This window comes from Dipodomys merriami, unplaced genomic scaffold (genome assembly GCF_024711535.1).
Source record: "Dipodomys merriami isolate MVZ:Mamm:240054 unplaced genomic scaffold, mDipMer1.0.p SCAF_10, whole genome shotgun sequence".
NCBI classification, from domain to species: domain Eukaryota; kingdom Metazoa; phylum Chordata; class Mammalia; order Rodentia; family Heteromyidae; genus Dipodomys; species Dipodomys merriami.
In genome coordinates this window covers 29,828,992-29,966,484 of record NW_027202271.1, presented here as the reverse complement: position 1 = coordinate 29,966,484, position 137,493 = coordinate 29,828,992, and the positions used below count along the sequence as shown (strand labels likewise).

The 137,493-nt window shown below is 40.5% G+C and overlaps 3 protein-coding genes across 7 annotated transcripts; 1 reads left to right on the top strand and 2 right to left on the bottom strand.

Moving 5' to 3' along the window:
* Positions 1–21,789: 21,789 nt before the first annotated feature.
* Positions 21,790–41,750, top strand: Lrrc10 (leucine rich repeat containing 10). 2 transcript variants are annotated; one of them, XM_069988451.1, is made up of 2 exons: positions 21,790–23,612; positions 41,677–41,750. In XM_069988451.1, exon 1 carries the CDS (start codon positions 21,844–21,846, stop codon positions 22,681–22,683), a length of 840 nt encoding a protein of 279 aa, XP_069844552.1. In that variant the 5' UTR covers positions 21,790–21,843; the 3' UTR covers positions 22,684–23,612; positions 41,677–41,750. The 2 variants fall into 2 exon arrangements, with proteins under 2 accessions (XP_069844552.1, XP_069844559.1); XM_069988458.1 differs by lacking the exon at positions 41,677–41,750 and adding an exon at positions 32,900–32,917.
* Positions 26,660–42,768, bottom strand: Cct2 (chaperonin containing TCP1 subunit 2). Its single transcript, XM_069988449.1, has 16 exons — positions 42,665–42,768; positions 41,871–41,945; positions 41,712–41,777; positions 41,065–41,176; positions 40,473–40,549; positions 40,265–40,377; positions 39,200–39,402; positions 36,811–36,911; positions 35,682–35,809; positions 35,051–35,154; positions 31,372–31,491; positions 30,863–30,991; positions 30,560–30,663; positions 29,673–29,772; positions 28,288–28,429; positions 26,660–26,927 (listed from the first exon to the last, which is right to left on the bottom strand). Exons 1-16 carry the CDS (start codon positions 42,665–42,667, stop codon positions 26,897–26,899), a joined length of 1,608 nt encoding a protein of 535 aa, XP_069844550.1. The 5' UTR covers positions 42,668–42,768; the 3' UTR covers positions 26,660–26,896.
* Positions 42,769–46,204: 3,436 nt separating this feature from the next.
* On the bottom strand, positions 46,205–134,963 carry Frs2 (fibroblast growth factor receptor substrate 2). 4 transcript variants are annotated; one of them, XM_069988445.1, is made up of 9 exons: positions 134,787–134,963; positions 76,524–76,611; positions 66,008–66,104; positions 59,587–59,677; positions 56,569–56,660; positions 54,444–54,630; positions 53,592–53,750; positions 52,768–52,931; positions 46,205–51,858 (listed from the first exon to the last, which is right to left on the bottom strand). In XM_069988445.1, the coding sequence occupies exons 5-9, from the start codon at positions 56,632–56,634 to the stop codon at positions 50,908–50,910; spliced, it is 1,527 nt and encodes a 508-aa protein (XP_069844546.1). In that variant the 5' UTR covers positions 56,635–56,660; positions 59,587–59,677; positions 66,008–66,104; positions 76,524–76,611; positions 134,787–134,963; the 3' UTR covers positions 46,205–50,907. The 4 variants fall into 4 exon arrangements, with proteins under 4 accessions (XP_069844546.1, XP_069844544.1, XP_069844549.1 ...); XM_069988443.1 differs by lacking the exon at positions 66,008–66,104; XM_069988448.1 differs by lacking the exons at positions 66,008–66,104; positions 134,787–134,963 and adding an exon at positions 133,792–133,809.
* Positions 134,964–137,493: the final 2,530 nt, after the last annotated feature.

Below are 137,493 nucleotides of genomic sequence, written 5' to 3'. Positions count from 1 at the left end.
ATCTAATGTGGTCTCTCTATTTTTCATATAGACTTTCAGCAACCCTTTCGGTTGTCTAGAATGCCAGCAAACCCTGGGAGTGTGGAGATGACAGTGGTCTTTTCCAAACCTTTCCATGTCTGATTAAGAGTCTGTGGTGTCATTTGTTGGACAGACTGAACCCCTTTATTTTTAATAATCAATTCATTGTTCCATGTTTTTGAAGTCTTTGGGAAAGAAAAACCTACTCTATCTCCATGCTGCTGACATGTTTGCCCTATTAGGTTCGAGATATTAAGTAAGAATCCAGTTTATTTTCCTCCAAAGAGTAAGCCCGCCTCTCTCCAACACCTTCTACTCAACTCCTCCCAGTTTACACATGCATGTATTTCCTGCAAGTCAGATACACTGGTATAAAACCAAATCACCTCTGAGAAGAAAACCACAGAGTTGTTGAACATGAAAAAGAAAGGTGAGCTGTGATTTCCTAAGGCTCTGGCTTTCCACTAAATAAAAACCACCTCCCAAATACACCCCTCCTGCTATCTGCTCACTACTACCTTATATCCTTGGTTGTAGGGGGTGGGGAAGGAGTATGTAACATTTCTATAACCATCTGCACAAACACTCACTAAAATAAGCTATCTCTTTTATCTGACTGACGGACAGCGGGCTGCAAGAATAAAGCCCGATGCCTCAGGAGCTGCTCTGAATGAAAAACAGATAGTGTTCCCCAGAGAATTCAGGATCTTTCACCACTCAAAAGACGGCATCTGATCCAGGGATGTGAAGTATGATAATCTAGCTGCATTAGGCCAGATTAGCAAAGGTAGGCATGTTCGCCCAAGCAGCCAGCATCGCTGGTTCTGCTGGCTGAGTTCTTGTTGTCTGAGGTCAGTCCTGTAAGCAGGCTTTCTTCATAGCCCCTCCTTACAATCTTGTCACCGACCAGGCTCAGAGACCAGTGAATACTGTTTTTTTACTGCCACCCTTGCCTGGGGCTTAGAAGGCAGCTGCCATGCTGGGGAGGGCTGCGGGGTGCAGCCCTCCACTCATACTACCTCCATTGCCCTGGGGAACAGAGGGGCCCGCCTCCTTGATCCCAATGATCCACTCATTATTCATCCACATAAGTCACTGGACCCTCACACTTCAAAGAGAAAGCACTTAGGCAGATTAGAAAGCATGTTCAGACAAAGACTCGGTCCTTTTGTCCCACGATTTTAAAAATGGATTTCAATTCCTTTTGTAAATAATGTGCCACTGGAGATGAGAGATTTGTTCACCTGTCTTCAACTTAATTTGGGTCCTCCAGCCTGTGTTCCAAAGCTGAAAGAGCCACTGGCACTTTGCCGGGCAAGACAGCAAGTAGCATAAGGCTGTTTTTGTAGTAGTGGAATTGGGGCTTGGATCTTGTGTTAGGGGTCAGTATGCCTCTTCATGCAAGCAAAAATTTCATTCTTTTTCCTTTTTTTTTTTTTAAATCAGCCGTAGGGCTCAAACCCTGGGCCTGGGCGCTGTCCATGAGCTCCTCAGCTCAAGGCAAGTGCTCTACCACTTGAGCCACAGCACCACTCCCGGTTTTCTGGTGGTTAATTGGAGATAAGAGTCCCATGGACTTTCCTGCCCAGGCTGGCTTTAAACAGCAACCCTCAGATCTCAGCCTCTTGAGTAGCTAGGATTACAGGCTTGAGCCACCGGTGCCTAGCTTCACTGTTCTTTTTAAACTGAATATTTCCAGTGCTTAGAAAAGCAGCAGATCTGTATCACAAAAAGATGAGTGATTGCTGGAAAGAAAGAAGGGGTAAAAATAAAACCAAATTGCACAATAAAAAATAAATGAAAATTTAAAAAAAAAAAACCAAATTGGATTTAGATCTAGATACAAATCCCAGAACCTGGATGTCTCCATCTAATGGAACCACAAACTTAGCTGTGTGCTTTTAATTAAATTCCTTAAACATACTGGACTTTATATCTCTCATTTCTTTTTTATTTACTTTTTGGCAGTACTGAGTTTTGAACTCAGGGTTTTGTGCTTGCCAGGTAGATTCTCTACCACCTGAATCACACCTCCAGACTTTTTAACTCTGCTTACTAAGAGAGGGTCTCATTTTTTTGCCTAGCATGGCCTGGACAGAGATCCTCCTATTTATGCATCGTACTATAGCTGGGATGACAGGTGCATGACACCAGCTATTAGTTGAGATGGAGAAATGTCACAAACCTTCTCCTCAAGTTAGCCTTGAATCACCATCCTCCCAATCTCAACCTCTGGAGTATCTAGGATGACACACATGAGTTACTATATCCAGCTTGCTGGATATATTGCTTGCATCTAAAATGAATGTTTAGTGATTGCCTTGAAGTACACAAATAATTAAAATTAGAATGGTCAGAAATCATGAGCACACATACACAAATGGTAATGATAATAATAATAAGATGAAATGATTGGTTGTACTAAGTGATTTAAAGTCCGTCTAAAATGCTGGTTCCTGTGGCATTGCTAGAGAGCCTATACTGTTGCTGGAAATACATGGAGGAAGAAGAAGGTGACACTCGGGATAAACATAGACCAAATAGACTCAGGTGAGAGAAATGAATTCAAAGGAGACTGAGACAAGGGATGGGGGTATGAATAGCTATTGGTCACTTAGGATTTTCCAAGTATGAGAACTGTTTCATTTCAAACCATCCTCACAACATCCACAAAGTACTACTACCTACCATAGAGGAGGAATAGAGACATTAAATAACTTGCTAAAAGTCACACAATTAAAATTCTAATCCAGGGTTTCATCCCAGGTTTCCTAGTCTTGTTGTAGATTCTGCCATTCCATACTGCATCTAAAAAGCTCATTTAGCAGAGGGAAGATATTTCTGTTTGCAGAACTCAGAAAATAAGCAGGCAATCCCTGTAACCACTCCGACTTCCCTCACAGTGTGACTAGGGACCTGCAGAAGCCAGCATTTAATGAGCCCATATTCTGTACCAAATGCTACAGCAAAGTACCCGCCATTCCGTGTCCCGTTTAATTCTCCAATGACCATGTTATGCTCATTTCACAGAGAATTAAGTTGAGGAAGGAGAAATAATGAGTGTGAGTTAAAGATCTGATAATATACAGAGTTGGGATGCAAAATGAAGTCTTCTTACAAACAAGCAAGCAAGATAAATTTTCCCTGCTGGATTGGCCCAACCATAGAGACTGTCTCGCTATAAATCACTGTTTCTTGGGGCTGGGGAATGTGGCTTAGTGGTAGAGTGCTTGCCTAGCATGCATGGAGCCCTGGGTACCACATACACAGAAAAAGCCAGAAGTGGCACTGTTGCTTAAGTGGTGGAGTGCTAGCCTTGAGCAAAAGAAGCTTAGGGACAGTGCCAGGCCCTGAATTCAAGGCCCAGGACTGGCAAAAAAAAAATCACTGTTTCTGGGCTGGGAAGGTGGCTCAGTGGTAGAGCACTTGCCTTGCATGCCTGAGGCGCTGGGTTCAATTCCCCAGCACCACATAAGCAAAAAGGAAAAAAGCTGGAAGTGGCGCTGTGGCTCAAGTGGTAGAGCACTAGCCTTGAGCTGAAGAGCTGAGGGACAGCGCCCAGGACCAGAGTTCAGGCCCATGACTGGACCAAAAAAAAAAAAAAAATCACTGTTTCTGTCATGCTTCTTTCCTGCCAACAACCTCAGCTTTGGAATATAAGGTTGACTAAAGCTGTTTGAGGGTCTGAAGCAATGCCAGATTACCAGTTTTGTCTTCTTTGTGCACATAGGCTTTGGGGGTTCAAGGAACATCTTTCAGTATTAAATGTGTGGTCTCCTCTGTGAATTCAACTATGGGAGACTCACAAAGGGAAGAAGTGTATCCCTTGTACCTATATGTACGGGAAAGACTATCCCTGGATCCACACTCTCCCGTCCCCCGCCCCCAGTACTGCCAAAAATAAAATAAAAGGCCACCTTCACACCAGCTCCCTAGAAAACACATGCTTTTGAGTGAGTGGGCAACAGAAGGTATAAATCCTACTTAGTCAATATCAATTCCAAAGTGCTGAGAGTTACTCTCATTAAAGAGATACTGGAATTTTCCTAACAACACGGCTCCTAGATATAAACCGATCATTTCATGCTGCAGTTCAACTCAAAACACTGCTACAATTCTTCAACATCCAGGCATATGCACCTCCTGAGCGCTTGATCAGGAGATGCCTTCACATTATTAGTGCCCAACATGGGCCTTCCTAAAGGAGTTGCAGAGAGAATTTTTACCTGACTTTAGGGCCTACACCCTGTACAAGGTAAAGGCTCAGCAGCCAATGTGCATCATTTATGTTGAAGTATCCCAAAAGTACAAGTTTCCATGAAGAGCACAACAGTAGAAATACTCAAAGCGACTTGACAGAATCCAAGGGGGGAGGAGAAGGGGTTGTTGTTTTGATTGTGCACAATACTTGAATTTGAATTCAGGGCCTTCCACTTGAGCCATACCCTTTTTGCCTAATGTTTTCTTATGTTTTTGCCTGGGCCAACCTCACACCATGATCCTCCTCCACTTTTGCCTTCTGAAGGGCTGGGTGTGAGGGCTTATTCTTGGAGATAATTATTCAGGCTTATTCTTGTCCAGGCTAGCCTTACACTATCATCCTCCGGTCTCTGCCTCCCAAGTCACTGGGATACCAGGAGTAAGCTATGGCACTTGCCCAGCCTGAATCTGGTTTTGCCTTTTTTTAAAATAAAATAATATTTGATGATATTCCTTCTCTTTGGAATCTGAGGAACAGTGAGCTATATAACTTTGGACTGCAATGGGACACTGGTGATTGGAAATGTGAGTCTGATCATTCCTTGTTGGGCCGGCATTCCTTATGCACAGCCTCCTCCATGGCCTATGGCGCTGCACTAGGCTACGTCACTCATTTGTGGCTTGCATGGCTTAGGTTTGCAATTCTTTTACAGAAGCATCACCAGCTTCAGTCAGATCACTGGGAGTTGCATAAATGTGGAAGGACAAGAAAGAATAAGAAAATGAAGAAGGTCTCAGATTAGCTTTCTACTTGTGCTTGCATCCTGGCCAGCAGCCCGTGCCACGATTCAGAGGGTATGCCTTATGCCTGTGCATTTCTCGTTCTAACCAGCTTCTCTGGGTAAAATATTTAGTGCTAATGTCCTTTCTGGTTCAATGACTGTGTGAAGTCTCCAAGACACAGGGACTCCTGGCATTAACCAGCACTGACTGACCAGGCCATTGACAGCAGGCACAGATGTCGGACCCCAGGAACAGCATGACATGGCTGTGTCATGTTCACTGGAGAAACTCAAGCCTGTTCACTCAGGTTAGCAGAGCCACAGCTATTATTCATGTACCCAGCAGGCCAACTGATTCTTTTCATGGCCAGGATCAGCCAACAGCCCGCCTGCTCCTTCCATCCATCAACCCCGGGACCCAGCAGTCACCTGCATGTCAGCTCCACAGCACCTGTCACAGACTTCTGAAGAACAGAGGCAGCTCCCCAGACAGGGGCGATGAAATGGAGGGACATTTTTAAAGACACTTTTATACTCCTCAAAAAAAAAAAAACAGGAAAACCAGTAAGTAGAAAGGAAGAATATACCGCCAAGCCAGAGTTGTAAACTGTTGATAGAATGGAGAGATGACTGGAAGGATCAAACAGATTCACTGTTTGAGAGACAAAGTTTCTAGAAACTCAAATACAGAAATCATAAGCCAGGAGCCAGTGGCTCACACCCATAACCCTAGCTACTCTGAGAGCATCGAAATTTAAAGCCAATCTGGGCAGAAAAGTCTATGAGCATTTTCTATCCAATTACCCAGAAAAATAAGTAAATAACAGAAGTGGAGGTGTGACTCACGTGGTAGAGTACTAGCCTTGAGCAAAAAAAGCCAAGCAAGAGTTACAAGGCTCTGAGTTCAAGCCCTAGCACCAGCCTCCACTCTAGCCCCACACCCTCCCCTCCCCCAAAAAAGAGGCAGGAATCTGCCTGGCTTTGAATTCTCTCCCCAGTGGGCACCAGTTTTGTGTTCAGCCCACACATAGTCCAGACAGATCACTGTGCTCAAAACAACCTCCAAGGGATGCACAGAGAGCCATGGGAGCCCAACATAACTTGACGGCAAAGCCCAGAAGGACCAGCCTCAGTGGGATATGACCTCTCCTTCAGCTGTCCCCTCACACACCACCAGGGTCTGCCCCCACCCCCTCTCCAGATCACGTCTCTGTATCTTCCCAGCTGCCAGTAGCCAAAGTCAAAAGGGTTGAAGCTACCCTTGTTTGTCCTTTTGCACACTACACCTGTTACCCCAGCTAAACAGGCAGTCTGAGCCCTCCTGAGTTGTTGATGGCATCAAGAACTTAGCTGCTCACACACCCTCCCAGGCCTTCTAGAAAACAAAAGTGGCTTGCCTAGGTTGTGTGGAACTCTCTGCAAGCCTGCCTCCAACCCGATGCCAGCTGGGTACCAGCTCCTCATCATGGGGTTTTTCCAGCATACATGGGGCACTTCTGCTGATCAAGTCAAAGTGGTGGAACAGAAATCCCACAATAAACCACACACACAAAAAAAAACAGGACACAGAGGGCAGGGGAGCTGTTTATACATCACAGACTTCAAATATATCTAGTCCACCTTTATCAGAAGAGAGGCTTTGACTGTGAAGGGTAAGTATGTGAACTTTGGACTTAGACTACACCAGTTCACACCTTGGATCTGCCACTTCTTGATAATCTACGTGTGTGTGTGTGTGTGTGTGTGTGTGTGTGTGTGTGTGGTCATGGCCATGTACTGGGACTTGAACTCAGAGTCTTGTGCTCTCCCTTAGTTTTTTGTTCAGACTTGGCACTCTACCAGTTGAGCTACAACCCCACTCCTGGCTTTTTGGTGGCTCATTGGAGATAAGAGTCTCACAGACGGGGCTGGGAAGGTGGCTCAGTGGTAGAGCGCTTGCCTTGCATGCATGAGGCCCTGGGTTCGATTCCTCAGCACCACATAAGCAAAAAAAAAAAAAGCCAGAAGTAGTGCTGTGGCTCAAGTGGTAGAGTGCTGGCCTTGAGCTGAGGGACAGCACCCAGGCCCAGAGTTCAGGCCCCATGACTGGACCCACTTCACCCTCCCCGCCCCCGCAAAAAAAAAAAGAGTCTCACAGACATTTTTTCTAAGTTGACTTCAAACCATGATCCTCAGATCTTAGTCTCCTGAGCAGCTAGGATTACAGATACAAGCCCCCAGCCACTGACTCTTGTTAACCTTCTTGTGACTTGGTGTCTTCATAGATAAAACATGGATAGAGTAATACATGTTATTGTGGGCATTAAATGAGTTAATGTGCACAAAACTCATAGCACTCTGCTTATGACATTATGTTTTAAATAGTGTGTGGATTAAGTCAAGGCCTAATGTTCTATTCAGGTTCTTAGTAGCTGAGAGACTCTTATCTCCAATAAACCACTCAGAGAACCAGAAGTGGTGCTGTGGCTCAAGTGGTAAAGTGCTAGCCTTGGGCTAAAGAGCCCAGAGACATTGTCCAGGCCCTGAGTTCAGGCCCCATGACCGGACCCCCCCCCCCAAAAAAAAAGTCAGATGGAAAGGCCTGGTGCAATCATTGCTAGCAAGTTGTAATATTTGCTATTGATATAAGCCTAGTTTTTGAAGCAAAAATAGGATTTGAGAAGTTTTCATTGTTTATTTCATGAAAAAATATAAATGCTTTTTGCTGTCAAGAAACTACAAACAGGGGTAAGGAAGGTGGCTCAGTGGTAAAGTGCTTGCCTTGCATGCATGTGGCCCTGGATTCAATTCCTCAGCACCACATAAGCAGAAAAAGCCCAAAGCGGCGCTGTAGCTCAAGTGGTAGAGCGCTAGCCTTGAGCTGAAGAGCTGAGGGACAGCGCCCAGGCCCAGAGTTCAGGCCCCACAACTGACAAAAAAAACAAACAACAACAACAAAAAATACATACATAATTTCTTAAACTCATTGCCTAGGACAAAACAGTATGTAGCAATTCTGCCTGGCAGAGAAAAAGGCAATAAGCACAAAGGAAGGTTCAAGAGGAGCCCCAACGTGCCACCAGGTGGCAGTACTTTAGCGTGATGAGCAGCAAAAGGCCCTGAGCGACCTCCAGGTAAATCCATCTGAAACCAAGAACCAAATGTGCTTTCCCCCTGACGGTTACTGGAGGTTCTCAGGTGCATTTGACATTACCGTTTAAGAACTGGGGGAAATGAGGATGGGTCCAATTGCACACAAAGAAAACAAATATATTGCACCATACACACAGGCCCTTTTGGACCAGAGCCTGGCCAAAGATTGCAGGACGACCCGAGAAGGCCCAAGACACCTTGCTAGACCCCACCCTCCCCTGTCCCAGAGACAGGGAGAGACTTGAACCTGAGAAACTTTAGGGCAGGAGCTGAGAGGCCTGGGGGCGGGAACAGGCCTCCTTGGGGTGTGAGTTCTGTGACAGAGGGAAACGTCAGGGCCAGAAGATGGGGGTAGAGCAGAAGGGAAAGGGGAGGGGTCACATGGTAGCCACAATGCCACATGTGGCCCAACTTCTCTTTAAATTCTGAGCAGTGGCCAAAACATCTCCCAGGAATCAGGAATTGGGATTAAGAACAGCCCAAGCATAGCGCGCGCGCACACACACACACACACACACACACACACACACACACATTCATCATGGATTAAAACCTATTAAATTTTGTGAACACTTCCAATGGGTTACTTACCAAAGAGAATGCCAGAAACGGGCAGCTGAGGGTCTTATCAGAAAGGAAAACTGATGCCGCAAAAATGAGCTTGTTCCCTGTGATCAGGGCGTGACATGAACAGCCCCTCCCAGACCCGGTCAACTTGGGACACATGGGGACATCATTCAGGTTGTTGTTGTTGTCACCTGAACCTGTGAGCTCACATGACCTTCCCTTATCTCTTTCCTCTTTCCCTTCTCTGGTTTGACTTCTCTGCAGCTTCTCTCCAGACATCTCAGATTGTCCTCTTCCCAGAAGGCGGGGCAGGAAGAGGATGGTCCATAGAGATGCTGCTAATAAGTCTAACACAGCAGTCTGCACAGGCAGCAATCTACACAGACAGCACAGGCAGTCTGCACTGGGTTCTGGGGCATCAGCCTTTTGCACATATGGAGCTACTCAGTCCCAGCTGGTGCTCTCTTTGCAAATCAGTGGGTAATTATGGGATGGAGAGCCTTTCATCCTCAGGATGTCAAGGAATAGGCCTCTGAGCTGCTGACGCTCACAGACCTTCGGCTGCTTATACGAGCCTCTGTCCAGACATTAAGCTGTCAGTTCTTAGAACACTGAGTAAGAAGGAAGTCGTTGGTGTATCCCAGTGAAGGAAGGGCCTCACTGGGTGATGGAATCCTCTTGCAAGATCACTGAACAGTGATCACCTTCCCAAGGTGACCCCTGAAGGTTATCTCCTGGCAACTGGATTCTCAGTCCACCCTGATTCTCAGTCCACCCAAGTTCAACCTCCCCTACATTCAGAACCAGCCTCAAACATCTGAAGAGCATGATGCTGCTCTTCTTTTATGGAGAGCCAATGTTGCCACACATTTTACATCTTATCCCCATGAATCTCTTCCCCAATCCTGATAAGTGTGTGTGTGTGTGTGTGTGTGTGTGTGTGTGTGTGTGTGTGTCTGCTACCAGTGTCTTCATTTTACAGGAACCCTACTCAAATGTGTATCCAAAAGCAAGCACAATTCTTTCTTGTAGTTTCACTTTGTTTTGTTATATGGGTGTTGCTTTTGGTTTAGGCTTTTACTCCTGCACAGCAGGGCCGTGTGATTCGATTTCTTGTTACAATCTCCCAGCTTCTCTTTGTGTGGTTTGTGATGCTGGAGTTCACGCCTGCCCTGTCAACTGCTGCACCTCCACATGCTAGTGTGTCTAACAGAGGGTTCTTGAGAAGCATTTCTTTACATCATGAATGATGTCTCAAGAGTATCAGCTCCTTATTTTTTGTTTTGTTTGCAGTCTTAGTAATGGCTGCTGTTATTAATAGTGAAGAGGAACATTGGGATTTCCATATTTGACAAGACTGCAGATTTGGCCACTGGTACCCTGTGGTAAGGTTTACTAGCAATCCTTCCTCAGTGACTAGCCTATGGATGGCCAAGTGACTAGATGTGGGCACGGGCTGGGAAGGTGGCTCAGCGGTAGAGTGCTTGCCTTGCAAGCATGAGGCCCTGGGTTCGATTCCTCAGCACCACATAAACAGAAAAAGCCGGAAGTGGCGCTGTGGCTCCAGTGGTAGAGTGCTAGCTTTGAGCTGAAGAGCTGAGGGACAGCGCCCAGGCCTAGAGTTCAGGCCCCACGACCGGCAAAAAAAAAAAAAAAACAATGTGGGCAATGGGATATGGGCAAGACAGGATGGGTGCTATCTGTAGACCATCTTCTTGAAGAATCTGCCTTCCTGCTTAGGAAATGGGGGTGAGTAGAGCAGTCTTGGAAGATCTGTTCTGAGAATGACAGAGCCCCCTACCTGACCCAAGACATGGAAACTGCTCCATCTTGTCCCTGTCCTCTGCTTTGGGATCTATTATGCATGTTAGCTAAGACCACATAAGATCGTGGCATATCATCATAGAACCTCTTTACAGCATCAGCCTTCTGTTCATTACCTTCTTGGCCATACTCCGTAGCCCACGACCACCAATGCCACCACAAGGCCTCTGAGCAATGATGAGAATTCCAAGTCTAACTAGACATTCCACATCCTGAAAACTCCAAGGCAAACATCTCCGGATAGTCACTGAAAAAAATTGGACTAAAGGAATTTAATCAAAATGTTGGATGTGTTCTTAAAAGAAGTAAAACTAAAAAGCCACAGAGATGATGCTAATTTGTTTTCTCCTCAGGATCAACACTTGAAACCATTTTGCCCTTGATCCTCTTATTTACCTTTTGCCAGCTCACATTTATCTCACATGGCAAGGCACCACGGGTCACTGTGTTTCTCCATTACATTCTTAAAGCCACATAGCTACCAGGCAACCGAATCAGGACTCAAGCCCTTGCATTTCAGCATACCATCACCTACCCAAAGGAAGGCTTTACAGGTGGGAAAAAGGAACTGTGCATTTCAGCTTTGAGGTAGGTCTCTTTGTTGAAGCTCTGGACTCTTGTTCCCACTGGGTATTAAAGGGCCTTCAGGTAGGCCAGGAACGGCTAAATTTATAACAGAGGGACCAGCATGAGGAAAGTGCCTGATCCACCATGGCTTGGAAGCCATGGTGACAGAATAAATCTGTTCTCAAGTTTTCACTCCCTAGGAAAGCCCACACACATATGTCAAAGTAAGTTAGCCACAGATTCAAAATAGGAGGAGGATTTAATGCACCATGAGAGGTGATGACAGCATTCACCCTGAAGGCCATAAGCATACAACTATCTGAGAAGATATGGACATCAAAGAAGGGGCCAGCAAAAAAATGCCCCATAATGCCAGCATGGAGGCTGAGAGTCGCTGTCGTGAATACACACAGCCCCTGCGTGCTCATCACCCTGTACCTGGCTGCGACACCAGTGCAAAAGCTGTGGAGATAGTCTCCAGACAATTATGCAATATATATTCAAGGGCAGAGTGCATTGAAAGGTAGACACATTGACCAAGCTGCACACACCATCGTTTCATTCATAAAATTCTAAACCTCTCAGACGACTCTCCTCAAAGTGAAGCTGGGATGTCTCAACATGACAACATGACAAACAAGACTCCACAGCCCCAGTCTCTGCTCTGCCATCAGCCTTAACTTCTTACCTCCACCCTCTGCCTTCTCTCAACCTCATGTTCCCTTCCGACCAACCACAGCCACTTCAGTTTTACCACTGGCGTGAACTGCTTCTATCCAGAGCCTTTTTCTTCTGACTGAAACACCAGACCCAAAGTAGCCTCCATCTAATTAACTCTGACATTCCAACATATCTATCCCTGTTTTTGTTGTTGTTTTGGTTTGGTTTGGTTTTTGTCTCTACTGGTAGTAGGGCTTGAGCTCATAAAATCATGTTCTTGCTTATCTTTTTTTCCATTTAAAAGGCTGGCACTCTACCACTTTTGAGCCAGATTTCTACTTCTGGCTTTTGATGGCTAATTAGAGATACTGTGAAGAGTATCACAAACTATTCATTTTTTTATTTTTGTTTTCTTTTTTGTTGTTGTTGTTTGAGATCAGTTGCTCTGCCAACTGAGCCATGCCTCCAACCCCTTCACAAACTTTTCTGCCTGGGCTGACTTTGAACTGGAATCCTCAGATCTCAGCCTCTTGATCAGCTAGGATTACAAGTATGAGCTACCATCAACAGGCATATGTCATTTACTTAAAGCTCTCTTCTGGCCAACATATCTCCTACAAAAATCCATGGATTTTTAGATTCTCAACTGCAGAATGTACTGCCTATTGAATCAATGTTCTGACATGATGCCAATAAGAAATGCATCTTAGGGTCTGGGAAGGTGGCTCAGTGGTAGAGTGCTTGCCTCACATGCATGAGGCCCTGGGTTCAATTCCTCAGCACCACATAAACAGAAAAAGCCAGAAGTGGCGCTGTGGCTCAAGTAGTAGAGCGCTAGCCTTGAGCTGAAGAGCAAAGGGACACCCAGAGTTCAAGCCCCATGACTGACAAAAAGGAGAAGAAGAAGAAAGAGGAGGAGGAGGTAGAGGAGGAGGAGGAGGAGGAAGAAATGCATCTTAGCCAAGCACTGGTGGCTCACACCTAAATAGTTACTCAGGAGCTGAGATCTGAGGGTTGCAGCCTGGGCATGAAAGTCCATGAGACTCTTATCTTATCTCCAATTATCCACAAAAAAAAAAAAAAAAAAAAAATGGAAATGGAGCTGTGGGTCAATGTAGTATGTGTTCTTGAGCAAAAAGCTTAGGAATGCAATGGGCCATCCTGTGTCCTTGTTTTAGTGTTTTGTTATTCCCCTTCCCCTCCAGTATATACAAGATGCCTGATTATTTTTGAGGTATACTTTTTCCTTCTTGTCCAAAAGAACCAGTCACCACATTTCATTTTTATTGGCTCCCATTGTACCAAAAGCAGAGCTTAAGCTAAACAAATTCTCCTATACTTGTCTCCTGATGACAGAGTCAGAGCCACAAAACAATGGGCCATTTTATCAAGTGCTAAGGTTGATCTTACTATACCACTTAAAGGTCTTTCTAAGACACCACAAACTGAAATTCCAAAGATGTTATTCCTCTTTGATTAATTACAAGGCCTTGAAAAAAATCGCAGCTTTTGTAAAGGCTGTTTCTGTATCTATTGAGATGATCCCGTGGTTTTTCTCCTTTATTTAGAGAAGCAGTGGGAGGATGACAAGCAGCATGAGATGCAGAATGACAGGCCTGGGCTTCATCTCATGGTCAGTGTGGCTTGCATGTGATCTTGGACAGGCCATTTCAATCTTTCCAGACCTCAGTGTATCTCCTGGCAGAGAGTGCTGAGTGCATATAGAACAAGATGGCAGAGCTGGAGATGTGGCTCAAGTGGTAGAGCACCAGCCTTGAGGGGAAAAATCCGAGGGATAACTCAAAGCCTCAGTACCGGCACACACACACACACACACACACACACACACACACACACACACACACACACACACACACACACACACACACACACACACACACACACACACACACACACACACACACACACACACACACACACACACACACACACACAAAACAAAAATAAAACACAGATAGCCACCGTGTAATCATTTTATGTGTCAACTTGGCTGGGCCATAATGCCCAGACATTTGGTCAAATGTTACTCGAGATTATAGGGAAAGAAAGGAATTTAAAAGAGGCTAGAGCTAGAAATAAATTATTTTTCACTAAGCTAGCAGTTGAAGCGGTGGCTCCAGATGGTAGAATTTACTCTGTACCAAGAATGAGGATATTTGGTAAATAAGCAAAAAGACAGATGTTGGATGAAAAACACAAATCTAGGCAAATCAACATCATCTTGCTCGCCAAATTGGTTACAAAATATTAGAACTGATTGAGAACTTTGAAGTATGTCATTCCCCCCCCGCCCCCCCCTCCCCCCCCCCCCCCCCCGCCCCTTGCTTTCTTGCTTGCTTGCTTGCTTTTGGCCAGTGATGTGGCTTGAATTCTGGGCTTGGGCGCTGTCCCTGAGCTCCTTTTGCTCAAGGCTAGCACTCTACCACTTGAACCACAATGCCACTTGCAGCTTTTTTTTGTTATTTTTAATTGGAGATAAGAGTCTCATGGATTTCCTGCCCGGGCTGGCTTAGAACTGAGATCCTTAGCTCTCAGCCTCCCTAGTAGCTAGGATTATAGGCGTGAGCCACCAGCTCCCAGCCTTCATCTATTTTTTTCCTGTTACAGATAAAGACTCAAAAACACAGCCGGGCGCTGGTGGCTCATGCCTGTAATCCTAGCTACTCAGGAGGCTGAGATCTGAGGATCGCGGTTCAAAGCCAACCCGGGCAGGAGAGACCGTGAGACTCCTACCTCCAATAAACCACCAGAAAACCGGAAGTGGCACTGTAGCTCAAGTGGTAGGGCACTAGCCTTGAGCTGAAGAGCTGAGGGACAGCGCCCAGGCCCAGAGTTCAAGCCCCACAGCCGACCAAAAAAAAAAAAAAAAGACTCAAAAACTCAAAGCCTAAGGACCCTCTCTGAGTACCTGGCAGGTTAAAAGAGAAGAAAGTTCTTCTGGATTCATACCCCTGTCCCCTACAGTCCCCAAACTACTTCTGGATATGTACCCACAAGACCCACAATCAATGAATTACAAAGATACTGAACACCCATGGTTACATTTGATACTATTCACAATAGCCAGACTATAGAATCAGCCTAAGTGCTTATCAATGGATGGAGAAAAAAAAATGTTGTATATATAGAGTTTTATTCAGACAGCATTTACAATTCAGCCATTAAGAAAATGAAATTAAACTGCTGACAGGAAATTTTATTCATATAGAATTCACAACAGAGTTTTATTCAACCATTAAGAAAATGAAATTAAGCCAGGTGCCAGTGGCTCATGCTTGTAATCCTAATTACTCAAGAGGCTGAGATCTGAGGATCATTGTTCAAAGCCAGCCGGGGCAGGAAAGTCTGTGAGACTCTTATCTCCAATTAATCACCAGAAAACCAGAAGTGGCACTGTGGCTCAAGTGGTAGAGAGCTTGTCTTGAGCTGAAGAGCTCAGGGGCAGCGCCCAGGCCCAGAGTTCAAAGCCCCACAGCTGACAAAAAAAAAAAAAAGAAAAAAGGAAATGAAATTAAACTTTGACAAGAAAGTAGATGGAACTAAAGATTCTCATGTTAAGCCAGGCCCACCAAGACAAGTATCACATGTTTGGAAGCTAGGGGGAAACAAAGCAACCCAGGTAATCACAGAAAAAGGAGACCTCCAGAGCATCAGGTAAAGTACAACAGCAGTGAACCACGGAGGCAAATCATGTAGACTCCAAATATCTTACGTAAAAGAGAGATAAAACTTCAAGGAGGGGCTGACAATAAAGGCTTGTCATTAATAGTGAATTAACATTTTTAATAGTGCTTAACACCTGTCCAAATGCCCCCTCTCATCTGTCTCCCCTGCGAGCACTGGTCCTGCACTGCATGCCAATACCCACCCACCTCGCCGTCGACGATTTGATAGGATACGTGCTTTCCTGGGAGTGCTGGTCCCCTTCTGCTATTTGGGGGGGATGGGGGACAAGTGGCCATTTCCTACTCCAAAGGTAATTTCTTTCTCAGCACATAGCTTGCAAAAGCTCAGCAAGCAAGGAAGTGGCCTTCCTGCTTTCTTCTCACATCTATCAACCTATGAATAACGTTGTCTGTGGCACTGTGGGTTCCCAGGTCCAGGAGTGCCCCCTAGTGACTATAATAACATTTTTATTTTTTCTTCTTTTTTTTAGATTCCAATTTTTCCAATTTTGATGATAATAATGAATGCTGACCATTTACATGGATAAAATATTATCCAGAGCATTATGTTTAATGCTCCCACTAATGATATGCAGTTCTGCTGTCCTAACATTTTCCCATGTGGTAAGGGAGGAAATTTTACAGAGGAGATTGCTGTTCTAGACACCAAAGTCCCCAAGAAAGGCATAAGCCACGTCAGAAGCAAAGAGATGACTTTAAAATGCATTAACATGTTTTAATGTATTTTTTCACTATAAAAATAAACACAATATCTGAGCACTGGTGGCTCACCACTGTAAACTCTAGTTACTCAGGAGGCTGAGATCTGAGGATCAAGGTTTGAAGCCAGCTGGGCAGTAAAGTCCATGAGATTCTTTTTTTTTGGGGGGGGGGTCTGGTCGTGGGGCCTGAACTCTGGGCCTGGGCGCTGTCCCTCAGCTCTTCAGCTCAAGGCTAGCGCTCTACCACTTGAGCCACAGCGCCACTTCCGGCTTTTTTCTTTTTGCTTATGTGGTACTGAGGAATTGAACCCAGGGCCTCATGCATGCAAGGCAAGTGCTCTACCACTGAGCCACTTTCCCAGCCCTCCATGAGATTCTTAATCTTCAATTAACCAGCAAAAAGCCAGAAGTAGAGCTGTGGCTCACGTGGTAGTGTCAGCCTTGAGCAAAAGCCTAAGGGACAGTGCCTAGGTCCTGAATTCAAGCCCCATTACTAGCATGTGCTTGCGTGTACATGCAAGCATGAGTGTATGCATGCATGCACACACAGTAAATACATTATGTGTTTCACAAAGAATAGGAAAAAGTAAATGTCTCATTATTGAAAGCCCAGTTAGCATCTTAGCATGCTTTTTAATCTTCTCTTTTTTTTTTTTTTTTTCCAAAATTGTGGTAAAGAGGGGGCTGGGAAGGTGGCTCAGTGGTAGAGCGCTTGCCTTGCATGCATGCGGCCTTGGGTTCCATTCCTTAGCACCACATAAGCAGAAAAAAAAACGGAAGTGGCGCTGTGGCTCAAGTGGTAGAGCGCTAGCCTTGAGCTGAAGAGCTGAGGGACAGCGCCCATGCCTAGTACAAGATAAAATATAAACGCCTCATGAAGAATACTCTTAAAAGGAACTTTTCTCATCAAACATTTTCTGTTCTTAAATGGTTTCTCCACAGTTGTGTTTCAAGGCTGCAGGTGTTTGCTGGGACTGGCAGACAGTCCGACCCAGAGTCAGCGCCAGCCCGCCCTCTTCTACCATCAGCCAGCCTGCCCTAATCAGTGTCCTGGGAACCAGGATTGCTATGCAGACTGGGCCTAACCTGGAAACCTCAGGACCTGTCACAGGGCCTGCCCAAGTGCACTGCACCCACACTTGAGACTGGCTCACACCCACAGAGTTTATCATGGGGTGTGGACTCAGTGTCACAGCAGAGTACACCCTCAGGCAGTCAGACTCAGGACTTGAGATTCTTGGAAAGTTCTGCTCTGGATGTCAGAGAGATGTGGCTGTGGGACAGTTTCCTTCTCACTTTTCTGCACCATTGCCTGGCAAGTGTCTCTCTCTTCCAGAAGCCTCTGAACCTCACTTCATTACTTAAGACACTCCAAGAAGGAGACAGCCCCTGGGCTTTGGCCCCTAGCCTTGTAGATTACCAATGGGCTCTGTGACCACCCCCACCCCACCTCACCCCTTATCTGTTTCCTCATCTGAAAAGTGAGCATGATAATCATTCATACTTCAAGGGTTTGCTAAGAGGTTCGAATGGACCTGCTGCTGAGTACCAGGTATTCAGTTAAGGCTCCACGATGGTAGCTGTTCAAGAAACATTCTCCATCTAGACAGCTGGTAAGGGAAGGTGTGCAGCAGGTAAACAGAGACCAGGAGGCCACTCAGGAAGGACTACTAGGAGTAATACCAACTTACATATAAACTCTTGAGATGAAGCTGTGTGATACCAACCATGGTGCGGAGCAGGGGTCTCCCACACCCCTTTCTCTTTCATCTGAAAATGCAGAATAATGCTGACACTACCATGTAGTCCAGTAGGGGTATTCCAGTGTGATCAGACACCAAATGCTAAAACCAGAAGCGAATCCTCATGGAAATTATGGGTTTATGGTAAAAATGGTATCTAAAGGGAGGTTCATTGATTGCGACTAATGTACTGCTCCGATGTGGGGTGTTATTAGTGGGTGAGTTTTGGGGGATGGACCAGATTTCTAGAGAAAATCTCTGTACTTCCTGTTCAATTTTGTCATGAACCTAAAACCGCTCTTAAAATATTAAGTGTGTGGGCTGGGGAAGTACATGCTCATGTGTAGAGTGTCTCCTCAGCATATGGAAGACACTACCAAAACAAACAAACAAACAAACAAAAAGCTGGGCATCAGAGGCTCATGCCTATAGCCCTGTCTACTCAGGAGGTTGAGAGTTGAGGATCTTGGTTCAAAGCCAGCCCAGAGGGGCTGGGAAGGTGGCTCAGTGGTAGAGTGCTTGCCTTGCATACATGAGGCCCTGGGTTCCATTCCTCAGCACCACATAAGCAGAAAAAGCCGGAAGTGGTGCTGTGGCTCAAGTGATAGAACACTAGCCTTGAGCTGATGAGCTGAGGGACAGCGCCCAGGCCCAGAGTTCAGGCCCTACACTGACGACGATAACAACAGCAGCAGCAGCAACAAAAAGCCAGCCCAGAGAGAAAAGTCCATGAGACTCTTATCTTCAATTAACCAGCAAAAATCCAGAAGTGGAGCTGTGGCTCAGGTAGTACTAAGGGACAGTGCCCAGATTCTGAGTTCAAGCCCCAGTTCAAGCACAAGAAAAAAAGAAGAGAAGAGAAAAGCAAAGGAAAAAAATTTAATACAAAACAAAAAAGCTTCAAGCCCATGAGGTTTGACACAGTAAATACTACGCTATAAACCAGTCTCCAATGTATAATGGAAGGGAAAATTCAACTTTTGGTAGTAGCTAAAAAGAAAAGAAATACACATGTAAGGGGAAGCAAGTGGCCCCCCTGAGTATTAGAACATGCCTGTCTTCCTCTTGGCAGCCCTCTCCTAATGCATCGGAGGGCGGGCCCAGAGGCCAATGGAGCCACTCCTGCCTTAGTATAGTGTTCCATAACAAGCACCTGACGTGTGCGTGGCGCAAGGCCAGCTTCTCCTCAGGCTCTTTGATCTGGAAAGCAACTGTGAGTAATCTGGGCCCTGGGAGCAGAAAACTTTTATCAGCAGGCCTGTCCCCAAGTGCCAGAAAGACCCTCCATCTGCCCGGGCAGTCATGCCTCTGATTGCCCTATTTTTAGACAGAGGCTTTCTTCCCAGGATTGTGCTTCTGACAAAAGAGCAGACCAAATCTGTCCTGAGATTGCCAGTGAAGATCACGTCACTTTCACTCATTCTGTGCAAGTTTGTGGACCACTCTGCAAAGCACTGAGAGAATGTGAACACTAGCTCCTTCACCAGCTTGGGAACCCAGTGTAGCAGGGCTTTACATAATAGAAAGGGGATATAAGACATTGCAATGCCTGCTTAAACAAAAGCAACATTTCAGTATCATTTGAGGTCAGTAAAAAGCCATCTGGGGAGGCTTGGGGATATGTCTCAATGGAAGAGTATGTAGCTAGTATGTGCAAGGCCCTGGGTTCAAACCCCACCACAGCAAAAATGTATTTTTTTTTTTTTGGTCGGTCGTGGGGCTTGAACTCTGGGCCTGGGCGCTGTCCCTCAGCTCTTCAGCTCAAGGCGAGCGCTCTACCACTTGAGCTACAGCACCACTTCCAGTTTTCTGGTGGTTTATTGGAGATAGGAGTCTCACGGTCTCTCCTGCCCGGGCTGGCTTTGAACCGCGATCCTCAGATCGCAGCCTCCTGAGTAGCTAGGATTACAGGCATGAGCCACCAGCGCCCGGCCAAAAATGTATTTTAATTATAAGCTAGTTTTGCATATATCTGCATGGAAGATATTAGCTTTCTACTTGGTATGTTTCTGTGGTTGTGAGAAAAATAAATTATAAATCAGCTTAAAGGAGAAAAGGTTTTTTGGGGAGGGGGTGTTTTTTTATTTATTTATTTTTGGTTCATTGTAGGGCTTGCATATTGCCTGGAACTGTCCCTGAGCCCTCTTTGCTCAAGACTAGCACTCTACCACTTTGAGCCATAATGTCACTTCCAGTTTTTGAGTGATTAATTGGAGATAGTCTCACATCCTTTCCTGCCTGGGCTGGCTTTGAACTGTGATCCTCATATCTCAGCCTCCTGAGTAGTTGGGATCGCAAGCATGAGTCTCCAGTGCCTGGCTGAGAAAACTTGTTTTGGCTTACAGTTTCTGAGGTTTCAGTCCATAGTCACCTGGCTCCATAGTGTTAGGCCTGTGATAAGGCACAATATAGTAGTTCAGCTGGAAAGCAAAAATAATGAGAGCGGCCAGGCACTGAAGATCAAGGTTTAAAGCCAGCAGAGGCAAACAAATATGTGAGATTCTTATTTCCAATTAACCACAAAAAGCCTGTAATCCTTCCTAGCTACTTAGGAAGCTGAGGTCTGAGCATCAAGGTTCAAAGCCGGCCTGAGCAGAAAAGTCCATGAGAGTCTTATCTACAATGAACCACTCAGAAAATCGGAAGTGGTACTGTGGCTTAAGTGGTAGAGTGCTAGCTTTGAGCTGAAGAGCTGAGGGACAGCACCCAGGCCCAGAGTTCAAGCCCCATGACCCAGGCGGGGGCGGGGGGAGGGGGAGAGAAGGGGGGAGCCAAAAGTGGCTTGAGTGATACAGCACCAACATTAAGGGAAAATGTTAAGTGAAGGGAAGATCCCCTAGTTCAAGCCCCAGAATCCTACTCAGCCTGATATGAGGAAGGCTTCAGTTTGTAAGACCCAGATTAGCCTGTGTAACATGCAAGATCTCATCTCAAAGCAAACAAACAACAACAAGTCTTCAAACATTGCCAACTGTTACCTAGAGGGATAAAATAGCCACTATTTAAGAAGCAATGTCAGAGGCTGATAAACTGAATACCTCATTACAATGCTACATTAACGGTGACAGAGCCATGAAGTCACTCTAATAAAAATCTGATCTGTGTTCTCATGCAGTTAATTGGATTCTCTTCCAGGGCTGAGCTGCTGAAGACAATGATTCTGAGCAAAGTAGCTTCAACAATGAACAGTGCAACATAACCCACGCTCTGAGAGAATTCCATCATTCTAGCGGTGTAGAACTAGAGGAAGAATGAGCCCAAGTGAGAAGTTGGGTGTGAGAGAAAGGAAGCGAGGGAAATGGGTCTTCATAGAATCTGCCTCAGACTCTAGAGGGTGGTACACTCCCAGACCGACTTCTTAATAGGCTGGGACTAGGCTTGCCTCAGAAATGCTAAGAGACGGTGCCCAGACACTGAGTTCAAGCCCTACTAACAACACAAAAATAACTAAGTAACTGGGAGAGAACATGGAAGGAATGACATTGTCCAAAAGGAATGTATTCGTTACCTAATTTATTTAACTGTAAGCTCTCTGTAAGGTGATGACCTTTAAAATAGCAATTAAAAAATTTAAATAACTAAATGTATTTACCTATGCTCAGTCAAATTCTGTACAATGTCTCAGTATTTTGGGGGAAAAAAGTGTACTTATTTTCAGTTCAAAATGAAAAAAAAGAGAGATAAGGGGAATTAGGACTTAGGTGATTAAGGAAAGAATGTGAGTCAGACATGGCCTCTCAGACCCTGCCTGTTGGCTAGATCTGTCACCCCACACTCAAGTTGCTATCAGGAGCACTTTTCCCTGTCAAAGTGACTGGCTTTTGTCACACGATCCCCAGGTTATAAAAGGAAGGTAGGATGGGTCCTAGAGCAGTGAGCAGAACCAGGTCTACTCTCAGGGTGAATCCGTGGATAGGGGCCACCAAGCAGCTAGCTCTATATGGGAAACACCATCAAAGCCCTCGTGGCCTTCATCCCCGCTGACCGCTGCCAGAACTACGTGGTTGGAGACCTCCGGGAAATGCCACTGGACAAGATGGTGGATCTCAGTGGAAGCCAGTTACGTCGCTTCCCTGTGCATGTGTGCGCTTTCACGGAGCTGGTCAAGCTCTACCTGAGCGACAACCACCTCAACAGCCTCCCTCCAGAGCTGGGACAGCTACAGAACCTGCAGATCCTGGCTTTGGATTTCAACAACTTTAAGGCTCTGCCCCAGGTGGTGTGTACCTTGAAACAGCTCTGCATCCTCTACCTGGGCAACAATAAGCTCTGCGACCTCCCAGATGAGCTTAGCCTGCTCCAGAATCTCCAAACCCTGTGGATCGAGGCCAACTGTCTGACCCACCTGCCAAATGTGGTGTGTGAGCTGAGCCTCCTTAAGACCCTGCATGCAGGTTCCAATGCCCTGCGTCTGTTGCCAGGCCAACTCAGGCGTCTCCGTGAGTTGAGGACCATCTGGCTGTCAGGCAACCTGCTGAGTGACTTCCCCCCTGTGCTGCTTCACATGCCCTACCTGGAAGTCATCGATGTGGACCGGAACAGCATCCGTTACTTTCCCAGCCTGGCCCACTTGTCAAATCTGAAGCTGGTCATTTATGATCACAATCCTTGCCGGAATGCACCAAAGGTGGCCAAAGGTGTGCGGCGAGTGGGAAGATGGGCAGAAGAGACACCAGAGCCTGATCCCAGAAAAGCCAGGCGCTATGCACTAGCCATGGAAGGAAATGAGGAGCCACAGGCATCTGCCTCCACTCCACGGCTTCTCCCTACAAGCTCTTGAATAGCATCAGTTGTAGGTCAATGCTGAAGCCACAACTCCAGCATGTTCGGAAGACCTCTCCTGTACTGGAAGGGATCGTTCTGGGTCATTTGAGGGACTGATAAAGAGGTCAAATGTCATATAGAAATACAGGACTTTAGTGTTTCTTCTAAAGGGAAATGCTACCAGTGGTCTAGCAACCCAGAGTGGCTAGAACTATAAACAGCCTCTAGAAGCAATTATTTTCAACACTGAAGAGCAAGACACTTTGGCCTCCTCTACACTCCAGAAATAGCTGGTCATGAGCTCGTGAGCTCCTCAAATAAGGTATTTGTTAAAGAATCCATTAAATGTTCTGTTGGCCAGTTGCTTTGTGACAGACATTTTCTTAGCTATGAACTACTACCAACAGTACTGACTGATATACTAAGTCATGTCATTGAAAAGGACAATTTTACCTAGTTAATCAGATCCATAGAAAACTATGGGAAAAAAAAACTACTGCAAAATTATTGCAAAGGCTCAACATGAAACTTTCCCCAGCAGTTTACAGCCACTGCTGAAAAGACCCCCAAGGGGTAGAGAATGACTTTTGGTAGAGTGCCACATTAAACTTAACAGTGGTTCATTTTTGCCAAAAAAGGTTTCCCCAAGTCTACTCCCGGTTTTCTGTCAATGATAGTCTTAGAAGATTTGTGGAAAGTGGAGCCTCTCTTCCTTCTGCAATGCAGCCTTGTGATTGCTGGCTACCTCCCAGAGCAGACACCTTCTGCTTATTCACGCTAATGAACCAGAACTGAATGGAATCTCTGTAGTTGGGAGGAAAACCACATATTCAGAATCATACTAGGTTAAAGAAGTAGGTGAGAAATCTGTTCACTTGAAGCAAGCACTTTGGAATTTGAAGGTTGTAAAGGTCTATGGGAAATTTGCCTTTTTAGATTCTATAGGTAAGCTTTTATTCAATATGATTTTTGTGTGTAAGAGTCTTTGAACAACCAGTATGAGTTTAGATATATTCACCATTATTTTTTAAGGTATGCAAATTGTGACCTTCCCACAAAAATATGCAAGCTTTAAAGAAACTGCTGTCAATGGGTGACTTAATAATCTTTTCATAAAATGACAAGTGTTCTTAACTAAAACCATACTGACCTTAAAGAAGTGTTTTTCCCATAAAAACCATCTTATCAAAGTTTGGTTCCAAAACTTTGGCTGGGGGGAAGGCGGGCAGTGGGACTCAAGTAGGTACAACACATGTCTTGGAAGTACAAGGCCCTTAGTTCAAATCCCAGTACTGTCTCACACACACACACACACAAAATAACAAAGCAGACTAATTTCATGTGTTTTCTTATCAGAGGTTTCTTGGTATCCCATAATTCCTCCCCATTACCACTCATGTGTAGAGCATGTACAATCCATTGATTAGGCTGCCAAAAGGCTCATTTAATCACTAAACGTAGTAAGTTTATATTTGTATGTTTATATAGCAGCTAAGATTAGTCTATTTTCATATTGCTAATGATTGAAACCAATAGGACTTATAGTGTATTTTCATATTGAATTGCTAATGACTGAAATCAAGTTCTTGCCAGCAAGATACAGGTGGACCCACTGTAACAATGAGATGTACAAAACACCATGTTGAAAATGAACTTTACAACTTCGGCAGGGGTGGAGGGGTGTAGTTGTGGAGGTGGGAAGGGATGGTATGGGGAAAACAAAGGAGGCAACAATGCTCAATAGGAAATGTACTCGTTACCTTGCTCATGTAACTGTAACCCCTCTGTACAGCATTTTTACACTAAAAAATGTACAACAACAAAAAAACTTCATCCTAAAACCATTATAAGATTTCACTTACCTCTGAAGTTTTAAACGTTTTAAAAATATCCATGGACTTGGGAGTCTTTCTACACCTAAATTCAACATTATCTGTAAGAGTTTCCTTCAAAGGCTATGAAGGAAAAAAGGAAAAACAGTTGGACTGCAGGTGTATCTCAGTGGCTAAGAGCACTTGCCTAGTATGCCAAGTGCCTTTGGTTCAAATCCCAGCACTACAAAGAGTAATAGGGGAAGGGTAAAAGACATCATACACAAAAATTAAGCTCCCACATTTCTCTTTTTAGGCTGAAGTTTTACTTGATGGTTCTAAACTTTTTTCCTTGGTGCTGGTAAGTAGGGCTTGAGCGCTAAGCCTGAGTTCTGTCCCTTACTTAGCTTTTTCATTCAAGGCTGGTGCTCTACCACTTAAAGCCACAGCTCAACTTCCAGCTCATTGGCCATTAATTGGAGATAAGTCTTACATTTTTCTGCCAGGACTGGCTTCAAACTGCAATCCTCAGATCTCAGCCTCCAGTGTAGACAGGATTACAGGACAAACATACCCACCTCTCCACTGAAAGCTCTCAAGGTTTTGCCATGTCCTGTTCATCTGCTTTACCTATTTCAACAGTTTCAATTTGCAACTTCTCGATCAAATGAGAAGTTTGACAAAGCACTTCCACACAGCAGATGCTACTGCTATATTAATGTTGTTAAAAGTAAAATATCAATGTTGCTGAAACAATTCTCTTGATAAATCATGAAACATTTCTCTTAAGTGAACACTGGAAGATATAAACCAGTTTCACAATGAATACCAAGTTTTTCCATTTAAAAAAACTTTACATAACAAAACACTGACAAACTTACATACACTGATAGATCAGTGCAAATCCTTGAAAACAGAACATCCCTTCAGACTCATTAAAAACTTATAAGCTCTTGAAGCATTCTGTAAGATGCAGATGCATGGATAACTTGCAAATCTTGTCACACTTAACACAAATTCAGTATATATCCATTTTTATTTTCTAACCGATTTACATTAAGAAAAAAAAAAACAACCAAGACCTTAAACTGGGCACTGATGGCTCACACCTGTAATCCTAGCTCCTTAGAATGAGGACTGAGGATAGCAGTTCAAAGCCAGCCTAGGCAGAAAAGTCCCCATGAGACTCCTACCTCCAATTAACCATCATTTTTCCAATGTAAAGTAACTTTAATTTTGTAAAACTCTATCAATACTACAGTAATTTCACTACACAAAACTAAATGGAGGCTGGGAATGTGGCTTAGTGGTAGAGTGAGTGCTTGCTTTAGCATGCATGAAGCCATGGGTTCAATTTCTCAGTACTATATAAACAGAAAAGGCTGGAAGTGGTGCTGTGGCTCAAGTGGTAGGGTGCTAGCCTTGAGCAAAAGAAGCCAAAGGACAGTGCCCAGGCAGAATTCAGGCCCCAGGACTGGCAAAAAAAAAAAAAAAGAAGAAGAAACAGGCACCCCTGGCTACTCTGGCTGAGATCTAGAAATCTCAATTCAAAGCCAGCTGGTGCAGCAAAGCCTACACAGACTTTGTTTTGTTTTTGGTTGGTCATGGGGCTTGAACTCTGGGTTTGGGTGCTGTTCCTCAGCTCTTCAGCTCAAGGCGAGCTCTCTACCAGTTGAGCCACAGCACCACTTCCAGTTTTCTAGTGGTTTATTGAAGAGTCTTATGGACTTTCCTGCAGGCTGGCTTTGAACCGTGATCCTCAGAACTCAGCCTCCTGAGTAGCTAGAACCACAGACTTTTATCGCCAATAACTACCAGAAAGCTGGAAATGGAGTTGTGGTTCAAGTAGTAGAGCATATCCATGAGCAAAAAAGCCTGTCAGGGTCAGTAGCCTGTGCACACCCGTGCACACACACACACACACACACACACACTCACTAAATGAATAGTAAAGCTATGCATGATTGAGTACATATATATATGGCCCAGCAACAAAACTAAAAGATTAATGTATGGTGTACTTAAAACATCTGACTTGGGATAATGTCAGTCAAGATAATTATTTTGTAAAGATATAAAAGTCAATCAGGACTTTATATTAAAAAAGGACTTTATATTAAAAAATATAATCCTTCATTCCCACTAATAAATCAAGCAAAGATACACACAGATCAATAAAGGTAAGAACTAAGTAATCATTCAAATTTTTATTTTAGTGAACAGTTAAGAGAAAGTTTAAATCAACCAACTTGAATGGAAAATGAAATAGCAAATAAATTAGACCCATGTTAAAACAGAAGGTCAGCTAAATGTCCAAACTTATGGGTTCATATTCCACAGTCTTCTATAAGAGGTTGAAGTCTTTTAAACATAAGATTACCATGAACTGGTCCAGAGTTCAACAGCAAATGGGAATGCTTAACAGGGGTGATGATCTGGGACACGTTTCCTATAAGGAAAAGGTACACATTTATAAAAAGTAGCCACATTTTAAAATATAAAAAGTATTTTAACCAAAGTTGTTTTTTTTTTTAAACACTATATACAACCCCAAAAGTTTTGTTACAACCATCTGGAATGTGAAAGCCTGTAGATATTTAGTACTCAACTTTTCATCCAAATAACTTAATAACAAAGGCCCACACCCCAGAAAATGGCTAATCCTTAAAGGGTCTCAACCATGTAGCCCAGCCTGGACTCACTCGTGACTCTACTGCCTTAGTTTCTCAAGTGCTGGGATTTTAGATGTACAACATCACATGTGGCTTAATTCTTATAGCTACTTTAAACCAGAAGCTATAAACAAGACACTAGATATTGTAGATAACAAATCAGGATCAAAATAACTGTTATGGAAAGTTGGTGGTTATGAGTAGGAAAATTAACTTTAGTATGCTAATAATAATCCGTCACATCTTTTGTCTCTGGTGACCACTCAATGTGAGGGAACACGAATGTGTTTTGGAAGAGGAAGGCAAGGGCACTAGAGCAATTTCAAACTTTAACACTTCCAACTCTTGAGAAGAGGGTTTGAAAAATAATTCAGCAGTGTAAAAAGTATGGGAAGACTGAATTAGACTACTCATTTTAAAAATATACTTAAAAAGCCATGTAAGGTATCATTTTGTAAATATTTGACACACTTCAAAAGTGGCTGAGCTCACTCGACGAAGATTCCTGAGGACAGGTATGTCCCTTCCTCGCTCATTCTGCCTCTGCTCCCAGGATGCCACGAGGTGAGCAGCTTTACTTTGCCACACCTTACTGCGAAATTCTACTGCCTCATCTCACTGAAACAGGAACCTCTGAAATAAGCCAAAATGAGTCCTTCCTTTCCTAAAGTTCTTTCAGTGAAAGACCAACTATATAACACACTTCATTTTTTGGGTGGGGGGGAGGGTTATGAATGAATTTTTCATATAAATGAACTCTTACAGAAACTTAAGAAAAGCTGAATGAAATTTTAAAGGAATTTAACATACCATGGAAATGTATCCTGGAAAGAAAATTGCACAGATTCACCTTTGTAAAAAGACATACACAGCCTGCTGCATCAGCCCAACCCCCTGGTATCTGAGCTTTCTAAGTGTGGCTCTTCTTGTACCTTTTCACTTCATAAAGCTACATTGGCTACCCAAGCATCTTCCTCCTTAAGCTTTTGTATAAAGTTTAAGAATTCTAACTACATATTTTTAAGTAACTAAGCATGACTTAGGACTCTATGTTCCATTAATTACAATTATTAAAGAGAGCTCCCAAGTTCTTGCCTTGATGATGGTACTGATGACAATACTTTAATGCTTTATTACCTTGGTGCTGCTTTGATAATGTTATCCACACGGAGAATCACCTCTGCTGCCTCGGCTGCACTCAAGAGAACTTGTCGCTTTACTTGAAAACTTTCTGTTATACCCAGTGCTGCCATATCTCCAATGGTACCTTCATTCATATCTGAAAAAATATTTACTGAGTAAGTCCCAAAGAGTCAAAAAATCTTGAATAGTTTATAGCCAAATCAAATTTGGCTCTTTTTCAAAAGATGACAATGCCTAACTACTTGACTTAGCAGATCACCTTAAAAAGATGTTCAAGGAAAGCCTGCATTAACACAGGGAAACATGATCCAATGAAAAATTACACAGAACACTCCCTCACATACTAATCTTTTACCTTTTTAAAAAATATATAAAGGTATTATGGAAAATTTGCTTAGCACTATGAAAAATTGAGAATGTAGAGGTAGTTTACTTAATTTTCCCACTTTATCTTCTAACATACAATTAATTGGTTCTGTCCTGAGTGACTGGATTATTTATCCTGGTACTGATGTGCCTATAATGTCTACAATGTCTACATAGCTTTTCAGGTGTGTGTGTATGTACATGCATGCACACCAGTCCTGGGGCTTGATCTCAGTACGTGGGTATTATCCCTGAGCTTCTTTTGCTAAGGAAACTAGTATTCTACCACTTGATCCACAGCTCCACTTCTGGCGATTTTTTTTTTTTTAGTTTACTGGAGATAGGAATCTCATGGACTTTCCTGCTTAGGCTGGGTTTGATCTTCAGATCCTCAGATCTCAGTCTCCTGAGTAGCTAGGATTACAGGCATTGAGACATAGCTTGAGAAAAAAAAAGTATCTGTCTTATTAGCCACTTTTATTTATGTATTAGATATCTGTACCAAGAATGTCTCAAAATGTTAACATTATTTTAAAGTGTCCTTCCCCCACCCCTACCTTCACCCCCTTTCCCACTACTGGGGCTTGAACTCAGGGCCAAGGCACTGTCCCTAAACTTTTCATTCTAGGCTGACATCTACCACTTGAGCCACATATCTTGGCAGAAAGAGTCTGATGGACTTTCCTGCTCCAACTGGCTCTGAACCACAAACCAGATTTCAGCCTCCTAAGCTACAAGCCTGAGTCCCCCAAGCCAGCTTGAATTCAAGTGCTCTTGAGCCCCACTTCTAGCCCTCACTGATTACATTTTAAGAAATATAGAACACTAAAATTTTGCATACAAACATTATTTTATGCCACTTACCAAACTAGTTACAAATCTAACATTTTAAGGCAATGCTAAAATGAGAAGTTAAAATATTTTCCCACATACACAATAGTTATACAACAAGAAACTTCTACTCTACCCCATAGTTACTTTTAACTGCTACAAAATTCCACTTGATTTCTTACCCAGCCCAGAAGTTATTTTGCCTTCACTGTGAGCAGCTCGGAGCTGTGCCACCAGATCTGCACTATCATAGCCTGCGTTGTCAGCAATGATGGTTGGTAACTATAAAATGAAGATGACAAATAATTCATCTACTCCGCAGTCAGACCATTAATTTATTCCTATTTAGTAGAAAGGTATGGTTTTAAAAATTATACACTTGGAAACCATATAAAAGTTGCCCCCAACCCCCACCTTTTGAGATAAGAGTTTTCTTCCCTCTGTGTACAGGCTACTGTGAAACTCAAGACCCTCCAGTGTCAGTCTCCCCAGCGCTGGGATTATAGGTTTACTGAGCTTCTATGTTTTCTAGGCTGGCACTCTACCATTTTTTTTCTGGTTATTTTTGGAGGCAGAATAGCAAACTTTTCTATCTGGGCTGGCCTCAAACCCTGATATTCTATATCTCAGCCTCCTGAGTAGTTAGGATTGCAGAAATGAGCCACTGGCACTTGGCTTGCTTCTTATTTATTCACTGCTCATGAACCAATCTTTAGAATCTGTACATTTTTTTTTTGTGGGGGAAGGGGAGGTCTGGTTGTGGGGCCTGAACTCTGGGCCTAGGCACTATCCCTCAGCTCTTCATCTCAAGGCTAGTGCTCTACCACTTGAGCCACAGGACCACTTCCGGCTTTTTTCTTTTTGCTTATGTGGTGCTGAGGAATTGAACCCAGGGCTTCATGCATGCAAGGCAAGCACTCTACCACTAAGCCACCTTCCCAGCTAGAATCTGTACATTTTTTTAAAGTAAAGAAAATGACTATTTCTTGCCCAGGATGGAGAAACACATTCATATCAAAACCATCTATATACATAAAATTTGAGTTTAGATCTATTTTTAATAGTTTACCATTCTTAGAGCTTTGGCATAAGATTCCATTGCAACAGCTTCTTTGCCTGGTGTTTTACTGGCAAGTTGTGTCACAGCATGAGCCATCACCATCTCAGAACAGCCTACAAAGTAAAATTCCAATAAAATAGTTATATGCTTAAGTTGTCTCTAGGATACCAAATAGCTGATTCTCTAATAAGGTATGTCAAGCATTTTTTAATAAAGTGCAAGGGCAATAAAATTTCTTCAAGAATCAATAAAATCATTTGTTATACTGCCCTCTTAAGTAGTAAAGTTGTTTAATATTTTCCAAATGCTTACCTCCACCATAAACTGTCCTAGGATCCTTCACGGTTTGGGCAAGAACACAAAGAGCATCATGCAAAGATCTTTCGGCTTCATCTAAAATTTGTTGAGTGGCACCACGTAAAACAATGGTACAAGCCTCACCTAAAGTGAAAACATATTGTTATTACCAAGTCAAAAAACACATTTTAGTTTTCCTTCCATTATCTCTGTAGGTGATAACTGTATTTACTGAGTTTTCAAAGTTGATATGTCTACTACTTACTTGCATTTTCCTTCCTACTAATCCTTGTTCATAATCATCCTACGTTATTTAGGAAAAAAAAAAAAAATCCCTGTATGCTGGGTGTGCCCTCTTCACATAGGCACAGCCAATATAAAGTTGACTTTAAGAGACTGAAACAAAACTTGGATTGAGCCAAGAGTTAAAGACTAATATTTTGGTACTACAGTAACTTTTCCTCTTCTACTTTAATAAAGCCCAATAAACACTTAAAACTAGTATCTACATAGTAAGCACTCACCAAGTGCAACCCCAGAAAAGTGAATAAGTTTATCTTCTCCAATCATAACTTCTTCAATAAGTTTACAACTTCCAAGCTTTACCAATTCTGGGTGATCAAAGGTAGATGCAATTTCACCACCTATGAACATTAAATATTAAAATGCATGACAGGCTTAAATTTATTTTGCAATATGCAGTAACACATTTTAAATATCAATTCCCTAGTATATGCCAGACACACTAAGTATTTCATGTAGAATTTTAAAATCTTTACAACAACCGTAATGAGACAGGCTCATTTACATATGGCTTAAGAAAATGTAAAGGTTTACAGTTACTTATCTAAAGTTATATAAGTAGTATAAATTGAAGCTGAAATTCACATCCCAGTACTCTGGGCTTTAGCAGGTCTGTACATACACTGTATAGTACTACAAAAGTTAAACTGAGACTTACATAAACATTCACCTTTATGTTTTCTTCTGAATATAGAAGGATAGGTTCTTTGCGATGTCTCAATACACAGTCCAGGATAGCCTGGAACTCACAATCCTCTTGCCTCATATAGGTATGAGCTACCACACTCAGCTACAAGATGAAAGTTTTATTATACAATTTCCTACACGGAACATGAAAAGAGCTGTGCACTGGTGGCTAATGCCTGTGACTCTTGCTACTCAGGAAGCTGAGATCTGAAGCACTAGATACCTAATTCTCACAACAGCTGAAATGTCAAAAAGCCCAAGTTGTGATGAAAATGGAGAGAAATACTGAGAATTTCCCAGAGCACTTAATGAGGTTATCAAAATCATTCTAGTTACAATCAAAATGAATATTTAGGTCAGAGGAAAACTATGCTTCTTGTTACTAAAATGACTCATGAATCATTCTGGAGTAAGACCACATCTAATCCACAAATGTTTATAGTAACCCTTCAATTTATTTCAATACTTAGCAACATTTCTACACTAAATACAAGTGACCTCTCATCTCAAAACTGAGGTCTTGGGCTGGGAAGGTAGCTCAGTGGTAGAGCACTTGCCTTGCATGCATGAAGCCCTGGATTCAATTCCTCAGCACCAGATAAGCAGAAAGAAAAAAGCCGGAAGTGGTCCTGTGGCTCAAGTGGTAGAGCACTAGCCTTGAGCTGAAGAGCTGAGGGACAGCGCCCAAGCCCAGAGTTCAGGTCCCATGACTGGACCCAAAAAACAAACAAACAAACAAAAAAAAAAACTGAGGTCTTCTTAACCCTCAATCCTAGGTTCCATACCAATTTTCCAACTTACTCTTTTCAAGGATCTCAATGAAATTCAGATGATAAAGATTGTTAAATTTAGCTTTGGGTTAGAGATTATACCACAACCATTATAATAGAACATAGAGGCAAAAAGACATTTCCAGTTTGTAAATAGTTATCCATGTGACAAAACTGGGAATATGTTATTCATAGCTCTACTGAAGGATACTGTTATATGTAAATTTTCATTAGACCTTTTTAGGTTGCTTCACTTATTTCAGCATTACTTTTTTTTTTTTTTGCCGGTCAGAGGGCCAGAACTCTGGGCCTGGATGCTGTCCCTCAGCTCTTCAGCTCAAGGCTAGCGCTCTACTACTTGAGCCATAGCACCACTTCCAGCTTTTTCTGCTTATGTGGTGCTGAGGAATGGAACCCAGGGCCTCATACATGCAAGGCAAGTACTCTACCATTGAGCCACCTTCCCAGCCCTCAACATTACTTTTACAAGTTTAAAGATTAACATTGTCAAGCACAGGTCTATTTACATCTGTAATCCAAGTTACCTGGGTCAAGGGGGCTGTGGATCAATGCTAGCCCTAGCAGAAAATTTTCCAAGAACCCTTCTTAAACCATAAGCTGGTCAAGGTAGTGAATGCCTATCATCCCAGCTTTATATGAGGCTGAGAATGGAAGATAGATGCCATAGGCCAACTATCGGTGGAAAAGTCAAGAATCCATCTCAATGGAAAAAATTTGGCATGGTTGTGTGTATATCATCCCAGACTTGATAGGAAGCCAAAAAGGTGGAACAAGGGCCAGGTGAATACCTGGGCAAGAATCTGTCTCAAAAATAACCACCGTGAAAGGATTGGAGACATGGGTCAGTGAGCACTTGCCTAAGCTAAGTGGGAGGCCAAATTAAAAACCCTAATGCTGCTAAAATAAATAAATAAAAATGAAATAGAAAAATTTACATAAATGATGTTTAAGTACAAGTATTTGAACTCGTTCTTTGGAACATAAATTAGTCAAGTTTGTAAGAATCTTTAACACAGTAAAAAGCAACCTATAGCAATGGCAAACCTGGTTATATAACGGTGACACATGTATGAAGCATCCCTAAACTGAAAACCCAAAATCTTACACGTCCAACATAACACAAGTGGAAAACTGCATATCAAACCTCCTAATGTGGTCACATTCAAAACGCAAGTCACTAAAAATATTGTGTAAAATACCTTCAGACTGTTTAAGGTATATAAGTGAATTTAAAGGATAATGCTTACCACTTAGGTCCAATTCCCAAGTTATCTTATATGTACTATTTATACTGTGATTACAAAAAAAAAAGGAAAACCCAAAACACTTCTGGATCTGAAGCATTTCAGGAAGAGGCAACCTAAAAAATAAGCAACTGCTAGGTGCCACTGCCTCATAGATGTAATCCTACCTACTCAGGAGGCTGATATCTGAGGATCAAGAGTTGAAGCCAGCCCAGGCAGTAAAGTCTGAGAAGTCTTATCTCTCAATAAACTATGCCCCCAAAACCAGAAGTTGGGCTAAAGTTCATACGGTGGAGCGCTAGCCTTGAGCAAAAAAAACTTAGGGGCAGCTATTTAGGAGGCCAGCCTAGGCAGAAAGTTACAGAGACTCCATCTCAACAAAAAAATCTAGTAGGTTGGCATGTGCCTGTCACCCTTCATGGGAAGCCTAAGTGTTAGGTTTTTAAAAAGAGGTAGGTTTATTCAGTAGACCTGCTGGGACCAGGCAAGGTTGGCACTCCACGTGGCTGGGAAAGGCCTGGGAATGAGAGAGCTGGGAAAGAGGAAAGAGAGAGGAAAGAGCTAGAAAAGAACAGAGAGAGCAGAGAGAGCTAGAAAAGAGCAGAGAGAGCAGAGAGCTAGAAAAGAGCAGCGAGAGAGTCTGGGCCTAGGGTAGGCCTTATCTAGGGTATGGGTGGAGAAAGGTGTGGCCACATCAAATTCAGATGTGACCTCAGCAGATGCAGATCTGACCTCTTCCAGGCGTCCCAGTTGCCTAGGTAATGCAGGTACTGGGTGGAGACTTTGCTGTAAGGAGGGTGGAGTCTGCTAGCCATCCAGGAGCAGACCTTACACTAAGTAGAAGGGATTGCAGTTCAGGCTAGTTCAGGCTAAAGTGGCAAAAAAAACAACGACAAAAACCCCCCACAAGATCCTACCTGAAAAAGCAAAAAAGGGCTGGGGATGTGGCTCAAGTGAGTGCCTGCCTGGCAAGTACAAGGCCCTGAGTCCAAACCTCAGTACTGCCCCCTTAAAATAACTAAATCTAAAGGTTTCCAAAAATATAAAAGTTACCAGAATGTTTGTGTATACTCAACTCTTTACAGAGACTTTTTTGTATTCTCAATGACAAATTGCACATAGTAATGTTCAACAACCCGAGTAATTATTTTGTTAGAAGTTAATGCCTTTATTCATACCTGTTACAAGAGCTAGGCGTTCCACACCTGCAAAATCTGCATGCTCAATAGCCATAACACCAGCAGCACCAAAGAGTTGTTCAGGATAATTATAAATTAATTGCCTGCAAATAAAATACATGTAAACCATATGCTCAAAGCAAACCAATTCTAAGTTTAATGAGATATATTAGACTCAGTATCTTCTAAAACCCTGGGTTCGCCGGGCGCTGGTGGCTCACGCCTGTAATCCTAGCTACTCAGGAGGCTGAGATCTGAGGATCGCGGTTCAAAGCCAGCCCGGGAAGGAGAGACGACCGTGAGACTCCTATCTCCAATAAACCACCAGAAAACCGGAAGTGGCGCTGTAGCTCAAGTGGTAGAGCGCTCGCCTTGAGCTGAAGAGCTGAAGGACAGAGCCCAGGCCCAGAGTTCAAGCCCCACGGCCGACCCAAAAAAAAAAAATAATAATAATAAAATAAAATAAAATAAAACCCTGGGTTCAATCTTTATTGCACAAAATGTAAAATTATGTGCCAAGATCACTAAATTAGAAAAATCACTATTAAATGTACATAACTCAATGTCGTTACATAAGTTTTCATAGGAAAACAATCATTTTTTACATTACAAATAGCACAAGCAAACAAACCTGTTAATAAAGCAATTTATGCCATGTTTTAGAATACGTTCAACTTTCTCCTTCATTTTTTCCTTTTCTGCATGTTCTATCTCTGCAACCTTTGCCGTAGAATCAACTCTTACTCGGGAGCCAAAAATCTAAGTCAGAAAAACAAACAACACAGATTTCAATACTCTTAAAAGTTTTATAGCAAAGGACAACCATTCATTTTGTTGTAGCATTACTAAATGATTTCATGTTCTTGACCATATATATGGTAGAGATATGCACACAATGGAGGGAAGCCAGGAGGAGGACATAGAATAAGTGGGAAATGGAACAATATACAACAATGGGGCCCATCAGTTGCACTGGACATAGAAGAAAAAGAACTAAACACAAAGACAGCGATGGGAAAGAAGGAATGAGAGGGAAAGAGCAAACAGCAAAGGAAAGAAATGTGAACATCACCTGACATGGAAAAAATAATTTGTATTGCCAAAGCTCTTAGAATTCACAAACTATAGACCATGATAATGACAACGTACTTGTAAAGGTTAAAATGTGTTTATTTAACTAAGTTATCACTATTCCACAATACTGAAATATGTGAAATTTATGTAATCACCTAATCTCAATTTTTAAAAAAAGTGAGAGAAAGGATGGGTTAGGAGCAATGGGTGACAATGTTGTCAGACACCTTGTATTCATATACTGTTTTGTAGAATGGGAACTTCTTTGTACAACTACTTAAATAAAAAAAAAAATAAAGTTCTATAGCATATTTCAACATTTGTATAAACTCATGTAACCAAAAGGTATATGTACATCCACATATATTAAACATAGGGGGTGGGAAGGTGGCTCAGTGGTAGAGTGCTTGCCTCACATGCATGAGGCCATGGGTTCGATTCCTCAGCACCACATGAACAGAAAAGGCCAGAAGAGGTGGTGTGGCTCAAGTGGTAGAGCACTCGCCTTGAGCTGAAGAGCTGAGGAACAGCGCCCAGATTTCAAGCCCCACAATGGACCAAAAAAAAAAAGAAAGAAAGAAAACAAAAAGACAACACACACACACACATGTTCTAAACTCTTTAGTATGACTTATTCTTAAATTTATAGCAACCAGCAATTACAATTTACATGTGTAGTTATGTACCTTTATCTTGTCAGTATCCATTCCAGTATTTGCGATAAGAATTTTGGCATTTTCAATTCGCTTTGGTTGATTTACTCCAATTTTTTTATCTAACAGAAAGCCTATAATAAACGTTAAGAATATCATTAAATACTTCAAGATTCTGTTAATACATCTTATAAAGTTATGAGTTCTATCAAATTACTAATTCAAAGAATTACTAATTCAATTTACCAAGTCTTTAGAAAAATCTATAAATCAGTCCACCAGAGTGGTCATTAAATTAACTCATGGATTTAAGATACATAAGACAAAATATTACAGCATAGTACAAATAATAGTTGTATTACACAAAGTAAAAGTACTTTGAAACTTTTTGTTTCAGATCTATACTACTGAACTGGGTATATGGCTGATTACATAAAGCTCACTTTATTAGCATAAAGCCGATCAAGAGAAAAAAGCTATGAAGATTCAGACACAAACTATACTGATAAAAACTACTATTTAAAGAATTGCTATTGAAAGAATTGAGGCTGGTGGTAAAATGGAAACACAATGGAGTCAAACATGGTATAAACTATACCCCTGGAAACATGGACAATTATCAACCACATTTATGTACTAAACAAGACTATAATCAGAGATAGAGATGCTAGTTACCAGCCTAACCTGACCTGGTACCAACATAAGTCTAGTAATGCCTGTTATTTCTGGGATTCTTTAAGATATGTAACATTTTTATCACAGCCAAGCACTGGTGGCTCATGCCTATAACCCTAGCCACTCTGGAGGCTGAGATCTGAGCATCACAGAGTTCAAAGTCAGCCTGGCAGAGAGGTCTCCATAAGACTTTTTTTGGTCGGTTATAGGTCTTGAACTCTGGACCTGGGTGCTGTCCCTCAGCTCTTCAGCAAGCACTCTACCACTTGAGCCACAGCGCCACTTCTGGTTTTCTGGCGGTTTACTGGAGATAGCAGTCTCAAGGACTTTCTTGCCCTGGCTGGCTTTGAACTCTGATCCTCAGATCTCCGCCACCTGAGGAGCTAGGATTACAGGTGTGAGCCACCGACACCGGGCTCTGAGACTCTTACTCCAATTAACCATTCAAAAAACTTGAAGTGGAGCTGTGGTTCAAAGTGGTAGAGCCTTGTGCAAAAGGGCTCAAGCATAGCACCCAGGCCTTGAGTTCAAGCCCTACAAACCAATAGAAAAAAATTTATCAAGCCAAGTTTGGATTTTTCTCTGCGGTTTAAAGGTAACTCTAATCATTCACCAGAGCACCATGAGGAGTAAAATTCCTATTACATTAAAACTGCTTGTAGTGTTTTCCTCATTTTAATATTCTTCTCTTACTAGAAATATTATACAGACTTCACATATAAATTTAACCAAGAGTTTTCAGAGTTAATGGTACTTTCTTAGCAAAACCAAGACTCCAAGAACAAGCACAATTTAATCCTTTTTTTCTTTTTCTCCACAATGAAATACCTACAGTGTTATAGGCCATTTTTAGTAAATACAATGTGAAAATTCTGAAGTAGATGTGGTACTACACACCTATGATTCCAAGCACTTAAGATAAAGCAGAAAGATCACAAGCTGAAAGATAGCTTTAATTTAGCAAGACCTGTCTCAACAGAGACAAAAAACAAAACAATGCTTTGGGTTCTTCAAACTATATTATAACACTTAAGACTCATGAGCTTTCAAAACTATATCTTTATACACCATTAACAATATGCAATTACTTGTTTTTAATCGCAATTAATGTTATAATTTTTTCTAAAAAAAAAAAAACCCAAAGCAAAAAACCCTCGGGCTGGGAATGTGGCTTCGTGATAGAGTGCTTGTCTAGCATGCATGAAGCCCTGGGTTCAAGTCCTCAGTACCACATGCACAGAAAAAGCCAGAAGTAGCACTGTGGCTCCAAGTGGTAGAGTGCTAGTCTTGAGCAAAAGAAGCTCAGGGACAGTGCCCAGGCCCTTAGTCCAAGCCATAGAAATTAACAAAATAAATGCCTTCAATATCATACTACATTTGCCTTATTCAGACTTTTCCTTTAGAATACATGTAAACTTGACAAGTACCATTTGAGAAGAGTTGATTTTTTATAAAAGTCAACTACTTTTCTTTTATTAGAGACTGCAAATGATTTCTTCATATAAAATGAAGTCTAGAGATTAAGAAAATGCTAAAATACCACAGAATTAGACGAATCACATTATCACTGTAACAAATGGGTTAAATTGAATGACAAGAACGGTTGCATTATAATTGGTCCTTTTAAAAAAAGTCAGAAAACACTAGTTTTCAGACTCTGTAAGTTTCACTAGTCCATATTAACTAAAAACCATTCCCTCAGCAACCCTCAGATGCTAACAGTTTCCTATGTTTGACAGACACATACCTTCATCTAAATAGGAATCTGCCAGACTCCCTCCTAACTTCTTGATGACGTGAATTGCCTCCAGATTACCAGAACCTTTTAGTCTGAGCACAGCTTCTACAGCTAATTTAGTAAAGTGGTCCTTGTGATGAGTAAGCAGTTTTGAGGATAATGTTGTTGCTGCAATATTCATTAAATCTTGGCGGAATTTCGTTTCATCAGAACTAAATAAATCCAACCAACCAAACAAAAACAATATTATCAAAATATCAACTTAATTTCTCAAATTTATAGCTATTTCTAACCACACAGGTGTATAAAAATTACTACAAAAATATTAACTAAAAGGACAATCTTTCTATCAAACTGGGAGGAGTCAGAGGACAAATATTGTCAAGAACAAAGGAAAAGCCCCAGCAGGAAAGTCCAAGAGACTCTTATCTCCAATAAACCACCAGAAAACAGGAAGTGGTGCTGTGGTTCAAGTGGTAGAGTGCTCACCTTGAGCTGAGGGACAGCGCCCAGGCCCAGAGTTCAAGCCCCACAACCAACCAAAAACAAACAAACAAAAAAAATCAAAGGAAAACAAGCATTTTCATACAGTTACATGTGTACATTGTTCCAGGAAGTCTATTTGGTAATGTATATCACACTCTAGAAACCCTTCTTTGGTAACAAATTTGTCACAACATAAAGTTAAAAACCATCAAAAACATCAATCTCTTCTGGTGTACATGTTATAATCAATTATTTAACTTTCAAAATTAATGTTGCAGACTATCAACACCCAGAAACATACCTGTTACTAAATTAGTTAAAAGACAGACAGGATCATGAGTTAGAGGTAAGTCTGGGCTAGAGACCACCTCAAAAATGGGACAAACCCTCTATACAATGATACTATATATTTTGTTATATATTTAACAATGGAAATGCAAAGTTTCACTTTTAGTGGCTATCTCTGAAGGATCATAAGGAGGTCTTACTGCTGAGGGGACAGTTAGCAGATAAACTGTGCTCTCTAGGTTGAATTTTCAGGGTTTTCTAGGCTGCATTTTCAAAACAGCAGTATTTTGATATACCAACCCATGATCAACTGCAGTGCTCAACAGAGCCTCTCTTGCAGCCTTTGTGGCTTCTCTCCAACCCGCAATGATAGTCTGTGGATGAATCTTTTTTGCAATTAAAGACTCTGCTTCCTATTAACAAAGACATATAAATAAAAGTTACAAAGATTTGATTACTTCTGATACACAAAGCCACGTTAGCAAAAAACTGAGTTGTTTTCTCTCACCCTTAGTAATTCTGCTGCTAAAACAGTAACAGAAGTGGTGCCATCACCAACTTCATCGTCTTGAACTCTTGACATATCTAGAAAAATAAATGAATTAACTCTATTACTCCTTTGTAGTTTACTATATTTATCAACACTACCAATCTAAATCTCACTCATCTATGTTCCTGACAAATTCTCGGGAACTTCTTTTATCTGAAATAAGTCTGAACACTATGACTTAAATACACCCCTGGCAAAGTACATATATTAGAAATGTAATTCCCAATCAATCTCTTTCTCTCACCCATTTGATGGCCATCAGGTATGACACAGAAAAAGGCCCCAACCAGACATCAATCCTCGATATAGTACTTCCCAGTCCCCACAACTGTGAGCCAAATAACCTACCCAATAAATTACCTAGTCTGTATTTCATTATAGAAGCACAAAACAGACTAAGGTAACCACTACAAATGATACCAAACTTCTCAAACTTGTATTTTAATCACGACAATAACCAATTAGAAAGTGATAGGTATTAATTAAAATACAACTACCCAACACAGAAGACAAAACAGAAATTAAAATTAACAGTTATCTTCAGACTCACCAACTAAAACTTTAGCTGCTGGATTGTCAACACCAATGTTTTTTAGAATAGTAGCACCATCATTGGTTACCATAAGAGAGGCATCCCGTCCACTGCTTAAAAGAATTTTGTCCTAAAAGGAACATATTAGTTTCTAAGTATAAGCTGAAGAACAAATGGGTCAGTACATTCAGCAATATAGGTCTGGTAAGTACTCTGGATGGCTATTTAACTACCAAATGTTTTTAATGCATACAGCCCACAAGCAATCCTTCATGTCTACTTCTAGAAAACAAAGAGCTGTTAACTAGGCTTGTTTCAGCAGTGTAACAGAGAAAACTATGAAAACAAATTACCCATCAAGATTATCAGCACAGTACTATTCCTCAGTAGATCTACAGGCAGCACAGCCACTTACACTGAAAGGAATTTAAGAGCCAACCACAGAATAAGTAACAAAAAGATGTATATGGGGATGGTAACATTTGTTTGCCAATGGAAAGGGACATGTGACTGAGGATGGTGACTCAGGACTTTATCTTTCACCAAGAAAAGCATTCATCTTACTTGAAAAGTTATCAGGGTTTTAAAAACTAATATTAAAACTTTCTTTGTGCCTGCCCCCCACCACAGGAAAAAAAACACAAAAAAATTGCTCATCTTCTTACCATGCCCTTGGGTCCCAAAGTGCTCTTTACCAAGTCTCCAATGGCGATGGCACCAATAAAAGAAGACTGGAAGGAAAATAGAAAAGATCACCAAGATTTTATAGAGAAAAAAAAAAAGTACAATTTTATCTTTAAAAGAATGTGGGACAAGAGGCTTACCAGACGAGCTGTCTCTGCCCTCTCTTCATCAGCTCCAGCCTTGAAGATGTTAACAGGTGCAAGGGAAAGGGATGCCTAAAAAGATGAAGAAATATTCCATCTGAGTAACAATCCTTCTTAACACATATAATCAGACACCTCCCACTAGACGCACAAGGAGATATCTAAGAGAAAACTTACAACATAGTAATTTCAGACAAACGAGGAGTCCACCACTGGAGCAGGTCAAATCTACTTTAACAGAAGGGCCCTTCCCAGAAGGGCACCAGGAATGAAATCACACATAAGAGACTGGCTACACTCAAGACGAGGTTAAACCAATGACGATGCACACAGAGAGAGAGAGATGGAGAGCGAGCTCCGCCGCTCCCCCGCGACCGCCGGACCAGCGGCCCTCCATCTTCTAGCCCCGGGCCGCTCGGACCCCGCCCTCCACGCTCCGCCCCGAAGGGAAGGCGGGGCTGGTCGAGCCCTAGAAATTTCTCCGCTTTTCGGGAGGCCCAGACTCGGAGAATCGGAAGACGCCTGAGCTTTGCAGGCCACAACAGAAAGAACCGTTGTCTCCTGAGTCCTCTCCTCCTCCAGGCCCGCCTGCTGGGGCGCCGCCCGGCGGGCCGCAGCCAGGCTTCAGGCCGCGGCGCGCGCCATGTGCGGCGGGCTCCGGGCACAGGCCCAGGGAGTCTGCGACACGGAGACCACACGGGGAGCAGCGGGGCGGCTGGGCACCGGAGGGACGACCGGGCCCAGGAGGACTGGGGTGGGAAAGGAGAGAGAGGGAGAGAGGACAGGCTCACCATGGTTCTGAAGAGATCGGCGCACAACCTTCTCCCTCACACCTCACGCCCGGCAGGCAGCAGGAGGGGAAAAAAGAGGAGGGCGGAAGTGACGACGCACGCTCTATGCAGGGGGCGGGGCCGAGCCTGCACGGCGCTCCAGCCCGCCACTGCCAGCGGAGGTACCAGTTTGATCCAAAGGTCTGTGGGGCGGAAGTGCAGCTCTTTACACCGGAGGAGGCGGGCCCTTGGCTCGCGCTCCGCCCCAGCAGCGGAAACGGCTGTGGGAGGGGAGGGGTGGGGGGGAGTGGGAGGAGGGGTGCTGCGCGGCGCCCGGGGTGTAGAACCCGTGAAGAACAAAGAGACTTGGGAGCCGCCGGGGCTGCCCCAGCGTCGGGGCTGCTGATCTTGTAGAAAATAATAACTAGTGCGTCACGGACGGATTGGCGTCTGGAGGGTTTCTCCCGCCCGACCCGGTGATCCCCCAGCTTCACCTGTGATTTCCGTTCTTGGCGAAGAGATCATTTCTTTTCAGGAAATGTATTTGACAGGCATTTGGGTCGTGAGAGGCCAAGGCTACTAATAATACTGAAAAACAGCCGTGTGGGGCTTGTTTCTATCTGTGAACAAGTGAGATACCAGGAGAAATCCCATCCCGTGGGCTGGAGGTTGGGGTGAAGATACAGGCCTGTGGGCCGGGGCCCGGATCTGCCATCTTGCCTCCGACGATGGGACTCCAATGTGCCCTTCCTCCATGAGATCCGGTCTAATTATATAGCCCAGGCTAGCGTTGAACTTGAGATCTCCTCAGTCTCCCGAGAGTTGGGAAGTGACAGCTTCGAATTACCGCCAAGTAGCAGCACCATACAGGACGCTCCACTGCAGTGTTTGACTCTTCTTCCTTCACTTCTTCCGTTGGTGCTTCTCCAGAATAAAAGTTTCTGGAACCAGGCTGCATGGGTTTGAACGTCAGTTTTTTTAAAAAAAAATACGAGTGTTGTGCTCTTGAATAGATTTCGTGAGCTCTTTGAACCAATTCATTGAGAGCTGCTTCAGAGTGACCAATTATCTGAATTTATCAAATTTACCAAAAACCTATCTCATAGCTCTTTATAAATTGTACAGCAATTTGTATTAAGTGCGTTTGTTTCAAGGTCTAAGGTGCTGGTGAGAGGTGGGAGTCAATGTTCCAGTAGACTCTCCTTGCTCATTTCCCCTCCTCTTTGCCCCTAAGTTTTTATTTCTGTTAAGGAGTCTTTGTGACCCTTTGATACCCTTTTTCTGTGTTTATTGGCCTGGGTCAGTTGGCTTTTTGGTCAGTTTCTAGTTACATCACCTCTGTGCCTCAATTTCCTATGTAAAACGGAGATAATATCTCACAAAACCATAAGTCAAAGGGAATTGCTTAGAACAGTGCCCTGAACTACAGTAAGCCCTCCATTCAGGCTATCATTCCAAAAAGCTTTTTTAAACACTGTGGCTTAGGGCTGAGTGCACTTGGCATACTATGGAAAGCATTGTGGCATAACATTGATAGCTAGAGGTGACTTAGGGAAAGGGAGGGGGTTACCGCCCTAATTGAAATAACAACCAGAGTAGTTAAGGTTTGGGTCTTCAAGACCCAACAATTACTGGAGCATGGAAGCCAGAAGTCCACTTCCAAAGTCCAGACTCTTAACTGTTCAGGCAGTAGTGAGAATGCTGGAAAACTTACTAACATCCAAGTATCACATCCAATTCTGACAATCCTCTGGTGAAGTTTTTCAGTGAGACATGACACTTGAGTCTTAGAAATTAAAGTCAGATTCAACATTAGCATAGGATAATGTGTGAAAATGCTTGGTAATTGTTAAATCAGTACACAATTCAAAATTCCAATTTCTAGGAAAAGAAGCAAGACAACACTGTTTTGAATTACAGAGCTGCTACTGTTGATTCTGTTAGTGCTTACAGCTACCTTCTAGATCCAGTGGTTCTAAACTAGGCTAAAAATGGCCCTCTGGTGGTGGTGGTGGTAGTGGTGGGTAGGAGAGAAACAAAAAAACATGTGGACCCTGAGACTATAAAAATGATTAAGAGGGGCTAGGAAGGTGGCTCAGTGGTAGAGTGCTTGCCTTGCATGCATGAGGCCCTGGGTTCAGTTCCTCAGTACCACATAAGCAGAAAAAGCCTGAAGTGGTGCTGTGGCTCAGTTGGTAGAGCACTAACCTTGAGCTAAAGAGCTGAGGGATAGCGCCCAGGCCCAGAGTTCAGGCCCCACTAACAGCCAAAAAATAACACTACTATAAATTCTTTGGAAGAGAACAGGAATCCTAGATCTCCTGTCCTGAAGTTGCCATGTTCCACAAAGTTTTGATGACATGGCTGGACAACTTGCTCATAATGTAGTCTAGAATATCAATTTATTATATATATACATATATATATATATATATATATTTGTTTGTTTTTAGTTAGTTGTGGGGCTTGAGCTCAGGGCCTGAGTGCTGTCCCTGTGCTCAAGGCTAGTGTTTCTGCCACTTGAGCCATAATACCACTTCCACTTTGAGTGGTTCACTGTAGATAAGATTCCCATTGGTACTTTTCTGCCCCTGGCTTTGAACCATGATCCTCAGATCTCAGCTTCCTGAGTAGCTAGGATTATAGAGGCATGAGCCACCAGCACCAGGCTTGAAATTTTTTTAAAAGGTGACAATTACCTTGCTTTTCCTAAAGTGTACATACTATTACTATTCTAAAAGTATCAGAAAGAAATTACCTCATAATGTAATAATATGCCTTTCAGGCTTAATTTTCTAAGGTGAAAAGGTATTACCCCTACTAGAAGGGCTGGTTCAACTATCAATTTTTTTGAGAACAAAGTCTGTTATCTTGATGACTAGCTCAGAGTCTTGCTCATGCTCATTTGTTAATAAGAATGTGTGAGGGGCTGGGAAGGTGGCTCAGTGGTAGAGCGCTTGCCTTGCATGCATGAGGCCCTGGGTTCAATTCCTCAGCACCACATAAGCAGAAAAAAAAAAAAAAAGCTGGAAGTGGCACTGTGGCTCAAGTGGTAGAGTACTAGCCTTGAGCTGAAGAGCTGAGGGACAGCGTCCAGGCCCAGAAAAGAATGTGTGAATAGTTACTGTCCTCAGAAGAGCTTCAAAGGAAAACTACACAATCCAAGCAAGTTTCTAAAGTCTAGAAAGAATGCTCCGTTTTTCCAAAATGCAATCTCTGCTACCATATCATAACCAATTCAAGTGTTTTCATAGGGTCTGGAACGTAGTAAGTACTCAAATCAATGAACTATCCTTAGATGGTTTAAACAGTCTCTATCTTGGAGCCACCTCAATTACATTCAGCAAACTCATTCATTCAGTGGCAAAAATCAGGTTGGAATGTCAGAGCTGAGAACTACTAGAATGATAAAAATGAGAAAGTATGTCAAGTAAACACATAATTTTTAGCGTAATAGAAGCCCCGTGAAATTGGAAGCAGTGATGTAAGACTGAGAAAGATAAAACTTTCAATGTAAAGTTTCAGACAATATATGAAATAGAAATACAGGAAAGCTTTAAATAGGTATCCAACCAAACTTTTATTGCAATCTACTTTTGGCAATAAGGGGAAAGTGACCATAAAAACTGATTAGGTTTTATTCAACAAAGCAGTTTTTCCATGAATGCTTAAAGTCAATGTATAGTCAGCTCAGTTTCCAGTATCAAGTTGAGTACCTCATCATAGATATTTATACCAGAATGACAACAGTAAGGCATTGCAAGATGCTACATCATCTAAGATTAAACCATATTTTACATATTTTAGGACAGTAAAGTATACTAATAATACTCTACAATAAATAAGGATTTTAAAAATGTGTTGCTTAGCCCTTGTTGAACAAAATTCAATTAGCTTATTCTTTAAGTACTCCAGTTAATAAAGGTTTGTACTTCAAGAACTCTAACTTTTCCAAAGATAAAAAAATTAGTTATATTTTTATGACAAAAATTAAGCTTAAAAGCACATTCACACTTGTCCTCAAAAAGCTTGTTTACATCATGTACAACTTCTGCCTGACGACATGGCTTATATGGCAAGAAGTTATATATTGAGGACTACTGGGGGCAAACCTCCCATCCCCATGTCCTCCAAAAAGCCACACTCGGCCTTAGTGTAAAAGTTATATTTTATTGCCATGCTACAAAATGTACGAAGTTGGCACTGATAGGAATAAAGAACAAAAGGTGGAGAAGGACAGAGGGCAAAAACAGTGCTGTTACATATACAACAAGGTTTTATTTTAGTTAACAGTGATTAAGTTTTTGCCAGAGTTAAGGTTGTGAACCAAATTTAAAATGCTGATATGAAACAGCATTAAAACCCAATTTATGCAGTATCACTTCTATGGAATGTTTATAAAAGCAACCATTAAGGGCAAGATTCCTATTTCTTACACAATTTGGTAAGGTAATCCCACTGTTAAGACAATTTTTATGAAAGAAAAATTAAAAATCTAATTAGCTACCTTTATACAAAGATGCTATATTTATGCCTTTATGTAGGAAAAAAACATTTATAATGCAATTAGGACATACAATAATCTTACAATATTATACAACTAGATGAAAATAAAATGTAACATAAGATTTGTCTCTTATAAAATGTGTTTTGCATTGACTAATGCAACTGTGGCACACTGGTGACTACTGTACTATTAATACCAGTCTGTTGCATACTATAATTGTTCAACTGTCAGAGAATTAATAGTTCTAGTGATGCTACGAAAGAATTGTGTTCTACCCCCAAAAAATGAGGAAGCAGGGATGGGGAACAGGGATGTAAAGAAAAGAAAAAAGGAGAGGGTGCAGGTTTGGACAGAGTACATTGTGGGATGTCATATAAAACATGTTAATATTTCAAGCCAAAACATTTTCTATACATTCTGTAATTTCGTACCAATGCCTTTATTCAGATTTGGCAAACATCAATGTAATAGTACCATATACCTCACACATCAAATATGAATGAGATGCTAATATAGATCAGTTATTTCTGAATGATGTCGCTAATGGTATGTCTATTTCAAGAATATATTTATTTATACATACACATTACACATTGCACAAAACGTTTGGGTGTTCTGAGTTAGAGGACAGTACAGAGGGAACTGAGAAGTACTTTTAGCTTGCTAAAATCTTACCTTTAGGTAAATACATGGTGGCACATAATTGGGAAATTAGGAAAACATAAGGCCCCTGTCCCATTTTTAATAGAACATGACTGAGGTACATTTTTATATGCTGTGCCACAGATTTCGGGGGAGGGGTTGGAAGATAAACACCAGCTTGACTTATTTTTATAACATTGTATGGGGAGGGGGTCAACATTAAATCTATAAAAACAAATCTTGCTTGGCAAATTTTCTAATGTGATCTAGTCTGGATGTACTGGGAAGTGAAAAAGCCTTTTGCTGAGTCTTCAAGAGTAAAGTGCATATCTCATCACTCCACAGCAACAGTAAATAAAAGGAACTCTGCCAATCTTCCTGGAGGGAGGGAAGGCACCATATTTTCATTTTTTAAAGGAAGATGAAACTGAGAAATAAAACACTGAGGAAGAACATATATAATATCAGTTTCCAACTCTGGTCTGGGATAGATGTTATGAACCACATAGATAAAAGAGGAATGTATTTATTTGGGGGGAAAATATGAGCATGATTCTATTTCCAAAACTCAAAGTAGGTAAAATGGTCTAAGAACAGAACTGATTATCTAAAATTAGGCTTGTCTCAGATTTTCTGAAACACTAGGACACAATTATGTACCAATAAAATATCTCATTCTAAAATGTACCTAATAAAAGGTACATTCTTTCTGGACAAGGTTTAATGCCCACACAGAGGACAAGTAGTATTCTAAATGACTTTGTTTATTAAATTAGAACAAAGGTGATTTCCAGAAGACATCTAGAAATTAACACCAGATGTATATTTCCTCCTAATAATCTACAGTACCCCAAAATCAAATTCTTAGCAGATAAATTGGTCCCATTTTCATTTTTAAACCACAAAAGTATTTAACATATAAACTATACTGATTATAATTAGTTACCTAAAAAATATAAAAAGTAGAATCTGGAGGAGAAAGGGAAAAGGATTGAGGGAAAGAATAAAGTATACAACCTCCCAAACGAATAAACAGATCAGCCCTTTCATTTGGAGATTAATATTCTGCTTTGACTGCTTATTACAAAGATAACCATGTGCATTGAATCCATCAATATTATTCTTTCCACATTACAAAAACCATTACAGAAATTTGGCACAATTAGCAATCTACTCAGAGAAAGGCTAAATGGAACAATATATTAAACATTGAAACTGCAAACTGCATTAGGAAACTGAACATCTACACCACTGCTCTTTTTAAGAGAACAGCAAACACTTTAGAAAGCACCAGGTTCACAGCGGGGAAGGAGGGGAGTGTCAGAAAATTCTGCTATGCTAATAAACCAATGGCACTGAAAATGATCAAGACACTTGCAATTATTTATTTTTTATAGTGGTCCCACTCTTCCATCCTGCTAATCCATTCACTGGTCCTAGGACTAGGTTATTTATTGAATAAATTAGATATTATATGACTGAAACATTTTCACATTAAAGTAACCTAGTCATATCTGGTAGATCCAGATCATAATGTCAATCTTCCTCATATTTAGAAAAAACTAAAATATTTTTTTGCAAAGTTACCTAACCTTCTTAGTGTTGGAATTTCGAACATTCTTGATTTTTCCAAGAATTCAACATCTGAACTGTCATCAGTTTACACAAACTTCAGTGCATTTTAGACCCTAAAATATGACACAATTTCAGTACTACAAGACTTCTACTGTACCTGCCTGCCATGCTGGTAACAATTTAACATTTCACTGAAATCAGAAGATAGTCCAAGATCCAGTCATAAGAGAAAGGACAGCAGAGCCAAAGAACACTAGAGTGGGCAGAGTATGACTACAGCCATGTTGCTGAGGAAATCCCTGCTAAAGTGCTGGGGAGAGTGCCCACAGGAAAAAAAACAGTACCTTTAGGGAACTTCGCATATGAAAAGTATTGTTTTGTTTTGTTTCATTTTCTCAGCTACTAAACAGATCACCTATGGACACAAGTGAAATTTTAAATTGAGAGTCTGTCTTATCAACTTGAAAAGTAAACAGCATATAAATAAATACTGGACAAGGGCAACCCTGTTAAAGAATAACAGTAAGTTCCAAATGAACCTTCAAAACCATAACTGGACAAAAATGCAAACTAACAATGAACATATAATCCAATTTTAAAACTATATACAAACTTAAACATCTTCAGTTGAAAAAGACATGAAGTATCAAAATAAGACAACCCAAACACCAAAAAAAAAAAAAAAAAAAACTAAAGGTAAATGGGAACTTATGGCACAAATGCCTCCAGAAAACAATGTGATGTCAATAAACTATAGGAGAGAAATGTCAAGATATCATGGTTTCAATTTTCAAATGTTTTTGGGTAAAGTGACCTGAGACTGATTCCTATTGTAATTCTGAGTAACATGTCTACATATGCCCTTCAAATGACATCATGAGATGAGTAAACAAAATCTTGTCTCCTGCCTGCCTGCCTGCCTACCTTTCAACATGCCAATAGCAAACTGTCTTCATGACATAGGACTCTTTCCAATAACACTGAAGGCTAAGGAGCTGACTGGTGTAAAGGTGTAATTTTTTTTTTCTGTTTCTTTTACATGTGTTTTGGCTCAAGTCAAAAAGCCTTTACTTAATGAAATAAAGGATTCCTCATGTTACATGCTGGAGACCACATACTGCAAAGAATGAATCTACAAATATTACTTTCAAGGCCTAGACTTATCTTTTAGCAATATACATTACCAAGAGGCTTTAGAAAAGGTTTGAAATGCTAACCATGACTTAGACATGAAAGGTATGTATAAGTCTAGAATATTGAATGAAAGTCAACCAGCATGTCATTCACTTTTCAACTCTCATCTTAAATAGGCACTGTGAAAATGGAAATGCTGCTATACAGTAATGAGTAGTATATAATGAAATTAGTGTTAAGGAGTACCTGCTCTACATTAATTCCCTTTAATTAAAGATGCTCATGAAATATTCAGAAAATTTTTTGGAAGTCTATAAAAGGAGTTAGTGTAGCAATGAAAATGAAGCACTTGCATCTTCATCTTTCGAACTTCACAAAGGTGCAAACAACATGATGCTTTCCAGGCTCACATAGGCAGATCAGTACTATTATGTCTAGTTTTCCTAGACGTACCATCATCACGTGGAAGGGCTTTCTGCAAATTTGACATGGCAGCAGTTCTCTCGATGTCTATCACAGCATACAGCTCTGTACGCCTGGTAGGCGTTTGTGGAAGGGGAGTGGTAGGCGTTTTTGGAGTCTGAGGGTTGTCAGAGTCACTGCCACCTTCCAAGTCAACCTGTATGTAATTAAGCTGCCTGTGTTCTAAACTTGGGCGTCTGATATCAAAGTTAAAGACTGTTGGTGTACAGTCCCGACGCCGTGAATAGTCTATTTTGTGAGCACTTGCTGGCACAGATACATTCTCTGTATTTACATAGTTATGCATTGGATCGAGATTATTATGGTAGCCATTTAGAGACGGGGTCTTTGGTCCTAAAGTGTCATCCTCATCTCTACTTAGCTTGCGAGCTTCCCAAACAGGAGGCAAGGATGGTAAATTTTCATAGTTTAATAATGCAGTTCTTCTCTGAGCTGAGTTGTTGATATTCTGGGTATCTGAAGTACTGGTGGATGTCAGACGACCCCTCCTGACCCCTGAGGCACTAGGGATAGATAGCCCATTTATATTTTCATATACCAGTTTGTTAACAGAGGGTGTGTCTCTTCGTTCATCACTGTCATAGCCAGTGTCCCATTCTGTATTGTTTGCACCACTTCCACTAACTTGATCTCTTCCAAGTTGCTCCAGTTTCTCTTTTTCCATTAATTGCTTCTGAACAGGGGTTGGTCCTAAAACAAATTTGACTCCTTCAGGTTCAAGGAGAATTTGAGGGTCCCTGTCTTCAATACTACTTGGTTCTTCTTTTGGTGTGTTGCTTTCAGCATTAGAAACCCTTGATTCCAATGGGACATGTACACTTGCACGATTTTTCCGCTCTTCTTGCACACCTGTAGTGTTAACATAGGTATGTACCTAAAATGAAACAGAGTCAATCAGTAACTTGTTTTAAAAACAAAATTAGCATAACCACACCAGTTACCTTTATTTTATTTTTTGCTTTTGGATTTTTGAGATAGTATATCACTGCCCAGGCTGGTCTCACTCATGATCTACCTGCCTGCCTCTTCCAGGCGTTAGGTTTTCAGGGACATCAACCACTCCCAGTTTCTATCAGTTAATTTTATAAACTCTTTTCCCCCTTCCTGTGCTGGTACCAGGCATCAACTCAGGGCTTCCAGCTTTTAGTTGGCTTTTTTACTTTAGGCTGGCACTCTATTACTTTAGTCACACCTTCACTTCTGACTTTTTGTTGGTTAATTAGAGATTAGAGTCTCCAGGCTGACTATGAGCTGCAATTCTCAGATCACAGTCTCGAGTGGTTAGGATTACAAGAAGAATAACTACTTTAAAATAATAATTGTTGGGACATGAACAACATTCTGAAACAAAAAAATCAAGAATAAAATTGAGATTGTCTTTTCTGTTCTAGAAATTTTCATCAGTGCATTAAAATATGATTGAGAACTATGTACTGAAAAGACACATTTTTATCATATTATCATTTACTGATTTCACTGTATGAACAGAAAACCCCTGTTTAAGAGTTCTGTGAAGTGTATATATACAAATGCCACATACAAGATTAGAAGAGCTCAGTGGTAGTGTGGAGAGAAAAAATAAAAGTGTCTGGAAGTATATACATAAAATTTTACAGATTTGACTATATGCCAAAAAATGCATACTACTTCCTTAATTGCCCAACACAAAAGTAATATACAGTGTAAGTTAGAAATTAAACTGAATTAAACCTTCAAGTATTAACACAGTAATACTCTGACTCCATAAAATCACTATTACTGTTATACAGAAACATACACATACTTGTTCCTCAGCCACAAGCAAAGGATGTGTAGATTCTTCACCAACTGAAGGTAAGCGAGCACTTCCCACAGAAGGATGTCTGCTTGAAGGATGGGACGAAGCATCTCCAAATGAGGGATATCGGGGATATCCATTAGGTAAGTTCTGAGCAGCAAAGCCCGGAGCTGAGTTTTTGTTTATTAGTTTTAAAAGGAAGACAGGATACAGGAATAGGGAAGAGAAAACCAAAATTAGTAAGAATCTAATCTGCACTGGGGATCAAGGAAGACAAACATGGCAAAACATACAGAAATTAACATACAAACAACAGTCTCAACCGTATTTCATTTATTCATTCCTTCATCCATTGTTGATGAAGGGGCCTTAAACATGCTAGGCAAGCACTTTAATCACTGAGCTACACTGAACTACATTCCTAGTACTTCAGCCATACGCTAGATTAATATGGGGTACTCATATTAAAAATACTTAAAATAGGGGCTGGGAAGATGGCTCAGTGGTAGAGTGCTTGCCTTGCATGCATGAGGCCCTGGGTTCGATTCCCCAGCACCACATAAGCAAAAAGAAAAAAAGCCGGAAGTGGTGTTGTGGCTCAAGTGGTAGAGCGCTAGCCTTGAGCTGAGGGACAGTACCAAGGCCCAGAATTCAGGGCCTCACGATTGGACCCCTCCCCCTCCCCAAAAAATACTTACAACTATAATCGACTACTTTTCAAAAACAGTTATATGTCTATTAACCAGTGAACTGTATTGTTATAAATATCCATAAGCTATAACTTCTGTATGTCTGCTCTTTCAAATATGAGAGGGAAACTGGCTACTTACTTGTAGGTGTCCGAGGTGTTCTAGGGACTTCCAATTCTGTCTGATGATTATTCCTTTCTACAACTGGCTCTTCTACCACATTTATACTGTTATTTTGCATAATTTCTTGCAACATGTTAAATAATTCTTCTGCACGGGCACATTTAAAAGCAAAAATTCCTACAAATAGAAACCAAATGGAAAAAATGGCAACCATACTCTTACAAAAGCTAGAGGAACACATGTCAAAGAACAAAACTGTCAAGTTGTTATGTCCCAACAACCAGAAAGGCCCCTTAAATAAATTTCTGATAAATAATACTTCTTGCTTCAAATACAATGACAAAATTTGACAGAATAATTTCCATTTATCTAAGGAAAAGGTCCCCAAACAAACGCAAACAGGACTTGCACAATTATTTTAGTCTGCTTTTTATAGCAGGGGGATCCAACTCACCACTAAGAAGGCAACCATTTACCACTGAACAAGCCCATACTAGGAGCTAATATAATTACTGCCTTGTCTATTGTTATAATTCTTTAAGACAAATATTACTGTCTGCTTTTTATAAAACTCAAGGCCATGCAAGTTAGTATGTAACAAAAAAAAAACCAAACAAAATGTTTGGGTTCAATGTAATGATACTAGTAATTAATTTAAAAATCTTAAAGTTTAACACAAGTTAAAATTTCTGCCATAGACAATGTGCTTAAGAAACAAATATTGTACATAGTTTATTCTCTCTTTTCTTACTACCTGTCTTCTTTGGGAAGTGTCTTTCAGGAAAAAAGATGTTAATTTTAACTGCATGTAGGATGACTGATAGAACAATATTTCAAATGGTATTTGGAGGTGACAAGGGCTTTACTTACCTTGTCCAGTTTGACACCTCCGCCCACTTTCAAAAGAGAAGAGATTTGAGTCATAGCCATAGCGGCGCAGGCAGAGGTAGTGCCATTTTACTGAGTCACGCTTGCGGGTATATAAAATCAGTTCTGTGTCTGTAAGTTCCATTATGCCAGAACCTAACTCATTCCCATCATCATCTACATTAATAACCTTAAAAAAAGAAGATGGAAATGATTTCATAAATTTGTCAGAAAAATGCAGATGCTAAATTAGTTCAATCAGTCAGTCGCTTATTCATTTGTGAGTGTAATAGCTAGTTTATATCTAAAAGGAATTTGCACTCCCATTGGAGAAGCAAGATATATAAACAAAGTCAACATCATAAACTTATGTATGATTACTTGACATATAAACGCAATGGAGGATGCAGAAGACAGAAATTAGGGGCATAATTAATTTTGAAAGGAAATCAGATAAGAGGGAAAATCCGGTATTCAAGATGTAGGGATATTCAAGATGGGATATTAAAATAGAACAAAGAAGGTACCTTTCAAAAAGACAAAATTAACAATGGCACAGAGTTCATGTTAAGGAAAGGACTTATATTGCTAAGCTTCAGAAAGTGCTAAAGACTAACAGCTACGATTTATGGAGAAGTTATTACTCCCCTGGGGCAGGGCAAAATGATTTGCATTTATTTCCCCCCATATAATTCTCTTAATCCTAAAATTCAGGTTTCTACTGTACAAAATAAAATATATTTAGTGATAATGAAACTTGCCCAAGGTCACAAAGCTGAGAAATAACAGAGGTATGATTCACAATAGGTTTATGTGATCTAGAGGCTATGACTTACAGCACACTAAAGTTGGATCAGGAGACATTAAATTGCTATGGGTGTGTTTTGCCTATTTTAACAAACAGGCTTATAAATGGTAAAGGAAGATTAATTTGATGACAACCAAAATGAAGGATTACAGGTTTACTGAAAGTAGGGAACAGTTAGGAAATCAAGCCAAGCATGATAGTTCAAGTCTGTAATACTAGCACTTAGAGGCTGAGACACAAGAATTGGGAGTTTGTGGCCAGCCTGGGCTATACATAGCATGTTCCAGACCATCCTGGAGTATATACAATGAGACACTGCCTCAAAAACAACAGAATTATTTAGGTATATATGATAATAATTGCTGAAAAAGTAGTCCCATGAACTGGATCTTAAGTGTTCCCCAAAGGCCTAAGTACTGGGAGGTGATAGAATCTTTAATCTAGACAGATGGGTCTATTGGTAAGTATTTGGGGTGTTTTTTTGAAGGGTATAGTGAGATCCCAGACACTTCTTCTGGCTCCTGGCCGTAAATGGTGCCTTTTTTTCCCTTCCATATACTTCCACAATGGTGTACTATCTTGCCACAGACCCCAAACAATGAAAACAATGGCCTGTGAACTGAAGTCTTCAAAACTGGGCACCAAAATAAACCTTTCCTCAATGTAAGTTGATTTGTCTCAGGCATTTGTTGTAGTAATAGAAAGCTAATAGGTGATGATGAAAGCGAGATGGTACTACAATTATTACTTGGATACAAAGGACCAAACAAAAAATAAAAGAGGATTTTATGTTTTGTCTTCCCAACAGTTCATGTGACGGAGGCTTAGTCATAACAGTGCTGGGATGGTGAGACCTTTAAGGGGTGGGGCATAATGGGAGGTTCTTAGGTCATTAGGGCATGCCTTTAGAAATGAATTAACACAGTTCTCTGTGTCTCAATCCAGTCACTCTTCAGATTCTACCTGAAATAGGATTAATAGTTCTTGTGCATGCTGCCACCATCAAGATATTATCTACTATGAAATGATGCATGAAATGATGATGTTTGGACTGTATCTTTTAAGCTTCCAAAAGTATGAGTTAAGTAAACCTCTTTTCTTTAACAGTCTCAAGTATCTCATTATAGTCATAGAAAATAGATTACTATAATCCTATACTGTGAGGGAGCAAATGCCATCATTTATTCAAGTAAAAGGGAAAGAAAAAGAGGAGACAAAGGGGTCTAAAGGTGAAAGAAAGGAGGCAAGATATATTAAGTAAAGCATAAGGAATGAATCCACCTAGGCAATAAGATATATAGCTCAATTGGTTTTACTGACCTTAAATTTGTTGCGATGGCTATCTGGGACAGTATCTTTATCTGGACAGCTACAACAGCTACCCATGGCTTCTTCAGAAGACCATGTGATCACTACATGAAAAGTAGTTTGAAGAAAATTACTAGATGTAGGACACAAAAAGTATAAAACAGAAATTCTACAAATCATCTAATACAACCATAATATTTTGATGCAGAAATTAATAATTGGCTGAAGCTAGATTTCATACACTAATTGATCAACTTTACTTAGTGATAACAATAAATTTTACAAAGCAGATGTCACAATAATCTCAAACTTCCAGTTAATTACAAGATATGCCTATCCTAAAGTTACCTTTAAAAAAACTCTACTTACAATCTAGTGTATACTGTCTAAATAATTACTTTCTAGTTGTTTAAGAGTTAATCTAAGCATTAATGTGTTATGGTTTATTAAGAATTTCCTGAATTCATCTTTAAAAAATAATACCAAAAGGATGCTGAACTGCTGGTTTAGCAGGTATTTAGATTTTTGTTACATTGTAGTATCCTTTATTTACCCCATGAGAAAAGAGCTGATAAGTAAATAATACAACTTCAAATTCAGAATAATACATATAAGAGTAAGGCCAACTCAAACTTTCAAGGAGTAATGTAACACAGAATACTGGCAGACCTGATATACCATGTTTATTTAAATCTGTTTTTCTGATTGGGGGTGGGTGTTGTCCTGGGGCTAAAACTCAGGGCCTGACTGCTGTTCTTAGCTTTTTCTCTCAAAATGTGTGCCCCACCACTTGAGCCATGTCTCGACATCTGGTTTTTTGGTGGATGACTGGAGTTATGAGTCTCATAAACTATCCTGCCTGGCCTGGCTCTGAACTACAATCCTCAGATCTCAGCCTTGTAGGCAGCAGGTATGACCTACTAGTACCCAGCCAAAGCATTACTTCTAACAAGGGAAAGAATCAGAATGACTGTGGTCCTTAATACATGGGGAGGGAAAAAGCACAGGAGCTATGAAACATAACATTAAGTCTGGTTAGAATGTGAAATTTGGAATTAGCTGCCTGTAATCCTAGACACCCAGAGGCTGAGATCTGAAGAACCAGATTCAAAGCCAGCCCAAGCAAGAAAGTTCCTAAGATTTGTATCTCCAATTAACTTCAGAAAAGCTAGAAGTAGGGCTGTGGCTCAAGTAGAACATCAGCCTTGAGCAAAAAGGCTAAAGGACAGTGCCCAGGCCCTGAGTTCAAGCCCCAGAATGGACACATACAAAAGGTAAAATTTGCAAAATGAGGGACATGGAGACACTAATAGAATTTGTGACCAAGGTGTTACCCAAGAAAAAGTGATAGGATTATTAAATAGGCTGTGATGAGACTTCAACAGAGGATGCAGGCCAACATTGTACAGTTCACTAGCTCTACTTAGAAGTCCAGAGGAAAGACAGTTCAACTGACACAGGCTTAAAGGATAAGGAAATTAAAAGATGTTGGTAATGAAGGAGTTTAAAGTAATGGATTACTGGACCTGGTCAGGGAAGAAGAAGGCAGCTACCAAAGTAAAATATGGAGGGATGGGGGAGCCCAAAGTTTTTTTTTGTTTGTTGTTTTTTTTTTTTTTTTGGGGGGGGGGGTTTGGGTCTGGTCGTGGGGCCTGAACTCTGGGCCTGGGCACTGTCCTTCAGCTCTTCAGCTCAAGGCTAGCGCTCTACCACTTGAGCCACAGCACCACTTCCGGCTTTTTTCTTTTTGCTTATGTGGTGCTGAGGAGTGAACCCAGGGCCTCATGCATGCAAGGCAAGCGCTCTACCACTGAGCCACCTTCCCAGCCCCGAGCCCAAAGTTTTAATAAGTTAAAGAATAGAGTAATAGGGTTAGTTGGCTTGAGGAAATAAGGCTGCTGGGACAGCTTCATCTTCTAACTGCTAAAGGGAGGCTTTTGTTGTTGTTGTTTGTGCCAGTCTTGGGGCTTGTACCCATTCAGGGTCTGGGTACTGTTTCTGATCTTTTTTGCTCAAGACTAGTGCTCTACCACTTGAGCAACAGCTCCACTTATGGTTTTCTGATATCTAATTGTCCCAGCTGTCCCAGCTGGCTTTGAACCTCAATTCACAGCTCTCAGCCTCCTGAGTAGTTAGGATTATAAAAGTAAGCCACTGGCTTCAGGCAGGAGGCTCCTCCCTCTCTTTCCCAAAGCTCAGCACCAAACTCAGGGTCTTGTACTTGCCAGACAAGTGCTCTTCCACTGAGCTAAAACCCCAACCCAGAAGGCTTTTTAAATGTAAAATGTTCATCCCTATCTGTCCCCTCCTCCTAAAATACAAATTCCTAGACAGGGGAAAAGAATAGATACTCTGCATTTTTGACCACCAAATTAGCATCTGGAAATTACATTTGAATTATCTGAGATCAAATGCACTAATATACACTAATTAGAGTAAAGACTTGATGAAAAGCCATATGATCTCAGCATGTACTTCTAAGTCAAAAACTCAGCAAAAATATTAGTGGCCCTATAGAAGAATAGTTCTCCCTAGGAGTACGCTCAAGAACAAAAGCTTCTGTTGGGAAGACTGACAGTGCAACAAGTATGGTGAATACTTTACATTAGTAAATACTGTTTTTGGTAAGATTTAAGCCATCTGTCCTTATTTTTTGGGAATGAAGGAGTCAATAAATCAGGAAACAAAATGGCTGCAAATAAGAAAACATTAAACTCTTTAGCTTGAAAACCTAAGTTGTGGAATTAAAGTCCCTCCCCCAACCTTTTTTTTGGTGCCAGTACTGGGGCTTGAACTCAGGGCCTGGGCACTGTCCCTGAGCTTTTTCACTCAAAGTTAACCTTCTACTACCTGCTCCACAGCTACACTTCCAGCTTTTTGATGATTTCTTGGAGATATGAGTCTCAAGGATTTTCCTGCCTAGAATAGCTTCAAATCTCAAGCCTTAGATCTCAGCCTTCTGAACAGCTAGGATTATAGGCATGAGTCACTGACACGGAGTTAGTTTTTTTAAAGTAAATTCCAACTTACCTAGATCTGGCCATTAATATTCTTAGTCTCTGTTGCTGCATCAGGAGTTTACAAATATTTCAAATACCATGGCTTCCTTGTTTGCTGAAACCTAGAAGTTGTACAAAAAAATTGTTTAAAAAGAATTTCTGGTTTCTTTATAAGATAGGAATTTTCCTTATGAGACTTCTAGAAGTAGAAGTAGTTGATCAAGTAGAAGTAGTTGATCCATTTAAACCAATTCAAAGGGTCTACATAATGCTTTAAAATTACATAAAATATATAATATATATTTATATATATTATAAAATTATATACATATATAAAATCAACTTTTAAAATAGGACTTACCATTCCTTTTCAAAATAAAAAGTAAAAAAGCAATAGTCTCAAGTTCTGTCTTTCTTTCTGGCTTCTCCACTATAGCTATGTCATTGTACAACTTTTTTCCCCCTCCCTGGTTGTAGGGCTTGAACTCTTTTTCACTCAAGGCTAGCAGTCTACCATTTGGAGCCACAGCACCACTTCCAGTTTTCTGGTGGTTAATTGAAGATAACATTCTTGTGAATTTTCTTGAATGGGCTGGCTTCAAACAGCAATCCTCAGATCTCAGCCTCCTGAGTAGTTAGGATTACAAGCTTGAGCCATTGAAACCCGGCTAAATTTTTTTTTTTTTTTTAAATATTGGTTCTAAGGCTTGAACTTAGGGTCTGGGCTCGATCACTTAGCTTTTTCCCTCAAGGCAGGCAACAGTTTGAACCACAGCTCTACTTCTGGCTTTTTGGTGGTGAACTGAAGTAAAGAGTCTCACAGCCAAGTCTCACAGCCATGCGCCAGTGGCTCATCCTATAATCCTAGCTAATCATAGCTACTCAGGAGGCTGAAATCTGAGGATCTCAGTTCAAAGCCAGCCCAGGCAGGAAAGTTCCATGAGACTCTTATCTCCAGTTAACCACTAGAAAACTGGAAGTGGCGCTGTGGCTCAAGTGGTAGAGTGCTAGCCTTGAGCTGAAGTGTGCAAGGACAGCACCCAGGCCCAAAGTTCAAGCCCCACAACTGACCAAAAAAAAAAAAAGTCTCACAGATTTTCCTGCTGGCTTCAACCCACCATCTTCAGATCTCAGCCTCCTGAGAAGCTAGAATTACAGGCATAAGCCACACATGTCCTCAGCCATAAAATGAGGGGTTAAACCACCTCCAAAGTTTCATTCCGGTTCTAAAGTATTTTAGCCAGGGGCAGACTAAATCTCCTGGCAAGTTTTCCTAAACCTCACTGTTATTTATCCTGAAGAACACTCTTTAGAATCTACCTGCTGTGTTTTCTATTTCATAAGATTCCCCAGAGCTAGATGAGAGTTAGCAATATATAAATAGATCATAAGGAAAAGCATTCCACAGTGTCACAAGACAGTCTATTTACAATATACATTTGGAAATTTTTTGGTCTATTTACAACTGAAAAAAATCAGCCACACAGAAAGACACTCATACTTATTGAATGTTTATGCTATCTCATCATTGTTAAAGGCTACAGGTAGAGTCTCATTTCAACCTATACAAAAACCAGAGTTAACAAGTAGGATATAAAAAACAAACATTTCCAAAATCATGTACCCACACACAATTATTTCTTTTTTTTTTTTTTGTCGGTCGTGGGGCTTGAACTCTGGGCCTGGGCGCTGTCCCTCAGCTCTTCAGCTCAAGGCGAGTGCTCTACCACTTGAGCTACAGTGCCACTTCCGGTTTTCTGGTGGTTTATTGGAGATAGGAGTCTCACGGTCTCTCTTGCCCGGGCTGGCTTTGAACCGCGATCCTCAAATCTCAGCCTCCTGAGTAGCGAGGATTACAGGCGTGAGCCACCAGCGCCCGGCAATTATTTCAATTCTGGATTTTACATAATCATCATGCTAGATGCTTGCTTACACACATGTGAATTGCGGCTACAATCTCACTTAAGATGGGTAGCAATCTAGTTCCTCTTCTACAGTACTCCTTCTGTGCACCAGAAAGAGATGTATACCTATATCATGCTTCATCTCTGTCTTGTAAAACTGCCCAGGGATAAGCTAATTCTACCATAAACAAAGTATCTTATTTGAATATATATTCTCTTCATTCATCTCTCTCTTTCTCTCCTAAAAGCCTTAGCCAGGAGGTGGGAATGTGGCTTAGTGGTAGAGTGCTTGCTTAGCATGCATGAAGCCCTGGGTTTGCTTTCTCAATACCACATAAACAGAAAAAGTGGGAAATAGCACTGTGGCTCAAGTGGTAGAGCACTGGCCTTGAACACAGAGAGGCTCAGGGACAGAGCTCAGGCCCTAAGTTCAAGCCCTAGGCCCATCCAAAAAACAAACAAACAAACAAACAAAAAAAGCTTTAGCCAATTAGCTTGGGAAAATCTGTCTTTATTTCACTTATAGGCATTCTCCAACCCTATTCTGAGTTAAAGGATAGTAAGTGAGATTAAGAGAAATGAGAACAGTTGGAGGCTAGTAGCTCATGTCTGTAATCCTAGATACTCCTGAGTAGAGATCAGACTGTTTAGGGATAGTCTGGACAAAAAATTAGCAAGACCCCATATAAATAAACAGCTGGTTATGGTAATGCCAGCCTGTCATCCTAGCAATGTAGCATGCATTAACAGGAGGTTCACAGTCCGAAAAAAGAACTGGTATGTGGCTCACATAGAAGACAGCTTGCCCTGCAAGTGTGAAGCCCTAAGTTCACCAGTATCTCCAAAAAGAGGAAGAAGGGATGGAGAAAGGGAGAGGGATGGGACTACAACTGAAAAAAAATCAAGAAAAAACCCTACAATTTAAAATGAAGGTAAACAGAATCGGTGTACCAACGTATAAGCCTTTGATCTCCGTTTGGATCTCTATAAAATTTTCTGACCTCTTTTTGAAGAGCAGTATTTACTAGTATATTGTTTAATTATTTTTTTCTATTAGCATGGCCAAAGTAATATAGAGCTTTTCCTTGCTTTTACTATTTTCACTACAAATATCCAGCATGTCAGATGTTATTGGGGATTTAAAAGCTTTTTGTGCCTCATTCAAAGGATATTTTCCACATGAAAACACATTCTGAGTTCCAAACAACTGCCACACCAAAGCCCTTTTGGTGTAAACACAAGTCAATGGACCATGTATGTACTGCCTCTGACTGGACTTGACTCAAATACTCTCCATGATTTTCTTAACCCCCTTTGGCTTCTCCCCACTGTTGGACAACTAAGAACCAAGAGGTAATTTGGAGGTAATAAGGAAGAAAGAGGTGTTGCAGACACTGCAATAGACCTATTGCTCTTTTGTTGTAACATGTCATTTTCCTATTAAGTAGATATATATCGCGTGTAATGATTACTCAAAAAGAGTACCACAATTTTACGAAGGAAAATATCAAGAGGCTGAGAAATACTGTCAACTACCGCTCCATTTTTTGTTGCAGCAAAGTGGGGGGAGTCAAGACTGGGACTCAAAACTCAGAGTAGCAGACATTTTAGTTATTGGCTAGCACTCTATCAATTAAGCCATGCCTCCAACCCCAAAAACTCATTTTAAAGTTCCTTGCTATGGGCTAGATAGACATAAAGTCACATGGATGATCTAATTATTCCAAAAACCAAACTTATAAGATAGACATTACCATTATTTTTGTAGTCTAAATGAGGAACTCAAGGCTTAAGGTTAGGTAACTCCAGGCCAATAGTTAATCATAGGGAGAGCCAGGCTTAAATCCCAATCTGACTCCAAAGCACTGGCCTCTATTAATACGTAAAAAACTTTAACAATGCCTACCATACAGTAAGCACATAGTAAATAAATAAATATATGTATATATAAATAATTGATCATGACACATAACATACTGTCTATATTTCCTCATTTATAACATTAGGACATCTGTTTCATAGGTACTGAGAAAAACAAATTTTGGTTATAAAGATACTTAGAAACACATACAGATTTTTTAAAAACATGACATTTTTATATCACCACTCTAGGAAAAGCCCATCTTTTATCTTACAAAGGGCCATTTATACCATCAGCACAGAAAAACCTAGAACTTAAGAACCATCCTTATAACAAGCACTGTATGAATTTAGTATAGCTGTCATAAATTATTCCAATGATTCCTGCAGAATGGCAAGCAAAGAGAACACTGAACTTTGTTCACAAGTCTGACTATATATTTGGTGCTTAGAAAAGTATATTTGCGGGCTGGGAAGGTAGCTCAGTGGTAGAGTGCTTGCCTTGCATGCATGAGGCCCTGGGTTTGATTCCTCAGCACCACATAAGCAAAAAGAAAAAGAAAAAGCCAGAAGTAGTGCTGTAGCTCAAGTGGTAGAGTGCTAGCCTTGAGCTGAAGAGCTGAGGGATAGCGCCCAGGCCCAGAGTTCAGGCCCCACGACCGGACCCCCCCCCCCGAAAAAAGAAAGAAAAGTATATTTGCTTTCTCATGTTCACTACACTAAGTATGAATTTTACTTATACTACAGAAATTGTTTAAACATAGCCAGGACAGAATATACAGTTAGAAGCCAGGCGCCGGTGGCTCACCCCTGTAATCCTAGCTACTCAGGAGGCTGAGATCTGAGGATCACAGTTCAAAGCCAGCCAAGGCAGGAAAGTCCGTGAGACTCTTATCTCTAATAAACCACTAGAAAACTGGAAGTGGCACTGTGGCTCAAGCAGTAGAGCGCTCGCCTTGAGCTGAAGAGCTGAGGGACAGCACCCAAGCCCAGAGTTCAAGCCCCAAGAGCAAAAAAAAAATTTAAAAAATATATATAGCTAGAAGCATGAAAACATACTTAAATATTATGCACAGCTAATGGCCAAGTTAAATTACATTAAAGCTATCAACAGAATGGCACTCCATAATTGTCCTTTTATTGTCTGCATAGATGTGTGTGTCTGTGTGTATAAAAAATATATATATAATAGAGCCAGGTGCTGGTGGCTCATGCCTATAATTCTACCTACTCAAGAGGCTGAGATCTGAGGATCGTGGTTCAAGGCCAGCCCAGGCAGGAAAGTCCATGAGACTCTGATCTCCAATAAACTACTCAGAAAATAGGAAGTAGTGTTTTGGATCAAGTAGTAGACTACGTGCTTGCCTTGAGCTGAACAGCTGAGGGACAGTGCCCAGGCCTAGAGTTCAAGCCCCACAGCTAACAACAACAACAACAAAAAAGTAGGTAATCCACTGTTTTAAAACTGTTTTATAAATTCATAAGCTTTGTTTTTCTTTTAACACTAATAAGAATTTTTATCATTGATATATTCTGAGGAAGGAGTTAGGAAAATAGTTTCCATGTCAGCTTAACTTTTAAAGTCCACACATAAACACAAAACTACAAAGAAATAGATGAGTATTTCTAAGTATTTGTCAGTGTATCTGTTATTCCTAAGCAGACTTTTCTTCCAAGCTTTTTAGTTTAAGGGTAAAATTTTTTTTTGTTTTTTTAGTTTTTTAATTTTGTTTCAGTGCTGGGGGATTATATCCCAAGCCTCACACATAGTAGGTCGGCATCTGACTGCTTAGCTACACTCACAGTGCCCCACTTTAACTTTTTTTTTTTTTTTTTGGGTCCAGTCGTGGGGCCTGAACTCTGGGCCTGGGCGCTGTCCTTCAGCTCTTCAGCTCAAGGCTAGCACTCTACCACTTGAGCCACAGCGCCACTTCCGGCTTTTTTCTTTTTGCTTATGTGGGACTGAGGAATTGAACCCAGGGCCTCGAGCATGCAAGGCAAGCGCTCTACCACTGAGCCACCTTCCCAGCCCCCCCACTTTAACTTTTGATAAAATCAATTATATATCTTTTTTTTTGGTCGTGGGGCCTGAATTCTGGGCCTGGGAGCTGTCCCTCAACTTGTTAGCTCAACGCTAGTGCCACTTGAGCCATATTGCCATTTCCGGCTTTTTCTGCTTATGTGGTGCTAAGGAATGAACCCAGGGCATGCAAGGCAAGCACTCTACCACTGAGCCACCTTCCCGGCCCTCAATTATATATCTTACAAATCATTTCAATATGTATTAATTTATATTTTGGAAACTCTTTACATCTAATCTAAATTCCTTGTACTGCAAATTAGACCAGGTTCTTCTCATTTGTCTTCTCTGTGAGACACTAAAACTAGAATGATCAAGAAAGATCAAACACATATTTACAAATATGTAAAGTGTTACCAATGTGTTATTCTATAGGTAAATATATTGTTATTTCACTTTAAATATAGTTGCTTGAATTAAGCTAACAGAAAGTTACTCAGTAGATAAAATAACTTGTAAATAGCTATCAACACTGAGGAAATGAATTCATTTCTCCGTACACACAAAGCATTCAGCAAGCATTTTTTGAGTACTGAGTTAAATAGTCAGCTTTCCCTGGTTCCCAAGGGAGAAAAATAGGAAAGAAAATACGTGGCAGAGTCACTCACCCATGTTTAGGTGCTGTGAGAATATTTAACTCATATTACAAGGATAGACAGACTCGTCAAAGAAAGCTTCCTGGAAAGATAATCCCTAAATTGACCTCTGAAAGACAGATAGGAATTAGCTAGGTTAAGTTCAGATCAAGAAGAATTCATGCAAAACAAACAAGGCCAAAAAAAACATGTTTTACTCCAAGAATGGGCACACTGTAGTTCTGTAGAGTTAGCATGTGGGTGGTACATGGGAAAATATTACAACACAGGTAGGAAGATAGGCACATGACCATTCCATAAAGGATCAAGTCTGTTCTACTCACATTTCCCTTAAAGACATCACTAATGGCCTACCAATGTGTTTTGTTTTTTTCTTTTGTCGGTTGTGGGCTTGAACTCTGGTCCTGGGCGCTGTCCCTCAGCTCTTCAGCTCAAGGCTACCACTTAAGTCACAGGGCCACTTCTGGTTTTCTGGTAGTTTATTGGAGATAAGAGTCTCATGGACCTTCCTGCCCCGCTGGCTTTGAAATGCGATCCTCAGATCTCAGCCTCCTGAGTAGCTAGGATTACATGCCTGAGCCACCAGTGCCTAGCCCCAAAATAGTTTTCTACAGAGGCAGAAAATTTAGAATATATATATATATATATATATATATATATATATATATATATAATATAATATATATATGGATAATTTAACTCAACACTGGTAATAATAAAACTACTACTGTTTTATTATCTGTTGTGATCAAAGTCTGGCCAAGACACACATCCAACTCTGTATGTAAAAAAAAAAATAAAGATTCTCTTCTGTGAACAATTATATTTGCAGTATCATCATAGGATGATGATCTGGGCCTAAGATTCCCACTTTCATTTTGCACCTACAAAAGCTATCCCTCATTTTGTTGTTGTTGTTGTTGTTTGTGCCAGTACTGGGGTTTCAATTCAAGGCAAGGGCACAGTCTCTTAGCTTTTTCATTCAAGTATAACGCCCTACCATTTGAGCCAGAGCACCACCTGCTGGCTAATTGGAGATAAAGTCCCACAGATTTCCTGCCCAGGCTGACTCCAAACTGCAATCCTCAGATCTCAGCATCTTGAGTAGCTAGGATTATATATAAGCCACTGGTGCCCAGCTTATAAAAAAGCATTTGCAAAACTAAATAAACTGTATAAAATTTAATATAAACCTGTTTTTCCAAATTCAGGTAAATTTTATGTTCACTGTTTAAAGAATGTAAGATGAAAAAAAAAAAAAAAAAAAAAAAAAAAAAAAAAAAAAAAAGCCCTAGCCGGGCGCCAGTGGCTCACGCCTGTAATCCTAGCTACTCAGGAGGCTGAGATCTGAGGACCGTGGTTCAAAGCCAGCTGAGGCAGGAAAGTCCGTGAGACTCTTATCTCCAATAAACCACTAGAAAACCAGAAGTGGTGCTGTGGCTCAAGCAGTAGAGCACTCACCTTGAGCTGAAGAGCGCAGGGACAGCGCCCAAACCCAGAGTTCAAGCCCCACAACCGACAAAAAAAAAAAAAAAGCCCTGAAACTGGCACAAAACAACATAAAAAAGAAATTTTATTTAAATATATATACATATATATATATGATGACAACAGTGTTCATGATAGAATGGAGCAGGAAAAATGATAGAAATTATTAAAAATAGAATACTAAATGTATCAGGTGCTGGGTGGAGGTATACATAGGACTAAGGGTACAATCTTTGCAACTTCTCTGTGATTCTAAAATTGTTCTTAAAAAATTGATTAGAAAAAATTGCTCTTCACATAAACTAGCAAATTTAAGATTTCAATTTAAAACTGTAACATTTTACCCTTTTCTTTTTCTTTTTTTCTTTTTTTTTTTTGTCGGCTGTGGGGCTTGAACTCTGGGCCTGGGCGCTGTCCCTCAGCTCTTCAGCTCAAGGCGAGCGCTCTACCACTTGAGCTACAGCGCCACTTCTGGTTTTCTGGTGGTTTATTGGAGATAGGAGTCTCACGGTCTCTCCTGCCTGGGCTGGCTTTGAACCGCGATCCTCAGATCTCAGCCTCCTGAGTAGCTAGGATTACAGGCGTGAGCCACCAGCGCCCGGCTACCCTTTTCTTTTATTCCCCCATAAAATACATATGGCAAGCAAAAAGATAAGTAAGAATAAAAACCAGACAAAGACATTGTAACATGTTAGCATTCACTTGATAGAATAAGAGCCAATTTTTCTTTTTTACATGTAGTGCAAACTATCTTTATAATCAAATTACTAACTAATGAATATCCAAATCAACACCTATTAAAAAGTTCTTTAGAAAGAAAACTGTAGGGCTGGGAAGGTAGCTCAGCAGTAGAGTGCATGCCTTGCAAGCATGAGGCCCTGGGTTTGATTCCTTAGCACCACATAAACAAAAAAAGCCGGAAGTGGCGCTGTGGCTCCAGTGGTAGAGCGCTAGCCTTGAGCTGAAGAGCTGAGGGACAGCACCCAGACCCAGAGTTCAGGCCCCATGACCGGCAAAAAAAAAAAAGAAAAGAAAAGAAAAGAAAAGAAAACTGTAAATGTCTACATAGAACCCAATCAAGAGACTATAGCAGTGTGAAGAACAGAAGCCAAAGGAAATGCCAGGGGGATTTAAGCAGGCAAAACTAATTAGTAAATATATGCTGGATATATGCCAAATTGCAGAATATAACATACACTCCCAGATACTCAGAATTTGTGTCTCAGGGATGTGATGAAAATGCTTATAATAGAAAGTTATACAACCTAGGTTTTTTCCAAACAAATATAATATACCTAGAAACGGGTACACATCTGCCCTGAGAGGTTGCAGAGACACTGTGTCTTCAATATCACAACATGTTTCTTAAGCCCTCTCCTTCTTTCCTTTCTTAACACATTCCTGCCCTGTATGCCTAGTCATCAGCCTTCTGATTTAAATATGGTAACCAGGTGCTATTTAACTATTTGGGTAGAAATAACAGTTCAGAGACTATTGGGATTACAGAAGCAAATTCTATTTCAGATGTATGACAAGTGCCTATCATAAAAAGCTGGGCACTAGCCAGGTGCTGGTGGTTCACACTTGTAATCCTAGCTACTCAAAAGGCTGAAATATGAGGATCACAGTTCAAAGCCACCTTGGGCAGGAAAGCCTGTGAAACTCTTATCTCCAATTAATCACCAGAAAACTGGAAGTGGTGCTGTGGCTCAAGTGGTAGAATACTAGCCTTGAGCAAAAAGAGCTCAGGGACAGCGCCCCAGACCCTGAGTTCAAGCCCTACAACCAACAAAAGAAAAAAGAGAAGAAAAAAGAAAAACCTCCTCTGAATTATAATGGCTAACATTGTTAAGTGCTGGGCTGTTTGCCCCTTCTGAAACAGCTCTAAAAGGTGAACTCTGGGTGTTGTATTGCTTTTAAAGATTTTTCTGTGTTTATGGGTCACCCTCATGCTCAGGTGAGAGGATAGCAGATACTAGAAATGCCACTAATAAACATTCATTTCTAGTTTATTCTTTTGAATCCAATTTTTGACCCCAGTTTTCTTACAGAGTACAAAATAAAGCCCTATATTCACAGCCAAAAGAGGTCTAAAGAGGTCTTGTATGTTGAAAGTATTTGGCCTAAAAGAGTCATATTAACACTAACTTACAGGTATTAGGAAGCCTTTGGGGGCTATTTCTAGTTTTTTGTTCATGTTTAGAAAATGGAGGCTACTAAAAAAGAGATCCTTGGATATGAAGGCTTCTATATTGTTATTTTGTTTTGTTTTTCTTTTCTTTCTTTCTTCTTTTTTTTTTGGGGGGGGGGGTCATGGGGGTGAAAGCTGGGCCTGGGTGCTGTCCCTCAGCTCTTCAGCTCACTTGAGCCATAGCGCCACTTCCAGCTTTTCTGTTTATGTGGTGCTGAGGAATTGAACCCAGGGCCTCAAGCATGCAAGGCACTCTACCACTGAGCCACCTTCCCAGCCCTATATTGTTATTTTGAATACTAACATATAGAGACATATGCTGTTTTCCAGCAAAAGGAAGGTCTGTTTGATTCTAAGACCAGGATTTTGTATATGCCACTGAGAAAGAAAGAAGTTGCCAACTACACTATTATATAACATATCACTGTTTAACAAAAACTGAGCTCCCTTGAAATTTTGACTTCTCAGTCACAAACAGCATTCAATAGATTCCAGTGCTGGGTAAGAAGAACAATGAGATTAACTTGAGGAATCTTCTAATGAAGTGATTTTCAAGGACTAATCTGAACTACTCTGCATTAAAGAGAACAAAGAAAAAAATTCAGTGAAATAGCTTTTAAGTAGCTATAAAGTTTTAAAAATTATATTCAATTAATTCTAAGTAAAAGATGTAAGAAAGATGAAACATTTTTAACCTTGTTAGTTCTAAGTAAAACATTTAATGATATAAAACTTTAAAGTCTGCACCAAATTTTATAGTTGGTTTCTGCTGTAATAATTGTTTATTGTCACTAAAACCTATCTAACTAACTTGGATTTCATAACTTTCTACTGCTAAAAAAATTTATACTTTCTTTCCTATTTTTTTAAAGCCAGGCACATAAAAATTGTTTGTTTGTTTAAAAGTAGAGTTTAAAGGTTATTTATAATGCCAGATATTTTCTACTTGGTCCTCCAGAGCCATTCTCCAACATTCTCCACCCTGCTAGAACACCAGCAGCTCATCTGGCTGGCAGTGGATTCCTTCCTTTCTGCAGTTGCTTTAGTGATGTCCTCGCTTAGGCAGCTCTCTCTTGTACTTATAGCCCTTGCTGGTTCAGGTACCAATCCTCTACCCCTGTCTGTTTTAGACCTAGAGGTATTAACAGCTTTCTGATGTTGCTAGGTAGCATCATCAAATTCTGGTTTCCTGTAACTTGCCTACACTCTGTAAATAATCCCTCCATTAAATTTTTCTCTATACAAGGTTCCTACCTGATTGTTCTTACTGATGTTTCAATACAGATAGCACATATGACACTACAGCTACTTAAGAAAATATTTTACAAAAGAAGAGCCATATCACCAACTCCTGCATTATTTAATCAAACCAACTAAATTACTCTTTAAAAATGAAAAAGGGTAGGGAAGGTGGCTCATTGAAAGACTGCTTGCTTTGCATACATGAGGCCCTGGGCTCGATTCCTCAGCACCACATAAGCAGAAAAAGTCGCAAGTGGCACTATGGCTCAAGTGGTAGAGCGCTAGTCTTGAGCTGAAGGAGCTGAGGAACAGTACCCAGGCCCAGAGTTCAGGCCCCATGACTGACAAAAAATTAAAAAGGAAAATAAAAAAATGCCAACCTAAAAAATGGTTGAAAGTTAGAAATTACTTCTAAATTTTACTGAGATTAACATCCAAAAAACTTGCAGTCATCTTTGATACTTTGCCTCTCACATCCCATAGCCAATCCATTGATGATTCAGATCTATCTTCAAAGGATACGCCCACTTCAAACACTGCTTACCATCTCCATCACTACTTTGGTCCAAACTAAAAACACTTCTTCCTTGTCTAATTTTTTTTTCCCTACAGGCTTCTTATTGACAGACACTCTTCTCTCTTTGTCTTACACACCACTCTTTTCTTTAAAAAACAAAAACAAAAACAAAAAAACAAAAAGCTAAGTAATTCCACTAAATGTTAGGGAAATTTGGGAGAAGACAGCAGACTAGTAACACCCACCACTTGCTAGCATCTCCAGAAAATAAGACTAAACAGCTGGAGAGTAGCTACCTTTGAGGTGGGTAAAGATGATAAGGCACAGAAGTTTCAGTATCAAGCAGAACAAAGGGAAGACTGCCTTAGAGGAACATGTCTTGGCAGAAGGCAGGGACCAATACAAAAACATGAATGAACAAACAAAAGACCCAGGGGGAAAAAAACAACACTGGTGTCAATACCAACAAGAAATGCAAGCTAACAAAGACAGGAATCCTAGAGTTTGTACAGCATCTGGCACTGGCAAAGTTCTTTCTTGCTCCCAGCATTCAATTGTGTTGCAGCAGGAGAATGTCATCTGAGACACTCCTATCTCAGCCAGCTACTTTCCAAGTCAAACATGCTGACTTGTCCCTAGCTCCAGAAAAATGTAGCAAGAATGATCCACCAAGTGTTGGCCTAGACAGGTGGTCTGGTTACAAAAGAAAGACTGAATCAGAGGCAAGGGTTTCTCTAAGGTAGGAAAACAGAGCCACAGGGAAGAGAAGTTACTTGCAATTTGAGGATAGCAATCATAGATGCTCATCAGGAAAGCTCTGGAAAAAAGAACAAGTAAGGTATAGTAATCATATGCAGGATCTAAGCTGTAAAAAATTGTCAGTAATGAGGAGAATGGAACTCCTGAGCATCCTACCATCATTTGGTCTAGTGTGCATTTTCTTTTTTTTTTTTTCTTTTTTTTATTCTTTTTTTTTTTATTGTTAGTGTGAGGCTTAGGTTGAAGGCAAGGGTTAGGGTGAGGATTAGGGTGAGGGTGAGGGTTAGTGTTAGGGTTAGGGTGAGGGTTAGGGTTAAGGTGAGGGTTAGGGTGAGTGTGAGGTTTAGGGTTAGGGTTAGGGTGAGGGTTAGGGTGAGGGTGAGGGTAAAGGGTTCTGGTGTGCATTTTCATAGGCCATGCCTGCTCTAGAAAAAGTCAATTAAGTCAGGCACCAGTGGCTCACATTTGTAATCCTAGCTATTCAGGTTGCTGAGGTCTGAGGATCAAGTTCAGGGGGCTGAGGTCTGAGGAATCTCAAGGTCTTTGGTCAATTCCTTAGTCTGCCATTTTTATAGAACTGGAGACTGTCAAGGCAATGCCTCTCAGGTGCTTAAATCAGGAAGAAATGCTAGCTTCATTTTTACTATTTTCCTTTTGTATGGCATGTACCAGTACTGGCGGAGCTTGAACTTGGCACCTAGATGCTGTCCTTGAGCTTTTATGTACAAAACTAACACTGCCATTTGATCAACACACACACACACACACAAAGCCTAGCAAAAATAATTTGATGTTTAGTCAGTAAACAAACTTCTGACTTTTTGACAATTTATTGGAGATAACAATCTCAGTGACATTTCCTGCCTGGGTTGGCTTCAAACTGCAATCCTCAGAACTCAGCCTCTTGAGTAGCTAAGGATACAGGGTTGAGCCACCTTCATGTTTTTTATCTTTATTTTTTTGCTGGTCCTAGGGCTTGAACTCAGGGCCTGGGTGTCTCTTTTGTTCAAGGCTTATCGCCACAGTGCCACTTCCAGCTTCTTCTGAGTAGTTTGTTGGAGATAAGAATATCAATGACGGGGCTGGGAAGGTGGCCCAGTGGTAGAGTGCTTGCCTTGCATGCATGAGGCCCTGGGTTCGATTCCTCAGCACCACATAAGCAAAAAGCCGGAAGTGGCACTGTGGCTCAAGTGGTAGAGCGCTAGCCTTGAGCTGAAGAGCTGAGGGACAGCGCCCAGGCCCAGAGTTCAGGCCCCACAACCGGACCCCAAAAAAAAAAGAATATCAATGACTCTTCTGCCTGAGTTGGCTTTAAAACGTGATCCTTAGATGGCAGACTCCTGAATAGTTATAATAGGCATGAACCATCAGCACCAGGCCCACCTTTATACTTATAAAGTTAATCAATAGCAATCTTGTCAAAGCAAGTAATTAACTAAGAACTTAACTTTGCATCCAAAAAAACACATCCCTGACTTGGAAAACCTGTAGTTCTGACTAAAAAATGATGAATTGCTAAAATAACATTTTTTAGAACACATTTTTATAAACACTTAAAAAAATGTGCTGAGTGCCATGGCTCACAGCTATAATCCTAGCTACTTAAAAAGTTGAGATTTGAGGATCATAGTTTGAAGCCAGCACGGGCAGACAAGTCCATGAGACAATAAACTACTCAAAAAAAAGCTGAAAGTCGAGATGTGGTTCAAGTGGTAGAGCACTAACCTTGAGCAAAGAAAGCTCAGAGCTAGGCACCCAGGAGCTAAGTTCAAGCCCCAGGACTAGCATCCAAATAAATAAATAAATAAACAAACAAATAAATGTAATAAATGTGTCTATCAAGCAGAAGGAATTCACTCCGTTTCATCTAGCATCAAAGTACTTTCCCTTGATACTAAATATACATGTACATTCAAGGTAGACATTTTTTCTTCTAAACTATAAGCCTCTGGCTCAGATGAAAACAGAACAATTTAAAATACACACAACTTTCAGCATTCAAACTTGTAGTTTCTACATGCTGCCCACACAGCACTTTGTGAGCATGTGATTAGGAGGAATGATGCACAATCACACCACATTCTTTCCCTCAGCTCACACATCAAGAACTTGCCCTCTCAGCTGCATTCTTCACCAAACAGCCATGATCACCTTAGCAACCCTATGCTCCTAATATGGACAGCTGGTCCATTTAAAGTCAGTCTTTCTTGGCAGGGAAACTGCTTGTTCTTCAAATTGGGAGTGAGAAGAGAGGTTTTCTTTTCAGTACACATTATAGAGGTTAATCTAACTTGATCAGCATTTTTGTTCTGTGGTGGCAACTTACATGGAGTTTCAACCTATTCTTAATTTTGTTTGTTGTTTTTTTATTAATGTAAAAGCAAATAGCTGAAAAAATAAAATCAAGCCAGCTAACACAAAATTCTATGATTAGAAAATAAAACAAAATGTATCTAACAAATTATAAACTATTCCACATTTTTAAGATTAAAGTTTGCTTTTAAGTTAAACAGAACTATAGCACCTGAAGCCTTAATAAACAACAATATGAGTCAAAAGACTTGGTTTTTTGTTTGTTTTGTTGTTTTTAGTATCATAGCCTGTGTATATGTGCCACAGTCCTAGGTTTTGAACTTAGGGCCTCATACTCTAACTTGGCTTTATTCAAGACTTGTGTTTTACCATTTGAGTACTCCTCCACTTCTGGCTTTTTCCTGGTTAGTTGAAGATAACCATTTCACAGACTCTTCTGCCTGTCTGGCTTCAAACCTTAATCCTTAGATCCCAGTCCAAGTAGCTAAAATTACAGGCATAAGCCACCAGCACCAGGCTAGAAGGGCAGACTTTTTAATAATAAAAGTACTTTTTAAACAAAAACATATTACAAAATGTATCATTTTGTTATTATAAAACAGTTTGTTTACTGACTAAATATCAAATTATTTTTGCTAGGCTTATAATGATATGTGGCATAATTTCATATTCTAAAAAATTTAAACCTCAAGTTTCATTCAAGACTGCATATTCTAAAGCTTGATTTTTTTAAGATATAAAATATGTAAAATGGCATCCATTCCAACGTAAGTATGTAATATATTCACAAAGTTTTTTAATCATTACTATAATATAGTTGCAGAACATTTTCATCATCCCAATAAAAAAATCTTATGCTTAATTTAAGAGCACATTTCCAGTTCCAGTAAGAAATATCTGAAACAAATTTAATTTTAAAAGATTTTAAAGAAGCAAACTCTTTACAATACTATAGTCAAAATTATATTTTTAAAAATACATAGAACAGGGGCTGGGAAGGTGGCTCAGTGGTAGAGCACTTGCCTTGCATGCCTGAGGCCCTGGGTTTGATTCCTCAGCACCACATAAGCAAAAAGAAAAAAGCCGGAAGTGGCGCTGTGGCTCAAGTGGTAGAGCTCTAGCCTTGAGCTGAAGAGCTGAGGGACAGCGCCCAGGCCCAGAGTTCAGGCCCCACGACCTGACCCCCCCCCCAAAAAAAAATACATAGAACAGGGCTGGGAAGGTGGCTCAGTGGTAGAGCACTTGCCTTGCATGCATGAGGCCCTGGGTTCAATTCCTCAGCACCACATAAGCAAAAAGAAAAAAGCTGGAAGTGGCACTGTGGCTCAAGTGGTAGAGCGCTAGCCCTGAGCTGAAGAGCTGAGGAACAGCACCCAGGCCCAGAGTTCAGGCCCCACGACCGGACCCCTCCCCCCCCAAAAAATACATAGAACAAACTGGTACCAATGGCTCATGCCTATTATCCTTGTAATGCACGAGGCTGAGATCAAAATTCAAAGCCAGGCTGGGTACTGGTGGCTCATACCTGTAATCCTAGCTACTCAGGAGGCTGAGACCAGGGGACTGTGGTTCGAAACCAGACTGGGATCCAATTAAACACCAGAAAACAGGAAGTAGCACAGTGGCTCAAGTAGTAGAGCACTAGCATTGAGCGATAAAGCTAAGAGACAGCACCCAGATCCTCAGTTCAAGCCCCATGACCCAGAAAAATAAAAAATAGATTCAAAAGTAGTCAAAAGGCAGAGAAAAAGTAAATTTCCAGAAGTAAATTAGTAGCTGTATTTGGCTAGTGATATTGACTCTTTTCCCATACATTTTCTCTGAAGTTGTGATTCAATAAAATTACTTTCACAGTTCTTAAGAAGGTACAGCAGAGATACACGTTTTCTAAAACTATATATTAGAATTCATCCTATAAAGAAAAAACAGAAATAGGTGACAATTTTTTAGTGTCCACAATTTCATTAATAGTTATATTAATTTGAAAAACAATAAAAAATAAATATGAGCCCACTTACTGATCTGGTTGAAAATCCACAGCTGCATCTTATAAGAAATGGACTATTTCATCATTGTTTCTTCTCGGCATCTTCCTAATGGCCATTTCTGAAAGACATTTATTAAGAATGTGACTCAAATATATAACAAAAGTCATAAAATCATAAAGGGTAGTTACCTAAGTTGTACTGACTAAAGTGAACTATTCAAGGCAGTTATTGAGCAACATCTTAATAAAAAAATATTATTAAAAAGATGACATGGGTGGGAGAGAAAATTAGCTATTGTCTCCACAAGACCAGAATGCTTCAGTCCTCATGTCTTTCACTTAGTTGGGACTCACAATTTCTTAGTGTAATTTACAAACTGGAACAACAACAAAAAGGAAGATTTAGACACAGCGAACCCTAAAATTATACATTTTGAACACACTCAAATAATAGTTTATATATTGTTTTCTTACTGTCTATTTATAATGCCTATCAGAAGAAGATGTTTGTCAGTTTTACTTACATTCACATTCTAAAACACTTTAAACACCTAAAACAATGACTGCCATGTTTGTGGGCTACCCTGAGGAACTATGTAACATCAATTGATGAAATTCAAGTATTGTAAAATGGAAAAATCTTAGCTGAGTACCAGTGGTTCATGCCTATAATCCTAACTATTCAGGAGGCTGAGATCTGAGGATTAAGGTTCAAAGCCAGCCCAGGCGAGACAGTCCATGAGACTCTTACCTCCAACTAAACACAAAATGTCAGAAGTGGAGCTATGCTTCAAGTGGTAGAATGCTTACCTTGAGCACAAAAGCTCATGGACAGTAAGCAGACCCTAAGTTCAAGTCCAAAGATGGAATCAGACAAAATCATGTTACCTTCTATATTTTTGTCAACAGTACCTTTAGTAAAAGACTGCAAGAAGGGAGAATGGTGGACATGCAATTTTGCCAAACACTGACAAATGGGTTGGGGTGATTTTTCTTTGTTAAACATGTACATTCTTGGGCTGGGAAGGTGGCTCAGTGGTAGAGCGCTTGCCTTGCAATGTGTGAGGCCCTGGGTTCGATTCCCCAGCACCACATAAGCAAAAAAAAAAAGAAAAAAGCTGGAAGTGGCGCTGTGGCTCAAGTGGTAGAGTGCTAGCCTTGAGCTGACGAGCTGAGGGACAGTGCCCAGGCCCAGAGTTCAGGCCCCACAACTGGACTCAAAAAAAAAAAAAGTACATTCTTTGAGATACTTAGGAAATAGCTAGAAATATAACAAAAAGTCTTTTGTAAGAAGTGAAAAATTGAGATTGGCAAGTCTCAAGAGTCAAAAACCTTAAAGTTCCCTATTTCTCAGCCTGTAACTGGGCCAAAACCATTTTTAAATGCTTATTTATGGAGAAAGTAGGATGGAAGAAACAAAGATGGAAGTTAAACCTCTCAAATTATACCATGTTTCCCAGTTTATTTTATTCTTTTTTTTTTTTTTTTGAGACAAATCTTGCTGTAATTGAGCCCAGACTGGTGTTAAACTGATGATCTTGTCTCAGCCTCCCAAGTTTTGGAATTAGAGGACTGAACCATTATACCTAGCTTTACATACCCATTTTAAGATAAAGATACAAATTAAATTGAAAAAGAAAAAAATGTAAAAATTAAAGACAAGTAAAGCAAGCTATTTGTATAATGTCGACATAATCACCCAAGGCACTTTTAAAGCAACAAATCCATATAGCAATATGTATCCAAAAAGGAAGAAAATCTTTAAAAAAAAAAAAAGTCCTAAACCACGATTCAGTAGTCTTTCTACAAATGCTACCAAATAGTAGGGAGATTCAAACATAAAATAAGGGAGATTCAAATATAAAATCACAGAATTAAAAATTCTGTTACTAATTTGAATTGAATACAAACTCATGTTTCACTTAATCACATTAATACTCCTTCCTTTGTTCTTTGCCTTGAAAAAGACTTGAAGCAAATATTATCTGGTGCCTACCACCACTTCACATTTAAATTGACCAGGATTCTGGTACTGTCAGGCACCAATGGCCTCATGCCTATAATCCTACCTTCTAAGAAGGCAGAGATCTGGAGGACTGACATTTGAAGCCATCAAGGGCATAAAAGTCTAAGACTCCATCTCCAAAATAACCAGCAAAAGTAAGATACACACACACACACACACACACACACACACACACACACACACGCACGCACACACACACACAAATTCCAGTATTATAGGAAGCTATTGATATTATAGAAAGCTAACAATATATCCTTACATTGTGATTCTATTTTCCACAAGCTTCCAAAAACTATGAGCCTTGTAGAAAAAAGCCACAGGTAGGCCAACATGAAGGACACAAGGTGCCCACTAACTAAAATTGAGTTATTAAAGATAATGACTACCGAAGATTGTAACATTAAATAAAACTCAAGGTTATAGTCACCTTTAGAAGTTGCCATACTACAAACTATATATGAAAGGTACTGAGTATCCCACAAGCTCACCTATAGGTGCTCTACCATTAAACTACACCCGAGCTTTCACTTCTTACTACACACGTCTCTATTTCACAACTGCAAGATTGTAATAATTGTTTCCTGCCTCATCGTTGCCCACCTCAACAAACAGCTTAGTGATTTTCAAAACAAAATCAGATTATGTCAAAATTCTCATCAAGCCATCCAAATGAGCAGATCTGTCTAGAAGCTGAAGGCCTTACAAGGGCCCATAATCTGATTTTTTTTTTTTTAAATCTTCCCACCTTCTCCAACTTTCCAATCTTATCTCCTGTCATCACCCACCCTCCCCCCCCCCTTTTTTTTTTGTTCATTACACTCAAATCATAAGGCTCTTTTTCCTTTCCTTGGATCAATAAGCATGTTCTCACTTAAGGGCTTCAGGACTTGTTTTTTTCTCTGCATGAACACCGTTATCTCTATGGCTTACTCCTTTACTTCCCTTAAGAACCACCAACATAAGTGATATTCCCTTTTCTGTTACTTTTTTATGGATTTTGTGATTACATATAAAGTTCTGGGAAAACTTTACTTCAAACTTCTCTGTTGCCTTTAGGTAGCATGACCATTAGAAAGAATTCACCACCGCCCCAAATCACCCTTACCCCACCTCAAATCCATTGACTCACTTTTGTCTCCCACCCCATCCCACCTCTGTAATGGGGCTTGAACTCAGGGTCTCTTGCTCCTGCGAGGCTTTGTCACTCACATTTGGTGCTGCCTCCAAATACTGATGCTAAGGTCTCAGCCTCCTCTTATTTGGGACTACAGACATGAGCCACTGGCACCCCAGCCTGAACTCACAACTAACTCTTCACATGATCAAACTAGTAAAACAAGGTAGGGTTGTTTGAGCTTAATTATTTTAGCATTAAATAAACAAACTTCCGCTTGGTTAAATATGCAAACTTCCCCTCTGTCTATGGCTGGCAAAGTTCAAGGTCTTAAGAGAAACAGCCATGGAGTAGAGAAAACGTAAGCTAAATACAGAACCGCAAAAGAATTAGTTTTCATTCGTAACAATTAACATGATCACCTTTAAATAACTGGGAGCTATTCTATACAGAAAAATCAGAGGAAAAAAAGAATTTGAAGATTGTGTGTACACTTATTTACAAAAAGTTTCTGTACTTTTCTGAATTTGAAATATTTACCGCTCGTTGTGTATACATAAGGCATTCTATTGATATTTAAGCTTATAATGAATTGTTAGAGTTATGGTTTCTAATTATTTTCTAGAAAATCCTCTCACTGGGAACATTGTAATTTCCGACAGCATCATATAACACTGATGGACTTTAATCTGTTTAGCTGCTTGGTTTTTTTGTTTGTTGGGGATGGTACAACAGGGCCTCAAGGCAGAGAAAAATCACTGTCAAACTATAAATAATGTAACCTTCTTTTAAAAAATACCTTAGGATTTTAGTTTTAATTTCTCAGCAACAAAACACTGTTCAGATCCATAATTAAAATTAAATAGAGATGGTCTGTATGGGTTTTTTTTGGAATTTTTTTTATTGTGAAAATACTGTACAGAGGAGTTACAATTACATGGGCAAGATAAAGAGTACATTTCTTATCAAGCATGTAGCCTCCTCCTTTGTTTCCCCTTCCCATCCCTTCCCATCCTCCCCCCCCTCCCCAATCCTCCCCTCGCCATCCCCCCCCCCGCCCCCTGCACGAAAGTTGTAAAGTTTGTTTTCGACATAACAACTTGTACATCTCATTGTTGCAATGGGGGTCTGTATGGTTTTTAAATCCATGTTTGAGGCAGCACCTCTAGTGTTTGCTTTTTTGATTTGCATTTTAAAGAAATGGTACCGTGTTGAGTGTGAAGTAAATATCTCTTGAAACTATAGTCTGTAATTGTCTCTTCTGTAATCTGTAGTTGTCTTCTCTGTAGTCTATAATTGTCCCCTTTCTCCTTCTGTCACGTCATACAAAATGAGCATCACACTTTAAAACTTTTATTTGCTGGGCGCCTTTGGCTCATGCTTGTAATCCTAGCTACTAAGGAGGCTGAAATCTGAGGATCTCGGTTCAAAACCAGCCCGGGCAGGAACTTCCTGAGACTCTTATCTCCAATAAACCACTAGAAAACCAGAAGTGACACTGTGGCTCAAGCAGTAGAGCGCTCACCTTGAACTGAAGAGCGCAAGGACAACGCGCAGGCCCAGAGTTCAAGCCCCACGACCAACAAAAATAAATAAATAAATAAACAAACTTTTCGTTTGTTGTGTGCATTTGTATTTGTATGTCAGGCTGTTTTACTGAAGCTTGAACTCAAGGCTTTAGTAGGCAAGCACTCTACCACTTGAGCCACACTCAAAGCCTCCAGAACTTTTTTTTTGCCACTCCTGGGGCTTGAACTCAGGTCCGGGGCACTGTCTCTGAGCCTCTTTGTGCTCTGGTCACAGCACCACTTGTGGCTTTTTAGTTTAAATTTATCTGCTTTGGGAGGAGAAGGGGAATCACAGAAACAATGGGACAAAGGGTGAACCAATTCAACAGTGATAACTCATTAGACATTATGTTGGAAATGAATTTTACAACCTGGGGGGAAGTAGGTCAGGAGGGGAAAAAGTGGGAGAAAATGAGGGAGAGGTAACACTGCTCAAAAAGAAATGTACTTATTACTTCAGTTATGTAACTGTAACCCTTCTATATATCATCTTTACAATATAATCTAAATAAAACATAAGTTAATAAATACAATGAGACTAGCAAAAAAAAAAAAAAGTGTCTCACAGACTTTGGGCTTCAAACCATGATCCTCAGATCCTAGCCTTCTGAGTAGCTAGGATTATAGGCATGAGCCAAGCATGGGCTTTGTATGTTTTAAATATAGACACACAACTCACATTCCAGATCATGATATGAAATGCATTTTTAAGTAAAAAACAATATTATATCCTTACATTGTGATCCCATTTAGAACATTAAGCAAAAAAAATTCCAGAGTAATTTTCTTCTAAATCTTCAACAATATTCAAAAGAGATGCATACATGGAAAAGAGCATTCAATTTATTAAATTTTATAAAAATTTATAGTTGCGGGGCTGGGAAGGTGGCTCAGTGGTAGAGTGCTTACCTTGCATGCATAAGGGTCTGGGTTCGATTCCTCAGCACCACATAAGCAGAAAAAGCCGGCAGTGGGGCTGAGGCTCAAGTGGTAGAGCACTCGCCTTGAGTGAAGAGCTGAGGGACAGTGCCCAGGCCCAGAGTTCAGGCCCCACGACTGACAAAAAAAATATATATATATAGTTGCAAGTTGGATATTGATGGTTCACAACTATAATCCTAGTTACTCAAGAGGCTGAGATCTGAGGACTGTAGTTCGAAGCCAGCCTGCGCAAGAAAGTCTGTGAGTTTGTTATCTCCACTAAACTCAAAAAACATGGAGCTATAGATCAAGTAATAGAGCACTAATGCAAAAGCAGCTCAGACACACACACACACACACACACACACACACACACACACACACACACACACACACACACACACACACACACACACACACACACACACACACACACACACACACACCCAGCTGCTTACTGAAGTGAATAAAATAACATTATTATAAAGTGCTGTTTGCTAGCACAAGAAAGACCTGTACTAAGGCAATTAATAAGACTTGTGGCTTAAGAAGAAATACACTAACTTGGTTAACATTAGAAAGTATGGGAGTTTGGCTTTATAACTTTCCTCCAACAAACCAAGTTGGATACTTCCCAAGTTAAATTTAGCTCCTACTTATTACTTCTAGGTATCAGAAAAAAGTTCAGCTTTAAACTAGAAATGTTTAAGTGAATTTAAAAAGTAAACTGGTAGCAAAGTTTAAGACCCAAACCTACGGTTTAGGGAAAGTATTTTTTCAAACATAATAAAATGATTTTCCTAAGGCAGGAGAGTTTCAATGTTTTTTAACATAACCACACAAGTAGCAAAAAATACAAAAATGCTGCTTGTATGCTGTGAACATGTATGTCCCTTTCATGCATCTCTCGCCTTCTTTCCATCTGTGTGTCTGTGGAAAGAGAGGAGAAGAGGAAAAGAAAGAGGGAAAGAGAAGAAGGTAGGAAGACGGGAAGAAGGAAAAGAAAGAATAGAGGGCCAGGCACTGGTGCCTCACTGCTATAATCCTAGCTATTCAGGAGTCTGAGATCTGAGGATCGTGGTTTGAAACCAGCCAGGGCAAAAATGTACCCGTGAGACGCTTATCTCCAATTAACCACCAGAAAACTGTAAGTGGCCCTGTGGCTCAAAGTGGTAGAGTGCCAGCCTTGAGCACAAAAGCTCAGAGACAGTGCCTAGGCCCCAACTTCAAGCCCCATGACTAACCAAAAAAAAGAGAGGAAAGGAAAATGTTGAGCGAGGGAGTTTCTTCCTCAATCTTGGATAGTCTATCTCCACTCTTCTTCATGTCTGCCTATCTATCTTACTTAATAATATGGTTCAAGCACTGATTTTCAGAAAGAAATCATGTAACAGTTTTCAGCCTGTAAAAACAAAGTATAACAATAGTAAAGAATCAGAAAATTGGCTTGAGGCTGTAGTTCAATGGCAGAGTGCTTTACTGCTCCAGACCCTGAGTTCAACTCCCAATACTAACACCACTACCACTATCACCACCCTCTCTCCCCACCAAAAAAAAAAAAAAAAAAAAAAAAAAAATCAGTGTTGGTTGAAAATAGATAAATGAAAGTCACAAAATTTTCAACTTTCTTTCAATCAGAAAAACATGAATATATACAGTCTACATTAGTGGACTCATTGAAACAAATCTATACAGTTTTGAGCTAAATGTACTAAAATCTTACTAAAAAATAATAGAAAAAATAGTAGATATAGGTTCAACAAACATGCAAAATAATTAAGTTCAGCAAACTCTGTCTGAACTTTTCCCACTTCATTTCTTCAGGTGAAACAACACTTTTCCACATCTTAACACTGAGAAATTTACTCATTTTGTGATTTGAGGGTTAAACACTTTCTCACATTTCCTATCTGTCTATATGTGCTTTGCCAAACAGACTAGGAATGGGAAACAAGCAAGCAGGAGAAGCAGAGACTGGAGGATCTTGCTCTCATACAAATGGTGGAGCAGTTGTAGCAAGGTCAAGTCTGGGGCAGAGGTGGCATCATTTAGAGAGAGCCCGCAGAGCCACTGTGGTAGACTGTGGCGTCTGTCTGTCTGTAGATGACACTGCCATCCTCACAGGAATTGTGATTTATTATGCAGTGTGATTTTGGACATTGTTTCTGGCTGGTGAGCCCTAAATCTGATTCACTAACCCTTGCACTAATTTGATGAGCCACTGAGTTCTATCACCTAACAACCACCTTTTAAATTACATAGGCTTAAATTATTTTTAATACCTCCAGGAATTCTGACACTTCAGATAGGGGTTACATCCATTCTCATCTGCCCTGTCCCATAGAAAAAGACTATTTTAGAAAGAAGAAAAAAAAAAGACTTCAATCTCTCGAAACACAAAACTTATTATTGTCCACTTTCAACTTACAGACTTATTATGGAAATTCCTGGAACCTTACTTTTACTAATCATTTTCCTAATTTAGAAAGTGAAATGTGTAGGCCACTTTAGATTTATTTCAAAAGATACTGTCAAAGGAACAGTGGTGACACCCAAAAAAAAAATACATGCAAAAAATAGCATTCACTGAGCCAACAAATTATCCCAGCATGCCTGACACCCAGGTGTTTCCAGCAGCTTTCTTGCAACAGGAGCTTTATACCTGATGGTCCATAACCAAAAAGACATTTCTGCTTAAGAGTCATTAGGGTCAAATTTTATAAGTATCACATATTCCTCTCTTTTAATAAGTAGCTCAGTAAACATCTGCATGACAAAATAACGGACTCTTCTGTTAAAAAAAACAGCGCACAATAAGCCAGTTTTGTCATAAACTGATTATATTCCTCTTCCTGTTAAATTTCTCCCCACTTCTTTTATAGTTCAGTAATGCTTTCTCTAGTGTCTAAAAACATTAAAGCTCAAGTCTGTTGATCTTATTACTTGATAGTATAAACATAACACAAGTTTTGTAAAGAGTAAAGCTGAAGACAAAATGTGATTTTGTGAAAGTCTCAGGAGCCAGTTGCCACTAGAGTTGAAACTGTAATAGTCCACCTTTATCCAGTTTCACATTCCATGTTTTCAGTTAAAGATTAGAAAATATTAAACAAAAAATTCCCAAAATGAACTATTGAAGGGTTTCATTCTCTTTTTTCTTCTTGGTGGTTTGGGGAGCGGGGGTGGTTGCTAGAGAGAATGAACCAGAGCCTCCTACATGCTAAGCACGCATGTTCTATCTCTGAGCTACATCTCAACCCAACAATTTGTGTTTTAAGTTAGAGACTACATTTTGAAATATACTACCATGCTATTTCCCACACAGGGAGTAAGCTTTCAATCTGTGCAGGACAGTAATGCTGTTCATACAACCTATCCATTAATCACTTAGAAGTTTCGGTTATCAGACTGACTGTCTTGGTATTTGTATTCAAACAATTTCTGTGTACTTACAGAGCACTGAGCCTTAATAGTGATTCTGGAAATTTTATTATGGTATATCTTACAACTGTCCTATTTTACTACTAGTTATTGTTAATCTCTTAATATGCTTGATTTATAAACTTTATCACAGATATATGTTATAAGAAAAAAGTGGGGGGTAGGGGGGAGGCTGGGAAGGGAGGTGAAGGGTAAACAAAGGAAGAGGCTGCAATGCTTGGTAAGAAATGTATGCATTATCCTGCCCATGTAATTGTAGCCCCTCTGTACAGTATGTTCTCAAATAAAATAAAATAATATTAAAAAAAAAAAAAGAAAAAAGTGATGGATGATTACAGTTATCCACTGGAGGTCTTGAAGCATATCTTGGATAAGGAGGAACCACTTTATGTGTTTTTTGTGGCAATTAGAGGCTTGAATTTCTTTTTGTTTCTATGCCAGTCCAGGAGCTTGAACTCTGGCCTGGGCACTGTCCCAAAGCTTCTTTTGTTCAGGATTAATGCTCTATCACTTGAGACACAGCTCCACTTCTGTATTTAGTTAGTTAGTTAGTTAGTTAGTTAGTTAGGTGATTAATTGGAGATAAGTCTCAGGAACTTTCCTGCCTGGGCTGGCTTTAAACTGTGATCCTCAGATCTCAGCCTACTGAGTGGCTAGGATTACAGGTGTGAACCACTAATGCCCAGCTATTGGAGCTTTTTTGCTCAAGATCAGTGCTCTACCACCAGAGCTACAGCTCCACTTCCACTTTTTAGTAGTGAATTGCAGATAAGTCTCATGAACTTTCCTGCCCAAACCAGCTTCAAACCCAGATCCTCAGATCTAAGCTTCCTGAGTAGCAAGGATTAAAGGTATGAGCACCAGCACCCAGCTTACTTTATGTTTTGATAAACAGAATAATAATCAAGCATAGCTTTAAAAAGTTATACTCCTTTTAGAATAAAATGGGAAAAATATACCAAGCATTGGGAGATACTGATATGTAATATATGCCTAATGTACTCAAAAGACGAGAAAAACTCTGAATGTTGGAAATGGGTGTCATTAAACTTTAAAGTTCATGATGAGGGGCTGGGAAGATAGCTCAGTGGTAGAGTGCTTGACTCGAATGCATGAGGCCCTGGGTTCGATTCCTTAGCACCACATAAGCAGAAAAGCTGGATGTGCTGCTGTGGTTCAAGTGGTAGAGTGCTAGCCTTGAGCTGAAGAGCTGAGGGACAACGCCCAGGCCCAGAGTTCAGGCCCCACAACCAACCAAAAAAAAAAAAAAAAAGTTCATGATGATCATAGGACTGGAGTAGGTGAAGCCTGGAGGGTTAAAACACTTTTCTAAAGAAACTGTCTTCAAGCTGGCAAAGCCAACCAGGCAGGAATGTCTGTAACACTCTTATCTCCAGTTAACCACCAGAAAACTGGAAATGGAGATGTAGCTCAAGAAGTAGAGCGCTCGCCTTGAGCTGAAGAGCTCAGGAAGAATGCCCAGGCCCAGAGTTCAAGACCCACAACCGATAAAAAGAAAAAAAAAATAGAAACTGCCTTCTAATTCTTAGTTGAGTAGTATCATTAAAACATCTCATCTTTCCCTTCAAATAAGTCACAATGAAGCTAACTGAATACCATATGGCATTAAATCTGTATTTAATAAAATACTAAATCCAAGGTAAGTAATTTCAAACCCAACTTTATATTTTAATATAAACTCTAATTTATGATTATTTATTAATAACCTATAGTTATCACTGTAGAAAATGTTATCAAGCCAGGCGCTGATGGCTCATGCCTGTAATCCTAGCTACTCAGGAGGCTGAGATCTGAGGATCATGATTCAAAGCCAGCCTGGGAAAGGAAAGTCCCTGAGATTCATATCTCTAATAAACCACTAGAAAACTCTAAGTGGCGCTGTGGCTCAAGTGGTAGAGCGCTCACCTTGAGCTGAAGAGCACAAGGACAGCGCCCAAGCCCAGAGTTCAAGTCCCACAACCTACCAAAAAAGGAGAAAAAAAGATAATTTTATCAAGTCACATGTAATGCTTACGAAGTTAAATCGATTTTTGTTTATGAATTATTAAGGACTATTTCATTAATCACCAATTACAATATACTAGTTATTTATTGCACTTTCAAAAGATAGCGTATTTCAAAACCTTGATGCCAATTAACCAAAAAAAAAATTGTTTTCTAGTTTCAGTGAACCAGCCTTATAAAATAACACCATAATCCCTTAGGAAAAAGTTCCTTTGCATTTGTTTACCTCATACTAAACATTGCTTTTTACATGGGCATAAAAGGAGAAAGTTCATACAAAATCAAACCTTTAAATGAGACAAGTATACGTCAGCCTTATAAGACTAGCTATATTTGTGTTTTATATGAGAGGTCTAGAAATAACACTAAAAAGGACCTAAAGCTAGTTCTGAATTACTACTCTATTATGAAGAGTAATTATGCGATGAAGCAACAACAGGAACAGCCAAAACACTAAAAATAAATGTGGAGCTAACAAACTCCTATCAAAACAGTACAAGAACAAAAAGTATGTGAAACCCAAAAGAAAATGTGTATATAAAGAAACAAAAAAGGCAAACCTAAGAGACATGTACTATTTTCCCTTCTTCTAAAATGACAGAGGCATAGTTAAGAGTTGACAGCTCTGTGAAGTCTTTGTGACAAAGGTAAGAGACCTTGTGATGGCTATTACAAAAGCAGTGAGAGCTGCCAGACAATACAAAACACTGCCATCCTCAGTTTAGTTTGACTGGATGAAGATGGTGGAAAAAAATGCAATGAGAAGGAAATGAGTTTAGGAAAATGGTAACAATAAAAGCAGTCAATAGTTATTGAGTTGTCTAATTTTTTTAGGTTACATACACTGCTTCCCCAACCCCCAGAACAAACTTCATAGCTACTAATAGTTTGTCCATTTTACATGTTTTTTTAAGTCTTGAGATTCATAGAATTTTAAACAATATGGCAAAGCTCTATGAGTATTTAACACTGGATACATTACTTCTCCATTTAAATACCATCGTCTATTACTGTCCATGGAGATAACATTAGAACACAAGAACTTCAAGTGTCAATGCTTTAAATAAATACTAGCTAAATTTGTCTCCTTGTTTTTCACTCACAGATTCTAGCGTCCCCACAAACAATATGCAAGGCACCAATACAATACTTAAGATGTATTAATTTAATCTTATGTAATATTACATAGTAGGTATTCCTATCTTAGAGGTAAAGAATCTGAAAGACAAAACAGTGAAAAAACCCTTATTTCTGTGAACTCAGGCATTCTGGCTAAATCCCTATCACTACACGGTAAGCATAATGGAACCCGTGGCAAAGGAGTCCATCTATCTAGTTGTATAGCTAATGTGAAGACTATAAGACTTACTATGTTTGACATGCTTGTAAATTTATACTACATTCTTAACAAAAGAAACCCCAAAATTTAAAAATAACATAAAATCAAAAAAGATAATTCTAAATCTGAGAGAGAAGAGACATTCCAAAGCAAGCTGACAATGAGAGAAAATGGAGTCATAGTTACTAAGGGAAAGGAGAACGGGAAATGGGAGATATTGTTAGAGACCTTTTCAGTTTGGAATGATGAAAAAGTTCTGAGGATGAACAGTGTGATGGGTACACAACAGTATAGTGTATTTAATACTACTGAATAGTACATGTTAAAATGGTTACAATGTTTAAGTCTTATGGTGTTATATTTAACTACAATAAAAACAACAACAAAAAAGAAGAAGCAGCAGCAAACTGACTTATGCTGAAGAGATTCTGGTATCTGAGGCACAATGAAAACAAAACAGCATTGCAATACTAAAAATTGAAAATTCTTCTTTACCTTTCTAAGTTGTTTTTATCTATTTCAAAAGTAAAGAAGCAAACAAGCAAACTGAGTAAACAAGATGCCAAATTCAAACCACCCAAAAAAATAGCAATAGGTACAAAATAAAAAGTACAAAAATATTTAAAGAAGAGATAATTACTAGGGAAAACATTAAATTGAACAAGAAATGAAATATTAATCAGTGAATTTTGTGAGACCTGACCTTGAAAAAAATTGTAGTAAAGTTATAGTAATCTAAGTACTAAATAATTTACTCCCTAAAAACCTGGCATATAAGAGAAAAATGAGGAAGGAAATTTGTATAAATGTTTGCAAGTGGTAAGGATTAAAAATATACCACCGCCGGGGCTGGGAAGATGGCTCAGTGGTAAAGCGCTTGCCTTCCATGCATGAGGCCCTGGGTTCGATTCCCCAGCACCACATAAGAAAAAAAGCCAGAAGTGGCGCTGTAGCTCAAGTGGTAGAGCGCTAGCCTTGAGCTGAAGAGCTGAGGGACAGCGCCCAGGCCCAGAGTTCAGGACCCACGACCGGACCCAAAAAAAAAAAAAAAAAAAATACCACCGCCACGGGTCCCCATAGTTTAGGCATGTACTCCTAGCTACTTAGGAGGCTGAGATCCTGAGGATCACAGTTTGAAATCCCACAAGACAGAAAAAGTCTGAGAGACTTTTATTTCCAAATACCAAAAAGCTGAAAGTGGCTCAAGTGGTTAAGTGATAGATAAGAGTGAAAAACTTAAGAGAAAGTGCCCAGGCCCTCAGTACAAACCCTGTACTGGCACCAAAAAAAAAAAAAAAAAAGAAGAAGAAGTCTATGTCTTCCTTTATTAACGATTCATTAACCGATAGACATAGTATGTAGGCTACTGGCAAAATATTTTGCACAAGTAGCAATACAAAAGCCTTTTTAAAACAAAAGCCTTCTCAAATATACTTTACATATTTACCTATACATAAGTACATGTATATTTATATACATATAAATACACACATTTCATAAAAATTCTTATTTGTAACTCATTTGCAATTCAGGTCAAATCCAAATGTTGACATTTTAAATGACAGTATTTTTAAGCATCAGTGATGTTTGAGTTGAACTTTTAAGTCTGAATGTCAAATGATACAAATGGACAAAGTAAAAGGCCTCTAAATGGAAAAATACACAAAATACTAAATATGCAAAAGAAAACAGGAAATATTCTTATCTGCAAGAGCTGTAGCAACTTGCAACTTTTTAAAAGTCACATTTCTGTGGGCACAAATTTGCCAACTAAATATAATCTAATTAGCATACTTCTACATAGTCTAAAGCAAAGAACTTCATTCCAAAAAAAGAAAACACTTCAAAGCACAAGATTAAAACCACGAACTTCATTAGAATCCAATGCACTTTTTTTTTAATTAATGAAGCTCTTCTTGTATATAAAGATAGAAGTTATAAGTCATGGTTTGCTTTCACAGCAGTACAAATAGACTAAGGTAGCCTAAAACACAGTTGCTTAACTCATATTTGACAATATAATAAATTTACAAATAATTAAAGGGCATTAAAATCCAGTGTGTGTGGGGGGGTGGGGGGGTGGGTAGATGGGTGTGGGTGTGTGTGGGTGTGTGGGTGTGGGTGTGGGTGTTGCTAGTATTGAAGCTTGAACTCAGGGCCTGCATACTATCCCTTAGCTATTTCACTAAAGCTAGCATTCTACCATTTGAGCCACATGTTCCATTTTTGGCTTTTTGTTGATTAACTGGAGATCAGACTCCAACAGACTTTCCTGCCTGGAGTGGTCTCAAATTATGATACTCGGACTTAGCCTGTTAAGTACCTAGCGTTACAGGTGTGACTTTATTATTTTTAATTTTCTGAAAAATATATCAGCAAACCTGCATACACATGAAATTTTTAATGAACAATTTTAAACATCTACCCTTTAATGAACAAGTAGACACTTGTTAACTGTTTATATTTCATTGACAACTGTCAAAAGAGGCTGCACAAATTCCACACCTTATCAAACCACATTTTTATGTAATAAACCACAATTTTATTGGTGTTACAAATTTTATCTAATAGGTGAAAACAGTAATAAGCTATTAATAGATTTCTATTTATGTATATTTAGATCTGAGGACTGTAGTTCAAAGACAGCCCAGGCAGGAAAGTCCATGAGACTCTTATCCCCAATAAACCACCAGAAAACCGGAAGTGGCGCTATGGCTCAAGTGGTAGAGGCAAGCTTTCCCTGAAGAGCTCAGGGACAGCGCCCAGGCCCAGAGTTCAAGCCCCACAACTGACCAAAAAAAAAAAAAAAAAAAATCAGATTCTAGGAATTCTTATTAGCATTAAGACAATAAACTAAAATTTGAAACAATTCCCAGAAGTGCTAAGGCTAAAAGTGACTTTTCTCCATGAAGAGAAATTTACAAAAAATAAGCATTTCTTTTTAGACAATTCAAACAGTGTTGGGGTAAAAATAAAATCTATTTAGATACAACTTCAATTTCTCATAATTTCTTGGATCATTAGGAGAAATTTAAATGTTATAATTAATATTATATTATTAACATAAAACATTAAGAAAATATGAAAAGAAAAAAATTAATGATTGAAGAGAAAGTTCTAATTAATCAAAGAGAAAAATACAAAGCATTGAGGTGAAGAAACATTCTTGGAATTCTGCACTAAAAATTCATCATATAGAATAATCACAAAATATGAGGCCCCATCTATTATGCTTGCAGTATAATGAGTTATATTATACTTTTCCACAAAAACCCAATGAAGGCCATTTCCTCCACTACAAATACACAGAAGATTTTGTTGGTACAATTTCCTATGCTTATTTTCAGCCCTAGGACATTTTTGTACCAATCTCAAATTGGAAATGGGATGCTATCTGTCCTCAAAATGTTGAATTGCTGGCAAAAACATGGCTCAAAGTCTAATAGAATTTTTATGCTCTACTACAAGTCTTTCTTTTTTTTTTTTCTTTTGGCCAGTGGTGGGGCTTGAATCTGGACCTGAGTGCCATCCCTCAGCTCTTCAGCTCAAGGCTAGTGCTCTACCACTTGAGCCACAGCGCCACTTCCAGCTTTTTCTGCTTATGTGGTGCTGAGGAATCAAACCCAGGGCCTCATGCATGCAAGGCAAGCACTCTACCAATAAGCCACCTTCACAGCCCCCTACAAGTCTTTCAAGTGGTATTCCTGCTTAAATATAACTAAGACCACCTGTATATCTAAAAATAAAAATAACAATTTATGGAAAGAGTACCATTCACTGATATAATGAATCCAATTTTTTTTAGTATGAGAATGATCTTGGTGTTTATCTACCACTAAATTCTATAGCTAAATAGATTAATAATATAGCAAGTATTATTTCCCCACTACTGTAAAGAGACAGAAACAGAGAGACAGAGAGACAGAAACAAAGACAGAGACAGAGAGAGAAAGGTCCACAAAACTATATTCCCAAAACAATAAGCTGAAACTGTCTACTACACAAAAGCAGCTTGACCTCCTTTGCTTCCATTTCCTCAATACCTAATATTGGGTAACCCATAGCACCAAGTACTTTTTTGGAATAGTAAGTCAAAACACATTAAGAATTCCATCAGATGCATAATTACAAACAAATTAAAAAGAAAAACTTGAAGCTAGTTTTCCACTTATTTCACATTGTTATTCCATTTTGAGGAAGGAAATGTTACCTCTGTGTTTTAAAAGTTACAATAGTAGCCAACACCGGTGGCTTATGCTTGTAATTCTAGCTACTCAGGATCTGAGGATCGAGGTTCAAAGCCAGCCCAAGCAGGAAAGTCTGTGAGACTCTTATCTCCAATAAACCACTAGAAAACCGGAAGTGGCGCTGTGGCTCAAGCAGTAGGGCACTCGCCTTGAACTGAATAAAAAAAAAAAAAGTTACAATACACTAGGTAGGTACCTGAAATCCTAGCTCTCAGAAGGCTGAGACCTAAGAATTGCAGTGTGAGGGGCTAGGAAGGTGGCTCAGTGGTAGAGCGCTTGCCTTGCATGCATGAGGCCCTGGGTTCAATTCCTCAGCACTACATAAGCAGGAAAAAAAAAAAAGCCAGAAGTGGCGCTGTGGCTCAAGTGGTAGAGCCCTAGCCTTGAGCTGAAGAGCTGAGGGACAGCGCCCAGGCCCAGAGTTCAGGCCCCATGACCGGATTAAAAAAAAAGAATTGAAAAAGAATTGCAGTGTGAAGCCAGCCAGGGCAGAAAAGTCCATAGACTCTTATTTCCAATTAACTACCAAAAAGCCACAAGTGAAGCTATGGCTCAAGTGGTTGAACTCTAGCCTTGAGGAAAAAAGCTCATTTCAAGCCCAGGACCAGCACAAAAATAAAAATAAAAATTAAGTTACAATAATGTTTTTGAGCACCATAATGCATACTTGTAATCAAAATACTCTGGAAGTAGAAGCAGGATTTCAAATTCAAGGTCAGCTTGGGATATATACAGAAAGTCTATCTCAAAAAAGCAAGGACTAGGGATGTAGCTTATTGGTAAATGCTTGCACACTCAAGGCTCTAAGTTCAATCCCCAGTAACACAAAAGAAAAGAAAATAGGAAAAGCAAAAAGGGGAAGGGAAAGGAAGGACAGGGAAAAAGAAAAAAAAAAAAACAGAAAGAAAACAGTACGTTAACAAATTATAATTATTATAAGACTTTCTACCAGAAAAAAAAATTAGTATAGTAGTCCCCCCATTTATTCATGGTTTTATTCTCTGGTGTTTCAGTAATCCATAGTCAAGTATGGCCTAAAAATATTAACTGAAATATTCCTGAAAAAACCAACTTAACAGTTTAAATTGTGCATCATTCTGAGGTTCTTGTGAAATATTACATGATCCTTCTCTGTCCTGCTCAGGGCATGAATCATCCCTTTGCCCTGTACACTCACATTTCATAAGCTACATATCTTAGTCACTTAAAGAGCTGACTCAGCTGAGCACTGGTTACCCGTAATCCTAGCTACTCAGGAGGCTGAGATCTGAGGATCTTGGTTCAAAGGCAGCCTGGAAAGTCCATGAGACTCATGTCTCCAATAAACCACCAGAAAACCCGAAGTGGTGCTGTGGCTCAAGTGGTAGAGCACTAGCCTTGAGCTGAAGAGCTGAGGGACAGCACCCAGGCCCAGAGTTCAAGCCCCACGACCAACCAAAAAAAAAAAAAAATGGAGAGCTGTCTCAGGTACAGCTGTGGTTAGGCACTCATATAATCCCAGAACACAGGTAGCTGAGAGAGGAGAATTTAAAATTTGAGGCCAGCCTTACCTACATAGCAAGACCCTGTTTCAAAACAAGTCATTTTGGAAAGACTGGTCATATTCACATAATTTTTATTACAATATCACTATAACTGTTTTATATTATCATTATTGTTGTTCAATTCTTACTACTTAACCTAACTTATAAATTATTCTTTATCACAGATAAGTATGTATAGAAAAAAACATTATATAAAGGGTTCAGACACATATTCATAGGAATCTTGGTACATATCCCTCATGGGTTATAAGGGATTACTCTATGTGTTGCATGCCTACATGTGTGTGTGTATGCTTTATTACTGAATGCAACTATTAACAAAATCATCCTGGGTTATTTTATACTTTATGTAGTCTTAATAAAAATCTTGATATCAGTCTGATGATACCATAAACAAAGAAGCTAGACACACTGAACCCAGACATGTGACATACAGAACCAACCTATAATTTTGTTGTTGTTTTGTTTTGTTTTGTCAGTTGTGGGGTTTGAACTCTGGGCCCAAGCGCTATACCTCAGCTCTTCAGCTCAAGGCTAGCGTTCTACCACATGAGCCACAGCGCCACTTCTGGTTTTCTCGTGGTCTATTGAAGATAAGCATTTCATGGACTTTCCTGCCTAGGCTGGTTTTGAACCGTGATCCCCTGATCTCAGCTACGATTACAGGAATGAGCCAACGGCACCAGCTTGGTTTTTAAGTCACTGAATTTATTGAACTATTCAAGGACTCCTTGGAAGGAAAGGCTGAGGCTGGTACACTGCAATTACATTTCCTTTACCCACACCAACACCAACACCGATACAAAGGGATGATCTGAGGCAGAACATACATCTTCCTGAAAACTAAAGAGCGACCATAATTGGGTACAGCCTGGAAACCACACTGCTTCCATTTTCTTTATTATTTATCATTACCAGGTCATATATATTCATTTGCATGCAGCTTGTTTCACTTACTAGGATGAAAGCGCCATCAAAACAAGGTTATGTTTCTATTCTCTACTGAATATTCAGTACCTTAAAATGTGGGTACAGAGGCATGCCATAAACTGTGCTTTATGTATGTTTTCTTAAAATAATTACATTATCAACTAGGCAAACTACATCCAACAAAAGCCTCCTGAGGAATAATATTACTTGAGACAAACCAGATAGGTAGTTTTAAATGCTTTTATACATATATAAAATATTATAAATATAAATATGTATTACATTATAAATATATAGAATATAAAATATTATAAATACCTGTAATGATGCTATCCACTAAAGAATGCTTGTGAAAAGCTGAGTTGAGCATGGTACTACACACCAGTAATCCCTTCACTAAGGAGGCTGAAGCAAGAGGAATAAAAATTCAAGCCTGAGCCGGGCGCTGGTGGCTCACGCCTGTAATCCTAGCTACTCAGGAGGCTGAGATCTGAGGATCGCGGTTCAAAGCCAGCCCAGGCAGGAGAGACCGTGAGACTCCTATCTCCAATAAACCACCAGAAAACCAGAAGTGGCGCTGTAGCTCAAGTGGTAGAGCGCTCGCCTTGAGCTGAAGAGCTGAGGCACAGCGCCCAGGCCCAGAGTTCAAGCCCACGACCGACAAAAAAAAAAAAAAAAATTCAAGCCTGATCACCTAGCAAGACCCTATATCAAAGAACTACATTTGGGGCTGGGAAGGTGGCTCAGTGGTAGAATGCTTGCCTTGTATGCATGAGGCCCTGGGTTCGATTCCTCAGCACCACATAAGCAGAAAAAAGCCTGAAGTGGCACTGTGGCTCAAGTGGTAGCCTTGAGCTGAAGAGCTGAGGGATAGTGCCCAGGCCCAGAGTTCAGGCCCCATGACCGACAAAAAAAAAAGGAAGAAAAGAATTACATTTAACATACAACAGCAAAAAATTTCCCCAATCTTGAGAAAATGGTCTAGACACAAGCTTTCAGAACACCAAACAGCAAAGATGGGAAAAGAAAAAGCCCTAGACATGTTACAGAGAATAACAACAAAACAAAAACAATGAAACCTGCAAGGGAAGCAACCAATCACCTGTAAATCACTCATGAGAATAACAGCAAATTTTTCAACAGGACCTCTAAAAGCAAGGAAGATAGGAAATGGCATATTTCTAGCCCTGAAAGAATATTAACTGTTAGCCGAGATTAATGTGTCCAACAAAACTATCCCTCAAAATCAAAAGACAAACAAAAATCTTCAAGATAAACAAAAAACTAGAGGAATTCATGACTACTAAACAAGCACTGCAGACAATACTTAAAGGAAACCTACACAGAAGAAGAAGATAAACAGCACAGGAAAATGATTCACAAGAGTAAATACCACTAGATTAGTATATTAAGAAATAAAGATTAGGAAAGGAGAAAATACCAAAAAACAATAAAATGACAGAAAATATTACATATTTTATTAACATTAATATTAAATGAATATTAATGTTGATAGTGAATGTTAATTGTCTCAGTTCTCCACTCAAAAGACAGAATGACAGGTTAGATTAACACACAAGATCCAACTATTTGTTTTCTACAAGAAACACATCCCACAGGGTGTCAGTGGCTCACACTGATCCTAGCTACTCAACTGAGATCGCTATTCCAAGCCAGAAGGAAAGTCCCCGTGAGACTTATCTCCAATTAACCACTCAAAAACCAGAAGTAGAGCTGTGGTTCAAAGTGGCAGAGTGCTAGCCTTGAGCAAAAGAGCTCAGGGACAGCGCCCAGAGTTCAAACCCCACAACCAACACACACACACACACACACACACACACACACACACACACCTCACTAACAAACACAAACGTTGTCCTAGGGTAAAAGGATGAAAAATTACTTTCCAATCCAACAGACCCCCAAAGCAGGTGGGAGTAGCTAGACTCATATATGACAAAGCAGACTTCAACCTTACAAGAGACAAAAAGTTATTTCATATTAATAAAGGGAAGAGTTCAAGAGCAGATAACAATTATTAACATATACATACCTGCCAGACACTAGTGGCTCATGATTATAATCCTAGCTACTGAGGAGAATGAGATCAGAGGGCTGAAGTTCAAAACCAACCCAGGCGACAAATCTGAGACTCTTATCTCCAACTAACCAGCAAAAAACCAGAAGCAGAAAGGTCGCAAGTGGTAGAGTAACAGCCTTGAGAGGAAAAAGCTAAACAAGAGTGTAAAGCCCTGAGTTCATGCCCTGGTATCAGCAAAAAACAAAACAGCACACACAAAAAAACAGACACACACAAACATACAACATATACTCACCAAATGTTGGTGGTACATTCAATTTCATTAAGCATTACTAGATTTACAGGCACAGATAGATCCCCAACAGTAGTACCTTGCTCTCATAACCAGGCTATCCATAAAGAAAAACAATGAAGAACCTTCAAAATTAAGCAACAGTATAAGCCAAATGGATTTAAGAGTAAAGAAATAACTGAATATGGGGGGTTGGGGGGAGGATGGGAAGGGATGGGAAGGGGAAACAAAGAAGGAGGCTACAATGCTTGATAAGAAATGTATTCATTATCTTGCCCGTGTAATTGTAACCCCTCTGTACAGTATTTTCACAATAAAAAAAAAGAAAAAAAGAAAGAACTGAATCTGAGAATAATCCCAAAAATTAAAGTCAGAAACTATCTATTCTGACTAGAGCTATGGCTGCTTCTAAACTCAACTCTTTCTCTACATTTTCAAGCTTCTTTGATCACCCTATATTATATGTTAAACTCCATCATGTTTCAATTTAGAAAATTGCACTACCAGGCACTGGTGGCTCACAGCTGTAATCCTAGCTACTCAGGAGGCTGAGATCTGAGTACTGGGATTCAAAGCCAGCCCGGGCAGAAATTCCATGAGACTCTTACAAAAAAAGCTAGAGGTAGAGCTGTGGCTCAAATGGTAAGGAGCCAGCCTGGTGCAAAAAAAACTAGGGGTCAATGCATAAGACCTTTAGTTCAAGCCCAGGTTTTGGGGGGGGGGGGGAAGAGAAGGAGGAAGAGGAAGAGGAACAAGGGAAAAGAGGGGAGAGTAAGAGATGGGAGACTGAACCAGAATAATAAATTCAATAAACTCATCTCTGAATAACCCACCCGTCACCTCCACTGCCAACCATTAAAAATCATCCCAATCTCCTTTACAACCACTTACACAGTCTTCTTTTTTTTTTGGGGGGGGAAGGGGGGTCCGGTCGTGGGGCCTAAACTCTGGGCTTGGGCACTGTCTCTCAGCTCTTCAGCCCAAGGCTAGTGCTCTACCACTTGAGCCACAGCACCACTTCCGGCTTTTTTCTTTTTGCTTATGTGGTGCTGAGGAATCAAACTCAGGACCTCATGCATGCAAGGCAAGCGCTCTACCACTGAGCCACCTTCCCAGCCCCCACTTACAACCTTAAAATCTAAGAGTTATCTTTCCCTCATTCCTCTCTATTTCCTGAATTTCAACATTTAACAACTCATTCATTCCACAAAGTCTTTTGGATTCCTATTCTGCAAGAATAAAATCATGTGGGGTGGCGGGGCGGGGGGGGGGGGGGGGGGAAGGGGGGGAGGATGGGATGGGATGGGAAGGGGAAACAAAGGAGGAAGCTACAATGCTTGATAAGAAATGTACTCATTATCTTGCCCATGTAATTGTAACCCCTCTGTACAGTATTTTCATAATAAAAAAAAAAAAAAGAAAAAAATACTTATTAGGCTAGCCAAAGAACTGGATTTAAAAAAAAAAAAAAAGAATAAAATCATGTTATTTTAGGGATTTTTTTTTTTTTTTGGTCGGTTGTGAGCCTGAACTCTGGGCCTGGGCGCTGTCCCTGAACTCTTCAGCTCAAGGTTAGCCCTCTACCACTTGAGCCACAGCGCCACTTCCGGCTTTTTCTACTTATGTGGTGCTGAAGAATTGAACCCAGGGCCTCATCCATGCAAGGCAAGCACCCTACCACTAAGCCACCTTCCCAGCCCAAAATCATGTTATTTTAGAAAGCTGTTTCTTTAAACCCTCTCCCTCTCCTCTTCCCCTCCCTCCCTTCTTCCCTCCTTCCCCCACCCCCTCTCCAAGAGAGGACTCATGGAGCCTAATGGACTCATGTACATTACCTGTATCTTTATAATCAAGGGGAAAAAAATACATTCTAAAAAAACTGTTCCTATCTGATGTTCTCCAATTTGATTGCAACATTCTATTTCATATTCTTGTATTTTTTTTAATTGTGAGAATACCGTACAGAGGAGTTACAATTACATGGGCAAGATGAGTACATTTCTTATCAAGCATTGTTGCCTCCTGTTTACCCTTCCCATCCCTTCCCATACCCCCCCATCTCCCCCCACCCGATCCTCTCCCACCACCACCAAAGTTGTAAAGTTCATTTTCGACATAATGACTTGTACATCTCATTGTTGCCATGGGTCCACCTGTATCCCTATTGAACGATTTGTTTTTGCCCTTCCCCTCCACAAATTATACCAACATCAAATACAGTGAAAGCAGGGGTTATACCGTGGGGGAGGGACATACAAAGCAACAAAGAAATCATCTTATAAATATGTTAGAAACAATTGCATGAAAAAAAAAAACATTTGAATACTTATCTTGGGGTTCATTCTCCTAACATCAACTTATCTGACCTTTTCTGTTTGACTCAGACATATACTAGTTATTGCAAATAAGGGAAACCATGGGACCTATGTTTCTTTGGGCCTGGCTTACTTCACTTAATATAATTTTTTCCAAGTCTTTCCATTGCTAACAAATGGGGCAATGTCAATCCTTCTGATAGAGGTACTGAATTCCATTGTGTATATATACCACATTTTCTTGATCCATTCATCTACTGAGGGGCATCTGGGTTGGTTCCATATCTTAGCTATGGTAAATAAGGTTGCAATAAACATTAGTTGTGCTGGTAGCTTTAGTATGGTCTTGTTTGCGATCATTTGGGTAAATGACCAAAAGTGGGATTGCTGGGTCATAGGGGAGCTCTATGTGGAGTCTTTTGAGGAACCTCCATACTGTCTTTAAATCTTTAAGGCCTCGAAACTGGCCTTTGTAAAGGTTATTGCCCAAATACTCAATAAAATACACATACTGTTACCAGCACAACATTCACCCAGAGTTACCTTTGCTAAGCTATTCAACTCTTCAACAACCTTTAATAACTCCCCATGGCCTATAATCATTACAGTTACCTATTCTCAGCTTTTCAAAAACTTTTAAAATCTATACCCAATCCAAACAATATAACAGCATTTCTATGACATCTAGAGTCAATATGTCCAGTGGATCTGTCATTTACCAACTGTGTGCTCTTAGCTTAGCCATGCAATTCTTAAAGAGAGAGATGGGGGTGGCTGGGAAGGTAGCTCAGTGGTACCACATAAGCAAAAAAGAAAAAAGCCAGAAGTGGCCCTGTGGCTCAAGTGGTAGAGTGTTAGCCTTGAGCTGAAGAGCTAAGGGACAGCTCCCAGGCCCAGAGTTCAAGCCCCATGACTGGACCCCCCCCAAAAAAAGAGAGAGAGAGAGATGGGGGGGAGAAGAAGGCTAATGACACATCATAAAAATTGTATAATAAAGGGACTGATTAGTATACAATATGAACTCAGCAAATAAGTGTTATTAGTACTTTATAATTCTATGTAAAATGTTGCCCAATGCCAGTTAGCCAGTTACAGAAATGCCTGGCTCAATGTCATACATGCAGAATAACCTCTTCTAATTCTCCACTTCAAGCTCTATCAGCTCTGAGATCTGCATAGGTTTTTCATGCCTTCTTCCTCATTGGTCTCATGGCAGGTGAATTAACACTCAATTCATCTCAGTACTTGCAGAGTTCTCTGTTCTTGGTCTTAGCCTCTCCTAGAATGTCAGCAGTCTGAGAATAGTAACTATCTAATACTTTTATCCTAGGACATTTAGCTCCTTGTATAAAACAGATGGTTAATATAAAATATGTGTTGCATGCTTAGTCTTTCTTTTCCAATTAGATTGCAATCTACAAGGTTTTTATTAACCTCTAAAATATTGAGTAGTCAAAAACACTTCACATTAGTGACAAATTTCACATACAAACACAGGAAAGAAAATATCAAGTTAGCCGGGCACTGGTGGCTCACACCTGTAATCCTAGCTACTCAGGAGGCTGAGATCTGAGGATCACAGTTCAAAGCAGGCCCGGGCAGGAAAGTCCTTGAAGCTCTTATCTCCAATAAATCACCAGAAAACCAGAAGTGGCCCTGTGGCTCAAGAGGTAGAGTGCTAGCCCTGAGCTGAAGAGCTGAGGAACAGTGCCTAGGCCCAGAGTTCAAGCCCCACAACCAAAAGAAAAAAAAAATAGAAAAGAAAATAACAAGTTATTAGCCAAGCATTGGGGCCTGTGTCTCATGCCTATAATCTTGCTTACTCAGGAGGCTGAGATCTGAGGATCACAGTTCAAAGCGAGCCTGGGCTGAAAAGTCCCCATGAGACTCTTCTCCAATTAACCACGAGAAAACTGGAAGTGGTGTTATGGCTCTAAGTGGTGGAGTGCCAGCCTTGAGCAAAAGACCTCAGGGATAGCGCTCAGGCCCTGAGTTCAAAGCCCCACAAGACACAATGAATGCATAAATAAATAAATAATAGATGGATAAAAAAAGCACTGAACAAACAAACAAGGCTTGATAATAAATGTTTGTGAACTAGCTTTATTCCTCCAGAGAATATTGACAGTTAACACTGTCATGACTACCTTAACCTTGGTGATATCTACCATATAAACACAGTTTTCTGCTGAAAACCCACCAATAGCTTTCTCCAATTAAAAAAGAAAATTCTTACAATGACCTAATGTATGGTTTTTCTATTTCCAAGGTACCTCTAGGCCTTTTTTGTTTCCTTCAGTTCCCTGAATACTGTAAAATTCAAATTAGCAAAGGCAGAGTTTTGCATTTGCCTTTTTCTCTGCAGATGGTCCTAATTTTTCAACTTTGTAACAGTGAAAAAGCCACATACATTCAGCAGAAACCACACTTCAATTTTTAAATTTTGATCTTTTCCTGGGCTAGCAATAAGCAGTTAGCCACACCATCATGATGGTAAACAGATGCTCTACAGAGTACTGTTTCATGTTTGGTATTTTTTTTACAACTATATTTTCAACTTAGGGTGAGTTCATCCATCTTAAGTTGAGGGATACCTGTACTGGAAATGCTCTTATCTCCCAAATAACCACACAGTTCCCGTCCGTCCCACCAAACACACTACATCCTTCAGGCAACTTTGGAGAAAGGCTTTCCCTTAGTATTTTGTTGTTGTCTCAATGCTGGCATCCATCCCAATTTTTATGTTAGAACCTGAGACCTAATATGATAGTATTAAAAAATAGCTATTTGAGAAAAGGTGATCAAATCATGAGAGTTCTTCTCTCATGAATGGAATTAGTGCCCTCGTAAGAGGTTGAAGGAGGCTGCCTTGCCATTTCCACACTACCTATAAAACAGTGAAACTTCACAACACAAAATTTGCTGGGCCTTGATCTTGACATCCTAGCCTACAAAACTGTGAGAAAATTTTATTATTTATAGATTACCTGATCAAAGATATTTTATTATTATTTAATCTTCCAATAAGACTAAGTCACCATCCTATATAAAACAGCAGTTCTTTTCACATAGTAGTTATTACTGCTTATGAATTATGTATCTGTTGATTATCTCTAACCACTAATCTAATCAAAAGAATAGGAACTAAGTTTGTACAAAGAATAGTGCCCAATTCTCATAAAGATTTGTTCTATGAGTTGGCACTGTAGTAGGAGGATAAGATCTGAGGATCCTAATTCAAAGCCAGGCTGGGAAGACAAATCTGACAGACTTTTTTTTTTTTTTTTTTCCAGTCCTGGGGCTTGAACTCAGGGCCTGGGCACTGTCCCTGAACTTCTTTGTACTCAAGGCTAGACTCTACCACTTGAGCTCACAGCACCACTTTCAGACTTTTCTGAGCAGTTTACTGGAGATAAGAGATTCACAAACTTCCCTGCGCAAGGTTGGCTTTGAACCGTGATCCTCAGATTTTAGCTTCGTAAGTAGCAAAGATTACAAGCATGAGCCATCAGTGTCCAGTCCCAGAACTGGAGCAAGCGCGCATGCACATGCACATACACATGCACGCACACGCACGCACACACGCACGCACACACACACACACACACACACACACACAATTATATGAATAAATGGAATAAATCAATCTAGATTGAACTGACTTTAGAATATTTTATCTTCCATTTAATGAAAAGTCTACATTTAACATCATTGCTAGTTTATATATGTGCTTCTTCATTTCTCAATTCTAAATTTAAGATTAAAAAAAGAACAACAACCTGTCACGGGCTGGGAAGAAGGCTCAGTAATAGAGTGCTTATCTTGCATGCATGAGGCCCTGGGTTCAATTCCTCAGCACCACGTTAGCAGAAAAAGCTGGAAGTGGCACTGTGGTTCAAGTGGTAGAGCGCTGACCTTGAGCTGAAGAGCTGAGGGACAGTGCCCAGGCCCAGAGTTCAGGCCCCACGACCAACAACAACAACAACAACAACAAAAAAAACCCTGCCATTAACAAGGGTTGTTGGAAGAATCATGTGTGTACATAACTTTTAATAATGTCCATCATACAGAAATGATATGTTTTCTATGACTAAGAACCAATTATAGCCGGGCGCCAGTGGCTCACACCTGTAATCCTAGCTATTCAGGAGGCTGAAATCTGAGGATCACGGTTCAAAGCCAGCCCAGGCAGTAAAGTCCATGAGACTCTTATCTCCAAGAAAACACTAGAAAACGGAAAGTGACGCTGTGGCTCAAGCAGTAGAGCACTGGCCTTGAGCTGAAGAGCACAAGGACAGCGCCCAAGCCCAGAGTTCAAGCCCCATGACCAACTCCCTCGCCCAAAAAACATTATATTCTTGTATAAGTACATTTCTCATTTTTCATATTTTCTATATAACTTCTGCAAGCAAAAAAAAAAACAAAACTCTTAACTAGTTCTTCCATGTAAAAAACTACAATGAGTGTCCTAACAGTGCTTTTCATTAACACAGCATGGATACAAATGCAAATGAGGTGTGTGTGTGTGTGTGTGTGTGTGTGTGTGTGTGTGTGTGTGTGTGTGTGTGTGTGTGTGTGTGTGTGTGTGTGTGTGTGTGTGTGTGTGTGTGTGTGTGTGTGTGTGTGTGTGTGTGTGTGTGTGTGTGTGTGTGTGTGTGTGTGTGTGTGTGTGTGTGTGTGTGGTTGGTTTCTACCTCTGCTCTGAAGCTTACAAGAGGACCACCAAACCAAAACTATGTGTCTATTTTTCCTTATCAAGACTGGTACCTTGCTAATCTAGAGGCTAGGCAAAGATCTGAAGGATTGTGGTGTGGAGCCACCCCATCCTATGCAGAAAAGTTCTTTAGGATCCATCACCAAAATAATCAGCAAAAAACAGGGCTGGAAGCATGGCTCAAGTGGTACAGCAGCAGCCTAATAAACACAAAGCCATGAGTTCAAACCTCAATGCCAGAAGGAAAAGGAAGAAGAAAAAGAAAACACTTTAAAATTCTGACAATAGTCAGGCACCAGTTCATGCCTGTAATCCTAGCTATGGATACTGAGATTTAAGGATCAAGACTTTTCAAAGCCCATGAGAAAAGACCATGAAACTATTTACCAGCAAAAAGCCAAAAGTTAAGCTGTAGCTCAAGTGGTAGGGCACCAGCCTTGAGAAAAAGAGCTCAGGCAGAGCACCCAAGTCCCAAGTTCATGCCCCACAAACATTCTCTCTACCTCTAACTCTATCTCTGTCTCTCTCCCTGTCTCTCCATCTCTCCATCTCTCTGTCCCTGTCTGTCTCTGTCTGTCTGTCTATCTCTCTCTCTCTCTCTCTCACACACACACACACACACACATACACAAATATATGCTCATGAATTGAGTAACATTCACATAAATAGCTGAGGCCACAAAAACACACTAAAGGGATGGAAATGAAACACAACTAAGTAGATTTAACCAGGAAAATGCTGTTTTAATAACCATCTTACACGTGCACAGTTAGTATCTTCAAAAGGCAATGAAACAGTACACTCAAGAACAAGTATCAAAATGACAGTGCAATTACTTGTCATTTTAGCAATACCTAAGTTTCTTAACTCAGATGATGGCAGCATATTTTAACAGGCTCAAGACCACTGTAAGCAATTTTTAAAACCACATTAGATTTTAATGGAAGCTTATCAAATTCCTGATTTCCAAAATCTATCTTAATTATCTTAAATAGTCTGAAACAGAATAAGATCAAAAGATCTGATGCCCAAAAGTCTGAATGCTTTGCTGAAAAGGCTGAGCTTAAACAAATCCAATGTGTGCTAGAAGCAACTTTTAAAATGTACAAATGTAACAATTATTTGTAAACCAACAATTTCAGAAAAGAGCAGTTTCCTATCTAAAGCTTATATAAATATAAGACCCTGGTTTTGCAAATGTCAGCAGAGTTTTCAGATCCCTTTCTAAAGTAATGGTATCCCTCTGTTTTGATTGGTATCTTAATTTGCCTTCAGTTTCAAAACTAAGTTTGCCAACACTATTCCTCTCAAAACCTCAAGAATTCCATTACTAGTTTTAAACTAAATTAAAGGAAAACGGACACATTCAACCCATGGCAGAAATATGCACTGTTTGTTGATGTCCATAAATAGACTGGGAAATTTAGACAAGTCTGAAGGACAAGGGCTGTACAGTCAACTGTTTTCCTCCACCATGAAATCAAACAGAATTATTACTACTCCTCCAACTGAGACCACCACTGGACACCTTTAAACTAATCAGGATATAAAGACAGAACACTGTCTAATTCAGAGCTTTTGTGCATGTTTTTCTTCAGAAGAATGGCCAAAGTATCCTTTAAAAATTCATATGGTATGAAGACAAATCCTTATCTTCAAAATAATATTTAAAATGCCCTCAACAATGCTCATACACCTGTCTCCAAAAAATATTTTTTTAAAGAATAAACTAGCAGGGCACCGGTGGCTCATACCTGTAATCCTAGCTACTCAGGAAGCTGAGATCTGAGGGTCACGGTTCAAAGCCAGGCTGGGCAGGAAAGTCAGTGAGATTCTTATCTCCAATAAACCACCAGAAAACTGAAAATGGCCCTGTGGCTCAAGTAGTAGAGCACTTCCCTGGAGCTGAAGAGCTGAGGGACTGTGCCCAGGCTTGGAGTTTAAGCCCCACGACCGACCAAAAAATAAAATAAAATAAAAGAATAAACTAAGCTAGGTGCTAGTGGTTCACATCCATAATTCTTCTCCTTTGTACAACTAAAGTATGCTAATAAAAAAAAGAATGAATTATAAAGTGAGATGTTGTTCATGCCTATAAACCTATCTACTCAGAAGGCTGAGATCTGCAAGGTTCAAAGCCAGGCAGGCAGGGTAGTCTGTGAAATTCTTTTTCTTTTTCGTTTTGTTTTTTTTTTGTTCTGGTCGTGGGGCCTGAACTCTGGGCCTGGGCCCTGTCCCTCAGCTCTTCAGCTCAAGGCTACCGCTCTACCACTTGAGCAGTCTGTGAGATTCTTCTTTCCAATTAACTACCGAAAGGCAGAAAGCTGAAGCTGAGGCACAAGTGTTTAAAGTACCAGCCTTGAGTGAAAAACCTAAAGGATGGCTTCCAGGCCCTCAGGCCCTGAGTTTAAACTCCAGTTGAAGCTGAGGCGCAAGTGTTTAAAGTACCAGCCTTGAGTGAAAAACCTAAAGGATGGCTTCCAGGCCCTCAGGCCATGAGTTTAAACTCCAGTAACCAAAAAAAAAAAAAAAAATCTTTGCCAGGGTCAACACTCAGACTAATGTCAAAAAAGAAAAAAAAATCATTAAAGAAAGTATACCTAAGAAAGGAGATAAAGATGCTACAGAATATTTGGAGTTTCTATCTCAACATTTACAAAGAAAAAGGGAAAAAAATGTCATTAACTGGTCATTTTTATTCTACCTTTAATATATTAAAATACTATTATTCTTCAGTAATGCCTGAAGTACTTGATACACTTAAGAGTAGTTAACCATGATATTAATTATAAAAAGATAAAAGCTATTAATAATAACAGCTACTAATACAACACAAACGAGGGCGGGGGGAAGGGAGGGGGAGAAAGAGGATTGGGAGAAAGAGGAAGAAGAGGAGGAGGAACAAGGGAAGGATGAAGGAAGAAGTAGTTAAGAAGTTGTTCTTGAAAGGACCTCTATCAAGTTATAGGAAGCTCACTCTCCAATTACTCCACAAGTCACTCCCTGATGACTTACAGAGGCTGACCACTTGGACCTGGTAAAGTCTCCTAAGTAGACTACTTAATATGTTACCACCCTTCTGGTCTGACCAAATAAGCAGGATGCTTAATAAGAGCCAGCTGCTTGTTCCCAAACCAGTTTATGCCAACTGTACTTGTTATTATAATTATGTAATTTAAGATTATGTAAACTGATTAATTATAACTGGAAAGAGGTTGTTTCTGTGAAAAGTTCAAAAAGACTTAAAAGCTAATTATTTTCTTAAGTTATTTTGGAATTTAAGTGTATAAAAAAAAACAGCTTTGAAAGAATAGGAGGAAAAATGTAAAACTACAGAGGAGCAGAGGGCCATGGGGGGCATTTGCAGTCCCAGCTACTTAGAAGGCTGGGGCAACAGGACTGTGTAAGCCTAGGAGTTCAAAGCTAGCCTGGGCAACATACCAAGACCTCATTTCAAACAAAAATGGGAGGATTTTGTATATTAGGACATTTAATAGAGAATGCTATGTACATGCAGTTCATGCTACAAAGACAATCCAGAACTCTACTCAAAGGGCCCATCCACAAGAAAAATTAAAAAACAAAATTTTTTTTTAAAAACCTTGATCTTATATTGACGGAAATACATCATATTAAAATTAAAACTTTTGTTTTTTGTTTTTGGTCGATCATGGGGCTTGAACTCTGGGCCTGGGAACTGTCCCTCAGCTCTTCAGCTCAAGGCGAGTGCTCTACCACTTGAGCCACAGCACCACTTCAGGTTTTCTAGTGGTTTAATGGAGATAAGAGTCTTATTGGCTTTCCTGCCCCGGCTTGCCTTTGAACGGCGATCCTCAGATCTCAGCCTCCTGAGTAGCTAGGATTACAAGCGTGAGCCACTGGCACCAGGAAGTTTATTTATTTATTTTTGTCCGTCATCATGGGGCCTGAACTCTGGGCCTGGGCACTATCCCTCAAGCTCTTCAGCTCAAGGCTATAATGCTCTACACCACTAGAACCACAGCGCCACTTCCGGCTTTGTTTTGTTTTTTTACTTATGTGGAGCTGAGGAATCAAACCAGGGCCTCATGCATGAGAGGCAAGCACTCTCCCACTGAGCCAACTTCCCAGCCCAGATTAAAACTTTTAAATTTAGGTTCTGGGACACAAGCCTGAAATCCCAGGTAGTCTGGAGACTGGGGCAAAAGGATATGGGCAACTTGGGAAGCACAGCAAAATTCTGTCTCAAAAAAAAAAAGGAATTAGGGGCTGGGAAGGTGGCTCAATGGTAGAGCAATTGCCTTGCATGCCTGAGGCCCTGGGTTTGATTCCTCAGCACCACATAAGCAAAAAGAAAAAAGCCAGAAGTGGCGCTGTGGCTCAAGTGGTAGAGCGCTAGCCTTGAGCTGAAGAGCTGAGGCCCAGAGTTCAGGCCCCATGACCAAACCCAAAAAAAAATAAAGATAAAATGCAGAGTAATGAAACATAATTTCTAGCACTTAGTAAATATTAAATTTTGTTTTATGACTGGGGGTGAAGTTCAGTAGTCGAGTGCTTGCCTCACATGAATAAGACCTTAGGGTTGATCCCCAGCACCATGAAAGAAAAAGAGAAGAAGAGAAGAAGGAAGGAAGGAAGGAAGGAAGGAAGGAAGGAAGGAAGGAAGGAAGGAAGGAAGGAAGGAAGGAAGGAAGGAAGGAAGGAAAGGAGGGAAGGAGGGAGGGAGGGAGGGAGGGAGGCAAGCAGGCAGACAGGCAGGCAGGCAGGCAGGCAGGCAGGCAGACAATAAGAGAGAGAGAGAGAGGAGGAAGGGGAAGGGAAGAGGAGGGGAGGAAGGGGGAAAGGAGAAGAAGTAGCAGATGGCAGGTTGGTGCCCAACCTCTAGCTTGTTAATTTCAGGGTCTAGGCCTGTTATCCTTGAGCTTCTTTTGCACAGTGCTAGTGCTCTACCAATAGACCCAAAATTCCACTTGCAGCTTTTTTTGAGCTTTTTTGAGTTTATTAGAGGTATGAATCTCACAGACTTTCCTGCCCAGGCTGCTTTCAAGCACTCCTTCCTCAGATTCAGCCTCCTAAGAAGCTAGGATTACAGGCGTGAGCCACTGGTGCCCAACAAAATACTTCTTTTAAAGGTTTTTGTAGCTTGCTGTTATTTGATGGTCTGCTACTCTAAGAATATAGTATTGCTGTCTGCCAAAACAGAAAAGGGTACAAAATTTTCATGATTTCTGACATTTTTGTGCAAAAATATGCAAACATATTTCATATATTAACCATATAATTTCTGTGATATCCACTTTTTAAAAATGAAGTCTAATAATACTCCTGAAAACCCCAAATGACTCAAGTCTCCCTGGGTTAAGCTAAACTATAACACTGAGACATCAGCATATACACTGATGTACTCCATGTCAGCATGAACAGGCCCTTGAAAACAGAGAACACAGAAAAAAGTGAATGAGGTCCTGGTCTAGTAGCAATGGAAAGTACAGCAGCTCTCTGAAGAGGGAAAAGATGAGAAAAGAACAAGAATCCAGAATGAGGAGATAATAGCTAAGACTAAAGAAAGGCAGGGTGGAAACGGATAATCACTTTGTAAGTAACAAACTTCTAAAGAGAAGGATCTAATGATCAACCTTTAGCTCAGAACTGTTGAGCAGTGACATAGATATTAAAATGATTTTCCAAATCACTTAAAAGCAAGAACACATTTTTTTCAAAGTTCATGTGAATATAACATTATAATCAATTTTACTTTTCATGGAAAAACCATTACATAAAAAAATGCTATCTAGGGGCTGGGAAGGTGGCTCAGTGGTAGAGTGCTTGCCTTACATGCATGAGGCCCTGGGTTCGATTCCTCAGCACCACATAAGCAAAAAGAAAAAATCCAGAAGTGGCGCTGTGGCTCAAGTGGTAGAGCGCTAGCCTTGAGCTGAAGAGCTGAGAGACAGCGCCCAGGCCCAGAGTTCAGGCCCCACGACCAGACCACCCAAAAAAAAAAAAAAAAAATACTATCTAAAATTAAATAATGAAGTGCCTTCTTCACCTATTAAGTTAGGAAGACAAAAATAATACTAATATGCAATATAACAAGAATACAATGAATCACCACCAGCCATACCTTTCTTTTGAGAAGCAATTTAACCAAATGTTAAAAAGATTAAAATGCTTTCATATTTGGTTGACAGAAATCAGGCCTAGCAATCTGCTTTTAAAACATTAAGAAATCTATATGCTCAAAGGCATTTTCTGCAACACTTCCTACAATAGCAAAATTTAAACATAAGGAATGTGACACAAAATATTTAAATAGGAAGTACGGCTCAGTAGTAAGCTCTTCACTATCATGTGCCATCCCAAAATATTACACACAAATAAATTTACATAATATAGTTTCCAAAAAACAATACAACAACATAGCATACTCCATCTCAAATTAACCAGGAAAAAAAGCCATACTGGAGGTGTGGCTCAATTAGTAGAGCAACAACTATGAGAGGAAAAGGCAAGCAACGGGGAAAGAGCACAAAAGCAGGGGGCCTCGCCGGACACTGCTGGCTCACGCCTGTAATCCTAGCTACTAAAGAGGCTGAGATCTGAGGATCATGGTTCAAAGTCAGCCCAGGCAAGGAAAGTCCGTGAGACTCTTATCTCCAATTAACCAACACAAAACTGGAAGTGGCACTGTGGCTCAAGTGGTAGAGTGCTAGCCTTGAGCTGAAGAGCTGAGGGACAGCACCCAAGCCCAGAGTTCCAGCCCCACGACCAACCAAAAAAAAAAAAAGCAGGGGGCCTCAAGTTCAAGTTCCAATATATACCTCACTCCTGCAGCGGATAGGGAGCATTTCTTTAATAAAATCTCAAAAAGTTACAGGCACAGCTGGCTCAAGTCTGTAATCCTAGCTACTCAGGAGGCTAATATTTGAAGACCTGGATTCCAAGCCAGCCCAGGCAGGAAAGTCAGTGAGACTCTTATCTCCAATTAATCAAAAAAAAAAGCCAGAAGTGGTACTCAGGTGGTAGAGTGCTAGCCTTCAGGGACAGCGCCAAGGCCCAGAGTACAAGCCCCAGGACACACACATACACACACACACACAGTCTCTCTCTGTCTCTCTGTCTGTCTGTCTTAGTCTCTCTCACACATATACTCTCTCTCTCTAGTCTCTCTAAATCTCTCTCTCTCTCTCTCTCTCTCACACACACACACACACACACACACACACACACACACACACACAAGGTTGTATACTGCCTGATTTGATTCATTTAACATTCTCAAAATGACAACACTAGTAGTTGGTGGGGGGAGGAGTATTAGGGAGAGCTTGTGATGGAACCATTCTGAACCTCATCGGTGATATTACTTATGCAGAAGTAATATTACACAGAACTATATACACATGCAAACACAAAGAAATGAAGAAATGTGGGTTTTGAAAATGTTCCAAGTCCATATACAGTGTACAGTCTAGTTAACAGTAATAATACAGAGGCCAATTTCCTTGTTTTCATAGCTAACAGTCAGACACCAAAGGGAAAACCAAATGGAGGGCACATGAAACTTTCTTGTTTTTACTACTTCTTGGGCATTATCAAAATAAGAGGCTAAAAAGAATTAATGCTAACATGTATACTATTCAACTTTTTTTTTCTTTTTTTTGTCAGTCATGGAGCTTGAACTCTGTGCCTGGGTGCTGTCCCTGAGCTCTTCAGCTCAAGGCAAGCCTTCTACCACAGCGCTACTTCTGGTTTTCTGTTGGTTAATTGGAGATAAGAGTCTCACGGACTTTTCTGCTGGGGCTAATTTGAACTACGATCCTCAGATCTCAGCCTCCTGATTAGCTAGGATTACAGGCATGAGCCGCAAGCACTCGGCTCAACTTTTTGTAAAGGAGTGGGAGATAAGGGAATATAACATGAGCCAAGTTAGTATGTAGATTTTCAAGTATTACTAAGAAGAAGAAAGTATTCACAGTTCTTCTTAACAAGCAAGTAGTAATCTTTCAACTGAACATAATATATAAAAAAAGGTTTAATAAAATGTTTCCATTTAAATAAGAGTATCAAGTTTTAGAACATGTTTAAATGTATAGTTACAAACCTCAAAACTTTCTTCTCTGACAGAAAATAGTTTCAACAGATAGATTTTCTCATATATATTCACCTTAAATATTTTAATATGTTATCACCTCTGGATTACATTCTGTGACATCAATTACATGTTTTAACTTATTTAAGCTCATTGCCTAGCACACATGATACCTACTAGCTTCCTAAGTACTACTTACAGAATTTATCAGTCAGTGGATGAATTCATGGTCCAAATACCCCATTATAAGGAAAAAGGGGAGAATTTTAGTAGGACCTGGGTTCTACCAATTCACTAGGTCTAAGATTTCATTAATCAGCACTATACCCTACTATCCTTATAAAAGTTGACAGGAGGGCTGGGAAGGTGGCTAGTGGTAGAGTGCTTGCCTTGCATGCATGAGGCCCTGGGTTCAATTCCTCTGCACCACATAAATAGAAAATGCTGGAAGTGGCACTGTGACTCAAAAGGTAAGAGTGCTAGCCTTGAGCAAAACAAGCTCAGGGACAGTGCTTAGGCCTTGAGTTCAATCTCCATGACCTGCTAAATAAATAACAAAATATAAAAATGTTTTGCAAACTAAAAGGCATGATAAAAATTAAATATATAATAATAATAATAATAATAACCCTTACCTATACATAGCTAAGAATTTCTCTCTTTTGGTGCCAGTCCAGAAGCTTGAACCCAGGGGACTAGCTGCTGTCCCTGAGCTTTTGTGCTCAAGGCTAACACTCTACCACTTGAGCTACAGTTCCACTTCTGGCTATTGATTGGTTTTTTGGAGTGGTTAATTGAAGTCTCCTGGATTTTCCTGCCTGGGCTAGCTTTGAACCAGGATCCTCAGATCTCAGCCCCCTGAGTTGCTAAGATTGCAAGGCATGAGCCACCAGCATGCAACTATTATTAGTTTTCATTAGAAAATAATAAAAAAGAGTATCTATACACAATGGAATATTATGCAGCCATTAGAAAGGACAAAATAATGGCATTTGCAGGGAACTGGATAGAGCTAGAAGAAATCATGTTGAGCAAGGTAAGCCAAGAGCAAAGAGACAAATGGCACATGGTCTCCCTGATAAGTGGATGTTAAATCCAAAATGTAAGGTGATATGACAAAATTAACAAGACTTAAGGAACAAAGGACTTCTACTCATCTGGTCGAATCACTACTAAATAACCTCATGCTGCTGATCACATATATGGTATATATGTGCATACCAGAGGGAAACCAGAAGGACGACACAGACTAGAGGGAATCAGGGAAAAACATACAACAGCAGGACCCATCAGCTGCACTGGACATTGACCAAAATGAACTAAACAACTCAATGGCAGTGATGGAAGGGAGGGAACAAGTGGGAAAGAGGGAACAGCTGATGCTATGAAAAACAAAAGAAATGTACATATCACCCAATGTGGAAGAAATAACTGTATTGCAAAGCTCATAGACCATGATGGACAATTTGCCCCATGAAAGTTAGAATGTGTTTGTGACTTTAACTAAGCATCACTATCCCACAATACTGTGAAATTTGGGAAATTATGTAACCACTTAATCACAATAAAGAATTTGAAATAAAAATAAAAATAAATTAAATTAAAATGATTTCCAGGATATGTTTCTTACCCAAGAAAAGAATAAGGTGGCCAATTATTTTTTTAGGTAACTATTTTTTTTAATAGTTACAATTTGTTTTCATAAGAAGAATGAATGTTGGGCTGGGAAGGTGGCTCAGTGGTAGAGCGCTTGCCTTGCATGCCTGAGGCCCTGGGTTCAATTCCTCAGCACCACATAAGCAAAAAGAAAAAAGCTGGAAGTGGCGCTGTGGCTCAAGTGGTAGAGCGCGAGCCTTGAGCTGAAGAGCTGAGGGACAGCGCCCAGGTCCAGGCCCAGAGTTCAGGCCCCACGATCGAACCAAAAAAAAAAAAAAGAAAAAGAATGAATGTCTACTAACAATGGAGAAAGAACAGTCTCACAATAAACGATACTTCCTTTTTAAGGTGAGTTAAAAACACCTCTCCTGCTCATGTAATTGTAACCCCTCTGTATGGTATTTTCACAATAAAAAAAAAAACTTATTAATAAAAAAAAAAAGAGCCAGGTTCTGGTGGCTCACATCTGTAAACCTAGCTACTCAGGAGGCTGAGATCTGAGGATCATGGTTCAAAGACAGCCCAGGCAAGAAAGACTGTGAAACTCCTATCTCCAATAAACCACCAGAAAACCGGAAGTGGCACTGTAGCTCAAGTGGTACAGTGCTAGCCTTGAGCTGAAGAGCTGAGGGAAAGCGCTCAGGCCCTGAGTTCAAGCTCCACTACCAACAAAAAAAAAGGGGGGGAGGGCTGGGAATGTGGCTTAGTAGTAGAGTGCTTGCCTAGCAAGCATGAAGCCCTGGGTTCAGTTCCTCAGTACCACATAAACAGAAAAAGTTTTAAGTGGTGCCGTAGCTCAAGTAGAGTGCTAGCCTTGAGCAAAAGAAGCTCAACAGAAGGGAGAGGATGGGAAGGGATGGAAGGGGAAACAAAGGAGGAGGCTACAATGCTTGATGAGAAATGTACTCATTATCTTGTCCATGTAATTGTAACCCCTCTGTTCAGTATTTTCACAATAAAATAAATAAATAAATAATAAGTGTGCCAAAAAAAAAAAAAAAAGAAGAAGCTCAAGGGACAGGGCCCAAGCCCTGAGTTCAGACCCCAGTACTGGGGAAAACAAAGCAAGAAAGCAAGAAAGCGAGCGAGAGAGAGAGAGAAAGAGAAAGAGTGAGAGAGAGCGCGAGAAAGAATGAGAAAGTGAGAGAGCGTGAAGAGGAGGGAGGGAGGAAAAAGAAGGAAGAAAATAACTGAACACTGGGATAACTCCCTGTAGATCATCTATTAGTTTCAAGAAGGAAAGAGTAACTTACAGAGTTGATGAGCTAGACAATTATTTTGAATAAAAGGGGGCACCACTAAAAAGAGACAAAAAGACATCATGTGTCTCTGGATATAATATCCTGACAAGAAAGCATCACTTTTGTAGAATTCTAACTAAAGATAATAACTTAAATCAATCACTTGGCAAATCAAACTAAATTTTAAAACTTTCTATAAAATAACTGACTTTTATTCTTAGGATAACCAGCACAGGATGTATGTAACTCAGTAGATCATTTGCCTAGCAGGTCCAAAGTTTGATCTTCAGTACAACAAACAATAAATAAAAGACCATCTAAGAATTTTTTTCTAAATTAAAGGAGACTAAAAGGCATGATCAAATTGACAAAAGTGAAATACAGAGACAGTATAAGATAAAAGTACTACACCAATGTTAAATTTCTGGGCTCTATTAGTATTACAATTACCTAAGTGTATTCTTAATCTTTCATGTGTGTGTACCAGTCCATGGCCTGAACTCAAGGCCTGGACACTATCCCTGAGTTTTTGGCTCAAAACTAGCGTTCTACCACTTGAGTCACAGCTCCACTTTCACCTTTGTGGAAGTTCAATGGAGATAAGTGTCTCACAGACTTTCTGTGTGGGCTGATTTCAAAAGGCAATCCTAGTATCTCAGCTTTCTGAGAAGATAGGATTACAGGCATGAGCCACCAGCTCCAGGCTGAGTATCTTTATTCTTAAGAAATACACGGTTAGAAGCCGGGCGCCGGTGGCTCACGCCTGTAATCCTAGCTACTCAGGAGGCTGAGATCTGAGGATCGCGGTTCAAAGCCAGCCCGGGCAGGAGAGACCATGAGACTCCTATCTCCAATAAACCACCAGAAAACCGGAAGTGGCGCTGTAGCTCAAGTGGTAGAGCGCTCGCCTTGAGCTGAAGAGCTGAGGGACAGCACCCAGGCCCAGAGTTCAAGCCCCACAACCGCCAAAAAAAAAAAAAAAACAAGAAATACACGGTTAGATACCGAAAGATAAAAAGGCATGCAACCTATTCTTTAGTGGTTTTCAAAAACAAAATAATGTGTTTATTAAATAAGAAAAATATGGCAATAGGCTGGGAAGGTGGCTCAGTGGTAGAGCACTTGCCTTACATGCATGAGGCCCTGGGTTCGATTCCCCAGCACCACATAAGCAAAAAGAAAGAAAGCCAGAAATGGCGCTGTGGCTCAAGTGTAGAGCGCTAGCCTTGAGCTGAAGAGCTGAGGGACAGCACCCAGACCCAGAGTTCAGCCCCCACCACCAATAACAAAAAAAAAATAATAATTTAAAGTACTACTAAAAAATCACTCTATAAAATATAAAGTTCAGGAAAATCCACAGTCAAAAATTATAAGACAGGGGCTGGGAAGTTGGCTCAGTGGTAGAGTGCTTGCCCCACATGCATGAGGCCCTGGGTTCAGTTCCTCAGCACCACATAAACAGAAAAGGCCGGAAGTGGTGCTGTGGCTCAAGTGGTAGAGCACTAGCCTTGAGCTGAAGAACAGAAGGACAGGGCCCAGGCCAGAGTTCAGGCCCCACAACCAGAGTTCAGGCCCCACAACCAAAAAAAAAAAAAAAAAAAATTACAAGACAGACAAGCACTACGGTATAAACCTGTACGTAATCCCAGCATTATGATGGCTGAGGCAGGAGGGTGAAAGTTCTAAGCTAGTCTGGGCTATAGGAGACCTTTGGAACAAAACAAAACAAAGTTAAACTAAATTAAAAAAAATTACAAGACAAAGGGCTAGGGGATAGTTCATTAGTAGAATATTTGTTTTACATGTTCCACACTCAAAATTATTTCCTCAGCACAAGAGAGAAAAAAAGAAGCACCAGTAAAAACAGCAGAAGCATACCTACAATCGCTTTAGATATCAGAATAGTCAGACACTAAGTATAGAACAAACATATTTAAGCTACGTGGGGGCTGAGAGTGAGAGGATCCACGTTTCTGGATAGCCTAGCAGAAAAAAAAATAGTTCCCAAGACTCCATCTCAAAGTCAGAAAGCTGATTGGGGTGACAAATGACTGTCATCCCAGCTAAACTACAAGCATAAAATAAGCAGTTCACAGGGCTGGGAAGGTAGCTCAGTGCTTACCTGGCATGCATGAGGCCCTGGGTTCAATTCCTCAGCACCACATAAGCAGAAAAAGCCGGAAGTGGCACTGTGACTCAAGTGTCAGAGCACTCGCCTTGAGCTGAAGAGCTGAGGGACAGCGCCCAGGCCCAGAGTTCAGGCCCCACGACCAACAAAAAAAGACAAAACAAAACAAAATAAGCAGATCACAGACAAAGTACAGGTCCATGAAAAGAACAACACCTTATATCTCAAAATAAGCAGTGCAAGGCAGAGCTAGAGGGGTGATCAACAGTACTAAGGCTGCCTAGCAAGCCCAAGGCACAGAATTCAAACTCCAGTACAGCCAAAAAGACAATATAGAATATTTAATACATTTAAAAGTAATCTTGGGATGAGTCTTAGTTGTACAAAACTACAATCCCAGCTACTTAGAAGGCCAAAATGAAGAGTTTGAGGCTAGCGGGGCACCAATGACCCACACCTGTAATTCTACATACGCAAGAGGCTAAAGTCTGAGGATCTCAGTTCAAAGCAAGCTGGGGCAGGCAAGTCCATCAGACTCTTACCTCTGAAAGCCTAACTCCTCCTCCCTCAAAAAATAAAATAAAGCCAGAAGTCAAGCTCTAGTTCAAGTGGTAGAGCACTAGCTCTGAGAGCTCAGAGATAGTACCCAGGTCCTGAGTTCAAGGCCCAAGACCAGCACAAAAAAAGAGAGAGAAAAAAAAGTTGTTTGAGGTCAGCTTAGACAATGTAGCAAACCCCTCCTCACATTTAAAAGTAAATAATAATAACAATAATAATAACAACAACCACTATCTAGATGCAAAAAGCCAGAAGTGGAGATTCAGCTCAAGCAGCAGAGTGCCAGCCTTGAATGAATAGCCAAGCAAGAGCTTGAAGCCCTAAATTTAAAAGCCCTAGTATCAGCACCAAAATAATACCAATTAATTATTAACTATGAACTTAATACCTACTAAAAAATGAACAAGCATGTAGAGCAGGCCCATATTCATAGGCAACATAGTTTATTTGCACATATGAAAACAAAACATAAAATCTGCTGAAGTTATTGTGAGGAATATAAGTGGGAAGGAGAAGAGTAATTAAATTATTTGGGATACATTGTATGTACATAAGGAAATGTCACAATGAATTCTTCCTTGTACAACTTAAGTACACTAATAAAAGAAAAAAAAAGAATAAAGGCATAAAAGTAATCTTGAAAATACTGACCACGAGTAGGTCACAGGATAAAGCAAGGATGAGAGCTGTAGCTCAGTGGCAGAGACATACTTAGTCCTGGGTTTAATACCCAACAACAAGAACAACAAGAGAAAGAAAAGACAAGCTGTACACCAGTGACTCATACCTATAACCCTGAGATCTGAGGATCATGGTTAAAAGCCAACCTGGGCAGGAAAGTCTGTGAGACTCTTATTTCCAATTAATCACTAGAAAACGGAAGTAGAGCTGTGACTCAAAGTGGTAGCGCCTGGAACAAAAAAAAATCTTAGCAACAGTGTCCTGAGTTCAAGCCCCACAACAAAGGCAGTTTTAAGAAAAATACTGAGTAAGCTAGGCAGTGGTTCACATCTGAAATCCAAGCTACTCAAAAAGCAGAAATCTAAGGATTACGGTTTGACACCAGCCTGGGCAACAAATTCGTAAGAATTTGATTTCCAATTAACCACCAAAAACCTAGAACTGGAGGTGTGGTTCAACTGGTTCAGTGCCAGCCTTTAGTGAAAAAAGCCAAGCATGAGTGGAGGGTCAAGCTTTCCTGACCCAAGAAAAAAGTAACTGAATGAAACATTTAAAAACAGAAAAATATAATATATATTATATATTTAAATAATATGGTATGGATCTAGTTATGTGAAATAGACACAGAAGAACAAATGCCGTGTAATTTCACCTATCTGAATATGAATGAAATCTACAGAAACAAAAAGTAAAGTGAGGTGGATGACCAGGCCTATAACCTACATTTGGGAGGCTAAGACTGGAAGATTACAAAGTTCCAAGCTAGCCTGGGCCACACAGAGAGACCTTGTCTCAAAAATAAACAAAGTAAAACAATAGTGGTTGCCTAGGGCTGGGAAGAAAGAAAGATGAAGAATGATTGCCTCATGGATACAGATTTTAGTTTGTGTTGCTAAAAGAAAGTTCTGGAGATGACTAGTGGTGATTATTGCACAACTGTACAAGATGAGAATGTATATAAGGCCACCGAACTCTACACGTATAAATGGCAAATTTTGTGTACACTTTATATGCTTTATAACATTAGTATTTTTAGAAATGTGAGCCAGGCATGACTATACACACCTATAATTCCAGATGCCAGGAAAGCAAAAGCAGAAAGACCCAAAGTTTGAAAGCCAGCCAAGAGTTAGGAAGATTTTATCTCAAAAGCAAAATAAAAACAAATGGGCTGTAGACATAGCTTAAAGGGTAGAGCACTTACCTACTATGTTAGGAGTCCTAGATTCAATCCATAGTACTACACGTGCGCACACACACACGTGCACACACACACACACACATACACACATACACACACATACACAAATAAATAAAATAAACAAGGCCAGGGTTCCTGTGATCCAATGAGGCTATGGGTAGGGGGAAGAAGGAAGGTAACACAGGAAAAATAAGTTTAAAAAAAAAAATCAATTTAAAAAAAATGTCAGTTAGCCAGGTGCTGGTGGCACACACCTGTAATCCTAGCTACTCAGGAAGCTGATATCTGCGGATCGTGGTTCAAAGCCAGCCCAAGTAGGAAAGTCCGTGAGGCTTCTAACTCTCCTATTAGCCACCAGAAAACCAGAAGTGGCACTGTGGCTCAAATGGTAGAGCACTCACCTTGAGCTGAAGAGCTCAGGGACAGCACTCAGGCCCAGAGTTCAAGCCCCACGACCAACAACAACAACAACAACAACAACAAAAAGGCAGTAGAAAAAAGGTAAGGGGGCTGGGAAGGTGGCTCAGTGGTAAAGCGCTTGCCTTGCATGCATGAGGCCCTGGGTTCAATTCCTCAGCACCACATAAGCAAAAAGAAAAAAGCTGGATGTGGCGCTGTGGCTCAAGTGGTAGAGTGCTAGTCTTGAGCTGAAGAGCTAGGGACAGCGCCCAGGCCCAGAGTACAGGCCCCACGACCGGACCCCCCCCCCCCAAAAAAAAAAATTAAAAAAAAAAAAAAGAAAAAAGGTAAGATAGGGGATTGGGAAGGTGGCTAAGTGGTAGAGTGCTTGCCTTGCATGCATGAGGCCCTGGGTTCTATTATTCCTCAGTACCACATAAGTAGAAAAAGGCAGAAGTGTTGCTGTGGCTCAAGTAATAGAGTACTAACTAGCCTTGAGCTGAAGAACTGAGGGACAGCGCCCAGGCCCAGAGTTCAGGTCCCATGACCGGCAAAAAAAAAGATAAGATAGGACTAGCTAATGAAAAGAGACCCATTATTTAGAATATTATTTTAAAAGTAAAATAAATAAATAAAGTGAAATAATTTTTAAATTTTAAAAATGACAGGTTAAGAGACACATAAGACAATGTATGAAGATCTAAAAATTCCAAGCAAAGCACAGCGGTGCCTGCCTGTACTCCCAGGACTCTACAAGGCAACAGCAGAAGGACCTAAAGTCCTAGGCCAACCTGGGCTACATAAGGAGTTTAAAGCCAACTTAAACTACACAGCAAGATGTTGTTTCAAAAAACTAAGAACTGAAGTTGTAGTTTGGAGGCAGAACACTTGCCCCTGAGGTTCTATCCTCAGCTCTGGAAAAAACAAACAAAAAAAAAACTCAACTATCCATACATTTTAAAAAGCAAACCAAAACAAACTACCTATAAAGAAATATCAATTACACAGGTTTTAGACATCTCAACAGCAATAAAAACCAGAAGATAATGAAATAAGATCTACAATGATCAAAGAAAAGCTAATCCAGAATACACATCAGAAAAAACCATCTCCATCAAGTGGCAGTGGTTCACACCTATAATCATAGCTACTCCAGAGGCTGAGACCTAAAGGATCACACCTCAAGCTAGCTAGGTCAGGCAGAAAAGCCCAAGAGACTTCATCAGCAAAAATCCAGGCTAGCTGGGAACAAGTGGCTCAGGCCTGTCATCCTAGCTACTCAGGTGGCTGACATCTGAGAATCACAGTTCAAAGCCAAGCCCAGGCAGAAAGTCCACTGACTTTCTGGAGATTATCTCCAATTAACAATCAGAAAATAGGAAGTGGAGCTGTGGATCAAATGATATACTAGCCTTGAGGAGAAAAGCTCAAAGACAGCAGCCCAGGCCCAGAGTTCAACTCAAGGACACACACACACACACACACACACACACACACACACACACACACACACACACACACACACACACACACACACACACACACACACACACACACACACACACACACACACACACACACACACACACACACACACACACACACACACACACACACACACACACACACACACACACACCAGGCCCAGAGTTCAACTCAAGGACCAACACATTCTCTCTCTCTCTCTCTCTCTCTCTCTCTCTCTCTGTATGGCTCAGGAGGTAGAGAGACAGCTGTGTGCTAGGAAGCCAGACGAATAAAAACTTTTCCAGAGCTAGGCATGCCTATAATCCAGCACTTGGCAAGCTGAGGCAAGAAGATGGTATAGACTAACATAGTAAGAGCTCGTTTGGGGGAGTCTATTGGAAAATTTTCCAATAGACCCTCACTAGAAAAAAGTCTAATGAGGTATTTCAGTGGCTGGCAATTACAAGCTCTGGGGTTGGTCCCCATCACTACCCCCTTCCCCACACACACACATACATACACACAAAAATAAAGCTATAATGATAATTTTCAAGCAGAGAAATTATCTGAGCTGGGGTTAGTGGCACAGCCTGTAATTCCAGTACTTGGGAGGCTGAAGCAGGAGGATCTCAAGGATCTCAAGTTCCAGGCCATGTCTCAGAATTTTTTTTAAAAACTTAAAAAATTGTGGTGGGTCATACCTGTTGGAGGCTAATGGAGAAGAAAGATCTTGGTTCCAGGTCTGGCCAGAAGACGTTATAAGGTTAAAAAGACTCCATCTTACCCAATGAACTAGTGGTATCAGCCTGTGATCCCAGCTACAAAGGAGGCACAGGCAGGAGTATCTTGTCCCCAAGTTGTCCCTAGTCAAAAGTTCAAGACCCTATCTGAAAAATTTAAGGCAAAAAAGGACTGGGAATATGACTTTAGCAAGTTTGAGGCTCTCCCAGATTTTAATTTCCAGTACACAAAAAAGGAAAAAAGAGTAAAGAAGAAAACAGTCCTAGATAGGGGGCTACAATGCAAAGAGAATGACGAACAAAAACATTTGTAAATATATAGGTAAATCAAAGAGACATCATTTAAAACAACTTGTTGAGAAAAGATGAGAACTAAAATAAAAGAAAACTATGTCAAGTTTGACTTTCAAACTTAAGAAAAGGAAATGAGATAAAATTTTTTTTTTTTTTTTTTTTTTTGGGTCCGGTTGTGGGGACTGAACTCTGGGCCTGGGCGCTGTCCCTTAGCTCTTCAGCTCAAGGCTAGCACTCTACCACTTGAGCCACAGCACCACTTCCGGCTTTTTTCTTTTTGCTTATGTGGTGCTGAGGAATCGAACCCAGGGCCTCAGGCATGCAAGGCAAGCACTCTACCACTGAGCCACCTTCCCAGCCCCATAAGATAAAATTTTAAAAGTAAAGGCTTGTAATTCCAGTGCTCAGGAGGTTGAAGCAGGAATAGAGACTGTTCCAAACCAGCTGGGGCTCCATAATCAAGAACCTGTCTCAAAAGAAAAAAACAAAAAATTCATGTAAATCCAAAAAGAAAATGAGAGCATGTGGAGATATAATAGTAAAAACCTCGGGCTGGGAAGGTGGCTCAGTGATAGAGCACTTGCCTTGCATGTCTGAGGCCCTGGGTTCGATTCCTCAGCACCACATAAGCAGGGAAAAAAAGGCCAGAAGTGGTGCTGTGGCTCAAGTGGTAGAGTACTCGCCTTGAGCTGAAGAGCTGAGGGACAGCGCCCAGGCCCAGAGTTCAGGCCCCACGACCGGACCCAAAAAAATAAATAAATAAAATAAAAAACAAAAACCTCCTTAGTGGTAGAGTGCTTGCCTAGCATGAATGAAGCCCTGGGTTCGATTGCTCAAGTCGTAGAATGCTAGTCTTGAGCACAAAAAGGGTTAGGGACAGTGCCTGGGCCCTGAGTTCAAGCCCCAGGACTGGTAAAAATAGATAGACAGACAGACAGACAGACAGGTAAGAGAAGAAAGCTAAAAGCAGGGAGTGATTACTCCTAAACCAAATGGCAGTTACTTAAGGAGCATATCGGAGAAGGGCTTAAGTGGCCAGGGGAACAAAGGGGTCTGGCAGGGGTATAGCTTTTAAAGGACTGGCAATAGTTCACTTTGTAATTCTTTAAATTATGTATTAAGCATATGCTTTTGTAAAAGTAATGAAAGTAAATTTTTTTAATCAATATAGAAGAAATTAAGAAAATGAAAAGACTACAGATCACTCATCTCAAATCTAAAAACAGGGAAGGTAGCTCAGTGGTAGAATGCTTTCCTTGCATGCATGAGGCCCTGGGTTCGATTCCTCAGCACCACAGAAGCAGAAAAAGCTGGAAGTGGCACTATGGCTCAAGTGGTAGAGTGCTAGCCTTGACCTGAAGAGTTGAAGGACAGTGCGCGCACACACACACACACACACACACACACACACACACACACACACACACACACACACACACACACACACACACACACACACACACACACACACACACACACACACACACACACACACACACACACACACACACCTAAAAACACTTCATAGGACTTGGATTTAAAATTCAAATAAAATGTTATTGCATTCAAGAAATGCTTAATGAGCTCCTAATCTGCTTAAACCTGAGCTGACAGGTGGCTTGAAGATTTCTTTTTTCTTGGTCGGAGTACTGTCCCTGAGCTTTTTCTGGGCCGGGGTGCTGTCCCTGAGCTTTTCAGCTCAAGGTGTGTGCTCTACCACTTGAGCCACAGCGTCACTTCCAGTTTTCTGATGGTTAATTGGAGATAAGAGTCTCATGGACCTTCCTGCCTTGGCTGGCTCTGAACGGTAATCCACAGATCTCAGCCTCCTGAGTAGCTAGAATTAAAGGTGTGAGCCACCAGCAGCTGGGCTGGCTTGAAGATTTCTAATCTCTTGCTCCCATTATCTTCCTAACTCTATTCAACAGTGCATTGTCTAGTGCAGTAGTAGCCTCTGGTCAGTTGTGGCTATTAATGTTTAAATTATTTAAAATGAAATAAAATTAAAAATTATGTTGTAACTCTAGACATTATAAGTGCTCAGTAGCCACATACGAACTAACATTGAATAGGACAGTTAGACACAGAACATTTCCATCATTATAATAAACTACCAGACAATGCTTTTGTATTATAAATAGAAATAGCAAAAAAAAATTAAACATATGAGAACATTTTAAAAATTGATTAGATCCCCTTTTAAAGTCACTTTGTTTCTACCACCAAAAGATCTTTTTTCTATGACCAGACACAAGATTTTGTTTTTTTAAGGCCAAAAATAAATCATTGCAATAGTATTAAACTGCAATATGTCATGTCATGCACAAGATGAAATACCACTCCTTCTTGGGACATCAATTTTAGTCGACAATACTTTAAAATACTGTTTGCAGCCAGGTGTCAGTGGCTCACACCTGGAATACAAGCTACTGAGGAGGCTGAGATCTGGAGGGTCACAGTTCAAGAAACAGCCTGTAGAAAAAAATTCACTGGGGCTGGGAAGGTGGCTCGGTGGTAGAGTGCTTGCCTTGCATCCATGAGGCCCTGGGTTCGATTCCTCAGCACCACATAAGCAGAAAAAGCTGGAAATGGGGCTGACGCTTAAGTGGTAGAGCGCTAGCCTTGAGCTGAAGAGCTGAGGGACAGTGCCCAGGGCCAGAGTTCAGGCCCCACGACCAAAAAAAAGAAAAAAGAAAAAAAAAAAAAAAGAAAGAAAAAAAATTCACTGGACTCTATCTTCAAAATAAAGAGCAAAAAAACAAGACTGGTGGTGTGCCTCATACACTAGAGCATGAGTCTGTCAAGCACAAGTCCCTCCTCAAGTTCAACCACAACAGATCATATTATTTTAAAAAAATAGCAGAATGCAAAAGTCCTTTAAATTTATAAAAGCTTTTCAACTTATGGTAAGCATATTTGGGGTATACCTCTAATTTCTGAGAGTACTCAGACAACTCATTTCTGCCACTTTAGTACTTGGTAGAAAAAAATTAAGCATTGTGAAAATAAATTAAGTTGTTGTGATTTTTATTATTTATCAGAAACAAACATATACAACAAAAGCTAGTATCTGGGACTGGGAATGTGGCTCAGTGGTAGAGTGCTTGCCTTGCATGCATGAGGCCCTGGGTTCAATTCCTCAGCACCACATAAGCAGAAAAAAAAAAAAAAGGCCGGAAGTGGCGCTGTGGCTCAAGTGGCAGAGTGCTAGCTTTGAGCTGACGAGCTGAGGGACAGTGCCCTGGCCCAGAGTTCAGGCCTCAAGACCGGACCCAAAAAAAATTTAAAAAAAAACAAACTAGTATCTTTTTTTTTTTTTTTGGTGCCCATCCTGGACTTGAACTCAGGGTCTGACTACTGTCCCTGACCTGTTCACTTAAGACTAGCACTCTACCACTTGAGCCACAGCTCCACTTTCAGCTTTTTTGGAGATTTTTTTAGGTCGACTGGAGATAAGAGTCTCATGGACTTTCTTGCCTGGACTGGCTTCAAACTGTGATCCTGGTATCTCAGCCTTTTTAAGTAGCTATGATTACAGGCATAAGCTACCAGCACCCAGCTAGTATTACACCAACACCCAGCAATAAATCTCTAGAGAGCCCAAGCTATTTCAACTTAACCTGAACATTTAGTTTAGGTATTCTAATACATATCTAAATGTTACTATAGCACTCCCAATTTTTTAAATTACCTGACCACAAAGCAAATGGTAAGACTTAGTTCATTCGTAGGCTAGGTTTGCATTTTAAATTCCCATAGCTCCTTCCCCAGTCTAAGTGAACCAGAGCATCAATAAGTTTCTCATCTAGACAAGTGATGCAATTTCAATAAGCGCTTATGTTAATAATTGGTTTATATCCTCAGGAGGACTTCTGAGGCTCCACTTACATAACACAGTGCTGCACTACTCTTTCTCTAGAAAGCATTCTGAATACTGATATTTGTACAAGATCTACTTGCTATATAAAATTTAAAAAGTTTCTCACTCTAGTTTCTTTCCTGCATAAAAGGAAAAGAAAGCCAATTCCTGCTACGAGCCAAAGGCAAGTTCATTATCTTGTTAGCTAATCAACAAAGTAAAGATTTAAAGCAGCACTCCAAGACAGCCCCCATAGGTCACCATCTCTCCTGGGACTCCAGTTGAGAAATACAGCCTTAAAACAAATAATCTGGAGTAACTTTCATGAACTCATCTGAAAGTCTAAACTGCTCCTTGATATATGCTATAAGTATTAATTGTGCAAGGTCAAAATTAAACTTAGTGATAACCATTCATCTCCTATAGAACCAAAGGGCAGAATGACACCAAAACTAATTTGAATATGCATAATTAATTACATAAATATTCTCAAGTCCCTCAAATACTATTAAGACTAAGATTTTCAGATTTGACAGAACCACTATCTTTAAACGGGAGGAAAAAAGCAGCATACCACCACAGGATTGCCAACATTTATTCTGCCAAGAACATTGGGGAAAAACATAAGTCACATTCACTGTAACCACTATTTCAAAAAACAACTAATATGTTCCCACCAAATATGATTTTAAAAATTTAGATGAAAGACTATCTTTCAAGTTCAATAGATTCAGCTTTAAAGAAAGCTAAGTATATTATCATTTCACTCAAATAAAAACTTTGCCAAATAATCATACTAGTCCACAGGCTAGCAACCACTAGTATAAGTGGTCAGCTCCCACTTAGAAAAGGAAAACAATAATAGAGCATGCTCATAGCAAATATTAACCTCTCCTCAGTCATGAGGAAATGAAGACTTGGGGAGGTTTAGCTCAAGATCACAGATTTAGTTCAAGGTCACAGATCAAGATTTTTAATACAATTCATTGTGGATACCTTGGGGGTCACCTTGCCCAACAGGCTTCAGGGAGCAAATGGCTCTACCCCATAATGAACAGTTCCTTTCTACAAATGCTGGGAAACGTGTTCAGCCTTGAGTTTCCACCTGCATGTTCACTCCTATTACTTCTCAGAGTATTGTCGCCACCAGCTGAAGAGGTACATCATGTAGGAAAAAGTCCTAGATCACTCAACCTGAATGTTAATCCTATGTGTTTAACAGAATTTCTGCTTTTGTCTTATAGTGTACTCATAAACAAACATTTAAAAAAACAACAACAACAAACTAGGAACTTTAACACAGTTATATGGAGTTCCAAACACTAGACTAACTTTCCTCTAAATTCTTTCAGTGGTATAAAGATCTACCCTCATCCAGTCACTTTTGTGACCAATGACAACTGAAGAATTTCCAAGACAGCTGGTGAGAGGCTCCCTGGCCATCATTCAGACTAAAGCTAAATGGAACTCCTGACCTTTGCCTCATTAATACCAGGCTCACTGAAACTAAGCCAACCAGCCCAGACAAAGCACACACAAAAACCCCTTGCCTCCAACACTGATGCAGGACTCTTTGGACATTCCCAAGTGCCCATATTATAGTGAAAAACAAATTCCTGAAAAACAAAAAGAATGTATTAACTCTCAAGATGGAAATAAACATTTCCATGGTAACTTGGTCTAAAAATAATAAATTTGTCTTTAAAAAGTTACTTTAAGCCTCATTCTGCAAGCTATTACAATCATTTGCATTAATACAAAATTTCTCATATTTTAAAATCTATTTTAAAATCTTATTTTAAAATCTTTTTTTAAATATTTAAAAGTTTTAAAATATTTATTTTAAAATCTCTTATTTTAAAACCACATGAAATTGTATAAATTTATAGTTCTTAAATGTTCCCAAAGAAAACGTAATTGTCATGTATATATAATTGTATTATTATATGATAGACAAAAGTTTCTTATTCTATCCCTCAAGGACAATGAGAACATTAGCAATAAAATTATTCATGCTAATAGGGAAAAAAAAAGTACAAATATTGGGCTAGGGATATTGCTCAATGGTAGAGCACTGATCTAGCATTCTTGAAGCCCAAGTCTGCTCCCCAACACGATTTTCTATAACAGGCAATATTACAGCCACTATAAGAAGCACAGTATTATCTTTGAATATTAAGATGTACTTATTATTAAAAATAAATTCAAAGTCTTATGCAAAAATCAATGGAATACTATAACAGAGATGTACTTTCAAATCCTCATGTACCATTTGCCAAACAAATGTCCAAGAAAACAACCAAATGAGGCTTTAAAATAACCAATTCTGACACTCTTCACAGAGTCTAAAAGAGGTTGTCCTCTTTCAACAGGGGTAACCATAGCATACTACTCTTGTTAACAGAGGCATCAAAAATAAATAAAAATTATTTCCCAGTTGGATTTTTACTGATCATTCTATGTATTCCATCTGAATCCTCAGCACTAGCAAGCGATTTACAAAATGTAAAATTCTTTACCTACTACGTAGATTTACATAGTGTCTTTTCTATTTTAAACAGATGCCATGGAAAACACAGGGTTCATTAGCTTTAGTTATTGCTTTCTTTCCCATCTACAATCTCCCTTGGTACTTTTAATTCATTACACATCTAGTTGAGTATCTATTTTTATATTCCCTACATTCATATTTAATAGATGTCTAGCTCTAACCTCTCTCCTGAACGCAAAACTTACATTTCCAAAAGCTTCTGGACATTTCCAGTGTTTCTAAGTATTTAAAAGGGCATGGTGGCACATGCCTACCTGAGTGAGGCTAGCCTATCTTTAAAAAAAAAAAAAAAAAAAAAGGCCATCCAAAAATCAATCTTATTATGCAACTCCTTCCTTCTATTTCTACTAACAGTATCAACACTGCCCACACATAGTATTGGTAACCTTTCATTTCTATCTCCCCAAACCTTCCCTATTGATCCCTTCCTCTACTAACCTACCAGTATTTATAGGAAAGTCAGCTACTCCCAACAAATCATCCTGCACACTACACTATTAGACCTTAGTCACTTCTTGTTACCTTCCAAATGTCAACTTCTAAATACAGCATTTAGAAATACATGCTGTATTCCATGATACAGTCCAAATCTACATTTCAAACCTCATCTCTAATGCTCAAAAATGAACTGGATAAGCCAGGCACCGGTGGCTCATGCCTGTAATCCTAGCTACTCAAGAGGCTGAGACCTGAGGATCATGGTTCAAAACCAGCCTGGGCAGGAAAGTCAGTGAGACTCTAATCTCCAATAAACCACCGGAAAACCAGAAGTGGTCCTGTGGCTCAAGTGGGAGAGTGCTTGCCTTGAGCTGAAGAGCTGAGGGACAGCATCCAGGCTGAGTTCAAGCCCTATGACCAACCAAAAGAAAAAAAGAATGAACTGGTTATTCCAGGTAATTTGGTCCACTAACTTGTATCTGAGTACACAAAGAGCTTTTCCACCTCCACACTTTTGTTAATTATCATTTTCTTCATTTGAAAGGTCTTCTTCATCCACCTAGACCTGTTTTAGAAAAAGTCTTACCCTCTGTAACACTGAATTTAGGTTTTCAAACCAGATAGATCTGAAGTCAAATTAGGGCTGTAGCCACAAAGCCAGAAGAAGTTATTTAACATATATGAGACTCAATGTCTTTACTATTTAGAAAGAGGCTTATCCTTGATGCTGGTGACTTATACCTGTATTCTAACTACTCAAGAGGCAAAGGACTGGAGGATCATGGCTCAAAGTCAGCCCAGACAAACAGTTCCAAGAGACTTCACCAATTAAAAAAAAAGCAAAAAAAAAAAAAAAAACAAGAAAACCAGACTGGAGATATGGCTCAAGTGGTATAGGAACAGCCATGATGAACAAAAAAGCTGAGCAGAGTACAAAGCAATGAGTTCAAGCCCTGATACCAGCTTACAGGTTGTTTTGCGTACAGAAACCAAGTAGTATAGAACCTAGTAAGTACCTAGTAAATAAGATTAGCATCTTAAATAAACAAATCAGAACTATAATTATAAGTATGACTTTATCTCTATTTCCTATAATCATCCTTTTCCCTTTTGTACAACCTAAAGGGACCTCTGTGGTTAAGTATTTGCATTTATCTCCTTTTTGTTTTGGGGGTATTTGAGACAGGGTCTAGATTTGAAGCCCAAGTTGGCTTCCAATAAGCAGAGTCCTGCATCTCCCTCCTCTGTATACACCACATATTTTGTTATGCAGCAATTTTTTTGTGCAGATATCTTACATTCCCTACCAGTTTCAAATTCCTAAAAACCAAAGACTTAATCTTTGTGTCCTCTAATACCTAGCACACTGCTTTCATGGAGCACTTAACACTTATCTCCAATGTTAATTCCCAATCTGGAGGAGGGGGGTTCATTATTACTATACAGTACAATTCAATTCCTCATGATTTCAGACACACCTTAGAAAATTAGTCAAAACATGAATCTTGGCAAAGCACAGTGATTCATGCCTGTAACCCTAGCTGCATGGAAGGCTGAGATCTGGAGGACAGCAGTTCAAAACCTCAAGTTGGTAGAAAAGTCCACAAATCTTCCTCTTCAAATTAACCAGCAAAAATCTGAGTTAGGATGTGGCTCAAGTTGCAGAGCCCCAGTCAAACAAGCAAGGTAAGCAAGTGTCAGGCCCTGAGTTTAAACCCCATAATAGGGGGGAAAAATAATTATTATATATATACATTAATCTTAGTTATTATAGCTATGTTATTTGTTCTATACAATTTCATAACATAACTTGATGCATAGCAAGCATTCAATATTGTTGAACTGACTTGAGTAATAAAATCTATAATGCATGAAAGTATCTTGATTTCCCTAATTTCCTTTTTCTACTTTCCTAATAACTGTTAATATTTCCCTTCAAAACACTTTATCCTATCTAGAGTGCAGATCCATAACCAAATCTGACTCCTTTTCTAGATTTTCTCATTTCCAATATCCCAACTTGCAAATGTCTAATAATCAATAGTTTTTATCTAAATTAAAAGTGTGCAACAATGGGGCTGGGAATGTGGCCTAACACACATGAAGTGCTGGGTTTGATTCCTCAGAATCGAACAGAAAGGGCTGGGAAGGTAGCTCAGCAGTAGAGTGCATGCCTTGCAAGCATGAGGCCCTGGGTTGGATTCCTCAGCACCACATAAACAGAAAAAGCCAGAAGTGGCGCTGTGGCTCCAGTGGTAGAGCACTAACCTTGAGCTGAAGAGCTGAGGGACAGTGGCCAGACCCAGAGTTCAGGCCCCATGACCGGCAAAAAAAAAAAAAAGAATCGAACAGAAAAAGAAAGAAGTAGAGCTGTGGTTCAAGTGATAGAGGGCTAGTTAGCCTTGAGCAAAAGAAGTTCAGGAACAGTGCTCAGGCTCTGAGTTCAAGCCCCAGGACTGCAAAAAATAAATAAATTAAATTAAAAAAAAAAGAAGTGTACAACAAAAGCAGCAACAACAACAAAAATGTACAAAAAAAATCTTCCAGCCGGGCACCGATGGCTCACGCCTGTAATCCTAGCTACTCAGGAGGCTGAGATCTGAGGATCAGAAAGAGTCCGAGAAACTCTTATCTCCAATAAACCACCAAATACCCGGAAGTGGGGCTGTAGCTCAAGTGGTAGAGTGTTGGCCTTGAGCTGAAGAGCTGAGGGACAGCGCTCAGGCCTAGAGTTCAAGCCCCATGACCGACCAAAAAAATCTTCCCTCCACAAGCCTTTCTTTCCTGTGGCTTAAGGTCAACAGCCCCCGGGGCTGGGAAGGTGGCTCAGCAGTAGAGTGCTTGCCTTGCATGCATGAGGCCCTGGGTTTGATTCCTCAGCACCACATAAGCAGAAAAAACTGAAAGTGGTGCTGTGGATCAAGTGGTAGAGCGCTAGCCTTGAGCTGAAGAACTGAGAGACAGTGCCCAGGCCCAGAGTTCAGGCCCCACAACCGACCAAAAAAACAAAGAAAAAATTAACAGCCCTGAAATAAACTTTCCTTGGTATAGGTGCTCACTGAACTTGTCACTTTCGTCTAATTAATGGCATTAACTTTCCTTCCAGTGATGGGCAGAGAAAGAATGAGATGAGACACCCCCCCCCCAAAAAAAAAAAACCTACACTATAAATCCTAATATAAGCGTAAGTACAGATAGTGTTCATGGCTTCATGATCTGTATATATTCAACAGTGCCAAGAGATTGGTCATCTGCTCAGTCATAATCTGCAGTAAATGCACCCTCTTCTGATCATAATTCAAAAAAAAAAAAAGGTCACCATTAAATGCAAAGAAAAATCTGTATTTTCAGCAAACCTTTCATCACAGTTTTATGACCTAAAATCTATCCACTGAAAGTAACTCCCTACATCATTTTCTCCTCTAGGAAATTCTCCGGTTTATCCTAGGTAAACACCTCATGACACAAACTTAAACAAATAAAACACCTCTGCCCACCTGTGGAAACCTCTGCACTGCAGCAACAGCTGTAATCATGTACGGAACCGCTCGGGAGAAACTGAGAACCATTTTTCTTTACCAGTTTGGGAAAGTGACAGTTCCAAATATGAAAGTAAACAAACTTCGCAGGGGGAGGGGAGGGGCAAATAATCCTCCTCCGACACTTGGCCACGGATGTGTGCGGTAACCCCTGTGTGAACTCATCACACAGCTGTGACTTGGGACGGACGGCCACAGGAATGAGGGGCGCGGATGACAGAATCGCTGCTGCTGCCTTTTTCTTTTCACGTCAGCAAGAAAACAGGTGAACGTGTATTCAAGTACGCTGGGGTGCTTCTTGTTTTGTTTTTTGAGTGACTTTTTCAGCGGCGGCTCCGGCAAGCTTTCGAGGGAGGGGAAACCACGGGAGGAGACACGCAGGTACTGCCCGGGCGACCTGCGCGCCCGGACCGGGTGCCCCGCGCAGTCCACACGGAGCCAGCCGTCCCGTGAGAGCGGGTCTTGGCGGAAAGCCTCGCCACAGATCCCCGGCATCCACCTAGGCAGCGCCCCACCCCGGGACCGAGGAGACGACACCCCCGGGACCCAGACTAATTACTGAGCCCGGGACAGACCCCGAGGCGGCGAAGAGCCGGGCACCGCGGCTCACCCCGCGCCGGGCCTCCAGGCTCCAGGCTCCGGATTCAACGGGAAAGCGGCGCGGCGCCCCGGGGGAGCGGGGAATGCGGGGGTCGCCCGGACCGAGGCCCAGCCCAGGCTCCGCCGCGCCCGCAGCCGCGGCACCCCCGCCCCGCCCCGCCCACCCCGCGGCCCCGCAGCCCGCTCCCCCTCGCCCCGCGGGGTCCGCGCAGACCGCCTCCCCCGTCCCCGGACCCCGACAGCCGAGGCCGGAGCTGGGCGCCCGGAGCCCGGGGTGGGCAGCGGGGGCCCGAGAGCACCACAGCCCCGCCGCGGGCCCGCGGTCGCCCGGATCCCTTTACCGGGTTACTCACCGTCGGCCCGGACGCTGGGAGAGCGCGGGGCGCGGCTCGGCGGACGAGGACCTCCACACTCTGACCCGGACTGGAGATGCCTAGTCCGAGCCGATGGAGCCTCAGCGACTGTGCCTACCAGGCCTCTCTCCGGCCCGAACCCTGGAAAAGCACTTCCGGGGGAGCGGGGGAGGGAAGGATTTTGGCACCGGAACTGCTCGCGGGCTGGAGCTGCCAGGGCCTCCCGGGCGGGGCGGGGCGGGGAGTGGAGGGGCGGGGCCTGTTGGTGGGGCGTGGCCTCCTGGAAGGGGCGGGGCGCCTGGAGCCGGGAGCCCCACAAATCTGTCTTTGGGCGTCTCACGAACTGTGTTTGTCCCGCGGTCGATCGACTCCCCCTGCCTGCGGGTTGCACCCCTTATTTTAACTAGAGTTGTTCCCCTCCAGCCACCTGTTTTCATAAACAATAGAACCGGGCTCAGAGAACTTAGTTGCAAAAGCCCCGAGCATTCATTCGTCTGTTACCTCCAATCTGTCTTTGTAATAATGATAGTTAAAGTGTACTGAATGCTTACTAGGCGGCAGGCACCACATTAAGCGCTTCGGGTGCCTTACTAGTTTATGCAAACTCTTTGAGGTTAGTGCTATTCTCTATATCTTGTAGAGAAAAAAAATTAGTCAAAGATAACCAAAAACGTTTACTCTTGATTTTACTTTTAACTCTTGAGGCAGAATAACTTGCAATAAACGGATCCTAGTTTCTGGGGTTCCAGGAGGTGAGTGGAAAATTGAGCAGAGTTCCCCTACTCTGGGGAAATCGTTTCTGAATACACGCCTGATGACACTATAATCTACCCCAAGCAAGATTTTTAAATTATTTAAGGATAGAAACCAAATTAGATTCCTATGTTATATTGATCATCACTTAAAACCCCACTAAAAGCCAGGAGCCCGAGAATCTTACTGTTCTGGAATCCTATTGCCCAGATCCTTTTATTTTTCCTTTTTATTCTACCAAGTTCCGTAACCTCTTCAAACCTCAGTTTTCGTTTTTGTTGCATGTGTGGTGTGATCATTCCTGAACTGTTAAGAAATTCTGCATTCTCCAGATTATCTGGCCCTATAAAAGTAATTCTTAGTGCATACCTCACAGCAATCACAGGCAGAAAAGACCTGGATACTGCTGCATCTCTGAGCCCTAGTTAGACAGTATGAGGACCCACAGAGTCTGGCAAGAGGGAACAAAAAAAAAAAAGAAAAAGAAAAGATTCCTCAGCCACAAAATCAACAAGGCACCAAATATTGGAGACAGAGTCTATGTTTGAGACCAGATTCGGTAAGAAGTAAATAAATGAATAAGTGTAAAAAGAAAAAGTGTTGGTATGGATGGTGTCTACAATAGTTTCTGTTGCAGAAGATCTTAAAACGTTCCACTGCCAGGTGCCAGTGGCTTACACCTGTAATCCTAGCTACTCAGGAGGCTGAGATCTGAGGATCACAGTTCAAAGCCAGCCTGGGCAGGAAAAGCTGTGAAACTCTGATCTCCAATAAACCACTCAGAAAATCGGAAGTGGAACTGTGGCTCAAGTGGTAGGGTGCTCGCCTTGCGCTGAAGAGCTGAGGGACAGTGCTCAGGCCCAGAATTCAAGCCCCATGACCGACAAAAAAAAAAAAAAAAGGAAACCTTCTACTAATAAGGGCAAGGGAAATGGAAATATTTGAGAACCCCTTATTACAGACAGGATGTGAACAATGCCATGGCTACTGGCTTTATTTAAAGTGCTACCCCATTTTTTATTCATGTAATTGCAAAAGTATTTTAACTTCCATAATATCCGAATTCAAGCAGCCTTTATCCCTCAGAGTATAAAAAACAGAGCCTGTGTTGGCAAGACCTATTGAGGTCTTCTCTTTCCACCCAAGGCCTAGAGGGCTAGTGAGAGAATCTTCTATCATAGACATACCAGACACTGCGCAGGATACAGAGAAGGGAGATGCTGGCCGTTTAAACCGGTCCTATAACTGATAAGTTTACCTGGAGGTCTTATTAAACAAATTCCTCAGCATTTTACACAATCATATTAATGCTTCTCCAGGTATTGTCCTCAAGGACAATATTATCACTTGGGAACTGGTTTCAGATGCAAATTACTAGGCCCCACCCCAGACCTTGTAAACTAGAAACTCTGGGGTGAAACGCAGTAATCTATGTTTTAATAGGCTTCCCCAAAGAATTTATATGCTCTCGAGTTTAAAAACCACTATACCCTAATACTGTCAAATTTTTGTAAAAAGGGAAACAAGTATTATAGTTCAAAGCTTATCTTTCATACATTCCTCTTTTTTTCCTCTCTCATTATCTCCAATGGGAGTAACTCAACTGTAGAAAAAGAGATTTTTGTTGCCTTTTTTCCAGTTAATTGGTTTGTTAGTTTGTTGTTTGGTTTCCAGTGCTAAGTGAACCCAGGGATTCAGCATACGCTAGGCAAGAGTCCCATTCCACTAACCTATACCCCCAGCCCAGCAAAGAGTTCTTCCTATTACTTAAAGAATGTTTTAGCGAATTTTTATTCAAGTTTTGCTTTCCATGAGAGAAAAAATAGTATTAGTGGGGGATTCTTTCTGATTAAACTTGTACTGAAATTTTACCAGTTAATACTGCATAGGGATGGAACAAATTTTATTTGAGAGTTGCTCTCTCTGTCTTCACGTGTATTTTCTTTTTTTTCTT

Bases quoted from the DNA above. Each gene is read 5' to 3' on its own strand.
- Lrrc10 (XM_069988451.1), top strand. From the start codon at position 21,844: ATGGGAAACACCATCAAAGCCCTCGTGGCCTTCATCCCCGCTGACCGC.
- Cct2 (XM_069988449.1), bottom strand. The intron at 41,177-41,711 runs GTAAGAAGATGA...TGTTCCTTTTAG, and splicing joins CTTTGGGACCCAAGGGCATG to GACAAAATTCTTTTAAGCAG. The intron at 30,992-31,371 runs GTGAGTGCTTAC...TTTTCACTTTAG, and splicing joins CTTTTCTGGGGTTGCACTTG to GTGAGGCTTGTACCATTGTT.
- Frs2 (XM_069988445.1), bottom strand. From the start codon at position 56,634: ATGGGTAGCTGTTGTAGCTGTCCAGATAAAGATACTGTCCCAGATAGC. The intron at 53,751-54,443 runs GTAAGTAAAGCC...TTCTATTTGTAG, and splicing joins GAGGTGTCAAACTGGACAAG to GAATTTTTGCTTTTAAATGT. The intron at 52,932-53,591 runs GTAAGTAGCCAG...ACAAAAACTCAG, and splicing joins AACACCTCGGACACCTACAA to CTCCGGGCTTTGCTGCTCAG.